The following is a 144179-nucleotide window of genomic DNA, read 5'->3' on the forward strand; positions in this document are numbered from 1 at the left end:
AGCTTGACCAGAGAGGATATCAAGAGGAGGGAAACAAGACAGAGAAAAAAAGAGGGAAAAAAAAAAGGTTAGTAGCAAAGAAATACCAAGGGAAGTCTCTACTCATAAAATAGAAATTAATGGATTACAGAGCAAGGACATTAAGAAAGATCTTTAAGAGGTTACAGGAAATGGGAGAATTAGGGCAAAGCTGAGCTGTCATGTGGAACATTTTACATAACAAACTACTGGTTAAAGCTAATATAAGCTTTATATTATAAAGGGTAAGGGACAGCGTGTGCTCAAGAGAGATGAAATGAGAGAAGATATAACACTTGGGATCCAAGCCATGACTCAGATCAGCTCACTTCGCTGAGTTCCCTGTGCTGCTCTAGGCCAGGCATCCTCTGGAGCTTACACGTGAACTTGGCATGGAAGCTTCCAGTCCATCCTGATTTGGATGATGGGGAATGTGCTTTTTCTTCTTTTTTTTTTTATTGCAACACCTTAGGGAGACCTTTTCATGTCATTATTTACTCTGGAAGTTGCTTCGTTTAAAACATTAGAAATCAGGGGTTTCCAAAATCATTTCTTCTGCTGTGCTGTAGCTCAGAGCCATGACAGAGCAGGAATGGTGAGAATGGCAGAGCAGATTGGTGCTCAGAGAAAGAAGTCATGCCTTGGATGCTCAGTGGAACCTGCTCCAGCATCTGATGGCCAGCATACTGATGGGAGGGATGAGGACAAGCAGAGTGAGAGATGCCGAGCTGGTGGAGAATTTCCACCTCAAGTGTAAACCGTGTATGATCACCAATGAAGACGTCCTCTGCATTTGGAATCAAAGCCTGGCCACGACCACTCCAAAATGGAGCAACAGGAACTCCAGGACAGCGAGGGGTAGAGAGAAGAGAAAACGATGTCAAAGCAAGATGAGAAGCAGACAACACCATGGCTACGTGAGGTCTTTTGTCTTCTGTCTCCGTAGAGTAAGCACCAAAGTTGAGCGGTGTCTCTGTGCTTCGTCTGTGTCATTGAGCATTAATACATACTTCATCTCAAGCAACAACCTCATTCATGGCAACTATCTTATTTAGGATTAAAACTGCAACTGAAAAAAAAAAAGTAAAGCATAACAGTGACTTACACAAGATAGAGGCTTATTTATTTTCTATATGAAAGTAGGGCAGGCCAATATAGCACCCCACTGTGTCAGAGACCCAAGAACCTTCTAGATCTCCACCTTGCCATCCTTGCAGTGTGGCCCTTGCCCTGATAGTCCAAGGTGGCATTTATATTCCAGGAGAGAGAAAATGATGGAGAAGAAGGGAGGAAGTATGCACACTGGCTCTCCTCCTTAGCAAAGATCCTGGAAGTTATCACACAACATTTCTGCTACTGTCCCATTGGTCAGGATTTGGCCACATGGCTGTGCAACGGAGGCTGGGAGGTGTCATCCTGGTTCAGGGCAGCCATGCAAGCCACCCTCTTAAACACTCATTCATATGGGAGAAGGGGACATGGATATGGGGTGACAATATCTGCCACTTGGGGCTTCCCTGGTGGCTCAGATGGTAGAGAATCTGCCTGCAACGCAGGAGACCCGGGTTCAATCCCTGGTCCAGTAGATCTCCTAGAGAATGGAATGGCAACCCACTCCAGGATTCTTGCCTAGAGAATCCCATGGACAGAGGAGCCCATTGGGCTACAGTCCATGGAGTTGAAAAGAGTCAGACATGACTGAATGACTAACACTTTCACTTCATCTGCTACAGTGGCCAATCCTTTACAAAGCCATAAATTAGGGGAAAGTAGAGACATTGCAATGGGTAGTTGTGGCTTCTGGTCTCCAGAGAGGGCACACTTTTCTAGGTGGACATAATTCTCCAGTAGAAACATTCCAGGAAGGCAAACGGGGAAGTTGTAGGATTTCAGAGAGAGTCAGAGGATGATGTTAGAAAGGGAAAGCAAGTGAAAACTCATGTTCGGGACACATGGTGTTTCCTGGAACTCAGGACCTTAATGAGAAAACAGGCAGCCATTTGAGAGTCTGCATTGACAGAAAAAGGAAATAAGAGCAAGGGATGACTGGAGTTGGGGATGGCATTTGAAGAGCCAAGGATCAAATCAATGGTTGGGATATTTTGTTTTTCAATGGTGGGAAAAGAGCTGCACACGGAACAAGCTTTTCCTGAACATGTGCTGTGTGCAGGTCTCCTATTGGGACCTTGGGATGAAGGAAGAGAAATAAAAGAGAGCCCCTGCCCTCAGAGAGCCTCCAGTCTGGGAACGTAAACTCACACATCCATGATGCCTGATAACTCTCTGAAATCACTGCTGCAAAAATGGCTTCTCAGCTTGTAAACAAGGTATCTGAACTCTTTACCAAGCAAGTGTTGAATGTGTTTGGTAGCTCCAGTTCTGGAGTCAGACAGTGGCTTTCAACCCTACGTCTGTCACTTACAGGCTGATCCACTCATCCTGGTTTGCCTGGGACCTCCCCAGTTTAGCACTGAAAGGCCCCCATCCTGGGCACCCCAGCTTCTTATAGGTTTTGTGTCCTTGGGTAAATCACTTGATCTCTTTGAACCTCAGTTTCTTTAACTGTAAAATGCAAACAGTAATTCTGATCTATTATGACTGTTGTTGACATTAAATGGGGATGCGTTAAGAGAGTCTAGCAGAGCACTTGGTTCTGCAAGTGTTAATATTATCATTATTATTCCTGCTGTTATAACCGTCATGGAGTTGATGGGTTCACATTCATTTTACCTGCCTTTTCCTGGACAACAACTGCATGCTGTCCTGGAAAACGTGAAACTGAATGTGATGGTTCATAATATGTTTCTATGAATGGCAAAGAGCTACTGTTGTTGAGGAATTTTCTTTTCAAATTTAATATAGATCTCTAATTTCCCCTTTTTACTTTCTCTGTATACTAATCTTTTTTTCCTTTTCATTGTCATGGGATCTGAAATGACACTACCTGTGAGCAGTCATGTAAAACAATTGTCTGAAACATTATAATAAATTTGTTTTTAAAAGGCAAATTCAGAAAGGAATGATAGGGAATTTTTTCTTAATGTTCCTGTTTTTACGCATTCCTTCTTTCAACAGATATTTAATTGTGCAATTATTAGTTGTCAAGCAACATGCTAGATGCTGGATGCAAAGACTGAAGAGCCCCAGTCCCAGCCCATAAGGATTTCACCAAGGGAGACGGGCATATAGGAAATGTTCATGCGTGCATGCTCAGTCGCTCAGTCCTGTCAGACTCTTTGTGACCCCATGGACTCTAGCCTGCCAGGCTCTTCTATCTGTGGAATTTTCCAGGCAAGAATACTGGAGTGGGTTGCCATTTCCTACTCCAGGGGATCTTCTCAACACAGGGATTGAACCTGTGTCTCCTGCATTGGCGGGTGGATTCTTTGCCACTGAGCCACCTGGGAAGCCCCAAGAAATGTCCATCACTGTGCAATAGAGTCAGAGATGGAAGGACTCCCCTGGTCAATGAGAAACCTTCCCTGTACTTGGTGGAGTCAGGCAGAGTTTCTAAAGGAAATGATGGATGAGCTAACCCTTGCATCCCAGGTGGAAGGAAATGGGGGCAGATCTAGGTAGAGGGCGACATGTGGACAAAGGCACTGAACTAAAAAGCCCCAGAGTCATCCAGGTTCTGTTGGGTTCTGCCTTGAGAAGGGATGGAGACCTTATTCGCAAATCCATCCACCAAATATTTGCTAAGCACCTAATACATGGATGGCACCATTAAATACCATTTATACACAAGACACGGACTGTCCTTGGAAAGCTCAGAGTAGGGCTTAGGAAGGGAAATAAGATACGCACACAAATAACCAAGACGAGTTACCTCTGATGGACTGAAAGTTCGTGTCCTCTCAAAATTCATAAATTGCGGTGTTAACCCCAGCATAGCTGTATCTAGAGATGGGGCCTCTAACAAAGTCACTTAGAAGGAGGTCATGACAGGGGCTCTGATCCTCCTGGACTCGTGTCCTTATAAGAAGGGAGGCGCAGAGCTCTCGTCCTCACTGTCTCTCAACGCACGCCTCAAGGAAAGGCCACACAAGGACAGATGAGAACGCAGCAGCTGTAAAGCAGAAGGCAGGCCCTCCTGAGAAACCACGCTGGCCAGAACCTTGATCTTGGGCTTCTAGCCACTCAAACTGGGAGAAAATACATTTCTGTTGTTTAAGTCACCGAAGTCTGTGATATGTTATTATGACAACCCGAACAGACTAAGACCTGTGGTGTGCCATAAGGGGGAGGAAAAAGTGGCCCAGAGCCAGGGAGGAGGGAAGATAAGTACTGGCTGGGGGAGCAGGACTTGCTGGGGGAAGTGACCTTGAACTGAGCCTTAAACACTTGGAAGCACTTAGATTTAGGTGAAATTGATAGTGGAAGGACATTCCTGCTAAAGGAAATGTTACAGGCTAGGCTAGCAAGAGGAAAACACACTCCTTCCATTTACCTGGAGAGTCTGCTGTGTGTGATATGCAGAGTGTGAGACATGCTGGGTCATGTTGTAAAGGGGCTCTGGTAAAGCCAGGTGAAGACCGTGGGCTTCCTTAAGGAAGCCCTGAGGACGCACTGCTGATTTAGGCAAGTGGAGTTCCGTCTTGTACTGTGTCTTCAGCAGAGTAATCTCGAGATCTCAGACCTAGTTAATGAGGGTTCAGCCCAGGGCAGCAGCCTTGGGAGGGAGAGCCAGGAGGTGGCAACAACCACATCTTGCATCTGTTGGATGCAGACGAGAGGAGAGTGAGAAAGAAATAGTCATTATCACAGAGAGTCAAAAACATGTTCATAAAATCATCTTGCTGACTTGTCAGTTTCCAGATTGCTTGCTCCTAGAACATCTTGAGGATGAAAAGACTTAAATGGAATGATTAACATCAGGACTCAGGACACTGGCTCTTCCTGCCACCACCCAGTTTCAAGCCTGAGTGATGAGGCCACTAAAAGTGACTGTGTGACCAAGACTAGAATGAACTTTGGGGCGGTGTAATTCTTTCCTTCTAGCCACGGGGGCCTGAGGTGCACAAGCCACTGGGAAGGCACTACCACTACCTCTCTGAGAAGTGGAAGCTGAGTGAGTGGACTCAGAGGAACATCCTTGTAGGGAGGCAGCAGAAGACGTAGCCCTGGGGTCAGCCCACATTTCGAAGATTAGATAAGGAAGGAGAAACCCAAGAAAAGGCTTTAGGATAATCAGGAAGCAAACCAGTATGATGTCAGATCAGCAGCCATCTTTCATCATTTCATGAAAGAACTTGATCAATAGCTGTCAATTCTAGAAAATGTGAACTTTAAAGTACACACCTATGGGACTTCCCTGGTGGTCCAGTGGTTAAGAATCCATCTTCCAATGCAGGAGACGCAGGTTTTATCCCTGGTTGGAGAACTAAGATCTCCTATGCTAAGGAGCAACTAAGCCACAACTACTGAGCCTGCACACCTCAACTACAGAGCCTGTAGGCCACAACGAAGATCTCATGTGCCACAACTAAGACCCAACCCAGCTGTGTGTGTGTGTGTGTGTGTGTGTGTGTGTGTTGTCACTTCAGGCTTGTCTGACTCTTTGCAATGCTATGAACTGTAGCCCACCAGGCTCCTCCCTCCATGGGATTCTCCAGGCAAGAATACTGGAGCAGATTGTCATGCCCTCCTCCAGGGAATCTTCCTGACCCAAGGATCTAACCCATGTCCCTTATGTCGCCTGTATTGGCAGGTGTGTTCTTTACCACTAGCTCCACCTGAGTTTCTAAGGTGGAGCTGGTGGTAAAGAACACACCTGCCAATACAGGCGACATAAGGGACATGGGTATATATCGGAGAAGGCAATGGCACCCCACTCCAGTACTCTTGCCTGGAAAATCCCATGGATGGAGCCTGGAAGGCTGCAGTCCATGGGGTCACTGAGGGTCGGACATGACTGAGTGACTTCACTTTCACTTTTCACTTTTCACTTTCATGCATTGGAGAAGGAAATGGCAACCCACTCCAGTGTTCTTGCCTGGAGAATCCCAGGGATGGGGAAGCCTGGTGGGCTGCCGTCTATGGGGTCACACAGAGTCGGACACGACTGAAGTGACTTCGCAATAGCAATAGCAATATATATATATATTTCAAATCCTGAAAGATGATGCTGTGAAAGTGCTGCACTCAATATGCCAGCAAATTTGGAAAACTCAGCAGTGGCCACAGGACTGGAAAAGGTCAGTTTTCATTCCAATCCCAAAGAAAGGCAATGCCAAAGAATGCTCAAACTACCGCACAATTGCACTCATCTCACACGCTAGTAAAGTAATGCTCAAAATTCTCCAAGCCAGACTTCACCAATACGTGAACCGTGAACTTCCTGATGTTCAAGCTGGTTTTCGAAAAGGCAGAGGAACCAGAGATCAAATTGCCAACATCTGCTGGATCATCGAAAAAGCAAGAGAGTTCCAGAAAAACATCTATTTCTGCTTTATAGACTATGCCAAAGCCTTTGACTGTGTGGATCACAAGAAACTGAGGACAATTCTGAAAGAGATGGGAATACCAGACCACCTGACCTGCCTCTTGAGAAATCTGTATGCAGGTCAGGAAGCAACAGTTAAAACTGGACATAGAACAACAGACTGGTTCCAAATAGGAAAAGGAGTACATCAAGGCTGTATATTATCACCCTGCTCATTTAATTTATATGCAGAGTACATCATGAGAAACGCTGGGCTGGAAGAAACACAAGCTGGAATCAAGATTGCCAGGAGAAATATCAATCACCTCAGATATGCAGATGACACCACCCTTATGGCAGAAAGTGAAGAGGAACTTCACTTGATGAAAGTGAAAAAGCCTCTCGATGAAAGTGAAAGAGGAGAGTGAAAAAGTTGGCTTCAAGCTCAACATTCAGAAAATTAAGATCATGGCATCCGGTCCCATCACTTCATGGGAAATAGATGGGGAAACAGTGGAAACAGTGTCAGACTTTATTTTTGGGGGGCTCCAAAATCACTACAGATGGTGACTGCAGCCATGAAATTAAAAGACGCTTACTCCTTGGAAGGAAAGTTATGACCAACCTAGATAGCATATTCAAAAGCAGAGACATTACTTTGCCAACAAAGGTCTGTCTGGTCAAGGCTATGGTTTTTCCTGTGGTCATGTATGGATGTGAGATTTGGACTGTGAAGAAGGCTGAGTGCCGAAGAATTGATGCTTTTGAACTGTGGTGTTGGAGAAGACTCTTGAGAGTCCCTTGGACTGCAAGGAGATCCAACCAGTCCATTCTGAAGGAGATCAGCCCTGGGATTTCTTTGGAAGGAATGATGCTGAGGCTGAAACTCCAGTACTTTGGCCACCTCATGTGAACAGGTGACTCATTGGAAAAGACTCTGATGCTGGGAGGGATTGGGGGCAAGAGGAGAAGGGGACAACAGAGGATGAGATGTCTGGATGGCATCACTGACTCGATGGACGTAAGTCTGAGTGAACTCCGGGAGATGGTGATGGACAGGGAGGCCTGGCGTGCTGCGATTCATGGGGTCGCAAAGAGTCAGACATGACTGAGTGACTAAACTGAACTGATATATAAACTATATATGTGTGTGTGCATATATATAACCTATATACATATATAACCTATATATATACATACATACATACATACAATGAGATCAAGCCACTCTGCCACTCTATTCCCTTGGGAGGAGAATAGACAGCCAGCTCCCGGGATAGCTTAACTGTTCCCTGCCTCAGGGCGGGCTTTGGACCAGATGCACACAGAGCCCTGAGAATGAGCCCACACACCTCAGTCTCCTGTACTTCTCACAGACCATTCTTCTACTGACCATTCTGCTACTGGGTGAACAAGAGGTGAGGATAATTTGTGCTTGGGGAAGGTGCTGGAGAATGTCCTGGTTATGGAAAGTCAGACAGCCAATTTCAGAGATGTCGAAGATCCTATATATTGGTTCCTAAACTTAATGTACTAATGGATCATGGGTTTATAATGCAGGAGATCTGGGGTAAGGTCTGAAACTATGTTCATTTCCAAGAGCTTCCAAGTAATGCTGATGTGCCTAGTTTGTCGTTACTGTCGTTGTTCAACTGCTAAGCCGTATCTAACTCTTTGTGACCCCCAACGTTAATGTGCCTGGTTACCTGACAACATTTGTAGCTGCAGAGGTCTAGAGCAGAAGGTGGTGGCCCTGGGACCACACATTATATACCCATGTGTCTTCCTTGATGAGCATAAAGTTCTAGAAAGTTAGAATTAATTGACAACAGTGAAGACTCTCAAGGTTTCATTTTTAAAAAGCCAGGTTCTGTCTTCTCATATAACCCTCAGGAGCGCTGGCAATACGGGGCCTGCGTTCCCACACGGCAGCTAATGTCTACATCCTCTAGTCTCCTGAGATCTCACCACCAGGCCTGTTTCACACCTTCGTGGTTTTCCATTCCTGATCCAAAGCAAGCCCCTCATTTGACAGCAGGAAAACCCAGACCAGGGAAGGGCAAGAGGTGACCAGAGTTCTCCCAGGAGTCAGCAGCATCTTGTTTCTGCACCTTTGAAAATGTGAGCACTGAAAGGGACTTGGTTCCTGTTGAAGAATGACCAAACATACTTGCCCAACATCATGCTGGGGTCCGAGAGCAAAGGCTGGAATCCCCCGCCATGCTCCTTGCCCAGGATCTCCAGCAATGTGCTGCCCTTCATTAGCGAACAGTCAAGGAGAGAGAGCATGGGCAGAAATCACTCATCTCTTTGTGCCCTTCTCCAGATCTGTCCTTTTTGTTTATTGGGGAGAGGCTGGGACGAGTCAACTCACAAAAATGTGCTTCAACCGAACTGAGATCCTGGAGTTTATCTAATAAGCAGGTTGGGAAAAATGAAAACGCTAATTACTTGAGGGAAAGCTTGGAAAATGAGTCAGCTGATTGGGCCACCAGGCAGCCAGTAGGAGCTGAATTTTTTTTTTTTAGAGGATAATGACTTATTCTAGGGGATTTCAGCCATGCACACACAACAAAAATAATTCCAAGTGTCTGCTAGCAAAATCCCATGCTGCCGAAGAACACATCTGAAAATGTGACAAGCTGGAGGCCCAATTTGCCCCAAGATCAGGAGACAGTGAGAGCTTCCTCCCCAGGAATTTTCTCGGGGTAGAACCAGAAAGCCCCACTGGAGAGTCCAGAGGGACAGCTGCCCTACCCAGGGACAATGACCAGAAATCTCACCACCCTCTTTTTTCTGGGCAAAAGGGCCCAGCTTCTGAAGTTACTGTTGGAGGCTGGTGGGGCTGCACATTAATTGCCTTGTTCATCCCACCATTAAAATGATAGGTCTGGCTGCTGGGAGTGGTGCTGCTTGGCTGTGAATCCGGTGAACCTCCTGGATTGAGACTTCCCGACTGGGCCCCAAACATGGCTCTTTCTAAAGAGCCCAGCGGTGGTGTGGGGTTCACGTGAGTATATTCGACTCCAGACTCCAGAAGCTGGGGACCCCAGGGCACTTGTTCCCAATCCCTGGCCAGCGATGGAATTAATGAAGCCCGACAGCCCTGTATGCACGGCACACTCTGGTCCTTTACAGCTCTTTGTCTGCAGCCGGGTTCTTGTCTTTCATTGCCGGCTGCCGCCCTGTCTCTGGGGCTGATGCAGTGCCAGATAATGAACAGTATATCAGCGCCGGCGGAGTGGGGAGGGGGTGCGGGGGAGGGGGTGAGCGCCCGAGCTGAGCCGGCCTGACTTATTATTTCTTCACTCTCAAACAAAACAAAATCATTGGCCTGCCAGGGTCATTAAGGACCCCAGGGTTGTCATAGAAACGACCTTTGGGGCCCGGTGGTTGTTAATGCATGAGTGACTGCCTGCATTGTGTGCTCAGGGAGAGGTCAGAGTTTTGTTGGTGGCTTAAGAAAAGAAAGAAAGAAAGTAAAGAAGAAAGAGAGGCAGCGCAAAGCCCAGGATTGGACGGCTGACGTTCAGAAAGAAGGGCGTACCCGCCCAGAGTGCTGATTAGACGTCTGGGATCCGGAGCATTCTGTGCCTAGCACATAGTAGGCTCTCAATAAATGTCCGCAAAGGTGAATGGACGTGTTTGTTGAGTTAAAAATCTCCTCCCATCTCCTCTACCAGTTCCATATCCCTGCCCCCTAGGGCCTCTTGGCCGGTACACTCTGAGAAGTACTGAGACAAGTCATCGCTCCAGCCAGGATTAGCCAACGTGTGTACAAGTTTTAAGGGGAACTCACATGTCCTCATCTCGCATAGGGTTGTTTCCATGGCTCCAAGGGACTCAGGAGTACCTGGTTGGGAGAGGGTGGGCAGGGGCCGTGACAGGGCAGAAGCAGGAGGGCAGGACCTATGTAGGAAGCCCTGGGCTTTACACATGAGCTTCCAATCCACTTCCTAACCAGGTGATATGTGTCTTCTACCCTGGCGTGTTCTCAGTACCACCCGCATGGTGTAGCTCACCCTCCCGGCTGACAGAGCTCAGCCCCAGGGCCAAGCCCCACCCCCACGCCCAGTTTGCTCCCGGGGTCAAGAAGGAGGGTTTCAGAACCAGCCCTGCCCCTAACTCACTGTGTGTACCCTGGCAAGCCCTCCCTGCCTCAGTTTCCTGATTTGTCACATTAGAGATGGGCCAGGTGACGTCCATCGCCCACCCCAAGCGTGTTCTGTTGCCTTGGCAAGAGTCTCTCCTGGACTGAGGTTTCTATTTTCCATGTGGGAAGAAAACCTTCTTAGAGTGTTCTTCCCATGACTAGGATTATGTGATATCTGAGAGGAAACTAAGCCTGGTTGCCTTCTCTGGTCCCTTCCAGTTCTGTTTCCAACAAGAACTAGGGCCTTTCCAAGATCCTCTAATCGGCTGGGGTCCATATAGAACAAACATGTTGGGATTAGTCTGATTTCCCATCTTCTGAGGGCTTGATCCCCCTCACTGGGCACCCTCCTGCCGTGTTCCAAGTTAACTGAGACACTGTGCCTGCTTCCTGGGCCCCAGGTTGCACTTGGAGATTGGACCCACAACCTATGAACAGGGAGATACACCCACTGAGCATTAACTGCACGAGAACCTCCTTTTTAAAATTAATTTCAAGGATCTGTCTGCTCTGCTTCTTATTAATATTTCCAAGGCAGATTCTCAGATTTTGCCCAGACAGAACAGACTGTTACTCACAGAATCCCTTCATCAGCTCATGGGTTCAAAAACACAAAGGTTGCAAAAGCTAGGTCTCCAACATGCACCAGGAATAAGCAAACAGCATCTTGGTGAATCACTAAGGTTTGCCTTACACTTCCTTGCTGTTTTGTGGGCACACCATGGGGATTCTTTATGAGAGTGTTTGTCACAGAATCTGGGGTGAAAGTGCCTCAGAAGAAGGGTACCCCGGAGGGCAAAAGACAATCTTCTTCCTTCTACAGCACCAAGTGTGATGCCTGCCCTGAAGTAGGCAGTAAGGCATGGGAGTAGATGTTTGATTTCAGTCTTTCACTTCATTCTTATAAAAAGGCAAACAGCTATCATTCCCAGAAGACAGATGAGGGATCAGAAAGGAAGGGGGCGTGCTTCGTCCAAGGTGAGCAGGCAGTGAGTGAAAGGAGCAGCGTTAGAACCCAGACCCACAAGGTCCATGTCCGCATCACCGCCGGAGGCATCAGCTAGGTAAGGACGAGAGCAGGAATCGATACTTTTGTTACTTACACTGGCATTGCATAGAAATTACGTTCTGGGATATCCAGTTTACCTTTGTTTTAGTTTTTAAAGTCTGCACAACTGATTTGCCTAACTGCTGGGGCTGCAGCCTGGCACCTGCTCCACTGCATGTACATCAGAAAAGAGGCTTTCCCTTGGAACAGTTTTTTCCAGTTAATTGAAGAAAGAATAGTCTGTGTCCAGCTTGGACTCTAGCTGAAACCCTGCTTAAACCTGCTGAATCCTCTGTTCAGCCCCAAACACTGAACTCTGATGGTGGAAGCTTTTCTCTTTTCAAACTGCATCTTCCCACCTCAGCAAGGAAACAAAAATCCCTCAAAGTTTCCTGGGTTTACAGAGGTGAAGAGCAATTAGCTCACCTTAAGTTCCAAGAAAATAAATGAGGAGTTGCTGGTTTGGAGTAAAGGCCCCAGGCTAGACAGTACTAGCTTCCTGGAGCCAAGATTGCTCCAAAAGCATGCAGTGACCTCGGGCCAGTCAATTCCCTTTTTGGAGTCTATTTCCACTTTACTAAACTGTAAGAGAGTTCAGTTTTTGAAATGCTCTAATTCTGAAGCATAAATTCTGATAACAGGTGATAAACGCCAATGTGTTTGTCTTAAATGAAGTTTCAGTCCAGTTGAGTTCAGTCGCTCAGTCGTGTCCAACTCTTTGCGACCCCATGAATCGCAGCACGCCAGGCCTCCCTGAAGTTTAGCACCAGGTTATAAAGTAGAAACACTTTGGGGAAGAAAGAGGCAGTGTCTAAACCAACAGAACTGAACAGCATATTTTACTTTGCGTTAATGTGCTTCTACTTTGGGACCTGGATAAAGCACATTTTTTTTTTAAGCCTTGAATATTTGCATACAGTGTTTATGTAAGCATGATGCTTATTTCTCATGGTGGGAGGTGGGGAGAGCTTATTAAGTGCCTCCCTGTGCCAGATACTCTACATACAACATTGCCTTTGCAACAACTCAAGGTTGCATCGTATTCACTGAACACTTACACAAACTGAGGTCCAGAGCAGTTGCTCAAAGTTCCAAGGTAACATGCAGAGATTTCCTCATCCCTTTATAGCACTTTACCCTCCTGAAAGTTAATAGAAAGGGCATCCATAGTACAGAAGAAATGCATACAATAATGTCAAAGAAGTGGATTTATCTTTTTATTGGGATATAGTTGCTCCATAATTGTGTGTTCGTTTCTGCTGTACAGTTAAGTGTATCAGCTATATGTATAAAAGAAGTGGATTTAGAACAGTCGTTTTTACTCAGAGTCCTCTGTAAAGCAGGAGGTTCGAACAAGGATGTAAGACCCATTTCACTTTTAAAGCCCAAATTTGAGTTACTTATTTAAATAGCATTTACCAAAATGTATTCTGAATCACAACACCCCTCAAGAAACAGTCCCCAAAAGCACATTTCATGGTCAAATATGTTTGGAAAATATTACTAATTGTATCCTTAGTTAAAGATTTACAATGTACATTATAAAGGCTCTGATAAGTCCTGCAACAAAAGCCAGAATATTTGTTTAATTTATTTTCCAGACATATTCAATTCTAGGTCCTTTTTACTCCCCATGTTAACATTTGGTGAATCTACTTGGCTATTTAACACACTTTGGCAACACTTGAATACCTGTAAAATTCATAGATCCTTACTTCCTCCATGTCCTGCCTTCCATCCTTCTCTCCATGGGCCTCAAGAAGGGTCATGGGCAGGGAGTGGGAGTGGAAGGAGAGAGTTCATTTAAGGCTAACTGGGGACCCATGTTCAGCTTCTACATGGGCGAGTAACTCACTCACAGCTCTTTAAGTGCCCAGAGAGTTCACTCATGAAAAGCAAGAACATGAACTCTAAGCTCTCCCACAAGAAACAGATATTTGCTACAGCAGTTTCTGAAGCTTTGACACAGAAACACTTTGACTCTCCCTATATATGTATATATAAACCCATTTACAGATGAAGATGATGTGATTGCCAATCTGTTTTGATCAGCCCTTCTCAGGAATCTCCCTCTTGTCACCCTCTTTAATGTCCATATAAAATGGCATCTCCAAAGCGCCTGCCATTTATGGAAATTGTTCCCTCAACTTCTCCTAGCTAGTTCTTTCATACCACAGTTTAAATGTCACTTCCTCCAGAATGGCTTCCCTGACTGTAGACTTCTCTGGTCTGCTTTTTCTGCCTCTGGGACAACCTGGCTACACTATGAGAGCAGTTCTCAGGGCTGATAATTATATATTTAAGTAATTCTTTTCTTAATGACTGCTTCTCCCACTGGACTATAAACCTTTTGAGGACAGGGGTCTTGTCTTGCTCTTACGGCACAGTCAACATCCAATACAGACTAGCAAGGAGTAGGAGCTACAGAAATATTTGTTGGGTGGGTAAGTGAATGAACGGACTTCTATGCTAAAAAGTAGGCCTCGTCTGTCTGGGCTCTACATCAATCCCTTGAGCTCCTTTGCTATCAACTTTGATGTCATTTTTCTATTTAAACTCCATCTCCCCCTTCAAGTTTGATGCATGCTCTGGCGTCTCTCATCTCCTGACCTCAGCTCCCTGCTGCCACTCTTGGCCACCGACAGACCACTAGGTAACGCCCACCCATCACAGCGACCATGACCCATCCTCCATCCACCCCGTTGGGCCTGACCCCAATCATATTTCCCATGGAGGGGAAGACCACCAGAGGGGTTTATGATTTGTTACCTATAAATAAAATCATTGACTTTTAAACATCAAAGCTACCTTTAAGGCCATTTGTTCATCTTTTGTCCTGTGAAGAAAGTAGCAATCAGACAAGATAGGTGAATTGTCCTTGGGCAGAGAGCAGGATGAAAAGATGTCTCTGGGTATGCCTCCAGGAATCCATTCTGTGTCAGCATTAATTTCAAAGCTGTGTCTGCTTTTTTTTTTTTTTTAAGTGAAAATTCTGATACAGGCCTGACATGTGAAAAGTAAAGATGGATTCTAAAGTGCTACTTAGAGGCTGTTGTAACACTTCAAGTGTGTAGTAATACTTACCCCCATTTTACAGATAAAGAAACTGAGCATTGTAATGATCATGCAATTAGTAAGTGGTGCTGCTGGGTCTGTCTGCCTCCAAGTCCTTTGTTCTTCCCTCTTTTGAGCCCCAGACTACAGGGAGCAGTTTCAGACTATGCCTTCTCTGTCTTCCACTCAACAGCGAACTACTTAGAAACAGAGGTCACGTCTTATTTATCTTTGGCAACATCAGTTCCTAGCTCAATATGTTGGCATATAATAGATCCTAAATAAATGTTTAAAAAATGAATAAACGTTTGAGAAAATGAGTGAATAATTAAAAGCTTGAAACAGCAGTTACTTCAATATTATCTCCATGAAAGATGGATAGTGTAGGGAAAAGAAGGCTATTAACGTTTATCTAAAAAAAAAAAAAATGGATAGAAGCTGAAAAGAGACATTTACCTCCTTACACTGAATGAACTTCTAGAGTATAATTTATTTTATTGCAACTGATTTGGATATAAAATCTTGACATATCTTATTGAAGCAACCTGAATATGGGTATAATTGCAGTGATATGTTGTTCTCCAAATTAGAACCTAGAGATGGTGGTAGAATAAAGGTAGGAACCACTGAGGGGCATGTGTCCTCTTCTTACCATCAAATGTGACATAACAAACATACCCACATACATATGTGTGCATAGACACATGAACACACATATATATGTATGTGTATATAACACACATAAATAGTATTAGCTAAATGATTTGAGGTAATTGTATGAAAGCATAGACTGTTGAGAATCCACATGCATGAGTTTGAATATATGGGGAAAAGTGTGATTTTAAAGCTTTTAAATATACACAATAACTCTCTCTTAGTGGTTCTCAAGAAGTAGTTTCAATAAATGTAATTTGACTAGTAATTAATGCATTGAGTGCTTCTGAAGAGCTCTCTTTGTCCTTTTTTAATAGCTTTAAGCCATCCTTTGTCATGACATTTGTTACTTGCATGAACAAGCCCTTTCTTCCATTTATATCGCAGAGGTGAACCTCACCCAAGCCCCAGCCAGGGAAACCCAGAAAGTCCAGGAGAGGGTATTCCAAGCTAAGGTGTGTAATGTATAAAATGGTAGTCCCAGCCTCCCAGGATTGTGAGGAATAGAGATGTTGAAGCATGGTATATGTTAGCACATTGCTTGGCACACAGAACCTGCTCAAAACCCAGCAACTGTTCATTAAAGCCCAGTGAGTAGGGGTGAGTCTGGACTGCACGTGGGGAAGGCAGGGCAGGACGGCCTGTGGACCAGATAATGCTCATTTTCTCCAGGTCTTCTGGGATTGTTTTGGTAATTACTCCAGCTTCTTCAACAGCTTGTGATTTGTCCAGTGCCAGGGAACCTGGATTTGCATTGCATGATGCATAATTCATATGGCATGGACAGCAATTATGAGCTAATTGAGGGGTGTAATGTTTAAAGAAAGGATCCATTATGAGGAACATAAGGGATGTTGGGAGGGAAGAAGCTCTTGAGTCCGTGGAGGCTCGTTCTGTCTAATTCCGCTTCCTTTAAGATGACTTTAATTGTCTCTTGAAGGGCACGGAAGTTCCCCTCTCCTGCAAAAGGTCCTTGGAACTGGACGACTGGAGCTGATTTTTCTGGAGGAAGAGATTTCAAGGTGGGCTGGGGTGGGTTCCTCTTTCTCGTGCTTTTGCGTGGTTAGCCTTCAAGGCGCATCTTACACACTGACATAGTCATCTGAGTTAATATGATTAGAGGGGTGTGAGGTTAACATAACCATAATTTCTAAGTCAAAGTCAGGATCACTTCCTGGCGGGGGAGAGACAGTCTGGGAAATACAATTGGGTGCAGAATTCCTAGAATTGCCAGTATGAAATCATATTTGAGGGCGAAATTATAGGACATCCCCTGTTTAAGTGGGAACTTCCCTAAAAAGCCTCTTTAAAGGGGAACTTCCTGGCCAACTCTGTGGGCTGACCTATGGGCTTCCCTGGTGGCTCAGATGATAAAGAATCTGCCTGCAGTATAGGAGACCAGGGTTCGATCCCTGGGTTGGGGAGATCCCCTGGAGAAGGAGATGGCTACCCACTCCAGTATTCTTGCTTGGAGAATCCCCTGGACAGAGAAACCTGGCAGCCTACAGTCCGTGATGCCGCAAAAAGTCAGACAAAACTGAGCGACTATCGTTTTCACTTTCTCACTAAAAAAGTCCAGTAGCTGGGCTATCGAATTATAAGGAGCCCTGGGCTGGGTAGCGATAAGCCAGGACCTGTCCTCGACTAGATTGGCCTCTTCCTGAAAGGACCTCGGGACATCACCACCCCTCTTTGAACCTCATTTTCTCCATCTGTACTAAGAGGAAATTGGATAAGATGACCTTCTGGGATCCTTCCAACTTGGGTGTGCTGTGTTTCTGTGCACTCCCCATCCTTCTGACCTGAGGCTTTAAGCTGTCTTGACAGATCCACCTTTGGTCTCTGGGGACCAACTGTATGTGCTTAACTCAGAGGATTCTCATAGTGGAACCGTCACATGCAGTAGAAAACTTTTGGATTGGCTCTGAGGAGATAATGAAATAGATCACTTTTCCATTGGCTTACATTACAAAATACTGAATCAAGGATGCTTTGCAAAGGAAGAGTTTGGCCTTATAAAGGAAGAGTTGTGTCCCTCGGGGGTGTGCAGGAGATCGTGGCAGTTGAGTGCGGGTTTTTTTGCAGTCCACAGATGGGAGACTCCTTAGCCTAGCTCTCATTTGAGGATCATTCCATAATCTCCATTTGAACCTATATTCTTCTCAACAAAGAATTGCCACATAAACGTTTGATACAGGAAGCACTCCTTAAATATGCGGGTTACCTGTTACCATGACTACTTGAGCTGGGCTGCAATATCACACCTCACCAGTAGAGGCCACTTTCTGCTGCATGGTAGACACACAACCTGAAGATAATCAAAATAATCATGGCATCCTAAAAGTAGAAGAGGTCTCAGAGGTCATTTTGTTCAAACAGGCATCATACATCGCCCTCCTCTATCATATCTGGAGATTAGATGTTCAGTAGGACTAATCTGCTTAAACTGAAGAGTGTCTGTGGTTGACTCGTGTGCAGCTGGCATACACACTGCCTCTTCATTTAAACAGAGCACCTGGCCGGTTCGCATGCCTCTTGAATAATGAGGACATTTAGCATATCCAAGGTGGAGATTGTGTTATTCTCTGCCTGGGGTGCTAATGCAGCTATTTATACCAGAAGCCAAAGCAGATCTTTCACCCGAAAGTTGGACTGTCATGTCTGTTTAAGCATTCGGACCAGCTTTGCAGCTTATTTGAGAAGATTTTCAAATGGATTTTGCCCAGAGTAATTGATCACCTGTGGGCCAAGGGTTTCTTTCTTTTCTTTTTTTTCCCTTCAAATAGCTTTTCCAACAATTTAAGAAATCCTTCCCCAAACCTCAAGAGAATGAGAGAGACGACCTTAAGAAAGGATGTGTCTATTTGCAAAATCTTGTTTCAGGAGAGTCAGTCACCATCAGGATACACGAGACAAAGGAAGCTCTTACTTGCCTTGAAGAACCGGCAGCAAAGAGTACACAGTTGATTTTGATTTTTTTTTCTCATTTTTTTTTCCATTTTTCATTTTTTCAACTATAACCATCAACAAAGACTCCAGAAGGCAAACTCGTTCCCTTAATGCATCTAATTCTCCACGTTGGATGTGGCAGGAGCAGAAATGTTCTGCTAGCCCCCATTGCTCCTCTGAGTTTAAGGATTAATGACCTCTGCGACTTATATCCTGGTAAGAATAACCACTCACAGACATTCCATATTTAATCTTTATTTTTGAGTCTTCCTAAGTGAGAAGTCGCAGCAAAACAAAATTATCATGTTGCTCCAAGGGTTAATTAGACACGGCCCAGAAAACACGATTTCCTTCTTCTGCCTTGAATTTGGGGCTTTTCATTCTGAGTGACTGTTGGCTTCTGCCAAATGGAATAAGATAAATGCGAGCTCCTAATTTGAACTCCCCTCATTCTGCTCCCAGCTGCTATTTTTCAGTCTTCCAAAAAAAGAGAACGCTCTTTGGATCTGCTGCTATTGACAAACCTGAGACTTGATTCTCTTCCTTCTGGTTTGGGGTCCAGGTATCTTTGCAAGGAGATGATCCAGGCTTCTCTCTCAATGGGTTTCTCTTGCAGATATTAAAATAATTTTCATTTCCATCCCCTCTCTCCCCTCCCTAGTCAGACTGAACATCTTAATTGTGAAGTCTTCCATTGTCTTCTGGCTTCTTCACTGAGTCCAAAGCGACACCAAGATCTTTTCCTTTTTTTCTCAAAGGTCGCAACTAATTCCAAGCCCATCAGCCTGTGCGAACACTCTAAATTGTTCCCTTAAATGAAATTCATGCACTGTCATATTACTGAATTACTTGGTGTTCCAAGATCCTTCCTGGTTTCCTTATAAAATACCCTCCTCTTTGCTGTCTTACACATGTTGAGGCATCAGCACATTTTTGAGCTCTGTGCTATTCAGAGATGTCTTTAAGACCTCTTATTTGTTTCATTCATTCATTCAGTTGGCATTGAGCATCAGTTATACGTAGGGTGGATAATGAAGAGGAGCTAATTCTAATAGTTTCCTTGACTATAAATGCCAGGATGTCGAACAGGTCCCATTGTATGGACCACCCACCAGCAACCATCTTTGGGATTCAGATAATTTTGCCAGCTTTGCAAACATAAGGGACTTCTCAACAAACTCCCAAGAGGCTCCCCTCTAGGAAAACCACGCTGACATGGACAGAATAGATGGATTAGTGTGGCCTTCATAAACTGTCTCACAGGTGTCCCCCAAAACTTTGAAATATGTTTTAATTTACAAAATAAGACATTCAGTGCTTTACAATTTAAAAAGTTCCTCCCTGTACATTTGAGAAGAAACTGAGTCTTCTCACCACTAACAAAGCCTGACTTCTGGGCAGCCCCTGAGCACATTTTACAAGTTGCTTTCTCTTTTCTTTTTAAACAGCTCCTTTGCCTTTCTCCCTGCACTGTGTACCTGGCAGCCACCTTCCTTCTGTCTCTGTGAATCTGCTACTCTCGGTAGCTCATGTAAGTGTAATCACACTGTATTTGTTACTTTGTGACTGGCTGATTTCAGCTAGCACGGCGTCCCCGAGGTTTATCCCGGTTGTAGTGTGTGTCAGAATGGCATTCCTTTTTAAGGCTGAATTCCATGGTATGTATAGACCACTTTTTGTTTATCCATTTGTCTGTGAATGGATACTGGATTACTTATACATTTTGGCTGCTGTGAACATGGGTGAACATATACCTCTTCAAGATTCTGCTTTTAACTCTTTGGGTATATATCCAGATGTGCATTTTGTAGACCATATGATAATTCTATATTTAATCATTTAATGAACCATAGCATTGGCACCATTTTACATTCCTAAAAACAGTGCACATGCATCCCAATTCTTATTCCAATTATTCTTATTTTCTTATTCCAATTTTTATTTTCTACTTAAAAAAAAATAACATCCATCCTAATGGGTGTGCGGTGGGATCTCTTGACGTTTTGATTTACATTTCCCTAACAAGATTAGTGATGTTGAGCATCCAAGTCATTCTCTGAGATGGACATCATTTCCATAAACTGGGATTCCGAGAGGGGAGTGCTGTACCTGAGCAAGTGGTACAGGAGTAGAGGAAGGATATGAGGCCTGCTTTTGGACCCCCAAGTCCAGGGCGCCAGGTCCATTGCATGGACACTTCTCAGTCAGGTTCTCAGATGCACTCTGAGACTCATAAGTTCTTAGTGCAAATGCTTTCATTCCATGATAATCCAGAACAAGTGAATATTAAGCTTACTCAGATCAAAGCTGTTGCTTCTTAAAATGCGGTCCCCTGACCAGAAGCATCAGGATCACCTGGGAACAGGTCAGAAATGCTAGTTACTCTGCCCCACCCAACAAATACTGAATTAGAAGCTCTAGGGATGGGACCAAACAATGGGATTTTTGCAAGTTCTCCATGTGCAAGTTCACGCTCAAGTTTGAGAGCCTGATCTGGATTGTTGGTTCCCAACGTGGCTGCCTATTGGGGTTGCCCAGGGAAGGCAATGGCACCCCACTCCAGTACCCTTGCCCAGAAAATCCCATGGACGGAGGAGCCTGGTAGGCTGCAGTCCATGGGGTCGCGAAGAGTCAGACACGACTGAGCGACTTCACTTTTCACTTTCATGCATTGGAGGAGGAAATGGCAACCCACTCCAGTGTTCTTGCCTGGAGAATCCCAGGGACAGGGGAGCCTGGTGGGCTGCCGTCTATGGGGTCACACAGAGTCGGACACGACTGAAGTGACTTAGCAGCAGCAGGGAAATATAAAAAGGTTCCAGTTGGTTTGAGATTCAGCCTGGGCATTACCATGTCTACAGTCTCCCAGGCAACTCCAATGTGCAGCCAAGGTTGAGAACCTCCAGTCTAGAAGACCACCTTACACCAAAGTGCCCCTTAGATTTTCAGGCATCCTAAATGTGCTACAGTCGAGATGGCACCATATTAACCATTGCGGACTAATGAGGAAGGGTCAAAGGCAACCCCAGGGGCACCTTTCACCCGATGAGGGCCAAGTAGCACCCTGGCCGCAGTGTGAGTTACCACTGTACAGAAGTTCCAGTGGAGAGAAGGGGCGGGAACTTGCCTCATCTCATGTTGCCCAGCAGCAGGGCCATGGAAATCTCACAGACTTTGGCCCTGCTGGTTCAGCGTCATCAGACACAGGTCTCAGATATGAATTCAGGCATAGCGGAGGCGACATGACCTTCCACATTAAATTGACATTGTTAATTCACTTTTGCCGGTTTTATATCTTGCTTTCATCTGTAATGATGTTTTTGTTTATCGTCATATATAAACCGCAAGCAAAGAAAGTTAAATCCTAGCTTTGGTTTGTACAGATTTAAGTAACTTTCAAATATAATAATCTAATTCAGTATTGGGGAGTCAGTGGGAATCTTTCCTGCTTTTCGTAGGGGTCCTAGGCTGTCCTAAGTTTGGGGAATGATAGCTTTCTGCTTTCTGTAGAGGACCCAGACTTGGGCCCACAGAACCCCTCCAGGTACAGAGAGGTTTCAGGGTCCCTGTTGGGGGTTCCTGGCACGCTGAAGGCTAGGCAGTCTTTCTTGGGGGTATCTGGCTGACTCTAGCCTGTTCTCTGGCCCTAGGATTGAAGTAGAAGTAATCTTTGAAGATTTCCAGACAATAATTAACCATAATTTCAGGAGAAGGAAATTTGGTGACTTTCTACGCAGAGCAAATTGGCCTCCCCTATCTGTCGTGGAGGGAGCTCTGTATTGGATTTTGTTATCGGGCTCCTTCCTGGAAACACTGTTTCCCATTTCAATATAATTGCTTCAAAATAATGTGAAGAGATCAATTGCCACTTGTCAGCTGTAATTTTCTGCCACTGGAAAAAGTAATGTGGGGAGGAGAGCAAATATGGGATGGCTTATTAGCCAGGATGCAGGGGCAGGGGCAAAGCTAGCTGCCTCTGCCAGTAAGGGGGTTTATTTGGGAGGAGGGGGCCTTGTTCATCCCCATCTCTATGCCCCATAACTTCTCATCCTCATCAAATCCTCCCCATCCTTCCAGCACCAGCTCTAATTTCAGGCCTGGATGATTGTAGGAGCCTCTTCTTCACCTAAAATTATTGGTTTATCCAATCCTGAATACATTTATCCAACAGATATTGACTGACCAGCTAAGTACATTTAGGAAGGTTTTGGGCTGCAAGGAACCCAAGACCTCACTTTCAGGGGTTTAAACAAGTTGATGTTAATTTTCCTTGTTTAATAATAAAGTACCTCTGGATCAGTTCACATCACCCTCTTAGGAACTCTCTTGGCCTCCCCAGCGTATTGCTCACTCCTGGATATTGGACGGCCAACCTGAGGATCAGGCATCCAATCGGCATTTGAAGCAGGAGGAGGTGAGAGTAGAGGCTTCATCCGTGACGATCCTTCTGATTAGGAGTGTCAGTCTTTCTCAGAACCCCAGTGGAGTTTTGTTTGTTTGATTGGTTTTTTTTATAAAGCAAGATCTTTATTTTGTTAACTCAGCTCTAACACAAATTTAAAACAAAGAATTATATCTTTTTAACAATAGTTGGTTCTATTTCACATCTTTTTAAGTTATTTTTTAAAACTTTTTGTATTGGGGTATAGCCAATTAATAATGTTGTGATAGTTTCAGGTGAACAGGTAAGGGACTCAGCTACACCTATGCATGTATCCATTCTTCCCCAAACTCCCCTGCCATCCAAACTGCCACATCACACTGAACAGATTTCCACGTGCTATACAGTAGGTCCTTGTTGGTTATCAATTTTAAATATAGCAGTGTGTACATGTCCATCCCAAACTGCCTAACTATCCCTTGCCCCCCATCCTCCCCCGACCCATCCCCAGCAACCATAAGCTCATTCTCCAAGTCTGTGGGTCCATTTCTGTTTTGTAAGTAAGTTCATTTGTATCATTCTTCTTAGATTCCACATTTAAGGGATGTCATATGACATTTCCCCTTCTCTGTCTGACTTACTTTACTCAGTATGACACTTTCTAGGCCCATCCATGTCCAGCAGGGTTTTTTAAAACAGCTTTATTGAGGTATGACTAACATACAGCAAGCTCCACATATGTAAAGTATATGGTTTGATCATTTCTTTAATGAGATATAATTGACTGTAATATTGTATAAAGTTTTAGGTGTGCAACATAATGATTTGATATATGCATCCATCACCACCCATAGTTACCATCTTTTTTCTTAATGAGAACTTTCAGGTCAATTTTCTCAGCAATTTTCAAACATACAATACAGCCCTGTTAACCATGATCAGTTGTGATACACGTGTACACATGAAACCATCACCACCATTAAGATGGGGAATGTATCCTTCTACCTCACAAAAGCTTTTCTGGAAGCCAACTCTCCACTCTGAAGAGTTTTAAATTTCTTATTTCTGTATCATTGGCCACTCCTAATTCTGAGGGCAAATGGGAAAGTCGCTACTTTAATTTCCAGCAGACCAGGGAAAAGGGGATTGAGTGTGGACGTCAGACCAGCTAAAGAACAGTGTTTGCCTAGCCCACTGCTCAGGATCTGGGGAAAGAGGGTGAGCAGAATCCCCAGTCCGTCTCATCTTGCAGCTGGTGGTTGGCACTCTTGGCCACACAGTTGGCATGCCCTGGTTATGGCAGTGTTCCAGTGCTATCAATATACAGGTTGGCTGCTCTCTTATTCGCTCCCTGAAGTTGAACTTAGAAGAACTGACTTCCTCCTCTGCCACAGCTGCCTAGATGCTTAGATAATAAAGGGAACTAAATTTGCATCAATTGTGCATCTCCCCAGTGCTAAGTGCTGGTAGCAACCTTGTGTACACAGAATAGGAAGTGTTCTTTATTTCTCCTTTTTCCGAATGTGGACACTGGGACCTGGAGGAATGGCAAGTCTTGCCTGAGATGGTGCAGCTTGGAAATCAGCAAGCCAGGATCCAACGCCAGCCTGAAGCCATTCCTTGTACTCTTTCTTTTAAAAGAAATGTCCACACCAGGCTTGGAGTCATGGGTAAGATGAGGATTCATGCTCTGACTCCTGCAGAGGTGAAGTGACCTGCCCGAGGATGGGTAAATCTTGTCTGCTGATCATTGTTTGTTCATTGTGTGCAGGCCAGGTTGCACTTGGTGTGTGATGGGGGAGAATGGAGAGGAAAAGGCAGGACGAAGTTGAAAATCCTGGGGAAGGAGGACTCCAGGGAAGGATTCTGAGTGACTTGGAGCTATGGACTGGCGGCCAGACTCTGGGGACCCTTCAGCACTCTGACCATGCAGAGCCTCCCTCAATCTCTGATTCAGGGATCCCTCAGCACCTTTCCAGGGCCCATTGGTGCTGAAATGATTCCTGACACTTCGGCAGTGCAACAGTACGAGGTTAGGAATGGGAGTGGATTTCCTGAATTGGGATCCTGACTAGCTATGTGCCTTTGAGCAAGGCACACAGCCTCTCTGCGCCCACTTTCTCTCTCCGTGAGATGAGGACAGTTTTCCTCCTGCATCCCAAATCTGTGTCTCCCTGAATGTAGTAGTGTGTTTGTTCCTGGTGTGTCCCTCACAGTGAGCACAGATGGGCCGCTGCAGCGAATACAGAGAAGGGGAATTCCCCAGGTGAGCTGAGGAGCAGTTTATTCATGGCTGGGCCTTGTTAGAGGGATAAGCCACTGTTCGACCCCACCAAAAGCCAGGTCCAGACTCCCAGGCACTCTCACGGGACCCTCCCAGGGCTCTCCCCATCTTGCAGCTGCAAAACCCAGTGTTTAGCACCTGCCCAGGAAGTCCCACCTCACCTAGGTCTTCTGGTCACCATCAGCCAGCACGCTGGGGCCCACTCACTTTGGCCTCATTGTGCACAGTGGCACAGCTCCTGGGCCCCAAGGCCTTGGAGCGTTATAATCAGAAGAATGGCAGCATCCCAGGAGCTTGGGAAAGGGGTTTACAGCTGGCGAATATACTCAGCCATGCACTGGGCTGAGTCTTTTTCAGAGAATCCAGGATTCTTGAAGAAGTCGGGGGCCTGTAGGGGAGGCAGTAAGACTCCCAAAACCTTTTAAACAGCCTGTCGAGGGGAGAAATTGTCCACACTGAGCACAGTCAGGAAACCCCACATGGGGGACATCTTCCAAACTGGTCAATCCTGCATGTCTCACAAATGTACACAGAATGTTAGTTCCTTGGAACGAGAGCAGGTTATTGAGAGCTAGAGATTCAAAGTCAAAACCGGTTTGAACAGGTGCGTGCTTCCTTGGAACATGAGCCCTGCTCACCCGCCATGACTCTCTAACACCGTGGAAGTAGGGTGACATTAAGTGGGAGCAGCCCCCTCAGGGGGACCATCTCTGAACTAGAGCCTGGGGGATGCTGATCTCATCAGCTGCGGGTCATCAGCTAGCTGGTTGCTGGCCGAGACTAATCAAGGCGTGTTCGCCCTCTGCCTTCCTGTTCCCCTCTGGATAATGGGGGTGGTCTTCATGGTGGCCAAATTGAGCCCAGGAGCCTGGAGCAGAGCCCTTAATGAGGGCTGCTTGGTGATGAAAGGCCCCGTTAAGCTTCAGCCACCATTATTGCATGATGGAATAAATGCGGCCAGCCTAGGAGACGCGCACGAATAAATTTGAATAGCAAGACACAAATGCAGCCCTTAACTCCGACGAGCAAATAGAGTTTAATAAAGAGGTAAACTGAGACCGCTTTTATTTATTGCTGTGTAAATGTATTTAAAAAGGTATTGGCTTTCTGCAGCTGCAGAGGCCAGTTCCTCCGCAGCCCGGTGCTTTAATGCCTGCCGCTGTTATTAGAGCCGTAATGAATGAGCCGCTGTGAGTGCGCTCTTCAGAAGGACTGCAGAGGTGCAAGATTAATGAGATGAGAGCATTGAAAGGTACAGACGGCCCCTGTTTCCCAGCCGCGTGCAGTGTCTGCAGCGGCACCTCTGGCTTTGTTTGCTCCTCAGTGGCTGAAAAGCTGCGGCAGGGAAATGTCCCCAGGAGCTGGGCTGCAAAAGCATGCACCTCCCACCAGCTCGCTTCCTTGCGCCCTGAGCTGCGTCCAGCTCCCCGCCCCCCACCCCCAGGCCACCTGTCCCTGCGGCCGCCTCTCTGTCCTCCCCACCCTGGGTTTGGTTGGGCTCTGGGCATCCCTCCTTTTTGGATTTTATCCCACACCACCTGCACACCTCTCTTTTGAGGATGCTGGTGGAATCCTCCCTGGGCATTCTGGCATGCAGAGCTGCTTCAAGGGTGGCGAGTGGTGCCGTAAGGCAGCTTCTAGGAAAAGGCGTCGTACTTTGTTTTCCTGCTAAGCCCCGTGGGTCTGCAGGACAGGGTGGCTGCCCCCAAAAAGCAAAAGTGATCTGGGGCAATGACACATGGGTCAATTGGTGAGTGGACTTCCCTGAGTCAGGAATTCTCAAGTCACTTACAGAAAGATTACTTGGAGACTGGAACAAGTCTAAACTTTACTAAGGCCCTTCTAAATACATCAACTGTGCCTTTTCATGACTCCCTGGAGGCAGGTATATACCCACGTAATGCCTAAGGTCGTATGGCCAGAAAGTGCCAGGTTAGAGACCCTCAAAAGGAATCCACTTTTCAGTGGGTTCCACTTACAGGAATACTGGGTTGCCTTGCCCTTCTTCAGGGGATCTTCCCAACCCAGGGATCGAACCCTCCATTGCAGGTGGATTCTTTACCATCTGAGCCACCAGAGAAGCCATGAATACTGATGTGTAAGCCTTTCATTTCTCCAAGGGATCTTTCCAACCCATGAATTGAACTGGGGTCTCCTGCATTGCAGGGAGATTCTTTACCAGCCAAGCTACCAGGGAAGCCTCAATTATGGACATATAACCACTAACTAGAAACAGAGATCACTGCCCATCATGGAGAGAGGTGTAAATAGTCCTGGCAATGGAGTCTAGAAGAAGGAGCACGTGGAAGCTGTGTGACCTGGGCCAGTCACTTTACCTCTCTGAGCCTCAGTTTGCTCATCTGTTAAATCGTATAATAAAACCACGTCTGTCAGTTGCAGTTTGTGAGTAGTAAATCAGGTAATACATGTAAAATACTTTTATAAAACTGACCAACTCACTATATTTTCAATAGGAAAAGTATGGGTCTGTGATCTGGGTCAATGCACAGCGAGAGCCCTGAATACAGATTGGGAGTAGAAAGAGAAGTGCAGTGCATTTTGCCAACTTCACATGAACCCCAAATGGGCCATCTTGAAGATGGGCTGGGAAGGCTAGGTGGGCACTGGCGATGGAATGGGTTTCATCATTATTTTTCTTTTTTCAACAGACCACTGTGGATCAACTAATTACCTGCTCCTGTACTGGGTGCAAAGATATGGCAGTAACCAAAACAATCAGATTGCGTGGCTTTCAAATGCTCGCTTTCCGGTAACAAGCAGTGTGTCATGTGGCAAGGGCTACAGGCGATGGCACGAATAGAGAAGAGGGTATGGAGGAGCAGAGTGGGTGGAGGTCGCCACTTCAAACAGGGGGACCAGCTGATGTTCCAGGGATGACCTAGCAGGTGAAGCGTGAACGGTGTGCGTGTCTGGGTGGACACATTTCAGCAAAAAGAGCTGTGCAAAGGCCCTGCAGAGGGGGTGTGCCCAGCATTTGAGGGTGGCCAGCGTCCTGGGACTGAATAGACAAAAGGGAACGCAACCGGGGGAGCCTGGCTGCTGCAGGGACCAGGTGCTCTTGGCTCTGCAGATCCCTACGTCGCTAGTTGACCTCTTCTTTCACTGGGGTGGCAGCTAACAGAGGGAGTGAATCTGGTTGACTGCAAGAGTTGCTCAAGCTGTGGGACCAGGGCTAGTTCAGGGAACCACGAGCAATGCTGTCCGGCCACCTAAGGGGCAGGAGTGGAGAACTAGGAGAAAAGGAGAACTAGGAGAAAAGGAGCCTAGGCAAGGTGGCTGATCCCAGAGAAGCAGCCTTAAAAGGCTGAGAAAACTGGGCCGAATTCCATAGGCCCTAAGTTGTCCTAAGGGCTCTGCCCATGGCAGGCTTGGGAGTGACCAAAGGCCGGTGGGCAGTTTGAACTCAACACAGACTCTCAAGAGGGCCTGGACAGGGCCTGGAGAGAGCACGTGAGGGTGGCACTGGGCCAGTCCAGCAGGAGAGGGGGAGTGGGGAAGGGGGAGCCAAGGTTACCAGAGGCAGAAGTGGAAACTGACCCGGGGCAGAGCCCACCCCCAGCCCTCCTGGCCCCACATTAGTGTTCATTAGCACATCCCCTAATGTACCAAGAAATTCAATTTCCTACAAAATAACCAGCCAAGTCCCAAGGGAGCCAGAAGCCCTATTCATCATCGCGGGACTTTCTGGGGACCACACTGTTGCGCGTGTGGATTTTCTTCTGTGGGATGCTGGCCCGCTGTGCAAAGCACAACTTACTGGCACCTCTATAGGTTGGGGTGTTTTTTCCACCGGATCTGCAATTTCTGGGTAAACAGGCAGCAAATCAGCAGTTGGCATAAGCGGAAGGAAAGTTTGCAAACCCGCCAGGCGGCTCAAATTAAGTGCGTGCTGCTGTCACTAAAGCACGTGCACCAAAAAAGAAACATTCCGAATGTTGGGGTGGAAGATATTTTTTTTGTGGCCTTTCAGGGAAGGCAGATGTCCATTGCTTTTAAATTCTACATAAGAATCTCACTGCAATAGTTTGGATTTCCACTTCACAGTGGTCAGCAGTGGTGTGTGTACTTGTGTGTGTGCAAATCCATATGAGGGTGTGTGTATGTGAGTAAGTAAGAGGACGGAAGATGTACCTGGACCCATGTATGGCCATGGGTAAGATTGTGAATTCGTGAAAATGCATACGCCCATTAACATGAGTTTGTGGGCATTTGAGTGTGTGTGATCATGCATGTGAGCCCGTGGGCATTGCGTGCACACGTGTGCATGTATTGTGTATGACTGTGTGTGTATGCATGTCTGGAGGTGTGGATGAGTGAGTGTGTGTATGCCCATGTGTTTGTGTGTGTAGGAATAGTGGTGAATATGGGTATGCATGTGTACATATATTGTTTGTGAGTGTGTGTATGCATATAAGTGTATTGTGTGTGGATGGGTAAAGACTTGTGCACACAATTGTGTGTATGTGTGCCATGCACAGGCTGTGGACACCGTCTCCTAGCAGCCTGCCTGTCAGCTCCCTCCTGCATTCTTCATCAGCGGCCCCAAGGCTGCACCAAAAAAGCAATGAGGCTCCCATTTGTATCTTGCCTGTCATGTGTGGGCCCCACGGGCAGGCGGGGTGAGGGAGTCCCAGCCCTGGTCCTCCATGCCAAAGCCGCCCCTAAAATAGAGGAGGGATTGGCTGTCTCCGGGTGGGGGCAGCCCTGGGCTTCCACTGTGCTCCCAACTACTGGCACCTCCCGAGCGGCTCATGGAAAAGGCATTGGTTGCCATGAGGAAGATATTCCACCGGAGCATTCCCGTTCCCCACAAAAAGAACCTTCTGCATATTATACACATTTTTCAATGTAATTATCCCCAGCCCACACACACAGCTTGGAGGATTAAAACATAAAATACAGTCTGCTCCCCACACACGAGACCGACACTGCAACTGGCATCATAATAAATAAACGAAGTGGCCTCTCCTCTCCTTGCTCCCTCTCTTCCCCTCCCTCCCTCATCCTTCCCCCTCCCTTCCCTCCTCCCCTTTGTCTCTCCCTCCTCCTGCACCCCAACTCCTCCTCCTCTAATCCCTTCAACCCCTTCTTCCGCCTCCCTGCCCCGTCTCCCTCCCCCTCTGTCTGGAGCTGAGCTTGTTTTGCTCCTGTCTCTGAATCCCATCCATCTCCTCCCACCAGCCCCCCAACCTCCAGCACAGCCCACAGTGGGCAGCATCACCGCCGGGGGGTCACCCCTACGCTGCTGCCACTCTGGAACGAGGGCTTTGTTCAACAAGCTACCCAGGGCTCCTGTTCACTGCATCTGCCGCAGAGGGTTCACTGCACTAAAAGCCAGTGGAAGGGCAGGGTAGGGGCGGGAGAAGGAGGGAGGGAGATTTTATAAGCAAATGGCTTCATGTCGTGGATCATTGAAGGGACATTAGGAAGCGTTCTGGAGCACCAAACACCAAACGCCTCGGTGCAAATGGATGGAAGGGCGTCAGCCATGAAACTGCAGGCTGCCAGTGGCTTGGGTTGCTAGGGAACACCAGGAACGTTTTGTCTTCCGGCTGCAGATCCTGGATCCACCTGGGAGTTCCAGTTCTAGAGCCGCTGCCCGCCGGTGTCAGTGCCAGCACCTCCGACGGGAGATGGGAGGGGCAGGGCTGTGCAGCCCAGGTGTGAAGGCCAAGGCTGGCCTTCCGTGAGACCGACTGTGCCTCGAGGGGTACGTGCGGAGAGTGGCCACTGCTAGTGATCTGTTTCACAAGAATGCTAGTGCCTGGTTTGGCACACGAGGCTGGGACCACGGGGGTTTCAACGTGCTGGTGGCAAGGTTCCAGTTTACAACTGGGAGCTATTTGGTTCTGAGCTCGGCACTGCCTGCCCAGGCCCCACTTTCCTCCTTCTTTGTGCCCCCGTCTTTCTCCTGCGCGTGCATACTCCTTGGGAAGCAGGGACCATGTATTTCTCCTCTAAGCCCAGCACAGCACCTTTAATTATACTTAGAAAGTGAAAGTGTTAGTTGCTCGGTCGTGTCTGTCTTTGTGACCCTATGCACTGTAGCCCACCAGACTCCTCTGTCCATGGAATTCTCCAGGCAAGAATACTGGAGTGGGTTGCCATTCTCTTCTCCAGGGGATCTTCCTGACCCAGGGATTGAACCCGGGTCTCCTACAATAGCAGGCAGATTCTTTACCATCTGAGTCACGAGGGAAACCCTTTAATTATACTTAGGCTCCAGTTAAATCATAAAAGATGTGGGGTGGTCCTGGTCTGCATATATGAATTAAGTGTTTAAAGTCAGTGACAAGAGAACTGGTTCTCTTCCCCTTAAGTTTTACTATAAATGACTTGTTCTAGATTTTGGCTCAGGGTCCAGTTTCTCTTAAGGTGGTAATGAAATATTCCCCAGTGGTCCAGGTAAATCTTGAGTAGCACAAAGAGTCTCTTTGACTTGCATTCTCATAACATCTCTGTCATTTAAGGTGATGTCACACAAGCCATTGACTTCAGCTCATCCTCAGTTTCGTTATCTGTAAAATGGGCTCATTGAGGATTGGCTAAAATAAGGTATAGAAAGTGCTAATCACAGTGCATGTTCTCACTGCTCAAAGACTGAGCCCTAGGGCTGGTTCGAAACCCTACGCATTGGGCTGAATTTTCTCTGCCCGCATCCTTGCTCCCCTTCCTTCTGCTCCCCCAGGCCCCGCCCTTAAGCCCTCAAGGCCTGGAGCCCGCTTGGACTTTCCATTCTGAACCTGGGCCAGACCTTAACCTGCTGGTGAAGTGCTGGCTGAGGGTTGGCTTTCAAGGAATCCGCAGCTGTTTTTCCTGCCTTTATTGCTGCCCAGTAGCTGGCCCACAGGCCTGCTCGCCCATGGCCCTTACCATACAGGCTGAGAGCAGAGGCCCAGGCCCCATTTGCCTAGCAGCACAGGCCCTGTGACCCAGAGACTTCGCCCTGTACACTTGTCCTCAGGGCAGTGGCACCAAAGCTCTGCACCACGTCCTTCCAGCACAGCCCGGAAGAGGAGAAGATAGGGCCATTGTACCAGTTCCTCCCTGCAGTGCATGCAGTCCACCTGCACAAAGGGAAAGGATGATCAGTTAGGCACCTGCTGTGCTTCTGACTAGGGGCCTGGCACATGGAGCGGCCCCCAAGTATTTGTTGAATAAGAGTAGATGACTTTGACTATAATCTTGTTAAAGACTCTCGGTAAGATTAAGAGATAGATTAGCAATCCCGTTTTGAAGACGGGGAAATGAAAGCTCAGGGAGCCTTGAGTATGGTAGGAACTCCCTTTCCAATGAGTGTTTGGGTTCCTACTGAGTGCGCATCAGTCACAGGGTCAGTTTCTGCATCACTTCCTCCTGGCCTGTTCTCACCACCAGAGACTATAGACATTGATACTACAGTCCTAATTCCTCCTGGTCACTAGCCTGTTAGCATCATTAGGTTTAGCAGAGGGAAGGTTGTATTTATGGCTTGGCATGAAGGAAGAACATGCAGATCTCTGTTGCCAGGCTACAAATGACTCCTTTTCCCCCCTAGAAGAGAGTAATAATGATTAAAAAATACTCAGTTGCTTGGCAGGCTTCTGGGTAGCTACACTGTGAATATTTCAGGACCTTTCACAGACTCTGCTGCCTCTCGAGGCTCCCTTGGTTTTGGATCTTAACTTCATCCATCTTCTGAAAAAAGAGAAGGTGTGACCTGTAATCAATGGGAAAAAAAAAAATAGCATCCTTTTTTACCAGGGAGACACACACCCTTGATTATCTGATTCCTCTCCTTGCATGGAGTGAGCAGAGTTCCCAAAAGAACCAGAGATAGCAGTATTTTAAGGGGCAGGTCTAAGAAGGAGTAGAGGCAAGGAAGGGTAAATTCAAGGTGAGAAGGCAGAGGGTCATCAGTGGATGAGAACAGCCATTGGTCAGGAAGGGAGAGGGGCCAGGCAGCAGGAAGGAAGACACTTCAAATGGCAGACTGGGAGCCCAGCCAAGGGACCTGTCCCTATTCTGATTGTCACCTCCACCATGGGCCCAGGCATAGTTGTCTAGTACAGAAGCCTGGGGTCTGACTACACACCCCTGGAGACTGTCAGCTGGCTCACTTAACATTTGCAAACACAGACCTAAAAGCCCGTGACCATGATGCTGGAAGAGTACCAGTCCTTATGGGGAGGGAAGCCCTCTATGTCCCAAGTTTTGAATTTTGGGGTGATTCTATTATTTTTGGAAAAAATAACATATTCAATGTGATTTAATTTGTATACCTCTCTTTAAGACTTTTTCCTGCAAACATATTTATAAAAAAATTGTCAGACTACATATACCTTTTGTTACTGCAATTTTGGTTTGAATGATGTGGAAAGACCCTAGCATTCATTGAAAACCCACCAAGAGATGTAGACTTCTTTCTGTGGTGTGTCAGTCTACAAAACCCTGGGAATTGGGGTAGTTGTTGTTTTCCTCTTTAACAGGTTGCTGCTGCTGCTGCTGCTAAGTTGCTTCAGTCGTGTCCAACTCTGTGCGACCCCATAGACGGCAGCCCACCAGGCTCCCCCAGCCCTGGGATTCTCCAGGCAAGAAAACTCTTTAACAGGTTACACAGCTAATAAGTGGTAAAAGATGGTGTCAAACCTGAGTCTAAAAGACCCCAATGATTGTGCATCTGCCCTACATAATATTGCCTCGAATGGAAAAATACAGTGTCCTTTCTATGGCTACCCCAGTTCCTGAGAAATGGAAGTGTTAATCCCTCAGCCTTTCTTTTTCATCTTTTTTGTGAGCCATTTTCTCACAAAGTTCGTGTCCCAGTGCCAAGAAGCCTGGCTTCCTGAGAGCTGCCTCCACTTTTTGAAGTGCTTTACTTGCATTGGCGTCAGAGTTCAGAATAATTCTATTCAAGGCAGATTTCTCTCCCTGAGAAATTCTGACTCACAGATTGGAACAGCCTGATTAATCAGGAGGCATTCTGTGGCAAATGCTATCAGATGCCCCGTCATCCCCTTGCAGTAGGAGAGAAGCCCTGCTCTGCCTGGCGTCACCCAGCAATCAGGGCTACCTGTGGGGATACAAAGGTGAGGCGAGGAATCAGCCTCATCACCTCCTCCCATACAAAAGCTCCCCCATCAGGTTTCAGATCTGCCAGCTCCGTCCACACAAATCTGAGTCAAAACGAATGCAGCGTGTCCATGTGCATTACTCAGAACACCATGCAGATCTCTCTCGTTACCACCTATGAGTGGATGAAAGTGGCCGTTGTTTGGTTAATTTGCTCTCAGACTTGGAGAAATCGTGTAAATCGATGGTCTTAGCTGTTATTTAAAAAGGTGGGTTATTTCATTCTCATGACACCAGGTCTTATGAAAGGAAGGTTCAGCCAGACAGGTAGAAGAATTGCTGGGCATGGTGGATTCTTTGTCGGAATGCATTTTCAAAGAGATAAGTTGACTTTGATATTAAAGTTGAGTTTCCCTTGAGTCAAGGGTTTATTCACTCATCCTTTGAACAAATATTTAACGGGTTCCATGTAGTCTATGAGAGCACTGCTAGACATTGGGGATGCAGCAATGAAGATGTAGCCGCTGCTCCTGCGGAACTGACATTTGAGCTCCATGCTAGGGTAGAAAGAGTCTGTTTACTTCACCCTCAGGAGGAAATCCCCTGCTTAAGAGTTGGTTGACCTTCCCTGTAGAAGAACAGCTCCTGGAATGCATGGCTTGAGCTCATTTCATCTCAGAATTCAGCCCAGGGTGAGTTATTGGAATACCTGGGAGGCCTAGGAGGGGGCAGGTACTGCAAACTTGAGGTGAGGTTCAGGCAGTTCAAATCCCCCCTTCCTGGTTTCACCTTCTGAGCCTAAGTTTTCTCAACATTGGGATGATGCTGGTTTTAGGGTTGTCACGAGAAATCAAAGAGACGCCTTGTCAAAATCACTTGGTGTTTAACAAGGCCTCTGTACGTGCTCCTCTTTTATTTTCTCATTTTAAAGTCTGTCCATGGATGAGCAGTTTCACTCATGTTTCCCAGGAAGACAGCTCACATGTCTCCAACCTGCTTCCTGAAGAGCCTGAAAGACTCTGAAGGGGAGCGTCTTCCTTTATCCTGAGTCACAATATGCATTTACCTCCAATCTGAGTCACTTTAGAGAGTGAAAGGAGGTACCATTGATAATAACCCCCAAAAGACAGAAATGAACCAGGACTGTCTAAGCCAATGGGAATATATGGTCACCCTTCCATTACAGACTTTTTTTCAGCTGTGCTTGGTATAGGACAAACAGCAAAGTGGCTTCTTTATGGAATTCTAGCCTCATAGTACAGCCAGACAAGACTGCTTACTATCCCTCTGGTGGGCAGAATTATAAGATGCCCGTCCTCCCACCCTCAGTGCACAGATCCTATATAATCTCCTTATTTTGCATGTGGGTGGGACCTGTGAGCATAATGCCATCTCACTCTCATGATTAGGCTGCATTTGGCAAAGATGGCAGCACTTTGCAGATATGATTGGAGCCGCGTGCCCATCGGCTGTGGGCACTGCCTATCCCAAAGGGAGATTGCCTTGGTGAGTCTGACTTGAAAGCACTTACTAGAAGGACTTGGTCCTTCCAGAGAAGGAAGTGAGCAAGACGTAAGGAAAGAGTCAGCTATGTTATGAAAGGGGCATGTGACTAGACCCTAATGGCAGCTTTAAGGAGCTGAGAGAGACCCCCAGCCAATGGCCAGCAAGAAAATGGCAACAACTTTTCCAGAATTGCAAAGAAAATTCTTCCAACTACCTTAGGGAGTACATCCTTCCCCAGTGTAGCTTTCAGATGAGAACATAGCTTAGGGGACACCCTGATTTCAGCCTTGTGAGACCCTGAGCAGAGAACTCAGGAAAGTGGTGTGTGAGCTTCTGACCTACAGACAGTGTGAGATAACAAATGGGTGCTGTCTTAACCCACTAAGGTTCTGTTAGCTTGTCACACAGCAATAGAAAGCTAATGCAAACTCCAACCTCACAAGGCCGCTTTCACCTTCCACCCATATGCTCGTTCTGGACCACCCACCCCAGAGGCCTCTCCTCCTGCTTTTCCAAAGCCCCGCCCCAGATCCCTCTTCTCTAGGGCATCCTGCTCCCCTCTGCTCTAGATTCCTGATACTTCCTTGAATACACACCAAGTGTTTTGCCAACGTCCATGTCCCCGCCTATATTTCTCTGTTTAACCCACATTTACTGAATGTCTCTGTGTGTCCTGCACCCTGTAAAGGCTTTTCTTTACACCTGTAAGGAAAATGCTCATGGCTGCCTTTTATAATTGAGGACGTGAAGGCTGAGAGCAAAGTGCATTACCAAGGATCAGTCAGTTGCTGAGTGGTGGAACCAGAATTTGAACTAGAACCTTCTAACTCCAAGGCCTGTTTTCCTTCTACCATACCTGTTGCATTCAACTGTTGGGGTGACCCAGATCACAAAGGACCACACTGTTCTGTTAACTCTTGGCACTTCTAAGCATGTGTTCATATAGTTCATCTCAGGTAATCTATATAAAGTATTTTTACCCACAATTTACAGATGAGAAAGAACACTGAGACACCAAGAACACCCGCTCATTCGTTTACTCGTTCCACACCATTTGTGGAATGTGTTGTGCATTTGAGAGGTGCCTTAAGAGTCCAGGGTCCTGGGATACCGGACAAGTCTGCAGCCCAGAGTGGGGAGCAGATGTGTAGGTAGAGCCTGGGCCAATTCAGCATGGAATTTATCATGCTGACGTCAGTGCAGCTCAGAGACAGGAGTTCAGTCCAGGTGTGGAATGGGACTCAGAGTCAGAGGGCCTCCAGGAGGAAGTAGAGGGCAGAGCAGGTTGAGTAGGAGGTACCCTTGTTGCCATCAGGAGTCAGCAAACAGGAAGTCTTGCCTGAGATGTCCAGGTTGCTCAGGGCAGACCCAGGCTTCAGTTTGGGTCAACACTCCCTCACTCTCCACTGTTTCTCAAGTAGAATGACGGGACATCTACACATGGGTCTCTACATCTCCCGAAACTTTAACACCTCAGGACATCTCAGGAACCTGCACTGAGCATCCAATGGAAACAGAAACAAACACGTATATCCACATAAACACATCAGATAAATGCACTCATACACACACACTTGTGCCCTAACCATGATATATCCATACATACACATACCCATCCATTCACACACACAGACAGGTACATAAGTCCCCTACACACAGACACACACACACAAATATATTCATACACATAAATGCACACACTCACGCTTTCATACATACAGACCTGCACACAGTCACATATATATATTCCGCCTACATACTCACATACATATACATTCATACACAAAGTCATATGTGTGTACACACATGTACACACACACACACAGACACCCCTTTACAGGAAATGAAACAACACGGAACCAATGAGATGCTCCAAAAATTGGTTTTTATTATGCAGAACAGAAAGGCAGGTGACGCACCGTCAAACGCAGTCTTGTCCCCAGTCGCCTGTTGAGAACCAAGCAGACAGCACTGTGGTTTCCAGGCAAATTCCAGCTGCTTCCCCGGTGCCCTGGGTACATAAACCCGAGAAGCCAAATGATGATTTTCCCCTTCAGAAGAATAATGTTGCCATGCCCTCCCTCCCTAGGCTGGAAACGTTTCTGCAGCACGCAGTCCCCATACAGGCCAGGCAATCCCGTCAGGATGAGGTGCTGGCCAAGGAGCCAGGCAGCTCCATCAATTTCTCCTGGAAAGCCCAGAAGAAATTTGGTCATAGAAAATCCCTTCCCTCTTTGCTAATAAAACTTATCAGTGCAGGGCAGGAGTCTGGGAGGAGAGGGACCGCAGATACTCGCCTTGCTAAATTACTTGGAGAAATGGCCCTGATCAACCATCCAAAGGGAGAAAGGCAGAAAGTAATATAACATTTATTGAGCCCAATTTTTTTTTCACCTAGATTCTCCCCCCTCGGCTCTCTCAGCAGCCCTGTGATATAGCATTAGCTCCATCCCATAGATGAGAAAACTGAGATCCAGCAATGCATCAGAAAGAGCATTTTTTGGAGAAAATCCAGTATGGGTCTGAGCCCCTACCCTGTTCCCTAGCTTGCTCCTTGGCTCAGGCTGGTGACTTCACCTCTTGCCTTGCAGTCTGGATCAAGATCAAATAGATAATGCAGGCAAAGCAATGACAGAGACCCTGAGTTTACAAAGCTGGTTCCGAGTCTTTCTTCTTCCCAGCTTCTCTCTCTGCCCTCAGAGCCTCCAGAGCCCCTCCATTCTCCTCCAGAGTGATGAGTGAGGCCCACCATGGCCCTGGGGGCCAGTTCTCCTGAGCTTACCAAGCAGGCACTTGGCAGGCACCCAACACCCTGCTCTTTTTGCAAGGAAAATAGAGCCCTGGCTTCATACCACAAATGAAGGAGCCCAGAAAAGTGAGCCATCCTTCCCCAGGCTGTAACAAGGTCTCCCCCAGTTCTTGACGAGGAGGACCTTGGTTCCTTAGTGTCCTTGAATGGGCCACATTTGCTCTGGGCTTTACAAGCCAAGGGGGCTTGGTGTCAATCTTCAACTCAGGAGGGACCTCCTTCCTGAGCCCTTGTCTGTAAAATTTACCAAGTAACAGGGAAGTAGTATGTGCTCTGAGGCTATGAAACGTGGGAATCCCATGTAGGCGAATCCGTCTGCAATGGCATGATCCTGAGGAAGCAGCAGATGAAAACGAGAAAGGAAATGTGGGCTAAGTAACAGGAGAAATTCCCCGCAGGAAGATCTATTAGACTGTGAAATAGTATTCCACAGGAAATAGGGGAGGGGTGCCCGGAGGTATTTAAAGCCTTTCTGGCCTAAGTAATAGAAGCCGCATGGTGTATGGAGTGGCCGAGGACTGGCCTCCGGGGAGCAGCCGCCTTGCCCTAATAGGCCTGCTCGTGTAGATGTAATTTCCCAGCCAGCCTTCATTCCCTGGAGCTGCACCACTTTTGGCAGGGAAAGATGCATTCACTCTCAGCTTGGGGGGATAAGCCATAGGATTTGAAGTGGGCACAGCCGTCATTTTGTCAATGGAGAGGCAACCCCTGTGAACAGATCTGCAGATTCAACACGATCCCTGCTAAAATCCCCATTGCCTTTTCTGGGGAAATTGACAAGGCAATTCTAAAGTTCATGTGGGGTTGCCAGGGTCTCAAAATAGCCAAAAAGACCTTTCAAATGAAGAACAAAGTTGGAGAGCTCTTCCCCTCCCCCCCCCTCCACTGAGTTGAAACCCATCCTCTCTTAGAATTTTTTAATTTTTTTTTTATTGTAGTAAAAGTCACATAATATAAAACATGCTGTGTTAACCATATTTAACTTTACAGTTCAGTGGCCTTAAGTACATTCACATGGTTGTACAACTCGCACCATCAGCCATCCCATTCGGGAAATGGAGAACTCTAGCTTCCCAGTTTCAAAGCTTCAATTAAGAAACTGTAATAATCAAGACAGCATGGTCCTGGCATAAGAATAGACATGTAGGTAAATGGGATGGAATCGAAAGTCCAGAAATAAAATTCCTACATCTATAGGTAATTGATTTTCGTGTCAAGACAGTTCAATAGAGAAAGAAGAGCTGTTTCAAGAAAGGGTTTAGGACCACTGATGTCCACATGCAAAAGAATAATTCTTACCTCACGACATATACAAATAGACTATAACTCTAAATGCAAGATCTACAACTGTTAAACTCTTAGAAGAAAACCTACAAGTAAATCTTCATGACCTTGGCTTAGGCGCAAATGACGAAAGAAAAAATTAAGAATTTGGACTTCCTTAAAATTCAAAAATTTTGTGTTGTCAACAATATTATCAAGAAAATGGGAAGACAACTTAGAGAATGGGGGAAAGTATTTGCAAATCATATACTTACAAGGGACTATGATTCAGAATATATGCTTACAACTCAAAAACAAAATAACAAAGAACTCAACTTAAAAATTGGCCAAGAGTTTTAATAGACATTTCTTGAAAGAAGGTATGAACACATTAAAAGATGACCAACATTGTTAGTCATTAGGAAATGTAAATCAAAGCCAAAATTATATACTTCTTTACACCTATTGTATGGTTAAAATTAAAAAGACAGACAACATGCATTTGCAGTGATGTGGAAAAGTTGGAGACTTCAGTGATTGCTAGTGGGAATATAGAATGGTGCAACCATGTTGAAAAACAGTTTGGCAGTTCCTCAAAATGTTAAGAATGAAGTTACCAGCAATTCTACTTCCCAGCACAATCCCAAGAGAATTGAAAGCATGTTGTATATTGCTATTTATATCACCAAAAGTCGTGATAGCCAAAACATGGAAACAATCCAAATATCTATCAAGTTACAAATCAACAAAATGTGATATATGCATATAATGAAATATTATTCAGCCTTGAAAAGGAATTAAGTACCAGTAAAGGCTAGAGCATGAATGAACCTTGAAAACATTATGCTAAGAGAATTGTTAGTTACAAATGATCACATGTATATGATTCCATTTATAAAAAGTATCCAGAATTGGCAAATGTGTAGAGACAGAAAATGTTCTCTTGTTCAGCAGGGGCTTGGGAAGGTGAGGGTAATGAGAGAGTACAGTTAATGAGTATGGTATGAAATTTTTCTAAAATTAGACAATGGTAATGGTCCGTCTAGTCAAGGCTACGGTTTTTCCAGTAGTCATGTATGGATGTGAGAGTTGGACTGTGAAGAAGGCTGAGTGCTGAAGAATTGATGCTTTTGAACTGTGGTGTTGGAGAAGACTCTTGAGAGTCCCTTGGACTGCAAGGAGATCCAACCAGTCCATTCTAAAGAAGATCAGTCCTGGGTGTTCTTTGGAAGGAATGATGTTAAAGCTGAAACTCCAGTACTTTGGCCACCTCATGCGAAGAGTTGACTCATTGGAAAAGACTCTGATGCTGGGAGGGATTGGGGGCAGGAGGAGAAGGGGACGACAGAGGATGAGATGGCTGGATGGCATCACCGACTCGATGGACATGAGTTTGAGTGAACTCTGGGAGTTGGTGAGGGACAGGGAGGCCTGGCATGCTGTGATTCATGGGGTCACAAAGAGTCAGACATGACTGAGGGACTGAACTGAACTGAATGGTTGTACAACTCTGAGAATAACTAATACCCATAGTGAAAGTGAAAGTCGCTCAGTCATGTCCAACTCTTTGCGACCCCATGGACTATACAGTCCATGGAATTCTCCAGGCCAGAATACTGGAGTGGGTAGCCATTCCCTTCCTTCTCCAGGGGATCTTCCCAACCCAGGAATCGAACCCAGGTCTCCTGCATTGCAGGCAGATTCTTTACCAGCTGAGCCACCAGGAAAGTCCAATACCCATAAATATTACACATATAAAAAGGTGAATTTTTTGGTACATGAATTATATCTCAATTAAGCTGTTATTTAATAAATAAAGTCACCTCTTAAATTACTACACACAATTTTGGCTTATATTTCTCCACAAATATTATTTTGCCTAAATGAATTCTTACTCTACATATCATTTTGCTTCACTCTTCATTAGGTTTTAAGGCCTTTCCTATGTTATTAAAAATTCTTCATTGAAAATATTATTTTTCATGGTTGCCTAGTATGCTACCATAACCACAACTTTCTTCTCTATTACTGTGTTTGGGGTACTTATGTTCTTTATCCAGGTTTTACTCTCATAAAGAACATCTTTGTTTGTCATATTTGTGCATTAACTCTTATCTGCAGTTTTTGGGTTGTCTTTTTTTTAAGATAAATTACTGAAATTGAAATTACTAGGTGATAGTCATCAGTTTTAAGATCCTGCATCTGTGAACTCCCCTCTTTTGCACTAAATATTTTGAGATATTTCATGCAGATACACTCAGTTCGCTGATCTAAAGAGTCACTCCATCAGAATAACTTCCTGGTGTGAGGGAGAGAGGGCTTCCCTGGTGGTAAAGAATCCACTTGCCAATGCAGGAGCCGCAGGAGACATGGATCTGATCTCTGGGTTGGGAAAAGCCTTGTCATTGAGATCAAACTTACCTGGAGTCACACTCCAGCTCTGTCACTTAACACTGAGTGATCCTATCTAACCTTGACTGGCCCTCCACTGAGTCTCAGTTATCTCTCCTATGAGATGGGCACGATAATAAGGTAGTAGACGTCAAGTGTGCAGTGCCTGCCCTCCCCCGCTGAAATAAGACACTTGTTTTATTTCCTTTTCTACATTCTTCTCCTCAGAGCCCGTAATTCTGCCATGAAAATATGTCTTTGGATCCTGAGTACTGTCCATGTCTAAGCCCTGGGAAATGGTATCACTCATCCAGTAGTGTGACTAGGAATGCCCTGGTGGCTCACAGGGATGAGCCTGAAGCCTGAAGTTCAGGATTCGGGCCTGGGTCCACTGCTCATTAGCCTGTGATTTTAGACAGGTCCTCATCATTGTTTGAATCTGGCTTGTCATTAAAAGTGGAGGCAAGGAGGCTATTGCACATCAGCCTCATCATGGGGTCAGGTAAGAGGCTGGATGTAACAATGTTTGCTGTGTCTCCGCAGTCTCTATAAACAGCCATTAAATCTATCATCACAACTCTCTCTAAATATGCCGGGGCTTGCTTGGGTGAACCAAGCTCAATTCATTTTCTGCCACTAGATTATAGGCCCACAGACTGACTGGGTAAGCACTGCACCACTACATACTATGGTAATTACTAATTACATGTTTCTGCATTCTGTAGCTTATTAGTAAATTGCATGTAGAGGGATCTAAAAGTAATTGCCCTTCTCCTGCAACTTCAGCAGCCAGCAGAAATCACAAAGAATTACCTTATTTACTTCCTAAGTGATTCCCAGTGGCCATTTGTCAATACAAGAAAGAAAAAAAATCGTACAGTAACCAAATATTCTTCTGCTTGCAAATGATATGTGAGGGTTGCGAGAAATCTTGAGTGGAAAAGGCTGTTAAACAGCTGCCGACTAACTGTATGTAAATATCCCCCTGTGGGTAATAGCTTAATTTTGATCATTGTTCAAAAGAGCAGGCATTTTAAATTATTAATAGGTGTCAGCTACAAAAGAATGTTTAACTGGAAACTTACAAGAAGAGAGCCTGATCTGTACAAATGACACCGTGTCTTTAACCACCCTGGTGTGTGAGAAAGAAAGGAGGAAGGAAAGGAGCGAATAAAAGACACAATGGGCAAAAAGCCAGCCTCATTTTTCCCTCGGACTGGGGTTTTGTGGCTTGTGGGTGGTGTTACTTTACCACCATGGAAGCTGGCCTGGGCTTCATTCATTCCTTACTAACCTTGGTATACGTAGGTTTCTTTTGTTTTTAAAGAAAGTCGATTCCAACCAAGCTGAAAGCTCAAGGCTTCAGGAAGCGCCAGGCTGTAATGCAAGCTTTCTACCTTTGCTGTGATGAAAACTTGTCCACTTCCAAATGCAGGGCCTGGACACCTTTCATTTTGAGCAGCCCTGACATGGTTCTGCTCAAGTAAACTGAAGATCCTGTTTCAAGTGATTCATTTGATAGAAACATCAGGATCGCTGATGCATGCATTGGCCTCTATGATCCCTCTTCCAAAAACACAGACAGCAGATCAGGAGATTGTTGAGTTAACAAGAAAGAAGAAATAGCCAGTTTTTCAGTTTCCTTTCCTTGGTTTTTCTGGCACTGCTAGCTTCTGGCATTTTTGATAACCCATGAGGTTCCCTGGTGGCTCAGATGGTAAAAGAATCTGCCTGCAATGCAGGAGACCTGGGTTCGATCCCTGGGTTAAGAAGATTCCCTGGAGAAGGAAATGGCAACCCACTCCAGTATTCTTGCCAGGGGAATCCCATGGACAGAGGAGCCTGGTGTTCTACAGTCCATGGGATTTCAAAGAGTCAGACAAGATTCAGCGGCTAACACTTTCACTTCCTTTGAGTATTAGAGATTGAAATAATGCAAAAGATAGGATACAAAGGATTATGGAAAAGCTCAGGTGAGTATACTGCTACGATCTGCCAGGAGAAGAACCTCAGTTCTAGTATTTCTGCCTTCTATGTCCCTTCTTCCCTCTCCATATCTGTAGGATGAAGAGTCAATATGCCCAATAACTAACTGCTACCAAGTGATGAAGGACAAAATCACAAGGAAACTGATAACCAAATATGGCAAAACCTCTGCCCTAGGCTACTCACCTCGTGGACAGCAGAGCCAGGACTTGAAGCCAGTAAATAAATTCCCACGGCGATTTTAACTAGGACTTGGGCCCCACCCTCCATCAGTGGTGTCACAGGCCCAGCTGCCCTGAATACCCAGGGGCTGGGACAGAGCCTGGGAGAGCCTCACCAGATGCAGAGGGCTGAGGCCCTCAATGTCCCTGGGGTCGGTCCCCTCCCTCCTACTCCAGGGCTGTCCTCTCTTCCTGACTGTCCTCCCATCCCCTCCTTCTCTATAAATCCATTCATCCTGTGGCTATTTGACTCCTCTGACCACCCAGGCCTCCTCCGTCTTTCACTGAGCATGATGACAGGATTGATGGGCCCTGGGGCCCAGGCTCTCGTCAGCACCACACCACTTAAAGCTCACTGGGTCATCTTGTGGCTCAGTGGAGTCTCCCTCAAAGAGACACAGAGCTCCCCAGAGAAGGAGGGAGACCACCCGCTTTGCCCCCACTTTGTGCCAGACCCTGGACTAGGCTCAAGGCACTCCCACACTCTGGCTGAGGACACATACACCAGCGACTAAGCATCACACAGTGGGAACGAGGCCAGAGTAGGTGTAAGAACCAGGACAGACGTGACATCGAAGCTGGGTGACCACTCCAGGCATAAGGACAAAGAACACTTGGATTACATTGAGAGATGGAGAAGAGTTCACTGCACAGACGGCTAGGTGGGGAAAATGTTCCTGTAGAGCCGTGTCTTCATTTCTGATGAATTGTTGCCCTCTCCTCCCCAGCACATGTGGAGATTGCCCAGAACAAGTTTGGATGCACATAACTTCTTGTTGAATTTGGGTCCAACTGGCTGTGTCAGGCAACTTTAAGAGCCTTAGGTCAAGGTCTACGAGTACCTTAGCACCCTATACTAGATTTTCTCCTAGAAACAAGGTCACCAAAGCAAACAATAATCAATCTGGTGTATCTGTTTTGGTCGTGATATTTGAATGATTGTCATAAACTAATAGAGAGCTGGCATTTACGTAGCCTCACAGAGCGCCAAGCACAACGCCTAGTGCATTATATGCCTCAACTCACGTTACCTTAATAATAATAATTTTGATGCCATAATAACTCCCATTTTACAGATGAGGACAATGAGGCTTAGCAAGCTCAGATAATTTGTTCAAGGTTGCAGAGCCAGGATAAAGCATTCTGTTGTCTGATGTTTGCACTGGGGCTCTTGGCTTTGTGCTTCCTGGCATGGCATTAGGTATGGCCTTTTGGATGCCTTATTGTTTAGCCATTATTTATATACAGCCTTCTGTGCTCAGCAGGGTGAAGGGTGCACAGGTGATAGACAGTATTTTTGCTGGGGAACTTCATTGATTCAATTAATCTCCAGGTGGTCCAGCGTGGTGCTGGGCACTGGATTATCAGAAGAAGAGACAGGCATCTGCCCTCCAGAAGCTGAGTAAAAAGCAATGAAACACACTATGGTCCTGCAGTGAGTGATTTGTCCATTTAAGGGCTTCATAGGATAATGAAGGGGAATCATAGTGGGCTTCTTGAGAGAGATTCACCTTGGAGGATGATTGGATGAACCATGTGGGCAAGAGCTCAAGGAAGAGAATCAGTCCATGAAAGACCATGGTTGCATGTGGTCAGGGACAAGGCTCATGCCAGGAGTGGGGCTGGAGTTGGAAGACAAACTGTGGCCAAGAAAGTCCTGATCTGGAGGGCGGGGTTTTATTTTATAAACGGGGGAGGGGGGGGGCTTTGGCTGAGTATTTCTTTAGTAAAGGCATACCAACACTATCCAATCTGGATTTTTCTGTTTGTTCTTCATTTGATTGTCTTTAGCAGCAAAGGTTCTCAGACTTCACTTGCATCCTAAACTGGGGTGATTTTGCTAGAACATGGCTCTCAAAACATGGTCCCTGCACTGGCCAGCAACTTGTGTTCGAAGGAGCCCTTGAGGTGTTTCTGAGTAACAACCTGAAGTTTGAGACTCCTTACTCTAGATCAGTCAGGGGTTGTCTCAAACATTATCTTCCCTGAGGGATGGATTCCTTAGCCAGATCAAGTTTGACTCACAAGGGAGAAAGGGAAAATAGTTGTTATGTAGACAACCACAAGGATCAACTTACCATTGGTAAGGACATCAGAAAAAGATGGACATGCAAGAGTATAGTGGATGCCACAGTTTTTAAAGTCATTTTTTAAAATGTACTGAGCAGGTACTCTGTGCCAAGTACCTTATGAACATGGAAGAACTCTTCTAGGCATTCTTTAAAAAATAATAATAATTCAACATTTATTCCCCTTTCTTTCAACGACAGTACCCAAAGTTTCCTCTGGGGACCTGCCTAGACCCAGTTCAAGCAGCAGATGGAACTGTCTCTAACCCCAGCTCCACAGTGGACATGTGACCAATCAGAGCACAGCACCATCTTACCATGGCGATTGGTCAGGGTAGGCATGTGACTCAGGCCAAAGTCCAATCACTGCCCATCCAGTGCTTTTAACTACAGTATGAGAAGTACTTTTCTTTTTGTGCTCTGCAGCAGGGAAGATAAAACCTAGAGCTTCTGGGAGGCCAAACATGTCCTTTGAGAATGAAGCCAAGGAGAACTGAGCGACAGAGAGAGTGATTGGCTGATGATGTTGTTTGCAACCCTGAACAGGACCCTTCCTGAAACATGGTTCATCCTCAACTTTTCAATTATGTAAGCTGAAGTATTATGTGTTTTGCTTTAGCTGGTTTCCATTTTGTATGTGATCACTGCAAATAAAATAGTCCTAATACACTAGTGTCAGAAGGGCCACAGCCCAGAGGACACTGAGATCTTGGGGAAATGAGCATTTAAAGTTTATACTCAGAGGAAGAAGGATGAGGAAGAAATTAACCTGCTGCTCAGGCCCAATAAGATAACACAGCTATGATGATGGAAATGCACCATGCCTTTCCAGCTCAGAAAAGATAATGTCCTTTGGACTGAAAGGGAGAGCTGAGGGTTCTGGAGAGAGAAGAAGAACCTACCTGACAGTTTTTAATTCAAGAACCCCTGGGCATTGGGCAAAAGAGAACTTGAACGTGGGGTCACTTATCCTTGGCTGGAGATATGGAAGGAGTTGAGGAATAAGGAAGAAGTGAAGATGCTGCTCATTTTGATGCAGGCCCATGAATTCCCCATACTCTGACCCCTGGGAGCTAGCCCAGTGCCAGATAGAGAGCAGGCCCTTGACAAAGTTCGAAAGATGAGTGAAGACGGGCAAGGCTATTTCAGTTTTCAAAAATAAGATGAGGGCAACATTCAAAGGCCCATACCAGATGTTGTTTCTGCCCAGTCATCTAGCAGCAACAGGGATGGTTTTCAAGAAAAGATAGTCTGGGAACTAATGTTGATTTGATTCCTAAAATCAGGGTGATCATTTAATAAGGAATCCTTTTGAAGCACTCTGCTTTTCTTTCCTCCCTCCCTCCCTTCCTTCATTTTTTTTCTGAGGGTGTTTGTAATTATTAGATGGTTAGATCAGGGAAATGCAATCGGGCACAGTGTATTTGAATTTCCACATGGTGTGTAATAAAGTTTTTATGATATCCTTTTAAGTAACATGAAAAACTCTAGCTAATGTAATAATACAGTTAGGAAGGTGGACTTGTAACCACTTCAAGAACCGTGCCCAGGGCTTGCTGATTAATTCATTCCTGTTCAGCTTGTCACTTCAGGAGCTCTCCAGGGCCCTGAGATAAGGTTTTTGTCCTTGACTCTCTCCTGCTAAAACAAATTTTGTGAATACTTGAATGAAGGCATAGGAAGCTCCTTATCAAATCTGTAGATGCCACTGAACCGGGAGGGGATGACAAACGAGTTAGATGGGAGAATTCCTATCCAAAGAGCGCTCAGTGGGTTATGCTGGTGCAGTGCAACTTACAAGGCAAAAACCATATGGGCCAAGTAAGCTTCCCCCAAGAAGCTCTACTGTGTCAGCGCAGGGTGAGAGAGCTCTGTCTTGAAAGCAGCCTGAGTGGTCTTCAGCCACTCCCTAGGGATCCCTATTGTGCTCTAGCTCTCATTGGAGAGAGCAATTTAGGGTTGCATTAATAGGAGTAGAGTGTGTAGAACAAAGAAGGTCAAAATCTCAAATTCAAGGCTTTCCTAATCAGGCCTCACCTGAGTCTTATATTCAGTTCTCAGTACCGAGATTGAGGATGAAAACAGATAAACTTGATCATGTTCAAGCCTCATCATGAGTATGTTGTGTTGTGCTTAGTCGCTCAGTCGTGTCCAACTCTTTGCGACCCCATGGACCCCACAAGGCTTCTCTGTTCGTGGGGCTTCTTTAGGCAAGAATACTTGGGTGGTTTGCCATGCCCTCCTCCAGGGGATCTTCCCAACCCAGGGATTGAACCCAGGTCTCCCGCATTGCAGATGGATTCTTTACCATCTGAGCTACCAGGGAAGCATAAGAGTATAAGGGAGTATAAATATTCAGCCTGAAAAAAATTCAGAGGGTGAATATTCCCCATGTTCAACTCCTTAAGGGGTTGCCAACTGAAAGAGACTAGACATGATGTCTGCTGCTTAAAGGTTGGAATTAGCAGCAATAAGCAGAGACCCTCTGTATATTGAGTCCTTCCCTACATTGAATGAAGGAAAAACAGCACAGCTGCCCAAAGTTGAAAATACGGTATTGTTAGGAAGGAGTTCCCCAGCATAAGAGACACCTCAGCAGATGCTGTACGTCAGCTTAGAGGAGTTTGGGGAAGAAGGCTTTGGAATTGACTGAGCCATGGGAAATAATGACTCTACCAAGCTCTCCACCTCTACACATCTGGATCTCCATAACGATAGGAGGACCCGGACTGGAAGGGGACAACCATCCTGTAGAGGAGGAAGCAAAGTGGAGAAGAAGCAGAAGAGGGCATCTTGGTGGTCACTGGTGACCTTTGAGAGAGCAGTGGGTCGCCTTCCTTTCCTGCTTCTCCAGTTATCTCTTGTCTGCACAATGATATGGAAAAGCACTTCCAAAATTAAACCTCCATTGAGAGCACACATTAATAACACACCAAAGGACACATAAATTACACCTGCAAGTCATATCCCACTGCAGACGAGTACACTGATTAATGTCACATTCCAACAATATCAAGAGCACACCATAATTAAGCTACCACTGGCAGCTTGAAAAGCTGTCCTCGATCACTATGGACACACATAGCAATCAAGATGACTAAAACCTGAAAAATCTCCCAATTTGGAGTCATATCCTTGTATTGGAGGGTTTAAAGTGTGGGTTCTGGAGTCAAGCTGCTCTGGATTTTAATTCCGGTCCTACCGTACACCAGCTATGAAACCTTGAGCAAGTTGCCTAGCCACACTGAGCCTCAGTTTCCTGATCAGTAGAAGGGGAAATTTATGGGGGCGGGGGGGTTCCTGGCGATGTTAATTCAAAGAATGCTTGCAAAATGCTTTGCACAGACCATGCACCCAGAGCACGGCTCTCAGGGACATGAGTTCCTGTGTCTGAACATGGGTTCATGTCAAAAATCATCCACTGGTCCCACCCGTTAGCCTCATGCTTGTCATGTAGTCTTAGTTCAAGTGGGCATTTCCAGTTATTTTTAAACTGCAATGTGGTTGCTGTTTTGACATCATGATTACAGTACTCGTTCGTGGCTGACCGGGCGAAACTCTCCCACCTAAAGTGAGAGGATTGTCATCTGTTTTGATTCACGCTCTTAGTCTGAGAGAATGACTAAGAATCAGTGTTCCACGTTCAACAAGTCAATCACCGGAATATGTCTGGTTCACAATGACTTGGTGAGGCGGATGTGGGATGAAGGAAAAACACTGGCCTGCGTGTTGGCAGACTGTCAGAACTTGGAGCTCCTCTTGAGATGGAGCTTCAGGCAGTTCCCTCATCTTGACACGTAATGGCATCTTCTGACTCCCAGGACAGCCCTCTAGACAGCATCAGCGCCCTGTTGAGGAGAGTCACATGTTATTGAAAATGTTTCCATCCATTGCTCTGTGCATATATGCAGGCAGATATCCTAGCAGACAAGCTCTGTAGTTTATGGACACCTTCATTCACTTTTCCCCCTTTGACTTCCCATTTTCTTTCCCATTCTTCTCTTTTTCTGCTCTTCCTACCTTCACCTTTCACTCCGTCTCTCCAAACCTCAGGCAGCCAGTGTTAATTATCTCAAGTGTGTCCCCGCATCTTCCTCAATGTTCATATGAAAATGAAAGTGTTAGTAGCCCAGTTTTGTCCCACTCTTTGTCACTCCCTGAACTCCTCTGCCCATGGGATTCTCCAGGCAAGAATACTGAAGTAGGTTGCCATTCCCTTCTCCAGGGGATCTTCCCAACTCAGGGATGGAACCCAGGTTTCCTGCATTGGCAGGTGGGTCCTTTACCGTCTGAGCCACCAGGGGAATCAGCTCACATAATTATATATAAATATTCATTCTGTTACTCTTGACTTTACAACTGGGATCATATTCCACATGCTTCCCTACATTTGAAGTCCCTTCCAGTAGACTGGTACATGATTTTTTAAAATATGTTATTTATTTTTCTATGGCTGCCCTGGGTCTCTGCTGCTGCCTGGGCTTTCCTTTTTCTGGTTGGGGTGCACGGGCTTCTCATTGCGGTGGCTTCTCTTGTTGTGGAGCACGGGCTCTAGGGCAGAGGCTCAGAGTTGTAGCATGCAGGCTTTGTTGCCCTGTGGCATGTGGGATCTTAGTTCCCAGACCAGGGATCGTACCTGTGTCCCCTGCATCGGCAAGCAGATTCTTAACCGCCCGTACATGGTTTTGTCACTGGTACGTGCTTTCTGGAAAGGCTGCCTCACATTCCGCCCTGGGGGGCAGAGATGCAGCTGAACTTCCAGCCACTCCTCTCCTGCTAGCCACTCACCTTGCCCTCTCAGGTCCAGATCCACTAGAGACCACAGTGCCGTTAGCATCCCTGAAAGCACACAAACCCTTCATTTCTTGTGCTTTGATTTCAAAAGGCTGTATTTCTACATCTCTTGATTCAGAGAATAAAACCAAGATATATGGATGGAGGGGTTTTGTCTGGAATCACACAGCTAGTAAGTGTCTGAAACATTTCAAAGCAAGCCCACTGGACACGATAATGCATACTCTTTATTCTACCAGACACTCGACACTTCTTCTAACTTCTTACTGCCAGAAATAAGTTTTTGGCCATCAAACGTAGTCAAGACTTGCCCTGAATCACCCCACCACCCCCTGAGACAGAGATGGTCAAGTGCCTGGCTGTCACAGAGTATCCTGGTGACCCTGGGTAGTAGGAATTCAAGGCAGATGAGGGACGCTATGCCAACATGTAGAAAGCACTTAGGGGAGTTTTGCTAAATATACTCCATCTGCTCAATAAACAGGTATTGAATCTCGACAGTACTTCAGACTGGCAGGTTGGAGACTTTGCTCAGCCCTCTCTAAATGTAGCATAAACAGCCTTGGGCCCCATTCATTTCTATCTTGGAGGATTTGACAGCCAGGCCCAGAGTCCCTGAGCATGTTGTCAAGGGGCTTCAAGGCCCTTGCAACTGGTTGGGCCAGATTGACCAGAAAATTCTGTGGCCCTGCTTCTTACTTGAGTCACCCTGTCCTCATCCGTGGACCCGCAAGAGGAGAGGCTTGCAGAACTGGGCCTGAGGGATCTTGGACTTCAAACCTGCCTCTCACCAGTGAGGAGAGTAAGGCGTGCTTGGTCGCTCAGTGGAGTCTGACTCTTTGTGACCCCATGGACTGTAGCCCGCCAGGCTCCTCTGTCCATGGGATTTTCCAGGCAAGAATACTGAAGTCGGTTGCCATGCCCTCCTTCAGGGGATCTTTCCAATCCAGGGATCAGAATCCAGGTCTCCTACATTTGCAGGAAGATTCTTTACCATCTGAGCCACCAGGGAAGCCCAAGGAGAACAATGTGCAGAGCATCAAAGGGATGTTTCCAAAGTGTCCCTGGAGCTGCTGATGGCACTAGGGTGACAGTCCAGGGCTCCTGGCCTCACTGTTCTTTGTTCTCTGCTGCGGTCATTGGAACCCTGTGCCCGTGTGTGCCTGCTTTCTTTTCCCCACTACAAACCTGGATTGGCATGCACACACAGAGATGAAAATTGGCTATTAGGTCCTTGCAGGCTTAGCCCTCCCACCCATTCAGTGACTTTGGGAGAATTATTTAACCTCTCTGGGTCAATAGCAATAACCAGTCCACTAGTGCTCTGGGGATTCCACAAGACAATGGCTTGAGAAAGCCTGACAGGAAACTGACCACACAGTATGCACTCAGTAAGTGTGGGTTGTGTCTTTGGGTTCCCATTTGCTTCTTTGAATTCTTGCAAAACCTCCCTGAAATTCCCAAAGTCTCCAATACAGCTTAGTTTCCCCCAAACAATAGCTCTCTTGACGTATGTGGAGATGTGGGCCCCTCTGTGAAGCGCTTCCAAACCCTCTTTCGCAGGCTTTCATCCGCTGAACCCCTGAGGGATTGCTGGCCTGCGCTTAACTTCTCCAGAAGCAAGACTCTGCTGATCGCTTTCTGGTGAACAGCAATGAACTTGTCAAGAAACCAGCCGGGAGGGAGGTGGTGAAGGGCCGGGAGCGAGGCCGGCAGGTGTGCAGCAGGCAAAGAGGGCTGGCGCCATCCATCTTAATTCCTTGCTCCGTGTCCAAGTGTAAAGGGATTTGTGTCTACAAGGCTGTCTTCGCCAACCTCAGGGAAGAGCAGAAGTCATTTAATTTGAAATTTTTACATCTGCCACAGGGGAAGATTCTGGGGCAATTAGGGATATTGTAATTTCTTATTAAGGTCAAAAAGAAATTACAGGTAGAGCCCACGAGTCACCTGCCAACACAGTAAAAAATGGAATTTCTGGGTGACTTGGTGTAGGTGAGTCTCTGTGCTCCACCACCCCCCCCGCCCACAATGGTTTAGGTTGGGGGAAGGGCGAGGGGTGTAGGCCACCTCCCTCCTGCCTCTGAAATACTCACCTTTTTGGAAACCCAATAAAATTAATTCCAAGCTCAGGTTATTAATTCATCGTGGCGTGTGAATAATTCATTGTGGCAGGCGCCGTGTCACATTTTCACATTTTGGAGTGCACGCCCTCTCCTGCTCTTGCCGTGGGAGAAACGGCTCCCCCTCTTAACCTGCCCAAGTGCGGAAAGGACCAAGCGCTCGCTGGTCTACTCTCCAAGGACATCAGAGCCATGGTTGCAGCCCAACGCCTACCGCAAATCCAGCAGCCAGAGTGTAGGCGGCTGCAGTGACCCAAGGCGACCTACTGAAGTCAGGATGCTTCTTAAGGACCAGGGGGACTTGCTCGCCATGTTTATGATGGCACCAGGATGTAAAAGGAGTTCCTGTCGTGACCAAGTGCCACTGCTGATTACAATTTGGTCTTCTGAGAAGTTCCCCGATGGACTGCCCATCAATTATGCATTTCCCCAACACACCTTGCAGGCTGGCTTCTCATGTTAGGGACATTTCCTATCTGGTTGCCTCTGAGCAGGCATCCCCCCCACCACTCCTGGGAAAGAGAGAAAAGATGAGGCACTGCTGGTCTATAGTCTCTAGGGAGCCTGGCGCCGAGGCTAAGTGGGACGAGGGAGGGGTAAGCTGGTTTAGGAACTTCTCTCTAGAACATGAATGGGGGTCATGGACCATCCTCTGTTGATCCAGTGTGTCTCTGGGGCTCAACAGTGCTTTCCACACATGTTCTCACTGAACTGTGCACTTACAAAGGACCCTGGGATGCAGATGGGCAGACGGAGCTGCTCTTGTGATAGATGAGGAATCTATAGATGAGGCTCAGGGAAAGGTTAGGTTTTCCTGGCTGGTTCTTGCTGCGTTTGAAATAGTCCCTACTCTGGTGGGCAAATAATTCCTGTATCTATTATTACATCAAGGAAGATGTTCACCCCAACTCTGCTCATTTGTTAATCATGGTCTGATTCAGAGCCAGACCCAGTGCTGAGAATAAGGATCCTGGAGATGACTCAGATCCAGTTCTTATGCTAAAGGAGCTTCTGCTCTTGAGTTGGAGGAAGATACCCAATAAGGTCTCTGTGGTGACAGGGTTGTGACGAGGGATGAATAAGACCTGTGGGGAGCATGGTCCTCTGTTCATCAGTTCATCCCTCTCTCTTTCACTGAGCTTCAACCACATTGACAGCTGGGTGCCTGTCCCCTGGACAGTCTGCCCTGTGTCCTCTCCTACAGCTGTGCACATGTCTGGCTCTTTTCATCCTCTGATCCTCTCATCTAAACAAGCTCCTATTTGACTTCTGTCCTCCAGAGCACCCATCACAATTTGTAAGATTCTTATTCATGCTCTGTCTCTATCCCCAGGCTTCAAGTTCCCTGAGGAACTCACAGCACATCTGATTCATGTGTCATGGTGGCCTATCACATCTGTCGATGAAACCAATCCATAAACAGTCCATACTAAGAATAGAAAGTAGCTTTACTTGCACAAAACTGAGGACTATAGCCTGGAAAATAACTCTGAGGGACTGCTCCAGAGAAGCAGGATTTTCAGGACAGTTTTATGTCCTGTCAGAACAAAGAACATCAAACAAGTCAAGGATGCATTCCTTCAAGGCTTCAAGAAAAACAGATGAGCACTTTCCCAGCAAGTCAGTGTGGCCTGGGCACCTAGGAAGGGAGTCTCATCATCAGAGGAGGACCAGAACTGGTGTCTCAGGAAGGGAAGCATTTAATCTTTATTTTCAACCTGGACATTCTTTACTTCTGGTCACTACACCTCTTTTTAAAACTGTTAAAGCACATGTACAATGTGTGTTTAATAGGCCACAAAGAGGCTGTTTTAGTTAGTATAAACTTTATACTATATATATATAATATATAGTATAATATATATACTATATATATAATGTTAGTATAAACATTAACGCATATATAAGCCAGAATGACGTTATCATACCTCAATATGTGAAGATGTCTTTGATTACGTGGCACAGTTGCATCTCAATAAATACTGAATGAAAGAATAACTGAACATGAGGCGGGTGCCAAGAAGAGCCAACAGAAAGGTAAAATCAAGCAGCCCCAGGAGGTCTGAGGAGAGAGTACTATGTCCACCTGGGGGATCTGGGATGGCTTCATGGAGGAGAGGGCATTGGAGCTTTGGGACTCTCAGGCTGTAGCAAAGAGTTTTTTGTTTTGTTTTGTTTTGTTTTAATTTGAAAAATAGGCTTTTTAAACAAGCAGTATTGTATGACATCCTATATGGCATAATTGATTACAGCCAAGTTCATGAATACAAATAAATAGGATTTTCCCTCATTCTCTCTTCCATTCTCTGTTCAGAGAAATCAGGAGATGGGAACATTATGCTCAGAAGCCAAGGAACTCCTCCATAGGCTCCAGCTGAGTCCAGGCTCCTAGCGCATTCGCCTCTTAACACGTATACGGTCTCATGTGCAAAGACCTTTATGAAAAAATATTCAGAGCAGTCTTTCTGTAGGAAATCACAGAAGCATTGCAAGGTATCCTCCTGCCTCATTTAGAAGTTTGAGTACTACTTATTAATTCACAACTGGGGAAAGAGTCCTGCAACCAGGCTGCTTGTATATTAGCTGAGTGTCAAAAAACTTGGGAAACATTGTAGTGATTAGTAGATTTCCAGTTGTGCCTGGAATCTTGGTGTGAGTTGTTGGGAGAAGGCTTGGGAAAGAGGGGTAGATGGCCACAGGCTATGGCAGACCTTCATACCACACCCCTCTCTCCTCCTTTGAAAGAACATCTTTCCAAATAGCATAATACTGGATCTTGCCAAATATTTGGTCAGCCTCTTTTCTCTGGGCAGTCCTGATGGGGAACAACATATGCTTGGCCTTCTGCCTTGCTCTCATATACACACCCCAACACACATCCATATCACACCCATTCATCTCTTTGACAGCAAGGGGAGAGACGCGGACTGACGCTTCTGGGGCTCAATATGCAAATGTGTAGCTAGCAGACTTAGCAGTTCTGGCCCTGCAGTCTCACAGGGAGGGGCTGGAATGATCACAGAGACCATGCATGGGGAAGGACGAGGGCATTGCCCTGTGCACCCTACTGGTGGCAGTTTACTGATGGCATGTGTGTCTGTAGGAAGAGGTTGGCTGTCTCGCCCCTTAGCACTTGTCAGGAATGAGAAGTGATCTTGGGCAGAAGGACTGGCTTTGTATCCAATCCCAGCTCTATTACATACCTTGTGAATTCTCTGAACCTCAGTATCTTCACCTATAGAAGGACAACTCCTTAAAAGGATGGCTGTGACTTCCAGAAATTGGTGTAAAAAAAATCTATCAACTGCCCCATCTCAGAAATCAAATGAGATTGGTCAAAATCAGAGGAGGGGTCAAGGGGCATGGAAAACATGGAAACCAACAACATAGGGAAACAACTAGTCAGTCTAGTTAAGAAAAGTAAAAGACACAAAACAATACTCAAAATTAGGATTGGGAAAAGGAATGGGACCCTTGGTATTGTATAGACAGCACTATAAAACAAATATGAGGACGTATGTACCAAGTGTGTGAAATATGTTGAAGTCACAATCAAATGCATGCTTTTCTGTGAAAATAAAAATTAACTTTAAAAATGAAAATTTCATCAGGGCAAAACCCTTGGAAAAAGTGAACAGAAGTCAATGAATTATATTTCTAATCAGTTTGCAACTACATAATAAAAGTAACAGACTAAATTAGTTTCACAGGCTGTTTTTTTTTTTTCTCAAAAATTCAAGGAATAAGTCATTACCAAGATATATAAAGTGTTTTAGAATGCTAAAAATAAAGATGAAGCAATACTCAGTTCATCTTACAAGCTAGAATATTCCTAATAACCTTGTTTGACAAAGATAATATAAAAAAAAAATCCCAAATCTACAAATAGTATTACCAGTGAATTTACATGTGTATATCAAATTTCAGAAATGTATTAAAAGGATAATGCACCATGATTATGTAGATATAATCTGGGTATGGTAACTAAAAATTGATCAACACAATTTATCAAGTTAAAAATAATAAAACATAATTGCACCTTTACTATCTTGTTAAAATATACTTATATAAAAATTCTGAAAATAAAAATTACTAAATTGAATTTCATTAAAACAAACCAAAAAAGAGAAATAAAAACCTATTTAGAAAACAGCATTGAGATAATGAAAAGATGAACTACAGATGGATTGCAAGTCCTGCATCTGATAGGGATGTATATACAGTATGTATATATATAGTGAAAGTTGTTCAATCATGTCCGACTCTTTGTGACCCCATGGACTATACGGTCCATGGAATTCTCCAAGCCAGAATACTGGAGTGGGTAGCCTTTCCCTTCCCCAGGATATATCTATATATATATCTATATTTCTTTTTTTTTAACTCTTACAGCTCAATAAGAAGGTAAACAACACTGTTTAAAAAAAAGGTAAAATATTTGAACAGACCTCTCATCAAAGAAGATATACAAATATCCAATAAGTACATGAAAAAACAGGCTCACCCACCACCATTAGTATTAAGGAAATGCATCTTAAAATCAAAGTGAGATATCATATTTTGGAGAAGGAAATGGCAACCCACTCCAGTATTCTTGCCTGGAAAATCCCAGGGACAGCGGAGACTGGCAGGCTACAGTCCATGGGGCCACAAAGAGTTGGACACAACTTGGTGACTGAGCACACACCCACGCCTGAGATATCACTCCACGTCTACTAGAATGACTCTAATCAAAAAGACTGGCAATGCCAAGTGTCGAAAAAAACATAGAGAAACTGGAAGCGTCTTAGATTGTCAGAATATAAAATGGTACAGTTTGATAGTTTCCTAATCAAGTCAGACACCTACCACACAGACCAACAATTCTACTCCTGAATATCTTCCTAAATGAAACGGAAACATATGTCCAAACAAAGACTTGTACAAGACTGTTCATGGCAATGTGACTTATAATAGCTCAAAACTGGAAACCACTTAAAAGCCCATCAACCAGCCAAGGGATAAACACACTAACACGTTCAGACAGAGAATACTGTAAACAATAAAAAGAGAGTGAGCGCCTGACCCATGTTGACGACACAGGGGGCCTCAGAAGTGTTATGCTAAGTGAAAGACGTCAGATACCACATACTATAGACTATATGCCACAGGATGCCATTTATAGGAAATTTCTAGAAAAGAGACTGAAGGCAGATCAGCATTTGCCTGGGGCTGGGGCTGAGAGCAGAGGCTGACAGCAGATGGACACTGGAGAGATTCTGGGGGTGACGGAAATGTTCTTGAACTTGAGTGTAGTAATACATTCCCAGTTGTAAAAAATTCCCGAAGCTCATCAAACTATACACTTATAATGAATGACTTCTGTTTCACGTAAATTGTATTCCAACATTTCTGTTTCTAAAAGTTTCTGAAAGGACAGACACCAAACTGGTGAGTCGTTGTCTCTGAGTGACATCATCAAAGACAATGCGTTTGTTTTGTTCTTGGGTGACATCTACTTTCTCCTCTAATTAAGCACATGTGAAAGTGAAATTCGCTCACTGGTGTTTGACTCTCTGAGACCCCATGGACTTGCAGCCTGCCAGACTCCTCTCTCCATGGAATTCTCCAGGCAAGAACACTGGACTGAGTAGCCATTCTCTTCTCTAGGAGATCATCCCAACCTAGGGATCAAACTTGGGTCTCCTGCATCGCAAGTAGATTCTTTACCATCTGAGCTACCAGGGAAGCCCAATCATATATTATATTCATAATGTCAAAAACTTCTCCACCAATCGTTCTTTGAACAGCTATGGGATGGGTGCTTGATAAGTAAAATGTTTCCTCTATGTTCAAAAATCCCTCTTCTTAGGGCTATGCACCATCTAGCCCTCGCTCTGACCCTTTCTACATATTCCAGGGCAGTGTCAGAACCTCATGTCCACTTGGCTGAGACCTGAATCAGCACCCATCCGAGGGCAGCTCCCCCTTACCATTTAGTCTGTGGGAGGCTTTATCACCGCTCTTAACAGGCTCACCTGCCACCCGGCTTTCTTCCCTAGTGACCCCTGGGTTCCCACTGCTCCTTCCCTAGCCAGAGTCATAACAGTGCTGCTGTGAGAGCAGAATTGTTTGTTCCGAAATAGCCACAATGTCACAACAAATAGAAGCTTATGGATTCGGTAGGTGGAGTGCTGTCTGTGCAGCTGCAAACCAAGAGAAGACATTGCCAGCATCTTCGGTTGGGACAGAGGACTGGAACGAAGGGCATTTAGGTGCTCCTGGCAAATCCCAAAGTGTGGGCTCTGGAGTCAGGCAGCCCTGCTGCTTGTGTGACCAGGCCCTGCACATCTCTGAGCCACTGTGTCTTGTTGCCCTTGCCAGGTTTTTGCAAAGATAATTTTAGAAAAAGGGAAGTGCTTTGTCTGTTGCAACATGCCACCCCGTTGTGAGTGACTGCTGCCGTAACCATTCCTGGCACTGCAGGGAGTGCTGGGAATCAGATTCTAGCTCAGGTTGGGCATAACCCACCCTAAATGGGACTTGTCCAGGAAAAGAGACCTTCTATGATATAGCATATTTGAAGTTGCTGGGGAGCAGAATGGACGAGTCCAATAGGAAGCTTCTCTAGCCAGAGAGAATATCATCAAAATCTTAAAATTGAGACTGGATGAAATTTTATGGACCGGACATACCTTCCTGCTCTGCACAAGTAGAAAAATGGAGCAAATACATGAAACAGTTCTTCCCAAACATGGGGCAACAGACAGCACAGGACTGCAATCTCTGAGAGAATATATCAGGGGAGTCCTACAGTCTTCTCAGCTTTCTACTTGTGGTCACAGTCTTGCTGAATTCCAGGGGTGGAGAAGGAAGTTTGGGAAGGTTGACATGGCTGGAAGTTGCAGGACATATTTCTGAAACAGAGTGAAAGAGCTCCAGATATCTGAAGAGGAGTCTCCATGGGCCTTAGTAAGTATGGGGCCTTAGTGCACAGCGTGAAATTCCACAAAATCGTGTAAACAGTCAATAGGGGATTGGAAGCTGTATAAGTCCCAGTATTTACACAGGGCAGGGTGATGTTTGAACACTGACAACAAGAATGATGAGTCCTCAGCAGTCACATGGAGTCTCAGTGGGATCTCAGAGGGGTCACGTCTGACTATTCAGGCTGAACTATCCCCACAGTGAAGGCTACTCTAGATCTGCCCTAGCGAATCTCAGAAATAGACTGAACGTGATCAAACAATCTGTAAGTAGCTTAGCCACTCCCCAGGACCAAAACCAACTCCCATTAAAGGAAGACGACAAGATCCAGACACTCAACAACATAAAATTCGCCATGTCCATCGTTCACTAAAACTCACCAGATGCACCAAGAAGCAGGAAGAGAAAGACTATGAAAAAGGAAAAGCCTGTCAATACAAAAGGGATGAGAAATAGAGGTGGTGAAACTTGCAGACTAGGATGTTAAAACAATTCTCATGTTCAAACATTTAAAGGGAAATAGGAACAGAACAAGGAGAGAAGTAGAAGTTATAAAGAAGGTGCAAATGGAACTTCTAGAGGTTAAGAAAATACAATACCTGAAATGCATATTCCACCAGATGAGATTGACAACAGATTAGATGCTGTAGGGAGAGAGATCAGTGAACTTGAAGACTTAGCAAATGAATTTATCCATGGTGAAGCACAGATATTCAAAAATAGCAGAACCTTGATGTGCTGTGAGATAATATCAGATTGCCAAAAATAACCATAGAAGGATGGGAGGCAAAACTATATTTGGCAAAAAAACTGTCTGAACATTTCCAAATTTGAGGAAGTTTATAAACCCATAGACCCCCAAAAAGCTCAGCAAACCCTAGGCAAGAAAAATACAGAGAAAACCAAACAACAATACATTATAATCAAATTGCTGACAAAAATAAAGGAAAAACTGCAAAGCAGCTGGGGGTGGTGGGGCGGGGGGCATGTTATACACAGAAGAACAACAATTTGCCATCATTTTGGAGGAGTAGGTAGAGAGAATCCCACGGACAGAAGAGCCTGGTGGGCTGCAGTCCATAGAGTCGTGGAGTTGGATACTACTGAGCACGCAGGTTCACAGGAAGAGAGAGGCTGGAGAGATGCGCAAGACCAGATCATACCAGTTTGGAGAGCCTCGAACCTTGTTCAATAAACAGTGGGAAGCCAGAGACGGCTTACCATGGGGGATGACATCTTCAGATTTGGGCTCAGGGAAGAGCACTCTGGCTCATCACGAGAACTGTCAGCAAGCCTAGATGAGGTGTTTGAGGAATGGGGAGTGACAATGAGGAAAGATACAGGACGCCAGCACAAGAGGAGTCTAGAGTGTGAGGTCTCCTAGGCTTGGGTGTGGTCCTGGGCCATGGGAGGTGGAGCCTTGGAAATGAGAATACAGAGGAGGAGCAGGTTTGCGGGAGGATTCGAGTTCGATGTTGGGCAGAAACTGTTGGAGGTGCCGTGATGACATTTCTGGGAGGGTGTGAAGACAAATTCCAGATGTGGGCTTTGCTGAGATGGCAGAGATTGGGGTTTCTCCAATTAAAGTGCATTTGCCTTGCTCTGTCACCCGGAGACCTTGTTAAAATACAGATTCTGACTTAGTAGGTGTCTTGGTGTCTTGTAGGAACTGGTGTTTCTAAAGAGTGTCCTTAATGGTGATGGTTTGGAGACGGCACTTGGAGAAGCAAGAATGTAGAACACAGCCACGTATGAGAAATTTTTTAGTTAATTTTTTTCTTGTTCTCACCCCAAGTCTGTATTTGCAGAAGCAGTGATGCTCCCTCTAAAGAAAGCAAATAGAAAAAAAAAGAAAAACCTCCATCCTCTCTATTGGCCACCACCATCCCCTGGAAGACACAGATCAGGGAACTGGCTGCCTTCCAAATTTCCCTGCCTGGCTCACTCGCTCTTAAAATACCCTCAGTCACAGATGCTTCTAGAATGTGAGCTGACCTGGAACACTCTTCGTCAAGGGCAGCAAAGCTTTCAAGTGGTTTCCTGGAACAAGAAAAAGAAAACGAGAGAGAGAAAAGAAGGTTTCTGAAAATGAGACTTAGCAGCTCACACAAGTGGCACCAAACAGAGGCTGGATTCCTTGGAAAGAACGCGGACTACCTGCCTCAGGCACCTCTCTGAACCTTTGTCTTTTCACCTATAAAGTGGGGGCTGTAGCAGCCTCCTTTCAGAGTCTTCTGAGGAGGAAGGGGTCCCACAGGTAAACTGGTGGGCCGGGGCGTGTGTACAAAGAGCGCGCAGTAGATACAGCCTCTTCTGGGTTCTAGAGCCCGAGCTGCTTCAGAATTGCCTGTTCGGAGGTCAGCTGCACCCAAGCTTCACTCTGGTCAGCTTGGTACAGATTACTCCCCACAGATCACCTATTACAGAGGATTCTCAAACACCTTTCTTAACCTCTCTGGACCATTTATGGAATGAAGATAATGCCAGTCACCTCACTGGCATGCGACAAGGATTAAACGAGTTTATGTTTGCAAAGCACCCAGAACAGCCTGCACACATAACAGGCATGCAGTTTGCCTCGGCGGCTTTCTCCAGCTTCCTCTGCTGGACACATTGGGTTGAGAATTCACAACGAGCCCTGTATAGTCCTCCAGTTATTTTTAACAGAACATAAGTGGCTTGCCGTTCTCTCTTCTTACATCGCTCCCATTCCCCCTTTGACAGGCCTCCCGCAAGCCCACCTACACAGGGGCTGTGAAATTCCGAAGGGTAAACAACCCTCTGTGGAGATTAGCAGATGACAACACAAAGCGGAGGCATTTTCTCAACAGGAGCCCCCAGGGCGTCACTGCCGTGTTTGGCTGCCGCCCACCCATCTCCCTGCTCTGTGTCTGTGCTCACCCACCCCTGCCCGGCTGCCTAATAAACTATCCAGTTTCCAGAGTCCACCTGTTGGGACCCTCCAAGCCCAAGGCAAAGGAAGTGCCCACTCTGTGAAAGAGGAAATAAAGGTGTGTTTACCAGACACTGGGAGGCACCAGAGCTGACTCCCAGACTCTGGGCGTGCGGCCAGATGAATCCCCAGCTCTGCAGACAGGAAGGTCAAGCTCTAAAAGACATCAAGGGCACAAGTCTCGAGCTGGGAGCTACCTGCCTCGGTGGCACCGTCACTGCCAAATAAGTTCTTGTTCCCCAACATAGGCCCCTGTCCACACAGAAGTCTTTCCTGTGCACAGCTGGCCTGGTTGACTCAGATCAATCAGGGAGGGCAGGAGGAGAAAGCCAACCCCAGAGACACCTGGGGAGTCCATGCCAGAACCTTGGCTGCTGCCCCACCCCCAGGGAGGACGAGGGGAGGGCTGATGAGCCCTGCCATGGGCCATCCCATGCATGGCAAAGCGCGAGCTAACTCCCTATCTGGAATAAGTCATCTGAATTTGGATGTCCACAGGGGCAGCTTTAAGAGAAGACATTGAGTTGCTCTGGGCCTTGGGTATTTCTTTGAACAAACTGACCAACCACCATCCTTGACAGTACTGAACTAAAATGTAAAACAACAGAGGTCCCTGGGGTGGGGTGTAGTAACTGGGGAGCCTTTGTGAGGCTGCTGCACTTGAAAGCCACCAAGGACCCAAACAAGCTGTCAGCTCACACTCGTCATCCTTCCTGGACCTGTTGACCAAGACATCCAATTCCTCCCTGTAGGCCAACATGGCACTGGTCCCCCGAAGTTGGCCCCTGCCCAGCACTGCAACCTACACATGAGGACCAGACGGGTTAATGACACATGATCAAGACATTCAGCCCCTTTGTCCAGGGAGAGAGTTGTGACTTCCTCCTGGATTTTGGCACCTTGTGACCTCAATCCGTAAGAGGTAGAAGGAGGGCTTTATTGAAGAGCTGGGCCTTGGGGTCTTCTCCCATGCCCAACACATTAGATATACTTATTTATAAATACCTAGAAATGTGGGCATCATATAAATGGCCCCAGGGAAAACGAAATGCCATTTGTGGTCTTTTGGCATCTAGCGATCCGTCCCATCCTGATTTCCTTTTATTTCAGTATAAAAAACCATGCCGAAAAGTGAGCAGAGCTGTGAATGAGCACAAGGGTCGTACTCACACAAGAGACCCGGGCTCCATTCATTATTAAACAGCTTGATTGAGGTACAATTCACCAGCCAGATAATTTACCCACTTCAAGTGTACAACTCAATAATTCCTGGCATATTTAGAGGCCTGTAACAGAAGGCAATGGCACCCCACTCCAGTACTCTTGCTTGGAAAATCCCATGGACGGAGGAGCCTGGTGGGCTGCAGTCCATGGGGTCGCTGAGGGTCGGACACGACTGAGCGACTTCCCTTTCACTTTTCACTTTCCTGCATTGGAGAAGGAAATGGCAACCCACTCCACTGTTCTTGCCTGGAGAATCCCAGGGACGGCGGAGCCTGGAGGTTGCCGTCTATGGGGTCGCACAGAGTTGGAGATGACTGAAGCGACTGAGCAGCAGCAGCAACATCACTATAATCCATTTAAGAAATTTTTCATCACCCCAAAAGGAAACACTGAATCCTTTAGCTGTGACCCCTTCATTCCCAACATTCCTTCTAGCCCTTGGAAACTACTAATCTACTTTCTCTCTATAGATTTGCCTACTCTGAACTTTCACAGGAACGGAATCATACAGCCTGTGGTATTTTGTGTTTGGCTTCCTTCTTTTAGCATATTCTCAAGGTTTGGCCATATTGTAACATGTATCAGTACTTCATTCCTTTTTATGGCCAAATAGTATTCCTTGGCCTGGATATATCCCATTTTCTTTTTCCACTTATCAGCTTCCCATTTGGGTTGTTTTCACTTTTTGGCTATTTTGAATTATGCTGCTATGGCTGTGATCAACTGTACAAGCTTCTTTGTGGGTATATACCTAAATTTCTCTTGGTTGTATACCTAGGAGAGGAGTTGCTGAGTCATATAGTCTAACTTTGCCAGTTTCTTTTCGAGGAACTAGTTCTCTTCTACTATCTAGAGTCTAATGGGCCAGTAACTAAGGCTCTATTGATCCATTCATTGGGCAGATATTGGCCCAAACAAAGCCCACCTTTCTTAGTTCTGACCCATTTCCAGCTTTCCTGGTGATTCCAAATCCTCGAAATCCCTCCAGCAAATCCGCTGTTGGCTGGGTTAGCCTGAGCTGTTTTTCACTGCTTGTATCCAAAGCTCTCAGTCTGTTGGCCCCTCTCAGACTCAGAGCATGCAGGCAGCTTTGATTAGAGAGTGGCATGACACAGCAGACAGGCCCCAACATCATACAATGCCGGAGTGTTCGTGACACCAGATTGCCAAAGTCTAGGTGAGGAACCCAGAACAATCCACCAGGTCCAACTAGAGAGATCCTAGTAAAAAGTCTTGCATGGGCCGTGAAGCTCATATCTGATCCCAGGCACACAATAGACACTTCAGGGGCCTGCATCACATCCCTACCTCTGACTCATTCATTCATTCATTCACCCATTCACTTAGTCAACTAGCTTTTATTGAAAGACCTAGTTTCTTGTAACTACTCTCTGAGCTCTGGGTATACAGTAAAGAAGAATCGACTCTGCTCACAGGAGTCACCAGCTCCTAAGGACGGAGGCCAACAAATGGAGTACCATAGTATGTGATGGTGAGTGGAGGGCTGATGTAAGGCGATTGGGGAGAGGTGGGGAGCGGGGGAAACAGAGAGGCGCACACGTCATGTGTTTGCAGGCCTGTCCCACACCTTGGCTCACTGACTGCTTTGGCCACTACTGCAAGACTCAGCGGCTTCCCTGACAACTCCAAATTTCAGCTGCTCCACGGACCCCTGTATCCAGAGCTCTTCCCAGAGCCTCTGCCACTGACTTGTGAGCCACTCAGCCACACTGGCCCGCATACAAGAGGGGTCACACTCCCCCTTGGGCAACCCCACCAATGGGGCACATAAAGCGCTGGAGGAACACTCCTATGTTCTATCAGGGCACAAAATTCTCAGGCACTTTTCAGAAGGCTGCTCAGAGCTGTTACCAGCTCAGTGACACATTCATGGCTTCTCCTTTCCTGTTCCACTCTTTCCAGTTCCACCCACCACCCCACACTGAGATCATTCCCCCCAGTAAAAACCTGCCTGCAAGCCCTTGACCTAGGAGCTAGTTGAGGGAATGAGGGAGTAGGGGTACAAGCTAAGAAAGGCAATTAACCCTGTCTTGGGAGGGCAGGAGGAGGTCCTGGAGGAAATGACTCCTGAAACCAGAGTAGGGGGAGGCTGGGTGAGGAAGGAGATGAAAGGGGCTCCACGATCCTGGCCGAGGGGGGAACCCCAAGGGCAAGGCTGCAGCTGCAAGAGAGAACTTAGTGCTTGCCTCCTTGAGCTGTGAGTGGTTCACCTGGGGATGAAGGCTGGTGAGAGGGGATGTGGTGGGGGCGGAGTGACAAGGACTAGACTGTGAAGGTGGGGACCCTGATCTGCAGGCACAAGTATAAGATCACAAGGCACAGCCTCCCTAGGAGGAGGCACAGTGCCACCAAGCAGCACCCACTGGCACAGAGCTCACTGGGGCTGCTACCAGGGTTTTCCCATCTCTCGATGAAGAAACCGAGGCACAGAGAAATGAAGTCATTTTATGCACACACAGCGATGGACACACACAGCTAGTACATGGTGGAGACAGGTTGTAAACAAGAGCAAAGGGCTCCAGAGGCCATGCTCTTTACCACCAGCGTGCGCTGACTCCTTCAGCAGAAGAGAAGAGGCCAGGTTTGGGCTGGCCCCGCCTCCTCTTCTTCTGTTGTCATTCCCTTGATCAGGGGTTCTCAACCCCAGGCAGCGTTGCTTCCAAGGGATGTTTGGCAAAGTCTGGAGACGTTTTGATTACAACTAGGGGAGGAGGGTGCTGCAGGCCTCTAGTGGTCAGAGACTGAGGGTGCTGCTAACCGGCCCCCACAACACACAGGACAGCACCCCATGCCCAACAACCAAGAGTCATCCAGGCCAAAATGTCTGTCTTGTGGAGGAGGACTGTGCCCAGCTCCTCTCTCTGCCTCCTCTCCTCCCAACAGGGTGACAGCTGAGTGATGGTGGGAGGTCGGGACCACAGGAAGAGGAGAGGGGGACAGGAAGGAGGCCGCCATCCAGGGCACACTGCACTACTTGATGCTTTCTTGCCCCTAATGCTGGTCGGAGGGGGAGGGCTCCCTGTTATTGAGTTTACCACTCTGATGATTCCATAAGAGAAACACACTGATGGACAAAAGCATCCTCTGTGGATCCTGTATGTCTCCGGCAGGTGGGAGAGCGCTTCAGTCCTCCCAGAACTGTGTGGAATGGGCTTTCTGAATTAGGGGATCAAAACTACCCTGGAAATTCTACTGTGGGGTCATAAGAGCAGTAAAACCCAGATCTGGAGGGTTAGATGCTGGTGCCGGCTTCCCGTTCTAGAGGTCGAAAAGACCTCCAATTGAAGCCAATTGACTTTTTCATGAAACTGACATTTTTGACATTTACAGCAAAGTAAAGAAAAACAGAGCCTGGAGTGGGAGTTGCAGAGTGTTAGACCAGACAGAGCAAACAGGAGCTTGGGGATGGGGGTCAGGCCCTCTGTGAGAAGGAGCTGCGGGAGCCCCACCATCTCTCCTACAAGAAGCATTCCGTCTGGTAGCAGGAGTATACCCGCCCAGAGGCTCAGCCTTTCACTTTCATGGAGTGGCAGTATCAGGGCACATGGTGTGACAAATGCAAGTGAGCCTGACCTTCCTAGAAAACCCATCCTCGGGGCCAAGTCCCTGCTCTGTGACTGCACCTGGGAATGTCTGGACTCTGCAGGGAGACCGGCCACACCCACCACACCACCCTCCTTGCACAGCCACAGCCCAGCAGCCACACCAGCACTTCCCGGATATACACAGCCACAGTCCCAGAGTCCCAGGTCTAACAGACAAACCCATGATCCTCTAGTCTCTGTTTGGCACTACCAAAGATAAACAGCCAGATACTAGTGACTGTGATCAGGATGGATTTTAATCAGTAATAACTATTGCAAGAGGGAGTAAACTCCAGGGTGAACAAGCTCGTTTCTATACAGAGGTGGCTGGGTGTTCTAAAGGGAGAACCAGGGAATGAAGTAGGGGGCGGGGGCGGGGGGTGCGGAGCAGTGAGCAGGAGGCTCAGGAGAGTCAGGGAAGTGAAGCATTACAAAACACAGGAAGGAGACGTTGGTCCACATGAAACCCCCAGGGTTGGCTAACTGGTGTTATGGTGGTGAGCCTCCTCACCTCCCTCAGAGGCTGGGAGGTGTCCCATCTTCTCAGATGATGGCTAGGACAGCCAATTCTTTCAGCAGCCTTGAGTTTTCCCATGTCGGCACTTTGAAAGGGGTCTATCATCATCCTAAGGATGTGGCCCTGAGCTGTTAGAAACTATGTTGGTGTCTCTTGAGGTTTTTACAGGCCAAGGGTAAGGCCTATTGCACAAGAGGGGTCAGAGGAGGCTGGCTGAGGTTTGGTGGAGGAGAGTATCCTTATCGGTGCCCATAAGCTACCAAAATAGCTAAGCATCCTACCACGGCAGCATGACTTCTCAGACTTCCATGGACTCCGCGTACTTCCACGTGTTCACCATGATAAAGGATCTTCAACTCTGCCCGGCCACTCATGCCTCTTGTGCAGGCTGTGGTCCCTTGAGACCAGCCACCCCTTCATCCCAAGCACCCCATGCCCTGTGTCTTCAGGGTGGGCATGAATTGGCGTGTCTCTCCTCCCTGGTAGCTGCATAGATTTGCATATTAAGCATGGCTGTTGTTAGATACAATAATAGCCCTCTCCATAAGATAGATGTTTATTTCTCTTCTGAGCCATGGCAGGAATGAGGGAAATCCAGAGTTCCCACCACAGGATTCTTTTCATCAAGGCTCCTCCTGTCCTGTTGTCTAACCATATGTGGTCTCCACTTCTAAGACCACGTCAAGGTCCCAGAAGGCTGGTAGAGCACCAGCCGACATGCCCAGATGCCAGCTCACAGAAAGGGAGGAGAGAAGGCCATGTCAACGAGGCAGCGAAGGGCCTTCCAGAAGCATGCCATCTTTCCAGGAAGGTCCTGGAAATGACAACACCACACCTCCACTTATATCTCCTTGATGAGATATTTGTTGAGTGTCAAGGAAGACTGTGGAGTTTGGCCCTTCATTTGGTGGCCAAGTGCCCAGATATAAGTCAGAACTCATATTACCAAGAAAAGGAGAAAGGGTATTAGGAGATTAACTATAGCTTTTGCCCTGGTGAGTGGCTTGAGCCAGGGTCTCCCCCTACCGAGCCTGCCAACGTTTTCTCTCCCTGGGCACAGTGGAGCAAATGTTGGTACCAAAATTTGGTTGCCAGGGTGACAGGAAGAGGAAGCCCACTAAGACCTCCACATCTCAGCCGCATGCTCCCAGCCTCTCTGGAGAGGCCAGTGCCGGTGGCAAGTGCTTTCTTACCAGGAGTCTCTAACGCAGCTCTCTGAGCCCTGTGTTCCTCTGGCCCTGGGCTGTGGCTCTCCTGAGCACTCCAGGAGCCCAACTCTGATACCAGTCCACCTTCTGGGCCCTCTTCCTGGAATTCCTCCCCTGTATCTTTCCAGCTCAACAATCTTGTCCTCTTGAGCCCTCCCTGGCCCTGTCTACATTTCGTCATCCTCATCAACATCTTGTCTTCTCCCTCTCCTGGTCTCCCCCTGCTGTCATGGGGTTCATCTGATTCATTCTCCACCTCCCCACTCTGTAACATAAACTCTAGCATATGGAGATTCTGGTTCACTGGTAAAGAATCTGCCTGTGAAGTAGGAGATGCGGGTTTGATCCCTGGGTGAGGAAGATCCCCTGGAGAAGGAAATGGCAACCCAGTCCAGTAGTCTTGCCGGGAGAAAGAATCCCATGGACAGAGAGGAGCCTGGCGGGCTATGGGCAATGGGGTCACTAAAGAGTTGGACTTGACTTAGCAACTAAACAACAACAGCAATATGGAGATCCTGCCTGTTCTGTTCCCCATGGCATCTAGAACAGTGCCTAATGCCTAAGAGGTGGTCATATGTGTTTGAATGATTGGATGGTGGGTGGGTATGTGAATGAGTGAATGGAACCATTCAAACCCTTATCCTTATGCCCCCCAGCACATGTTCTGTTTTCCTTGCTGCAGCCCTGCCTGCCACCCCATCAGTTCTACTACCAAGACCCTCTCCCACCCAGCTGGCTCTCGAGTAAGTCTCCCTGGCTGTCTGTGTAGTGCCATAGGCAGCCAGGGGAACCTGAAGGAGGGGGACTCTTGGCTCCCCCAAATCTGAGGTTTCAGGCTCTGGTCTGCCAAGCACCAGCTGGTTGGTAGGGAGGAAGTGACTTTTGACTCCTAGCCCTTATTTTCATGCCTACATCAGAGGCAGGTCTTCCTTTGGTCATTGGGAGGGGCTCAGAGATCTTGCAGGTCCAACCCCAGGACATGTGGCATGTTCATCATGGTCCCCTCCTCCTCTTCAGTGGCCGTGAAACCAACCTTCAGCCTCTTGCTGATGTTTCATGATTGTTTATCCAAGAGGAAGTACCAGGGCATGTCCTAGTCCTATGAGTTAGAGTCTCAAGAAGGGACATTGGGACTTCTAGGCTTGATTTCTGTGGAAAGTACCCAGCACTTGGAATCAGTGCAGCAAGACACAGACCACCCCATTCATTGTAAGACTTTGTACAGGTAAAATGAAAGAGTTAGTCACTCTTTGTGTCTGACTCTTTGTGACCCCATGGCCTGTAGCCCACTAGGCTACTCTGTCCATGGGGATTCTCCAGGCAAGCATGCTGGAGTGGGTTGCCATGCCTTCCTCCAGGGGAATCTTCCCAACCCAGGGATCAAACTTGGGTCTCCTGCGTTGCAAGCAGATTCTTTACCATCGGAGACCCCAGGGAAGCCCTTGTACAGGTAAATGCCCACCTAAAGACTCCCACTCACCCTGGAGACCCCCACTCACCCATTGACATTCAGCGCCAATGTCCTCCCAGTCCCGTCTCCCTTACCTAAATGAGTTAGAACCCCCTCTTCCTCTCATGGCACTTTGTACATTCATTTGACTGTGGATAGCTCTTTAGTGCATTTATCCACTTGTCCATTTATACATCCATCCATTCATCCATCTATCCATCCATCCATCCGTCCATCCATCTAGTCAGCAAGCATTTTCTAAGTACCAGTTACTACTGGAGAGATAGAAACAAACAAAGGCATGGACTTGGCTCCTGTGGACCTCAGCCCATAAAAAGCAATATCCATGAAACGGGGCACATGGGAGTAAGAACAGACTGGCCAAGGGAGACACTGACCTCAACCTCCTAGGAAGCTCCTCCGGGGCAGGTGGGCTCAGGGTTCTGAGAACCTAGACACCAGGGAAGGATGGGAGATGGACCTCTAGTGAAAGAGTGAGAGGACTGGACGTTGGGGACAATATAGTAGTGACACAAAGTGGTTGCTTCAAAAACAGTCAAAGTGGCAGGGTGAAGTAAGTGAAGAGTGATTAAAACACTATATGCATTACAGGTATCCCCCACCTTTCGAAAGTCCACTTTATGCCACTTCAATTTGCAAAAGACTTACACTAGTACCTATTTTCACGAAAGAAATCCAAAGAGGATTTCCACTTATACGAGAAAAGGCAAAAAGCGCAGTGTTCGGTGATTGTATTGCAGCGAGCTGAGCCATTACAGAGGTGGCAGGCATCCTGGGCAGTGAGACGGGCACCACCAAGCTCCTTCTCAAAAACTGCGCTCAATGTCTCAGCATCAAGTTGCCACAGCTTTGAACTGTGTCTGCGAGCATCTGTGCTTCATCTCCGTCTATTTTGTGCATCCATTAGCAAGAGGTGTCCTAAAGTAACTGTTTCTTCATTTTATGCCATTTCGACTTATGAAAGGTTTTGTAGGCAGGAGGAATGCTCTACTTTTGGACAGTGGGAGTCACCTCTATAGAGAACTATGTTACATGCATACACATGCTATTTCAACGAATTCTCTAGTCTTGTATGAGGGTGATGAGGAAACAGGTGAGCCATTTCTAGGAACATATCAGGGCTGCATAGCTAGCATAGGGCAGCATCTGATCTCATCCCAGGAACAGGTGACTCCATGATCCTTGCTCTCACCCCTAGGCTGTACCACCAGCCACCAAGTGGTCCATCATGGAGCAGGGAGGAGGGGCAGGGAGCTCTGCAGGGCATGGTGCCCAAGGCAAAGGGGAGAGAGCCACTGACTCTCCTCTACTGAGGAGAAGAGAGTCACTTCTGTACTGGGGGCTCTCAGAAAGCATAAAGTAGGATTTCATTCATCTCTAGGCTGTCAATATCCACCACATTGCCTAGTACAGAGAATGTTTGCTGAGTGACTAAAAAATACCTCAGGGAATTAGTGAATGAATAAAGCAATGTGGTGTTGTTAGACTTTGAAGTCAAACTATACTTATTAGGATTAGATTTAGCAATATGTGATAGAAAGCCCCATAGTGCTTTAAGCAAAATGGTAATTTATTATATTTTCTATAAAGAAACCCATAGGCAGACAGTCCAGAATTGGTATAGCTTCCAAAAAGTGAAGAGCTAAATCTTCAATATTGCTGACCCATGATTCCAGAATGTGGCTCCTAGTGTGTAGTTTTACCTTGACACTCAAAAAAGGTGCCAGAGCTCCAACCATTGCATCCCCATTCCAGGTAGCTAGAAGCAGAACAAGAAGGAGTAGAATCCACACTATCCCTTTTACGAGACTTCCTAAAGTTACCATACAACTTCTGCTTATACCTCACTGGTTAGAACCTAATTACATAGTTCACTTCAGCCCCAAGGAAAGCCCAAAATAGTCCTTTAGCTGGAGCCTTTGCTGCTTTGACTACAAGCTGTTATCAAGGAGAATGGGGAGAATGGATGTTGTGGAAAGCAACCAGCAACCTCTGTCACTAGAAGTGAGTGGCTTTGTGCAAACCTGCATGCATATGGCATCTCTTTCCAGGGAAGGAAAGGCCCCTTCACCTCCTGGGGAAGCAGTTATCCTAGGGAACTCCAGGAAGAGCAGGACTTGGCAGGTATTTGAGGAGATTACATCTGCTGATAAATGGAAGCCACTGAACTCCAGCAAATGCCGCGAGGACAGAAGATAGGAGCTCTTGGCTGGTTCGAGTGCTGTCCCCGGCAGCGAGGCCTCCTTATCACCTCTGGATCAGGGCCTGCTCAACAAGGCCCATTAAAGGGACTGGACTTGGATTCCATCGGAGCCCCAGGGCCAGGTGTTTAGAACCATCTGCTTTCTGACAGAGAAGATAAAAAGGCCTGGGCCAGAGGATTCTTCCCTGGGCTGCCTGAGCTAAGAAGTTTGCACTGAAGGTGGGTCCCAAGACCCCCGGTCACCTGGAGAACTCCCAACTTGGCACACGCAGGCTGGTTAAGATCAAAGGCACCTTCCTCAAGGGGATAAAGACACTAGGCAGAGGCCATCATGAGCAGGGAGAGCCTTGCCCACTCCCTGAGCCCAAAGCTGACGGGGCCCGTAGAGCAGAGCCAGGAAGCCCAGGGGGACAGCGAGCTGTGCCTGGAGCAGGAGCTGCGCACAGGGAACACGCACTCTTGGCAGTGATGCTCTCAAAACGATGGAGCTGCAGGACCAGGGTGTGCACCTGGCTCCCTGGCACTGCCAATTCTGGGTCTCTCTTGGATAAAGCCAAGACTACCATCCATGGGCCAGGAGTAGAGGGGGAGTATTCACTTCTTCTCCCTGGGTCCTTGGGTCCCGTACTGTTTCAGCCAAAGGCCATCTCCTGTCTGTTCCACGGTTAAATCTCGGTATAAACAGTTTTGAATTGTCCTTTGTTTCCTCGGGGGAGACAAAGTAGGCCATATTATTGTGCCCACTTTGCAGATAAGCAGATTGGGGTACAAAGAGGGTTCAGACATCCATCCAAGCTCTCTGTCAGAGTCTAAATGGATAAAGCTGAAACTGGGATCTGTCTGTTTAACATCGAAGGAAGAGGCTGTCACTAAGACAATGGAACTTCTGGGAGAAGAGTTCCTCTCCTAGCGGCGCCCACACCCATTCACCTCTGTCCCAAGAAGTCCAGATTTAGTTGAGATGATTAATGAGATGTGGTCAGCACCTGCCAGGGCTCTCCCTGGGTAGACCACAGCTTCCTGGTTCAGGCACCCATGCCAGCCTGCCAGCTGAGGGCCAGTGTGGTGATGCCCAGGGATGGACTCCCATGGAATCCCAGTGCTAGACCACCTTTGTGCTCACCTGGTGTGAACCAGCACCAGCCTCTGCTCCCGGTCTCTCTGCTGGTGTCCACGGGAATGACCACATGTCATCCTTCCCTGTTCCGGCCCAGCAGACATGGAGGAGAGGCAATTGGCAATAAAGGCCAGTTCCTGCAACATAATTGAGGAAGGTGAGACCTCCGATGTGCCTGCAACAGAATTGAGGAAGGTGAGACCTCCCCAGGACCCTGCAGCCCCCTAACCAGCAATGGCACAGACATAGCAGCCAAAGCTCCACCTCTGTTCCCTTGGGTTCTTGAGATCTTCCTTTTCAAAGGCAAACATTTCTGTAAGGAGTGCTGAAGGCCTGCATTTCCCCAGCTATAAAATAGATATGAAAATCCTTCCCACTCAGGAAAAAGAGACTCTGGGAAGGTGTAGGAGAAATTGCTGACATATTGGCTGGGGCAGCAGATGTTCAGGATTCGTGAACCAGAGAGATAAACATGGTGGCCTTAGGGGTCCAGCAACGGAAGGGCACCCGCGATAGGAGAGCTTCCTGTCTTCCCTGCAGGGCCACCTTCCTTCCCGGCCCCCTATGGCTACCTCCAGTGGCCACCCAGCTTGCTCATTCATCCTGGGAAGGTTCTGGAGCAAGGACCTCATTTAGGGGGCTGTCATCGGGATGAAGTGGGGAGCAGCTGGCCTGAGAGCTGGGACTGGACTTGGGGAGGAAGAAGGAAGATGCCCTGCAGTGGAACCAGGAAATGATCCCCAGGTGGCCTGCCTTTGCCACAATCCCTGTTCATTCATTCTTTGAACAATGTACCTTACATTTTATAAAGCAATTGCATATTGCATATATCCTTGCTCTTATCTGATTTACTCTATGCGATAACCTATTTTACAGATGAGAAAAGTGAGGTGTGGAGGAGACTTCATAGTTTGTGAGGCAAGAACAGAATCCAAGTCCCCCTTTGCCTTGTGTTCTCTACGTGGAAATGACAAAATCTGGCCCCAGGAAACCACAGACAAATGGTATTTGTCCCATCTGTCAAGGAACTGTAAAGAAAAGAGAGTTCACCAAAGGAACCGAGCATGGTGTGTGTGTGTGTATGTTTGTGTGTGTTATGTAGAACAAGTGATTAAATCCAGCTAGAGATTTTGTTTACTTTGTGCTTCTGAGTGTTTTTCACATTTCTTACAGTGTTACTTTTGTAATTAGATATAGAAAAAAGAAACAATAAGAGCTATTAAAATCATTTTTAATAATGAGAGAGGGTAATTGGGTTATAAGGAAACAAACATGGATTTGGAGCCTGGAAGCTTGGCTCCTAGTCCTGAATCTTCCCTTTCCCTGCCGTGTGACCTTAGCCATGCAGGATCCCTCTCTGGGCTTCAGTTCCCTCATTAAGAACCCAAGCACTGGTCTAGAAGCTCCTGCAGAACCTTTCCCCACTGGTCTCTCTGGGTCATGGATAGTCACTTCTAAGGACAAAGCAGATCAGGGATTCCCAGCCCGAAGCCCCAGACTCCAGACTTCCAAACCCACCCCTTTGCTTTTGGGAATCTGGACTCAGGACGTGGCCACGTCCACTCCCTGCCGTGGGGAAAGAATGAGAGGAGGCAATTCCCCGTGAATCTGACAAGCTGTTTCCAGCTGCTGCTAACATGTCATTAGCAGGATTTTCCTAAACCTCACATCTACTTTCCAAAGTCACACCAGGCACAGTGGCCTTCTTGTCCTCTTTAGCCCTCCAGGACTCAGAGCTTGAAGAGGAAAGAATGCACCCCCAAGTTTCTGATCGGAGCTATGCTTGCCTCGCTAGCTGGTTCCTCGCAGGTTAGGGTTTAGAAGCCTCACCGAGACGTCTGGACGCCCTGATCCCTGCTTTCGCTCTGGGGCTGTGTCTCTACTACTTCCAGATGTTTACACAGCTGGCTGGATTACTTAACTGCCTTGACATCATACACCTTGATATTTCCTCTACACAAAAACAGTTCAGATGGGAAAGAAACTGGCTATTGAGAAGCTGTGCTCTGCGGAACTAACCAAAATAACATTCCAACTCACCAAGGAGAAGCTGAATGCCTTGGCTTGCATGCACTGGCCCCACACGAATGCACGGGCCTTGGTTCCCCATCTGGTAATCGAACGGGTGGGTTTGGACAGCACTCAAAGTTCCTTTGGATGCATAGAATTGAAGTTGCCTCATTGGACAGATTTTGATCCCAAGTCCTGGGGTGGGGAATTGATTTGATTCAACTGATAACTACTTGTAGAGAACCAAGTACCAGGGTAAGACTAGACGGACACAGAAGATAGAAGTCCTATCAGGCTAGTGAGTGGCCCCAGGGATTCCTGTGTGTCAGGCTCTGTGCTGAGCCCTTCATGGCTAGTGTCTCTTTCCTAACCTCATTAACAGATCTGTGTGTTTTGCTTGGCTTTATAGATAAAGGGACTGATGCTGAGAGATGTTAACGAATTTACTTCGTTACAGGTCACAAAATCTGAGGCATCCACACCACTAAACATTACTGCATGCTGCTCCTCAAATATTTCCTACCCATACACACACCCTCTAGTCCAAAAGAGAGACACAAGTCAAGTAAAGAATAAACATTTTCACTACCAGAAGTTGGCAAGTACCATAATCAAGACATGTAACAAGCACTAGGAGAGCTCTGGCTGCTTGGGAAAGGCTGCCTAGGAAAAGGGCCGTTTGGATTAGGCTTTGAAGGCTGACTAAGAGTCTACCCGGGAGAGGCAACTAGAGGAGGAGGCTGCCTCTAGCTGATGGTGATGCCAGGCCCTGACACGGTTCAGTGCTTCCAGAACACTGCTGTTTTCACAGCCTGCTCATTTTAGGAATGGCCCAGAGGGTTTTGGGTCTAGATGTCACTTTGTGACCAGCAGTGGTTTCTTGGCACAGCCTCTCCCTGACTGTCAGCCCTGTAAGGCCAGGGTCAGGGACTGTCTGGGGTTGTGCCCTGGCACCTGGCACCAAGCAGAGCACAGTCTGTTTTTACTGGGCAAATAAACGTTTCACTTTGCAGGACTCATTCCCCAAGCAGCAGCAGCAGGAGCGTAAACAACTAAATTTGTTGAGGGTGGTTTGCCAGGCACCGTGCTAAGTCCTTTTCATGCATCATCTTATTTAATCCACCCAGAGCCACGCTCTGAGTAAAGAACGATGATTTTCCCTACTTGACACGTGAGGTTAAATAACTCTTCCAAGGTCACACAATGAGCAAGTGGTGGAGCCAGGATCGTGCCCAGCCTGTGAGGCTTCAAAACCCATGGCTTAACCCCTCTGCCTCCGGTTTCTCTTTGTCGTGGCCTTGCCGCCCTCTTAGCTCTCCAGGGAGAAGGAGCTGTTGCAGGCAGGCCTGATGTGCCGCAAACCTCCCAGCACATCCTGCCCCTTTGTCCTCAGACATCTGTTTATCATCTCCCTGATCTGGAGCCGGCCGGGCCCTGCCTCCTGCCTTGCCGTGATTCAGATGTCGGGGAGGATGGAAGCCAGAGCCCAGCGTCTGAGCATCTGAACTGGCAGAGCGCAGGACAGCCTGGTGCACACTTGCGTTTTTGTTGTCAGCCCACAGCATGGCATTTGTCAGAGACAGGGACTCGTGGATGCCACCCGAGCCTCCCCAGGCTTCTTGCTGTGGCCAGCCAGCCAGCCAGCACAGCAACGCCGCCCACAGCTCTGGGGAAGGTGATAGAGAGAGTACCCTGCTTCCTGAGCCCCTGCCCACCGCCTTCTACTCCACTCTCTGATACGCTGCCTCCCCCACCCCCAATTCTGCCACAAGCCTCCACCGAGATGGAATTCCTCTTCCCACTTTGAGCAAGAACAGGAGCAGCCCTGGACATTTCTGAAAGCAATGTTCTTTTCAAAGCATGTTCTCTAAAATCTTAGCCTTGAGAGATGTCCTGCCCCCCCCCAAAAAAAAAAGAAGAAATTTCAGAAGATGCTGTGGACTGTGTCCTGCCCTTGCGGTTCCCAGGGCATACTGGAGTGATGCAGGCACTGAGAAGGTCTGCAGAATTTCCCAAATTACCCTTTATTCTAGGCATGCTTGCTCTGAATGGGAGAACACCTTCCATGACTTGGAAGGGAAACCAGGTTCAGGATGGAGATGCCTCCCTCCAGTAGCTTACATGCCCACCCGCCAGCGGAAGACCCCTCCTCTCTGGACATGTGCAACCTGGAACCCCTCCCCCTACTTCTTGCTCTGGGCATCTCCTACCCTGCCAGGAAGTCCCAATTCACGCAGCATCCCCAGAACGGACTTTCCTGTAGGTCCTCAGAGTGAGAACAAGACCAGTGTTTGGCTATAAGGAGGCAGGGACAGACTCTTCACCAGCACGCTGCACTTATGCAGAGATGCTCAGGACTGGGGAAGGTCCTGTCACTGAAGGTGCCCGTGCAAGGCTGGGTGGACTGACGACCCGGGAGTCTCGTCTCAGAGGGAGCTAGCCCCTTCCTACCTTTCGGTTCTAGGGCACTGGGAATACCCTCAGAGGAACTTGAGCTGCCCTGGATAGACCCTCCAGGAGCAAACCCCTGGGACGGCACCCACCGCACTTTACACTAAGAATGTGTTTACCTATCGGTTCCCCAGACAGACAGGAACCCGTGCGAGGTGTTCCATCCATGGATCTGCCCCCCGGGGCCTGCATATGTCTGTCCCACAACAGGACTGGATGCAGGTTTATTGACTATGTGCTAGATTTAGGTCAGTGACTGTTACATGTCACGTTCCTTAAGAAGCAGACTCTGAGCCGGAGATTAGTGTGGGATGTGCTTAGGATCCCATCTACAGGAGCAGGGCAGAAAGCAAACGTGAGCTGAGGGAGAATCAGGCTGCGAGGTAGTCACGGCGAGGCCTCAGCTGGCCCCATGGAAGAGCACTGGAGTGGTGGCCTTTCATAGGGCTAGACCTCTGAACCTCGATGTGGCCTGTCAGTAAGTGTGGGCTGCCCAGGGGAGGAGGTGTACCCTTGACATTGCAGATCTCTTTAGCCAGCCAGCTCCTAAAATCCTCCTAAAGAGGACTGACCATGGAGCACTGTCAGCCGAGGACATTCCCAGCAGCTGGAGGAAAAACTCCCCTGGTCCTGCAGGGAGACCTGGATGCCCAGGACAGAGCAGAGCAATCCCATACCACTGACCCCAAGCCCAGCTTTGCCGCCTGGCCAATCTGGACCTTGCTTCTCCTCCTGGCCCCTCTGCCCAGGCCGGCTCTCTCCTTCCCTCCTTCAGTTTTCCTTTGTGCAGGACAGGGCTCCTCCAAGGGGCAACCTTGCATGGGGGGCTGGACTGGGACATTGGCCAGTGAGTGTCCTACCAGGGCCACAATTGGAGCGAGCCAACTGTATGTGGTTAAGAATAAGGATCCCACCTGGTCCTCCATCCATCACATACTAGCCAGGTGACTTCCAAAATTTGCCACACCTTCTGATATTCATTTCCTCTTTGTGAAGCAGAGGTGATGGGGCTCAGTTCAAGGGGTGCCGGGCCCCAAGGCTGGGATGAGAGCATGAAGAGCACCGTCCACACTCAGCAACATGCGTGATTTTGTTCTCACTATTGTGTTCCATCCTGCTTGACCCTAGGTCCACAGAGTTCTCCATCGCTCCCACATGCCCACCTCCTTCCCTCCGGCATGAATATTCTCTGCATCATTTCACGAATAAACTGGTGACCCAGGTCTATCAGGGCAGCCCACTGCTTTTGCTTGGAGTCTGAGCTGGACCCTCCTGCACTGAGCCCTCAGAGAAGCCAGTGTGGTTCCCGGGAGGAAGAAATGGATTTCTCGGCCAGGGGCTTTCCTCTGCTGTTCTCTGTGCTGGCTGGGGGTCCCATTAGTGAACCAGCTCAGACTTCCCTCAGCAGGAGAGAACACTGGCATTGCAGGATAGCCTGTAGCTGCAAGAGTGCCCAGCTCTTAATGGAAGGGGATGGCAACCCAAAACACTGTCCATTAGCAACATCTGCTGTGACCCCAGTCACTCCCCACAGAGCACATCATGCAGTCTCCTGGGGCTTCATCTTTGCGGATGGAGGATGTTTTCCTGGTCCAGGACTCCTCATTAGCACTGATGGAGATGCTCGTGCCCCAGAAGGACTTGGCTGCAGGGCATGAGGGGGCTTTCTCAGCAAGGTGGTGAGAAGAAAGGGGCAGTGAGTGGGCAGTGTTTGGTCTTCCTAAGGGGTAGCTATTGGTCAATACACAGTGGTCCCAGCCAAGGATGGCCACACAGTAGCAGGAATCTTCAGCTAATGGTGATAGGGGGAGTTTAGGGAGGCACAGCTCCGTGATTTGGGGGTTGGCAGCAGTTGGGAGGAGTCTCTTCAGTTCCAAACTGGGCCCCCATCAGCAAGAGATGTGGAAAAAGACAGCTCCCAGATGGGGCATGTATGGGAATAGGGTATGAGGAATGCTAACAGAGGGGCTGGCTGAGGGGCAGGGATGCACAGAGTGCAGGAGCAGTGTAGAAGTTCGGGGGTGCTCTTTCCAACCACAGCCCAGGAAGGGCACGGGTATGTTGCCTGGGCAGGCCCACAGGTCGAAGGAGGGTGGAGGTCACACTCCAGCACAGGCTTAGGAAAACACCAGTGAGATCTTTTAGAATCACTCATCAAAGCTCATCATTCCACTGCTTAAACCCTCCAGAGACTGCCTGTGCCATGTGCCCTGACAGGCTCTTCCCACCACCCTGCATCACCTTCCTCTCCTCCCTGTGGTCTAACCCCTGTCAGTTCCTCTAAATTCCTCTTCGTTAGCAACAATCCCTCAGTCATGTCCAACTCTTTGAGACCCCATGGACAGTACTCCGCCAGGTGCCTCTGCCCTTGGAATTCTCCAGGCAAGAATACTGGAGTGGGTTGCCATTCCCTTCTCCAGAGGATCTTCCCAGCCCAAGGATTGAACCTGGGTCTCCTGAGTTGCAGGCAGATTCTTTACCATCTGAGCCACCAGGGAAGCCCAAATTCATCTGAAACACTCGAAAAGTCTTTTCTTACCCCAGGGCCTTTACATATGCTGCTCTATCTAACTGCCTCAGGCTTTGACACCAACCCCCACCCTGACCTTCTCAAAGTATCAAGTCCAGGGAAGGACCAACTCTGCCCACCTGATCTAAAACACCCACACCATCCCATTAGCCTCTATTTTGGCATCCTGTCTTGTTTCCTTTAAGCTTCTTAGCAGAGTTTATAGTTATCTGGTTTATTTGGGAATTCATTTATTTATTATCTGTCTCTCCCTCCAGTTGAAAGACTCCAGGATGGTAGGGAATGCCCCTACCTTTCTCTCACTGGCCATTATTGCCAGCCTCAAACATTCAGGAAGCCCTCAGTAAGTGTCAGCTGTTATTTCTACTATTTTATTACTGCCGGGGTGGCTGTTACTGTAGGCCTGCAATAAATACCGCTTGAATATTGGATGAATATCAAGAGTCACCCCAGGCCCCACTACCCAGGGGAATGTGATGCCAGATGTGTGGCAGGTCTTGGGCAGGTAGGCGAGACCTCAATGCCCACTTCTGCCCTCTGGTCCTTTCTGGGGGGTACCTCGGCCCTGAGGCGGCAGAGTGTGCCAACCCCCTGGCCCGGGATCACTCGGGCTCTACCCTACCTCTTGCAGTCCTGCCCGGCTGCTGGAGTCATCCCGGTGATTTCCCCCAGCACACGTACTGTCATCTCTTCACCGTGAACTGTATTTAAAATGTAAATAAAAAAAGGCTTTTAGGAGATTTAACTGTTTCCCTTGGTATTTAAATTATTCAATTATAACTAAAGCTATTAAAATACAGTTAATTAAAATTGTTAGATTGTTTTCCTTTGCACTGATCACAGCATTGCCCGACTTCTCCCTCTAGCTGTTTAATTCCTATTAAAAATGATAATGCCTCGCTTTATTCATAAATGCAGCAACCTTCCCGCACATTCTTCAAGTGATCTCCTTGGTACAAACCGCGCTGTTTTCTTTTCTTCTAGCAGCCAAGCGGAAATTCTGCTGTAGTCTTTAGAGGTTTAATCAGCAGTAAAAGGACTCAAAATTTAAACATTAGCATTACCAAGTCACAACAAATAATACAAACCCCGGTAAAAAAAAAAAAAAAAAAAAAAAAACTGTCTAATTCTGATGCAACATAATGTCATTAGAGACCAAAGGAGAACCCTGAGGTTTAATAAAAGGTGGGACCTAAATAGAGGTTTCATAACTCACAACATAAAATTACTGGATCCACACATTAAATATTTTATTTGAAAGGTTTCACAGCATTTCTAGAGGGAATAGCTCTGTAGTGGAAGTACAGATGGGTAAGTGCTGCCTGTAACCAGAAAAAGAGAAGATGAAGGAAGGAGGACAGAAGGTTTCTAGGATCTGCTTGTATCTCGTTGACTTTGGCGTGTGTAAGATGATGCACCCCGAGAAACTAATTGGTTTTAGTGTTTAAACTCCTGGGCACGTGTTCACACAAGGGTAATGGCTGTTCCAGGTAATGGTGGGCAAGGTGGCAGAGGCACTTAACTCTTCAGGACGTGACAGGTGCCGCTTCTGGCTTTTGTGGTGATTTGTAAGCCACGTGTGGTGGTTGCAGAGAAGGGTCCTAGTCCCCACACTCAGGAGGGGAAGGCATGGTACAGACAGGCACTGGATTCCTCCAGGGACTAGCTGACTAGGACCCTTCTGTGTGCTAAGATGGTGTATAACAGCCTCCCACCCTTCAGAAACTCATAGCCTCCACAGTCCCTGTAAACTGCATATGGATCCAAGTTCAGAATGCACTGGCACCAATAAATCCTTTCTGTGGGGCTGAGGAGGGCTATGAAAGAGGCTTGGGGGATGTGGCTGAGAAGGTCTCCAACGGCCAAGTGAGGGAGAAGCATAAAGGAAGATTAAGGCAGGGAGACAGGAAAGAGCTGACAAGTCTGGGACACGAGGGCCTTTGTTAGATCTAGAGCATGGGCTGGGTGGATGTAGGATGCTGTGGGAGAAACTAAATTTAGGAACTTGATCGAGGATGGCTTGAGAGTTTTGACTTTACTCTGAAAGTTGCCAACAAACAGTCCCATTAAAGACTTAATGCTGGTCACAGAACTGAACTCTGGGGAGGAACTTAGGTTGTTGAGCAAACAAATCAAGTCTGAGGGTTAGGAGCTGATGTGTCCTGCACACTGATTACCTGTGGAAAAGCCCTAGGACTGGCTCCTGAGCATGTGACTACCCCATCCGAGGGGTGGTCTCTGCCAGTCAGAGCCACAGGACCCATACTTTGGTCTGCAAGTGCCCTGGGCTCTCACGTGGCCTTCCAATCTTCATCCTGGGTCCATCCACTTGCCTGCTGTCTGTTGGGAAATTGAGCATTCACCTCTGGGCTGCAGGGGCATTCCCTGAGCTTCCCAGGCTCATTGCATGTACTTCTTCACCCCGAAGGGCACAGTGCCCCCAGATAATTAGGAAAGGGAACAGCAGGCAAAGAACATCAACACCACTGATCACTAGGACGATGCATGTGAAAACCACAATGAGACATCACTACAAGTCCACTGGAAGGTTCTAATCAAGTAGACTCGCGGCACCAAGCCAGTCCATACCAAGGGGAGAACGTGGAGAAACTGGAAGCCTTACACTCCACCAGGGGTAGAGCTGCTTTGGAAAACAGTTGGGCAGTTTCTTAAACAGTTCACATACTCCCACTATGTGATCTAGGCCTCCTGTTGAAATGAGAACAATGTCCACACTAAGACCTGTACACAAATCACAGCAGTTTGAGTCATGATTGCTCAAAGCTGGTAACAACCCAAGTGTCCGTCAGCAAAAGAACAGATAAACTAGTACGTTCTTCAGATGAATACAGCTGCTGCTGCTGCTGCTACGTCGACTCAGTCGTGTCCGACTCTGTGCGACCCCGTAGACGGCAGCCCACCTGACTCCGCTGTCCTTGGGATTCTCCAGGCAAGAACACTGGAGTGGGTTGCCATTTCCCTCTCCAATGCATGAAAGTGAAAAGTGAAAGTGAAGTCGCTCAGTCATGTCTGACTCTTAGCGACCCCATGGACTGCAGCCTACCAGGCTCCTCCATCCATGGGATCTGCCAGGCAAGAGTACTAGAGTGGGGTGCCATTGCCTTCTCTGGATGAAATACTACTCAGCCATAAAAAGGAATGAACCTTTGATGCATGCTTATAACATGGATGAACTGCAAAGCAATTCTGAGTGAAGGAAGCCAGGCAAAAAAAGGAGTACATTCTATATAGTAACATTTATGTAAAATTTAGGAGATGGAAACCAACCTATAGTAAACAGGTGCCTGGGGTTGGGGTGGGGGTGAGAAGGGCTGGTAGGGAATTGTTACAAAGGAACAGGAGGGGACCTTTTGGGTGATGGGTATGTTCACTTTCATGGTAGCGGTGATGGCTTCATGGGTGCACACATATGTGCAATTTATCATAGTAGGTCATCACATGGAAAGTATAGCTCAATAAAGCAGCTTCCTTGGTTGCTCAGACAGTAAAGAATCTGCCTGCAACACAGGAGACCCAGATTCAATCCCTATGTTCGGAAGATCCCCTGGAGAAGGAACTGGCAACCCACTCAGGTACATGGAGAATCCCTGGGACAGAGGAGACTGGTGGGCTACAGTTCATGGGGACACGAAGAGTTGGACACGACTGCATGACTAAAGCAGCTTTAGCCAAGACTTTGGAGTGTTCTTTTTTACAATTTTAATCTCGATCTAGTTTTAAATGCACAGAATGGTGGTAAGAATAGTCAAGGATCCCCTGCACATCTTTCCCCAGTCTCCAATTGCCACATTTTGTCTCATTCACTTTATCATTTCCTCCACCCTTCTTTCCCTCCACACCCCCCATCATCATCTATTTAAGAGTACACTGGGAACATGTTTCCTTATTATTCTTAAACACTCCCATGTGTTTTTCTTTAGAACAAGAACTTATCCTACATTTCCATAGTACAGTTATCAAAATCAGGAAATTTAACATTCGCACAAAACTATAATCTGGATTCTCTATTCAAATGTCACCAGTTGTCTCCATAACATCCTTTAGAGCTGTCTTTCCCATTCCCCAGGTTCCACCCAAGAATCACACATTCTGTGTAGCCCCCTCTGACCTGAGCTGGAATCCTGACTCCATCACTTACTCGTCCTGTGATCTTGGGCGTTCACACCTGCATCCTGAGCTGAACAAACTCAACCCTGACACCCACCCCAGGGCATGAGGGGGAGAGGAGGTCTGGACTGTGTCTTTGGCACAGAGCTGCACACAGGGAGCATTCAGGGAGTAGAATTATAGTAAAAGCAGGCCAATGTACTAGGGCCCTCACTGCAGACCCTCTGCAAACACCCGGAGTGCACAGGCGTACCCCCAGCTGGGCCAGGGCCCTGGCAGCCCCCACCTCCTGTCCAGCCTCTCCCTGCCCTCTGCTTCCATCACCAATGCCTCTCACACTGACCCAGAGCACTGAGCTCTTCTAAGCAACGTGTCCTCCAACAAGGAAGGCAAGCAGATTACAATGTTGATATTTCAAAAGCATCTGTGATTACATTTTCTTTCTTGCATTTGGAAAAAGTGCTTCTTCCTTGTCCTCTTCCTATTCATATTATTCTATAGGAAGTTTGGGCTTCCCTCATGACTACAATGGTAAAGAATCCTCCTGCAATGCAGGAGACCCGGGTTTGATCCCTGCGCCAGAAAGAGCCCCTGGACAAAGGAATGGCTACCTTCTCCAGTATTCTTGCCTGGAGAATCCCATGGACAGAGAAGCCTGGTGGGGTACAGTCCTTGGCATCGCAAAGAGTTGGACACAACTGAGTGTCTTTAATACACACACACATATAGGAAGTTTAGTCTCAGCAGTGAAGGTGCATCCCTCCCAGAGTCTCCCTAGGTGGATGGGAACACATGACCAGCCTCCCTGGCCACAGCTGGAGGAGCAGGCCCGAGGGCTACTGGCTGTGAGTTGGCCTGGGGTGAAAGCTTTGCCCTTTGAGGATGATGGTGGTGAGCTAAATCGTCTGCTCAACTCTCATGGACAGTTTGAATGTCTCTCAGCCAACTGAGACAGTTGGCTGGTCAGCGTGTGTAACAGACACGGAAAGACCACCAAGCAGCTGGACACTGGGCAGCTTAGGCTGCAGAGCCTCTAGCAAAGGGAAACCACCACGTGGGGCCTGAGATGGAGGCACATGGAGGAGGAGGAATGGGTTGGCTGCTGGCAGTTGAAGTCAGAGCATAGCGTTGCCAGGGTGAGAAGCAGAGTGGGGACTCCACATGTGATGGTGAGGGCTAAGGAGCCCCCTGACCTCCTAGACTCTATGGCCCAGCTGGGCTTCCCTTGTATCCTTACACTGCCCAGTTATATTCATTTTTTTAGGGCTGCCTAAGTAACAAATGATCACAGTTGGGTGGCTTGAAGTAATGGAAATTTATTCTCTGACAGTTCCAGTGGCCAGAAGTCTGAGATCAGGGTGCAACACGGTTGTTTCCTTCTGAAAGCTCTGAGAGAAAAATCTGTCCTAGGCCCCTCTCCTAGCTTCCACAATTGTCAATAATCCCTGCATTCCTTGGCTTGGGGACTCATCATTCCTGCCTCAGCCTTCATCTTCACTGGAGTCTTCACGTGCTAGGGACACGTGCCATCACACTGAGGGGCCCCTCATCCAGGCTGAGCTCATCTCAAGATCCTTATAACCAGTTACATCTGCTGAGACCCTTATTCCAAGTAACGTCCCGGGTGGTGGGAACAAAGATATCTGGTCTTCACTGTGGCTCCTTAGATCCTTACTGTAAAACTTGAAACCTCGAGAACTTTGTTTTTTAGAATAATAAGTCTCCTGGGAAGGAAGAGTCATGCTTTTTTCCATGAGTCAAGATGTCTCTGGTGGTCTCTGAGCCTCGCTCTCTCAGACCTTGGCTTTCCAATGGCCCCGCTGGTCCAAGGCTGTTGGGCAGCTGGTGGAGAAAACATGAGGAGGGAAGAAAAGGTTTGTCAGAGGAAAGACATGCGTAGCCCTAGCAACAGAGAGGTGGTTTGTGGATGATGCTGAGACCCCAGAGCATGCAGAGAGGCAGGGGGGCGTAGTGACAGGAGAGGGCCACCAACTGGGCTTCTTTCCAGACAAGCGGCATTCAACCCATCTGTCTACTCTGAGCCCCAGGGTTCTCACCCATAAACTCAGTTTCACCAATGCCAGTTGAGCACCTACGAAGTGCCGGAACCACGCTGGACTGAGGGGACATGGCAATGAGAAAGCATGACCTTAGGTTTGACAAATTCCCAGCGTTGTGAGGGAGGCAGGTGCAGGAAGGACCAAGGGGACCGTCAGGTGGTGAGGAACGTAGTAGCCTTCAGTATAAGCTCCGTGGGGATACTGGCGGGGGGCAGGGGCCCCTCGAGTAAGTGATGCCAAGCTGGTCTTAAGCATGAGAACTCAAGGACAGGAGAACCCAGAGGTCCAGCCTGAGCTCTTGGCACAAGCAGAGACACCGTCCGTAGAAGAGCGTGGGGGTATTCAGAAAGCACAGCATCACCTCCAAGGGACTGGACTGTGGAAGATGTGGTGGAAACTACAAGAAAGGGGCCTTGTAGAGAGAGGAAGCGGAGGGAAGCAGCAGTCCTTGAATGCCTGGGAACTAGAACCTTAGTCTACAGCTGCTGGGGCTGCTGGGGGCTGTAACACCAACTGCAGATGAGCAAACCTGCGGTGCAGAAAGATCACTCAGACAGCAGGAGGGGCGAGGGGCTGAGAGGAGGAGCCCTGAGACGCTGCCGCAACATCCCCAAGAAAGAGAAAGGCGGCAGTGGAGGTGTGACAGAGGAGGAATGGACACAGAGGCATTTCAGGGGCACAGGCGCAGGGCTGGGTGACCTCACATCAGCCTGCTGCTCAAGCCTGTCTGTGGGTCGTGGAAGATAATGGATGCGAGGCACTCGGAAAACTGCAGAGCCCCTCTTCATTAGGGTGCAGCGGCTGGTTTCGGCAGGATGCTGTTCAGGTTTCCATGAAGTGAAGCCTCTCTCCCCCTCCCTGGCTCATCTTCAATGATGCTTGCTTTTGCCCGCAAGCAAGGGAGAGAGGGGAGGTGAAAAACAGAGACATTAAGTGCCAAAGCTTATGTTAATACAGCATTAAGGTTGAAAATGTAATCTCCTAGGAGTCAGGAAATTCTGAACCCCAGGTTTCCATGGCAACCCAGCCACACTGCTCCTCTGTCCATTTGGGCCCTGTTTTCCTTGTTAAATACGATCCCATCATATATTATATTTTATCGAGCTAAATGTGTTACCCACTGCATGCAGAACCCCAGTCAGCAGCAGTGCAGACCTTCAGGAAATGTGGTGTGTCTGTGTGTGTGTGTGTGTGTGTGTGTGTGTGTGTGTGATGTGCATGCGTGTTTATGTGGGTGGTATGTATGGTGTGTAGCAGGGATGGACCTTCCAAATTTTCCTGACATAACACAGCCACATCTCGCGTCTTTGTATCTAATAAGTGGAATCTAACTCCATTAAGAGCAGCTCCCATAGAAAATAATTCAGCAACAGTGCTGCAGTCTTGGGCTCTGAGGGAGTCTTTCAGGGTGCCCACTCCTCCTGGAGGGACACGGCCAGGTCCCTCACCGCCTTCTCTCTGCATCTCCTGGGCCCCAGGGGCAGGTCCATGGTTGCCACTCCTGGCTCCCTCCTGGATGCAGTTCTGAGGAAGTGGACCGGAATTACCTGGTCCAGTGGGTCCCCACGCGCGCCGGCCAACTGAAGCTCATCTGTCACCGTTCGTTAACATCCCAGGGTGCGTTGGGCACCGGCAAACAGATGCAAAAAGGAAATCCGATTATCCTCCAAACCCTCTCTCCCACTAAGGCAGCACAATGGACAAAAGGCTTCCTCGGTGGCAGCAGAGATGTTAGCGAGGAGATGGCTTGTCGGGGAGGGCAGCTCAGTGGTGGAATGTGTGACAGAGAAACATCTGTAGGTTAACGTGGTGGAAAGACCGTGGAATGTTAGAATCAGGCTGCCCGGGACTCGGCTATCTCCCAGCCATGTGGTCTTCAGCAAGTCTCTTTATTTCCTTTTGCCTTAGTTTTTTCATCTGCAAAATTGGGATAAAATTACCATTAACCTCACACAGGCTTGTGGAAGGATTAAATGGGATAATTGATGCAAAAGCTCACTGTAAACGTCTAAATCCCTACACAAATGTTACTCGTACGGGGAGTTCTGGAAAACCATGCTGGATTCTACACTTGCGTAGTGGGTTCTAGAACTGCATTCTAAGGTTGGTCTAAGGATTCTACAGTAGGTTCCAGAATCAACTGATAGATCTAGAACAAGGGTTGACTTTTTTTTTTTCTAGAAAGGGTCAGATGGTAAGTATCTGGGGCTTTGAGAGCCATGCTGTGACTAGTCGACTCTGCCACTGTTGCTCGAAGCAGCCAATGTATGGCTGTGGCTGTGTGCCAATAAAACTTTACTAACAAAAACAGGAAGTGGGCTGGAATTGGCCCATGAGCTGTAGTTTGCCAGCCCCTGTCTTACAACTGACTTTGTAGAAACCTGTGCTCTTTTTGTGAATGCTGCTTTTCTGCTCAGAATTTACATCTCCTTCCTCTCCATTCTCCACCTCCTGCCCTGCCCACCTCTCACCCACTCAGACACATGCCTACTGGCCAACTTGTTAAACTTCTAGAATCAGAGTCCCCTCCTCCAAAAGCAAATAGCAATAATCCCTTAGCCTTTATCTCCTTCCCTTACAGCCTGAGACCCTTAGGGCAGTCAGCTCTGTCACCCTAAGCCCTAGATCCTGGTAGAAGTTCAGCGGATGCTTGCAGAATGAGTAGAGGAGAACACAGCATCGTGGAGAACTGGGGCATGGCCATTCTCTCAGGAGGTCTGTGAACTGTGGTGTTTTTCAAAACTTTGAGGCCTGACATCAATCTTTCATTGTGACCTGCTCCATCAGAGCTTCTAGAACAATCAGAAGGCAGAACCACCTTTGCAGACCCGGACCAACACACATAACTGGGGAGCCCAGGGGCTAACATACTCTCTTTGCAGGTGTGCTGGAGCCCTGGGTGGCAGGCCAGACGGGCAAGAGTGGGTCAGTGGGCTCATTTACTTTCAGGCCCAAGTGACCTGAAAAGCTGCGTGTTTTGAGTGGGGCTCGAGAAAGATAGGCACCTGCCATTCTCTGCAGATCAATCCCTTGCCTTCTGAGTAGCTGCTGAGCCATTCAAGTTACACGTGCAGTGACCCTACTTCCAAAGAAGTTCACTTTCTGAGGTTCTGGTCTGGCTCTAGTGGGAAGGGGACGCTGCCCAGCCACCTCTCCAAGGTCATGACAGTGCGGCGGCTCCTCACCCTGTGCTCGGGGGCCTCAGCCTCCACTAGCCTATACAAGCGGCGCGATACATGGAAGCTTCCATAAATGTAGCAGCCCTTTCTCTTCCACGCTTGCAAGCCTTCCTCCTCCTCCCCCTCCTGGGCAGAGCACTCAGGCAGAATGGAGTTGTGTAACTCACCTCTGAGTCACACTTCCCCCAGTGCAGCACTTGTTTTCTGCCTGACAGAGCCCAGCTTCCGCAGGACAGTCAGACAGGCAGCTATTGTTCCAAAGCCAGGCCCAGGGATGGCCCTTTTGCCCCCAGTACACCAGCTAAGATGTCACATTTCACTGGGGGAGCAGACATGGGGGTGGGTGTGCATGTGAGGTGGGGATTCTCCAGTACATGCAACATGCATGCGTGTGTGCATGCATTCACACATGGCATCCACGTGTCCTTGGTACAGGTCTGTAGGCTGCATGGGTGTGTGGCCACTGCGCGCGCGCGCGTGTGTGTGTGTGTGTGTGCGTGTGTGTATGTTTAGCCATGTGCTTCCGTGTGTGTGTGTGAGGCTGTATTGTTCCAACACATGCCTGGGAATGTCTGCTGGTCGGGCACGTGCTTCTGTCTGGGTCTGTGTGTGTCTTTAATTTAGGACTCTGCTTCTCCTGGAGAACGTGATGGCTTCCATCCTCCAGCCTCAGCAGATGAATATTTTATTACCTTGCTTTTGCCATGACATTAGGCAGTTTTCCTGTGAAAAGCCAGAGCATGACACACTTCAGGGAGGTGGAGATGGGGGTACTGATATTGGAGCCCAAGCAAGCCAATCACCCCTTCCTCTGGAGACAAATCCCCAGGAGGGCTCACAGATGCTGCCGGTTAATGTCATTAGGAACTGATGAGTCAGCCCCCTTTCCCTTGTCTCCTGACTGTGCTCTCTCTAAACACAAAGCCGGCACACCCATTTTACCGGAGGCGTGAGGGAGCGCCCTCCTACAGCCAACCCAAAGCAGTTGCGTTTTTTCCCAGCTGCCTGGTCCTCCCATGGAAGAAGATGCTATGTCCTGGGAGCAAAAGGTCACTGTATGACCCAGATGACCAGCAGAAGGTCCTGACTTCTCTCACAGCCTGGCATATGGGTGAGGCAGCCACGTTGAGGAAGACCCAGGCAACACTGTAGCCAGGAGGCCATGGAGACAGCATCTCCCAGCCACAGGGCCCTCCAGCCCTCAGCCGTGGGAGCCCTGCCAAGCACTGCTCTGTGGCTGGGCTCCCAGTTCAGTTCAGTTGCTCAGTTGTGTCTGACTCTGTGGCCCCATGGACTGGAGGACATCAGGCTTCCCTGTCCATCACTAACTCCCAGAGCTTGCTCAAACTCATGTCCCTCAAGCTGGTGATTCTCCCAGAAGCAGGCCCTAAGACTAGGATTTGGGTGCCAGCGGTGTATCTGGGAGGTGACCCCAGCCTAGGAATATGGTATGAACATGGGGACAAGATCGTGAATATAGACAAGCAAATTAAGCAGGTATTAATGAATGAGTATGTGTCTGGCCCATTCCCCAGGGGCTGTGAGGCTGACGGATTCAGGTGTATACCCACCAACTCTTACCTCTTCAGTCCAGGGTTGGCTGTACCACGGGCAAAACTAGCACCCTCTGCTGTAGGCTTGCCCGGTGGCTCAGACGGTAAAGCATCTGTCTACAATGTGGGAGACCTGGGTTCGATCCCTGGGTCGAGAAGATTCCCTGGAGAAGGAAATGGCACCCCACTCCAGTACTGTTGCCTAGAAAATCCCATGGATGGGGTAGCCTGGTGCAGGCTACTGTCCATGGGGTCACAAAGAGTCAGACACGACTGAGCAACTTCACTTTTCTTTTCTGCTGTAGAGCCAGAATGGAGAAGGCAATGGCACCCCACTCTAGTACTCTTGCCTGGAAAATCCCATGGACGGAGGAGCCTGGTAGGCTGCAGTCCATGGGGTCGCTAAGAGTCAGGCACGACTGAGCAACTTCACTTTCACTTTTCACTTTCATGCATTGGAGAAGGAAATGGCAACCCACTCCAGTGTTCTTGCCTGGAGAATCCCGGGACAGAGGAGCCTGGTGGGCTGCCGTCTATGGGGCTGCACAGATCGGACACGACTGAAGCGACTTAGCAGCAGCAGCAGCAGCAGTAGAGCCAGGAAGGGCAGGGCATAGGGCTGTGCGGTTCCCCAGAGGGGCAGGTAGCCTGGGCCACATCTCTAGTTGGTAGGTGCTAACCCAGGCCCCAGGCCCCTTTCCATTGCCCCCGGCATCCACCCTGGTCCCCAGATCATGGTGGAAACTCTTCAGGCTGTCCGCTCCGAGAGGAGTAGTGATTCCCCACTGGCCCTGTGTGGGGCAGGGAGTGCTCAGCCCCTTTAGGCTGTGAGTCCCCCATGGAAGCTCTCAGAGCCAGAGCTGCTGGAATGGGAGTGGGAGAAGATGGCCATACCTGAGGCTCCTGAAGCTCTGGAGCCAGGTGCCCTGGGCATGGACCCACTCTTGCTGCTGGAGTCTGGAAGTTGAACATGAATAAGATGGAAAGGGCTTCAAACAAGAGGATTATAAACATGATAACGAAAGCAAACAGGAAGCCTTCTTGAGTCTTCCCCACCCCAACTTTCCTCTTCCCGCTCATGCATCCCGATAGCCCTTGATTTGTGCCTCTCTGATAGTTTTTAAACACAGCTACTCTTAACTGTTAAACTCTATCTGGAATGGGAATAAAAGCATCCTTGTCCTTATTTTGGAGCTTCTACTTTGTGTCAGGCCTTGTGCTTAGCACACGTTATTTTATGTAATCTCCACAACAACACAATAAATTAAGGACAACTACCTGCGTTTAACAGAGAAACTGAGGAGCTGAGATGTACTGCTTCTCACCTCAGGTCACTCTGCCTAGAAGGGCCAGAGATCTGGCTTGGCCGGTGTCAGTGGAGTGGGGCTTAACACACTTGCCATCCACTTCCTACTGGTCTGTGAGCTCGGGTGGGGCAGGGCTGACCACTCCCCCTCCAAACTCCCCAGAGAGCCTGGAGCCTTGTCCGCCATGGGTGGCTATCAAGTGGTGGTCTTTTCATCTCTTTGATTATCTATCCAACCAAGAATGACTGTGCCTTGGTCAGCATCCGTTGAAAGGGCCTGTGAGGAGCTCCACTTATGGGCTTCAAGCTCACTACAATAGCCTTTCACACCACCTGTCTCGAAGAGGAGAATGTGGGTCTGCCCCGATGGAAACAGACAAGCACTCGAGTCTGATGCACCGGGGTTTAAACTTCACTCCCACACCATCTGGCTGTGTGGTACTGAGCAGTTTACCTAGCGTCTCTGAACCTTTGTGTCCTGCAATGGGGATTTTTGCCTCCCTCCCAGGGATGCTAGGAGGCTGGGATTTGAGAGATGCAGGTTGGATCTCTAGCCTGACTGTCAGAAAGCCCTAATAGATATGGGTTCCCCCCCGATAAGACTGTGAGATTTCTCAGGGCAGGAAAGGGGGTTTATTTGTCTCTGTCTCAGCCACACCCATCCCAGGACCTAGCCCTGCATGGACACGTGGTAAATGTCAGTGCCGCTGAACTGTCCCCAGTTCAGTGGTGTTTATAAGGACTTGCCCTACCACACAGGCCTCAATCAGAGAACGGACAACTGAGTGTTTTGCAGCCAGGACTCCGGCCTGTGTGTGCAGCTCTTTGAAAGCATGGCTGTTCACTTCTTCCCCTTTGTTGTTTTTTTGGCCACCCTCCTTGGTCCCACACCTGCAGTCAAAGACTGCCAGAACAAAGTCCCCAGCCTTTGCTGAGTGAGAGCTCAGGGCAGGGGGAAGAGGCTGCGGCAGGCCAGCTGTCAGGATGTTAGGCCCGCCTCCAGCTCCCTGACCGCCGTGGGACCGCGCACCCTGACAGCCAGCCCTAACCTCTCTTGCTAGCCTAGCTCTTCTGGGGTGACTGTGCCATTTTGCAGTGGCCAGAGCCCCGAGTTGGGGCTTCCCTGGCAGCCCATGCCCACCCCCCACTCCTCATGGCTTTCTTCCTGACCCATCTCCCAGGCCTGCGTGGGGGTGGTCCCTCAGCCTTCCACTTCTCTCCCTCCACATCCTCTGTGTTTGGAGATGCTCATCACTACTTTAAGTTTCTGTGGTGCCACAATGCTTTTCTCTTTGCCCGTTCCCCTTTGATAAAATCCTTGTTTCTAGCTTTATTTTGTCATCCTGACTGTGGATGGTGATTCTGCTCTGATGAGCCTGGCTCCTCAGAGGGCCCTGGAGAAATCACCACGTGGTTCACACCAACCTTACGGTAGGACCCTTTCTGCCCTGTGATTGCTCCATGGGCAGCCAGAATTCTGTTGCTCCTTCTCCCAGGGCATGATGCCTCTTCTTCCTCCACCATGTCTGGGTGGAATGGGGAGCTGCTCAGCCCAGTTCTGCCCCTTCCACCCACTCCTCCTACAGCTGGGGGCTCACGTGCCAAGCCTGGCATCGGTGGCAGGCGCCATGGAGGGCAGACGACTAGCTGGGAGATGAAAACATCCATTCAGGACAATATCAAATCCCTGGCTCCGGACAGAGAGACAGGTTTGCTCCCAGTCCGAGACATTGCCTGCAAAGCGAAAACCGATACGGAGAGAGGAGCGTCTTGTTAATACGGGCTCTGTTCTCTTCACCTGGCAGGCCAAGCACAGCGGCTCACTTGTGCCTCTGAAATCCTAGCTGGCTCCTGGCTAGGAGCTCTGGGAATTGCTTGGGAGACTTCAGGCAGAGTGTGCCAGGTGTGCACCCAGCCAAGTCTCAACTCAGCCAGGCAGAGACTACAGAGGAAGGCCCCTGGAAGGCGGACCACACCCGCGCCGTGTGGTCACTGTCAGGATGAGGCTGGAGCCGTGTGCTTCAAGCGCCCCAGTGTCCTCCAATTGCCTTTTTCTTTTCTCTGGCCTCCTTTCCAAGTGTATGCTACAAGATGGGCACCAGGGAAGCATGCAATATGTGTATGGAGGGCCCTGAGTAATTCTTTCACTCTGTATCAACTTTTTAGGGTCACAAAACCTCCCATAAACCTTGAAAGCCATAGACTCTCTCCCAAGAAAAATGTATACCCCCCAAATTGAGCATATAAATTATTCACAGATCCTGAAAGCCCCCCTCAGCTAGCCCCCTGGAGTTCATGTTAAGAATATTTTTCAATGCCTCCTTCAATGGCTGGGAAAACAAAGGCTAAATAGGGCAACCCAGGGAAACAGCATCTTGCTGGCAGAGATTTGATCATATTTAATATTTATTTGGTTAAAAATAAGTATGTCAATTCACAAAATGTGTTTTGCAAATAAGAAATACCAAACTCAGAGAAGCCTGTGGGCTTGCACAGCATCACTGGTTTTTCCTCCATAGATTCCTTCTCTCCTTCCTCCATAGCGGAAGAAGTTTTAGATGGCTACTTGGACACCTACAATTCCCAGCATACCTTTCAGCTGTATGGTTTTTCTTCTAAGTTTGGCCAATGGCATTTTAACAAATTTCTAAGTCATACATATGAAAAAGATGGGTGCACCCTATTCCTTTTTTTCCCCATCCCACCAGGTGGAATGCAGATGTGACAGAAGAAGTTGGAGCAGCCATTCTGGGCCACATGATCAAGGCTGGGTATTGAAGATGGCAGAGCAATAAGATGGAAGGAGTCTGGGTCTCTGAGGATCATGGAACCACCATACCAGCCTGAGACTGCCTGTTGTTTTGAGTTTCTCTGCCATAGCATTAGAATCCAAAGTTTAACTTATAGTCTAAGAGACTAGAACATCCATAGATCCTACATCCCTCCTCATCCCAGTGGTTCCCAAGTCCCATCACATTACCATCTCTCCTTCCTTTTTTTCTCTACCCATTGCCACTGCGCTGATCCAGGCCATCTCCATCTCACCCCCATACCACTCCAGGTACTTCCTGGTCATCTGTGTTATAGCCATTCTGCCATCCAGTCCAAAGCACTTTTCCTGAAATGCACAGCCAAACTGGATTGGTGTCCAGTTTCTTCAGCCATTTCTTTCTTTCTTTCTCTTCAGCCCTTCAATGGCTCCTGTTCCCAGCAGAGTGAACTTCACTCCTCAACAGTCTGATCCTCAACCTGCCTCACCAACCCCATCTATTGCCGCTTATTTTACATACCCTCTGTTCCCAAAACAGGGAATTGCCTGTCCTTTCCCAAGTACCTTGCAGCCTCAAAGACCTTTCCACTCTCTCCTGGACAGCCTGCTGCGTTCATCCTTCAGGCTCACCTCCTTGGCCAGCTCACCCAGCACTACCTCCTGTGTGTTCCACACCACCCTGTCCGCACCTCCATCACAGGCCGTGACTGGTGTCACTGACCTTGTCCACCCCTGTGCATGAATGTCAATGCCATAGCGCTCGAACGGCTTCCCAGATCCATAGGTGCCCACCATGCAGCTGGGAATAGAGGCTCTGCTCAAGAAAGCTGTTGAATAGCAATGTATCGCTGGAATATGAAGTAGAACTCGGCTTTCTTTACATATCTCTCAGGGCCCGTCCTGCTTCATTGGCTCTATCACCCTAGCAAGGAATTTACTCCTGCCTGCCTGCCCTCTTTCCCTCCTTTTTTTTCTTTCTGCAAGTATAACCCCAGTGCCTCCACAATGCCTGATAGAAAGAGAACTGCTGAGTATTTGTAGAATTCATGAGCATATGCGTTTAGTGAGTGGGGTTTTTTATCATTATTATTCTATTTTATATTTTTCCAGGTCTCCAAGCTGGGTAGAGAAAGCCCCGACCTGCCCTCCAGGCCTTCCCAGCCTGAGGGGTCAGGGGAAGCCCTGCCTGTGGAAGGAGGTGGAGGCGTCAGCTCCCCGGTACCCCGTGGGTGGGTCTCTGTAACATTTACCTGTGCCTGAGTGATGTAACAGGACCCGAGGAACTGGTCTTCCCCGCTCCCATGGGCGGGCTAGAGGAGGTGAGAGGCGGAGTGATCCCAGCCTTGGGGCAATGTGATGAAGTCATTTGCAGAAAGACAGTTTTGTTCTGACTTGAGTGTTTTTCCACATGACTTCACCCCCCGGCAGGTCGTGCCTGGGGCTTAGTCTGCGACGGGCCCCAGCCCCCGCTGCTTAGGGAGAATGGTCCTGATCCCTCCCGCGGGCAGCTGTGCCAGGACAAGCAGGGCCTTGTGTCGCCCACCGCCCTGTGAACGGCCCAATCAGGCAGCGCCCACCACGGCAGGAAGAGGCTACGCAGAGGCTGGACTAAGTATTGCGGGGGCTCTGATGAGTGGGTGCTCACCCATGCAGTCAGGATGGAGTGAAAATTTCTCAAAAAGGGACTCTTAAACTGGGTCTTAAGAGATGAGAAACAGTTTTCAAAACAAAAGCAGAGAAAAGGACTTTCCACAGTGGGCCCTGTGTACTTGGCACAAACTAGGGAGACCCCAAGAGCAGTGATACCAGTCCTCACTACCTAAGAGCAGCCTGGTCCCTGGGTTATATGGAGGCCTGACAATGCCCACAAAAACTGAGACTCACATTTCTGCTCAGCCCTCTTTGATGTACTGGCTTTTTGCTCTTTATATGTTATCTCATGATCAAAAGATGGCTGCTAAGGCTCCAGACATCATATCACTCACCACTGGATGGAAAGACTCAAGGGAATGCTTCCACCTGCTCTCCTGAAGCTCTCTTACATATATGCCTGTCTAAGCCTGTTCAGGCTGCTGTAGCAAAGTGTCATAGACTGGGTGGCTTATAACTACAGAAGTTTATTTCTCACATTTCTGGAGACGGTGAAAGTCCAGGATCTGGAGGCCAGCACAGCAGGCTCTGGTGAGAGCCCTCTTTCAGTTTCAGATGGCCAACTTCTCATTATATCCTCACAAGGAGGAAAGAGGGAGAGAGAGTTCTCTGGGGTCCCTTTTATAAGGACGACTAAGGAGGCTCTACTCTCATGACTTAATCACCTCCCAAAGCAAAGACCCCCACTTCCAAATACCAACAGGTGTATTAAGTTAGGGTTTCAACATATGAAATGGAGGTGGACAAAACATTTGGTCCATAGCAGTCCTCTATTCTCATTGACTTTGTCACTTGGCTAGTCACCACCATCTGTGAGGAAGACTGGGGAAATGCTTGGCAAAAGGGATTTGGATAACCATGCTCTGTTTACACTGGGGTTGCTGAGGAGCTGGGTACTAGACTCTGTGCGCACCACTCCCACAGCATCAGAGCCCTGCTGACAGGGAACACAGGTGGTTGGAAGAGAGGCGGGGCTGTTTGGCGGGCAGCAAGCAGGGCGGTCACATGTGTCATATGTTGGTAAGCGTGAAGTTCCATGGTGAAGGGGGTGAGAGAGGAGGTTGGTTGTACGAGAATATGAACAGAAAGTTTATGGAGTCTGGGGCTTTACACTGAGTTCAGACCATGCAAGAATTCTGAACCTGAGTTTGGTTCCTGTTCTAGAACTAGCACTCTGTCAGTGGCCAGCACTACCCGGGGGGACAGAGACTCCCCGAGGGCGGTTGGACCATTGTCACTTTCCCTGCACAAGCCCCTGAAGGTAGGGACCGCATCCTATTTATGTCACTGTTCTTAGTGGCCTCCACACGGCTGCTCCTACAAAAAGGAAGGACGGCTGAAAGAGTGAACGAACGAGTGAGTGGGTGAGTGAGATTCACAACCTCTCCTTGCATCTTTTCCCTCCTCTGTATCGTGGGATCAGTAAGGAGGTTCTTGTCTTACAGGGCTGTGAGAATCAGATGAGCTGATGGCAGCCGTGGTGCCGAATACACGGGAAGGCTGTGGGCAGAGAGGAGGAGGCAGACAGGGTACATGAGTTGCCTTGAAACCCCATGATGCCAAGCACAGGCGCCCCCCTGCTGGCACCACTCACTGCCTGACCACATGGAACTGCCTGGAGGTGCCTGTTTGGCCATCCAGGACTTTCAGAAAAGGAGGCAAGGAAACACCTGGAGTGGCCCAGTGGGTCCTGCCAAAGACAGCAAAGGGAGAGTGATGAGGATAAACAGCTGTCTGTCTCTGGTAACGCAATTAGGAGATAAAATATTAAATGCTTTACGACAGGACATATATCTCCCACATAACGAGCTGCCTCTTGCAAAAGCAAGCGTTGTCCAGGTGGGAGGCAGGCAGGCCCGTGTCTCAGAGCCAGCAGGCTCTGAGAAGGGCAACAAATTCACATTCCATCACCATTTGGGGAGCTCCTCTTCCTTCATCATCACAATCATTGCAGTCCCCATTTACTAAGTTACTACTATGTGCCTGGAGCACTTTCAAAGACTAGCTCATAGGCTGGACCACTTTTTTTTCCCCCTAAGAGAAAAATGTAGGGTAAGGGAACTATGCAGAAACCAAGACTCAAAGATGTTAAGTAACTTACCCAGAGTCAACCACCTTGAAAGAGTCAAAGCTTCTGGGGGCAGCTGGTGTCCAGTGCAGGACGCCAGCACAAAAGATGGAGGTGGAGTGACCCAGTAGGTGAGGAGGGTGAGATTTGGCTTGTCCTGTGATGTCCTGCAGAACAATGCCCTGTGTGGCCCTGGTTTCCCAGGTGATGGGATAGCTGGACGTGAGGCTGATCTAGTTGTGAAACACCCAGACTGCCAGGCTGTCTGTGTCTCAGGGAGAGGTCTGTCTCACCACCCCTTGACTTTGATGGTCAATGACTGATTACTCTAGTGGGTTTTTTGAATTGACACAGATATGTGATAGGAACAGTGGAATTTCAGGCATCAGCAGAGTCAGGGCACCTCATAGCCCTTCTGAAAGCAGACTCAGGCAGCCAAATACTGCTGGGCACATGTTCCCAGAGCCCTGCCTGTGTCCAAATCAGAATCACTGCCAATTCTCACTGGAGGGTTAAGGAGGAAGATCATGCAGTCCTCACATGAGATGAGAGGTTGTTTGCCAAAGCCCATTTGCATTCATCATCTCATTTTCTTCTCACAAGAACACTGTGAGAGAAATGCAATTTCAGCCCATTTTATAGATGTGGAAAGTGAGACTGAAGGCTTGTAAAATAACATGTATGGTCCAAGAGACAGGACCCATATTTGTGGAGCACTTTCTGTGCGCTGAGCGTTGGCTGTAACAGACAGGGATGGGCGTGTGCAAAAGGCCTGAAACTCGAAGGACCTTCCACGTTCCCGGAGCTGAGAGGCAGCCAGTGTGTCCGTGGGAAGGTGAGTAAGGGACTTGCAGGAGTCCCAGTGATAAGCCACGCCTTCTGATGGGTCTCTGGTTTCAGTCTAGAGCTCTTGAGCGGTGCCCCCTGCTGCAAGGAAGCCTCCCACCCCGCCTGCCCCCCTCATCAGTCAGGATTCCCCCCAGCGTGCTGAGCACCCCACCACTGTGCCTGGCCCCCTGCTGCCTTCCCGGTGTAGTCCCTCACCTCTCTAGGACCACCGTCTTCCTTGGGTCTGCCTCCATCTCTCCATGGCTGCATGCCTAGAAGCCAGGGAGTGGGGGCCGGGGGGCCAGCAGAGGGAGGGCTGTGCAGGTTTCCACGAGCGCTACATCTGGAGAAAGAGACCGGAATGTTTGTGTCTGAAATTTAGCTAATATCCCAGGAATTTCTCCTGGCGTTGTGGAGGGTTCCTAGGGGGACTGCAAAGCTGGGATGTCTGGGTTCTGGGGGCGGGCTGGCCTCGCTCAAAGCCTCTTTGTCTGCATGGCTGTGCTGTGTCGATCTGGCTCTGCATCTGTGTGTCTTTGTGTGTGTGTCTGAGTATCTCCTTGTGTGCGTATCTTTCTGCTGAGAGTGGAAATGAGCATCTGTGAACACGCCAGTGTGTGTCTCGGTGTGGATGTGTGTCCGTGAGTGTGCGCCTGTGTGTGTGTGTGTTGTATCTGCGTGTGTGAGTCTCTGTAAGGATCAGTGTGTGTGTGCATGTGTATCTGAGCATCTTTCTTTGTCTGTGTCACGGTGTGACTGGAGTCTGTGTCTCTCCCTTTCTTGGTGTGTCAGTGGGTCACGGAGTGCCTGCCTACGTACCTGCCCCTCTCTGGCTTTGCTTTTGCAAAAAGATGACTCTCTGGGACTCTGGACTTTTGCTCTTGTCTCTTCCTTACCACCCTCAGGCTGGGGCTGGCCCTCACCCTCCCTCTGAATAGGTAGTCTACAGTAGGGAGAAAGGAGAAAGACTAAGGAAGAGGCAGGGGTGGGTGGGAAGAAGACAGGGGAACAGGCTCCTCTGTGAGTCTGTGTGGGTCTGAATGAGTCTGTACGTGCATGCATGCATGTGTGTGTGTGTGTGAGTGTGTGTGGCTGTCTGGCAAAGAAAGAGTCCTCGAAGGCCAAGCCTTGCCTTCAGCCCTGCCGTGAAGAGGCAGTGTCCTGAAGCTATACTTGGGTTCTCTGGGCTCTGCAGCCTGGGTCATGGCCCTCCCTCCCGTCCTGGCCTCTACCCCCAGTTGGTCACAAGGCATTTCAGAATACATCCTCCAGTGGAGTCGGCCTCTCCCCTCTGACCCCAGCTGGACCTTTGCTCTCCCCCGTAGCCCACTGCTCTGCGTGGCCCCTACCCTCCAGTCCTCTACACCCACATTTCTCTCCCTGGAGGATCTCACGGCTCCCTGCTCAACGACAATCCAGGCAACTCCCTGAAGGTCAGACTTTAAGGACCTAAACTTGCCACTTCTGCCAGGAAGTCTCCCTGGATTCCCCAGCCCAGGGAGAAGCCTCCTTGTCCTGACCCCCTTGCATTTTGCCTGCAAGCCTCTGTCACGTCATCCCTTGGGCTGGAGTTGCCACTTACTGACTCCTCTCTCCCTGGAGACAGGAAGTAACAGGGCATTATTCAACTCTGGTTTCCCACCACTGGGTCCACTGCTTGGAACTCAGTATTCTCCACCATACCTGCCCCTGGACAAACGGGTCACCCCTAGGGCCTTCTAGGAAGATAAAGAAGCTGGAGGACTTGATTTCCCATGATTCCCTGACAGCCAGTATATTTGCTGTCTCCTTTAATGTATCACCGCCCACCCTCCCCCAAACACAGCATTCCACTGCTCACCTCCAAATTCCCACATGACTCTGCACCAGTGTTCAGAATCCTTAAAGCCCACATGCAGGCCCCCTCCCTACGCCATTGCTGACCACCTGGGCTGCTGGCCTCACCAACCCCAGGGCCTCCACTGAACAGGGAGGTAACCCTCAGGGCCTTCAGACTCCGTCAGGGGTCCCACATCATCTCCAACACATGGGTAGTCTCTTTATCTTACATTTTAAAATTTTTTATGGAGTGCAATTAGTCTTCTAGGGCCGGGCTAGCAAATTACCACAAATTGGGTGGCTTGGGCAGGAATGTATCCTCACATATTTCTGAAAGCAAAAAGTCCAAAACCAAGTTATCGGCAGGGCCTGAAATCTTCCAGAGGCTCCACGGAGAATCCTTCCTTGCCTCCTCCAGCTTCTGGTGGTCGCTAGCGATCCTTTACGTTCCTTGGCTTGTAGACACATCACTCCAATCTCCGCGTCCACCTTCACGGGGCTTTCTCCCTGTGTCTCTCTGTGTCCCAGATCTCTAGCTCCTTATAAGGACACCAGTCAGTGGATTTAGGGCCCACCCTAAGATGATCTCATCTCAAGATTCTTAACTTAATTACCTCTGCAAAGGCCTTAGTTCCAAATAAGGGAATCCTCCACATTCACAGGTACTGGGATTAGGACTTGGGCACATCTTTTGGAGGAGGCACAGTGCAACTCACTTCATGGACTTATCAGGCTGGAAACTCAAAAATAGCTGTTTGGCCTGAACAGTTGATGATAACAAGTAACAGAGACCTTAAGACTGTCTGGGTTAGAGGTCACCTAACACACCTGGCCAGGAGTGCCCCACAGGGTCTCCCTGTTGGCTGAAATACCCGCAGGATCAGAACATCACCTATGGGGCCTGACAGCTGGGTGGGGAACCCGAGTGAGTGGCACAGTTTTCAGGGACCATGGGTAGGAAGGATGATCTTGCTTACTCAAGACTCCTCCCACTTTCCTAAATACACAAGGCTCTTGTACTTCTGGACAGCAAAGAGTGGATCCTAGCAAGTTGAAGAAGAATAGCTCAGGAAGTAAAAGGGAATTAGCCCTTCCAGGTCTTCTGAAGCAGGGCCCTCCCCAGGACGTGAGCAGGAATGGCATGATGGCAGAGCCTTCTTACAGCTCTCTATGCTAATCCACGCTTACAGAGCAGCCCTGAGGGAGGCTCCCTGGGCATCACCTGTGCGGTGGAATCACCAGGGCTGGCCCTACTTGTCTCAAGATCACTCCGAGGCCCACATAACCTGTGGATCTGAGCCGCCCTGCGCCTGTGAAGGCCAGGGCTGTGTTCATGGTAAAGGAAATTACAACATCTGGGGCCCAGCAGGAACACTAGCAGGCTGCCTGCTTTATATGAGTTCCTTGACCCCAGGAGAGCTGAAAGGCAAGAAAACAGGCAGGCTCATGGCATTGCTGTGCACCTACTACGTGCCAGGCCTTCTGCGAGGCCACGGCCTGCAGGGTCTTGTTTAACCATGCCCCGTGTTGTGCTTGGCACAGGGCTTAGAAAGCCCTTGTTTTTGGTTCTGTTTTTGGTTTCCTTCTTTTTGGCCATGAGACATGTGGAATCTTAGCTCCCCAACCAGGGACTGAACCACACCCACTGCATTGGAAGGTGAAGTCTTAGCCACTGGACAGCCGGGGAGCCCCAGGAAACCTATCTCATGTTTTTTCACAAGAGGAAAGTGGAGCATAAAAACTGACCAAGGTCGCATCGCCAGAAGGCTGTTGAGTGTCTACAAAGAAGTCACCAAAAAGTGGTTTGAGGTGAGAGCCAGGGGGATGAAAGGGCAGGTTTAGAAGTGCAAGTTCATTATAAGACCTGGATAGAAGTCCTGGAGTCAAAATAAATAAATAAGCCACTGATTTCCCTGGAGGGGACTCAAGCCACCTTACATTATTTCCTTGGCTCAGGAGCCAAAACAGCTGCATTTTATCATTCCTCAGAAATCCATAAAAGGGTTGGAAAATGCTGGTGCTTGTGGGGAAAATGGATGAGCATTTAAATTTAATTGTGGGCCCCCGCTGCTCTGTGATGGGGCCTTGAGATATCACCTATGGGGCCTTGGGGTTACCAGCAGAGCAGTGGAGAGAAAAGTTTTGCCTCCAGGACTCCAGTGCACAGGAGTGATTCCTTCCCAGCCTCTGGCTCCAGGCCTACCCTGACCACACCCTCCTCTGGTCTCCTGCAGCTTCTATCCCTGCCCTCCCCAACACCCAATTTGATATGCTGAGTCTGTGTGCCTGGCCTTCTGCCCTAGCCAGGAAGCTCCCAGCAGCTTGCTGGGTTCTCCCAGCCATCCTGGCCTGCCCACTGCTGCTCCTGTAGGAGCTGTCCCTTCTCTCCCAGCAGGGGCCTTGCTGGCTATTCCCAGCTCATCCTTCGTGGCTCGAACAACCAGGCTGAGCTTCAAATCTCAAGGCTGGGCTTTGGCCTCTGGTGCTGAGAGTGAATCGCAGAATGCCTGAGCTGTTGTGTATGCAAGAGACTCAGGAGCTCACGAGAGCTCCATTGTCCTACAATCTCTGTGAACGTGTGAATCACCTGGTGCCCTAGAAAAGCACAGATCCTGATCCAGCGGCCTGAGAACAAGCCCTTCAAGCAAGGCCCCCCATGCTGACACTTGGCGGACCCCCCTTGAGTCACAAGGCTCTTGGTCATAGATTAGTTAAACTGAGGCCCAGAAAGGAGTGAAGAGTTGCCTGAGGTTGCACCATGAACGAGAAGGGGCTGAGATGGATCCCACGGTTCTGCCCGCAGTTGCAGGGTTCACACATTCCAGTGCCTCAGGGATTGGAAAAGCAGATCCCTGGGTCTGCCTGCCTTGTACACTGTGTGTGGCAGGGACCCAGCCTTCATGCTCCCGAATGCTGGGGCCAGAACGGGTCACTTCCAGTCCCAGCCCCAGCCCCAGCCAGGAGAGGGGCCCGAAGGACCAGAAGTGCTCTCTGAAAGGCAGTGTGGAAGAATGTGAGCTTTATGATCTGGCAAACTTGGATACTAAGGCCAATTTCAGGCACTCTTGGCTGTAACCTCACCCAGCCTCACTTTCCTTTTGTGTAAAGTGGAAATATTAATGGCATGGACCCCACAGATATGTTGTGTTCATGGAGTGAGAAGCAGGGGCCATTCCTTCATCCAGGGAAGTGGCTCAGCCTCTCGTGCCTGCTCCTCCTGATTGCTGCTTTACATACTTTTCCCACTGCCGTGGGCTCTTAAGTCCTGCCGACACTGCCTATGGTCCATTTGATGCTAAGAGCCCTTTACCCGGGCTGAGTCTCCTCTCCTCCCTTCTCCTGACTTCCTGCTCTGTGTTTTACTCAAGCTCTGGCTTTTCCTGGAGATGCCTGGCTCCAGAGCAGCAGCTTCTCAACAGACCATGTAAGGATGAAAGCTCAAAGCCAAGCTTCACCAGACTGGAAGTGACTGCCTGGGGCTCTGTGGCCTGAGAGCAGTGCTGAGACTGTCCACATGCTAGGGTATCCGGGGGTGGGGCCGGGGAGGGGGGAGTGCTGTGATCAATTAGTGATGTCTGCTGTGGGCTCTGAAGTGGAGAGTGACGCACGTGCCATTTACCATCTTTCGTAGAGCAAACATGTCTTCCAGGCAGGTCTTCTGATAGTTCATCACAGTCCACGGTCTTACTCCATGACTCCTCAAAGCCACTCTGTGAGATCAGTGGTAGTATCATCGTGTGATAGATGAGAGAACCAGAGACAGAAGGAGGTGACGTGCTTTGCCCCAAGTCTCCAGCAAGCCCCAAAGCCAGAACTAGGGTTTAGTTTTCCCTGAGCCCCCTTCCCATGCTTTGCCTTCTGACCTCATTTCTCCCCATTCTAGATTGGTCAAGATATGGGGTCAGGGGGATATCCCTCGTCAGCCCCAGACTTGGGTTCTGACTCTCTAAGCCTGTCTACACATATCTCAGAGTTAAAGCAGGCTTTGAGATCTCCAGACCAGCCTGTGTCTCCCTGAGAAGGGCCTCCCCGTTTCCAGGCCTCAGGCCTCAGTCTCCCCATTTATATAGTGTGGGGAACAGTGACTCCTCCAGAATGCATGGCCATGGAGAATGAGCATAAAGGGCTGGCTTCCCAGGAAAGAGCTCACAGTTCTCCCCTGTCTGCTTGTCTTCCCTTCCCGTCTCCAGCAGACCTGACCCCTGCCAGCTCTCCCGGAAGGGCCTCTGACCCCTCTCCAGCCTTCCCCATAGCTGTGGCTCATTTACAGGCCTGTAAACAGCCCCAGGAGCAGTGTCCCGGTGGCCTGCAGAAGGGGAGGCGAGCAGGAACCTCCCACAGGCCCACCCCCACCACCTTGGGATGCTGCCAAGGCCGCCACCAGCAGGAAAACATTTCTGCCCCTCAGGCCACCCAGCGAGGCTAGGCTGGGCCCCGGCTGCTGTTGTGGCCCAGGATCTGGGGTCAGGGCCCTCTCCTGCGTGCCCAGTGACTCAAACCGCAGCTCCTGCCCAGTAAGCCACAGTGGCTGGTGGCACCTGCCCCGCTCCCCATCACCTGGCGGCAGAGAGCGGGATGAGATAACGTCTGGACTGGGATCCGGCCGTGGTGAAAGAAAAGCTCTTTGCACATGTGGCTGAGCCTGCACTTATTTATTTATTTTTGTTTGCGGCTCTCGGCCCAGCTCAGCAAACCGGGTCATGGCAGGGAGTAGCTCAAGTGTCTCCTGCAGCCTGACTTCCCAGGAAAAGCCTCCCCCCACCACCCCACCCGGGTTACAGTTCTGGGGCTTCCCAGCAAAGAACAGCACTGGGATCAGATGCTTGTGAGGCCAGAGAACGTCTTTGGAGCAGCAAAGGCAATAAACCACCCAAGAACACAGGGAGATTTTGGGAGGCGGGGAGGCGGGGTAAGGGGCGGGGCATCCTAGGAACAAGTTTGAGATGACAAGGGGTAAAATAGACCATTAATTTAGCACCTACTGTGTTCGAGGTACTCTGCAGGAGATTTCGTTTCAGCTCCTTTACCCTTAAAATGATCAAATTTAAACTTAAGGTGATTGCATTCTCAAATCCATCTTGAGTTTTTAAATATCATCAGGGGTTCTGATGTAATGGTTCTGAGGGGTGGGTATATTTTTAAAGCCCTGCAGAACCTTCTAATGTGCAACCCAGGGTGAGAACCACGGCCTAAGGCAGTGCTTCTCAAACTTCAACCTTCATGCAAATGAATTGCATGGATCTTATTGAAACATAGATCCAGTTCCACAGGGCTAGGGGATAGCTGAGTGTCTGCATCTCTCTGCAGCTCCAAAGGATACTTGAGTTGCTGGTCTTTGGACCACACTTTGAGCAGCAAGTGTGCAGCCTGACGAGAGCACGACAGGACTCCCCCTGGTTCACTGCTGGAACCCAAGCACCAATAATGGCACTGGGACAAAACAGACGAATAAATAACTGTCAGAGGCAGAAAGGCATGAACGGCTCTTGAATGCAGGTGTTGCATGGTTGCCATTTGTGCACAAGAAAGTTGCTGCTGCTGCTGCTAAGTTGCTTCAGTCGTGTCCGACTCTGTGCGACCCCAGAGATGGCAGCCCACCAGGCTCCCCTGTCCCTGGGATTCTCCAGGCAAGAACACTGAACTGAGTTGCCATTTCCTTCTCCAATGCATGAAAGTGCAAAGTGAAAGTGAAGTCACTCAGTCGTGTCTGACTCCTAGCGACCCCATGGACTGCAGCCCACCAGGCTCCTCCGTCCATGGAATTTTCCAGGCAAGAGTACTGGAGTGGGGTGCCATTGCCTTCTCCGACAAGAAAGTTGAGGTCGACGCAAAGCCATAAGGAAAACAGGCTTGGGGAGGGGCTGGCCTGCATGTGAGGTTGGCAGCTGAGTGACCATGGGTTCCAGAGTTCAAGGATAAGAGTAGGGAAGGAAGGGCCCGGGTTCTGAGAGTTGACAGCCCAATTCCAAATCCTGCCTCCAGCACCCACTGGGCAAGTGGGCCCAAGAGATGAGGCTGCAAACCAGGCAACAATATACACGAGTGGATGACTGTCTCACTCCTTTTTTCATCTGATGGGTGAGAGCAACCGTATTCGTAATCTGTAAGGGTTATTTTGAGGACTAAATGAGATGATTCACAGACTGGACATCAGATGGTATTGAAAATGGTGGTTTACTTTTTTAGGTATAGTAATGTTTTTGCTTTCTTTTTTAAAATTTTGTATCCTGTATCAATACATACTGAGGTATTTATGAGTGAAATGATACAATGTCTAGGATTTGCTTTAGATATTTTAGCAGAGAAGGAGAAGACAGAAAAGGAGGAGGAGGAAAAGGTAACAAGGGATAGATAAAAAAAGAATGACAAATGTCAATCATTACTGAAGCTGGGTGATGGGCCTCAGGGTGTTCATGACTGTCCTGTCTGTCTTTGTCCACCCTTGAATATTTCCACAATCAAAGGTTCACAATAATAAATTAGAAAGTGAAGAAGTAGGTGACTTACTTGGCTTGGCTCCTGATTCATAGTAAGTGCACAGGAAACGTCAGCTCCTTTTCCTTCAAGGTGGGCCAGGCTCTGGCCATGAAGGAGGTGCTCAGGGGCCACCAGGCATGTCCCCCAACCCTGAGTGATGTGTCCAGGGTCCCACTATTGACAGGAGCAAGCTAGAGATTTGACACCATGCCTCTGAGTGTTCAGCCCACAGGACCACACAGCTGGAAAAGCAGGGTTAGCTTGTCTTCTGGAACAATCAGCAGTAGAGACAGTGTTAAAAATAATAACCCCTTCTGGGGACTGACTTTGCCAGGCCTTTTACATATGTTACGTTATTTAATTCCCCCAAAATCCTATGAGGCAGAGGTCATCCTTCCTGCTTCCCATAAGCAAATGAGTAAATGAAGACTCAGGTTGGTGGAATGCCTGGGCTGCAGCCGCACTCTCTGTTGCTGGACATACCCTGTCCACAGGGGGCAGCTGCTCTGCTCACCCACCCCTTCCTCTGCATTGTTTAATGTGTGGCCTGGTTTGGTCAGGGCTCAAATGCTGGTCTCAGCTCCTGGGAGTGTGTTCTGCCTGCCCAGCTCTGGGCCACCCCAGGTACCTGCAAACTCCAGGTAGACATGCAGTCCAGGGCTCTTGCCTGCTCTCCAGGCCCCAGCAAGGTTGCTTAGGCATTCCAACGGGACAAACCATTGCCCCCTGCCCTCCCTGTCTGAACCCAGTAGGGTGGGATTTGCGTCCCGGGCCTGGCTGTTACAGGGACACAGCCGCCCGCTCCCCTGGGCAGCACACCAAGTCCTGCTGTGAACCCCACCATGAATGGCAGCCATTCTTTACCCCAACTCCAGGTCACCACCACCCCGCAGCCTGGGAAGGGAGACCTCAGCCTTCCCCAGGCCTGTAAACACCAAGCCACACACACAGCAGGGCCCCAGCAGCCAATAAATCTTGGCCCCAGGTTCTCTTAAAGGGACAGAGCTGGGACAGACAGCAACCAGACCCCAGGTAGCTGTAGCCAGCTCCACCCTGCCTCTCCACCGCCCAACCCCAAATCAAGAGAGACAAAGTGCACATTAACAACACTCTCCCTGTAAGCTTTTTGCTCTTGCTTCTGACATCTAACTTTTCTTTCTCTCTCTTTTATTTTTCCCCTCTGCTGCTCACCCTGGGGATAGGATAACAGGAGACCTGCTGGTGGGAGTGCGTACGTGATTCATCTTTTGGAAGCTAAGCCCCTGGGCTCATGGCGGGAGCCGGGTGGAGAGGCAGAGGTCTCTGGGCTTTGCACCCAGGGAAGCCTCAGGGAAGCCAGAGAGACAGTCGGGGTCAGGTGGGAAGCCAACCCAGCCTGGAAGCATGTGCTATAGAAGGAGCATCTGTCCTGATTAGGCGTAGTGGCTGCTAGGAGGACTCTGAGGCCCACGTGCTGGGAGAGGAGAGCCAGCTGTGGCTTTGGGGATGACATCCTTTCATTCCACCCCAGGGAAGAGCCAGGTCACTCACAGGGGTGGGATTGGGAGATCTATGGCAGACCCAGGGCTAGACCTGTCTCCATTAGAGGTGTTTTGGTTTGTTTGCTCTTTGGGTATAGATGTACCTTCATGTGAGAAGTCTTAACAATTGCATTCCGCTAGGAATTGTGGGTACAGTTATCTCTGGAATTAAATTCGCATGTGTTTACAGACCCATCAGACAAACGTCTTTCCCAGACCCCAGCTCTAAATGGCACCCCTGCAGCCTTCCTCCCGGCAATTACCAGGCACTGTTAAATGTCAGGTGCTGGAAGAGACATCTCTCCTGCCCTAAGGAAGCACACAGTTTGGGCACAAGTTAAAGACTCTCCTCCCTGTGCCGCCCCAGCGCCCTTTGATCATGTGTACCAGGCACCCCGGATAGACTTTCACTGTTACCACAATGACAATCAGAAGACAGAAGGGTCGAGAGGGCTCGGAAGGCTTCCCTTCCCAAGAGGAGGGATGTAGGCCAGGTGGGAGGATGAGATCAATTGGATTCCAAGGATCAGAGCTGGAGGGCGAAGCAGGCTGGGCAGACGGGCTCCCGAGCAGCACTGCAGCAAGAAAGTCCCAGTTCTGGGGAAAATGAGTGAGAAGATAGGGCCAAAAAGGGAAGAAGTGACATGTGAGATTGCCTGGCCCCAGACCACTTTCCCGCCTTTGAAACCATCAAGGAACATCACCCTCTGCAACTCCCCCTGAATCCCAAACTCTTATTTCACAGATGAGCAAGCTGAGGCCACGGTTGGAGAAGGTAACTCCCCAAGGTCACCCGGCTAATTGGGGTCAATCCGGATCAGAAGAGGGGCCTCTGAAACTTGCCCTGGTTGTGTGATTTTTATTATTCCCAAGTATGTGGAAATGGGGTGTTTGCTGGTGTTTTGAAGAAATGATTAACTTCTGACCTGCTGACCTTGATTACCTGGTTGCCAGAGTGCTAATTAGCCACTTGGCTGGTCACCTGGACCAAAAAGGGCTTGGGAAAGGGCCACAGCCCTCTGCCCCAGCCAGACCAGCTGCACTGGCTGTCCTCTGCCAGGACAGACTGAGGGAACTTAAATTCCCTGCTTAGAAAGAAAATTCAGGCCCAGAGAGGGCAAGGGACCAACCTGAAGTCACACAGCTGAGGGAGACAGGCGCAGATGAACCCAGACAAGGACATACGTAGCATGTTCTTGAGGACAGAAGAAACGATCTGTCCACCAAGCAGCCTCGGCTCAGGGCTGGCTTTGTCCAGCCTGGCGCCAGCCTGGTGTGGCGGGGAGGGGCTGGCGGACACAGTATGCATTGAGGACTCATCATCCCAGGCTCGGGCAGTGGATTTTATGCATGATCTTCTTCATTCCTCATTCTAGCCTTGTGAGGCAGGCATCGTGCCCATTTTATAGATGGGGAAACAGACTCAAAATTATAAAGAAGGATCACACATTTTAAAAATGGCACAGTCCAAGTTATGACGTGGTCCATCTGACTCAGAAGTTTGTGTTTCTTCTCCTTTTCCCTCCCCAGGTAGTCCCTGCCCCTGGGGGGTCAATGTTCTAGCAAGAATGCCCTCAAACCTAAGGACAGGCGAAGCCCTCTCCTCCCCCAATGCTGTGCACACCTAAAGACAAGGGTGTGGAGGATCAGGAAGCCCGAGGCCTGGGATGTCAGGCGCACGGAAAGGTAGGGCGGGGGTGGGGGAGGCTCTTTCAGGATTTGGAGAGGTCGTCATCAGACAAGCCGCGGGACGTCACACGCTTCTGGTCAGCGGTGAGGATGGAGGCTATTTCCAGACTAGACACGGGAATTGGCATCAATCATGGCAGCGATGACAGTGACAATAATCACAGCTCTCATTTCCTGAGACCGGATCCAGGCCTGGGCACAGACCCTGTGCATGCAGGTGGCTTCCAGTTTCCGTTCCAGTGAGTGTCGGAGAGAAGTGCTGGCATGACCCCTTAATGGGTGGGGACCCTGAGCTACCATGAGGGCAAGCGGCATGTCAGGTTCTCACAGCCCACTGGGGGACCAGCCCTGAAGCCTGGACGCCAGGCACCAGCAGACACTCTTGCCCAGTATGTGGGTGTGACGCCGGCCGGGAGGCTGCTCACTAAGTATATCAGTAACTTGTCACTGCTGCCCACCCTGCTGCAGGCGCACGGGCCCCCTGAGACCCATGGGCCACGTTCTTAAGGCTTTTGAATGGCCTTCAGGGGGCCTGCCCCTCTGCCGGCCCAAGGCCACCACAAGGATATGGGGCCCGTGGTCCTGGAAGCTCTCAAGGACATGGGCCCTGTAGTGAGGAGGGTGGGGGAAGGAAAGCAGGGTTGGGTGGCAAGGGTGGGACAGGTTTACTCCTGCCTTGTCCCCTTCCCCTGCCCCGACAGAGGAGAAAGAGGTCACTTTTTAGCTCCACTTTCTAAAGGTCTGCATTTTACAAACTGTGGACTGGAAGACATCCTGTAGAGCCCAGAGGCCATTGGGCTCGGGAGATGAGCAAAGTGCTGGCAAGAAAGTCAGCCTTGAGAGCAAGTCAGGAGTGGCTGCCTTAAGGTCTTTGGGTTCTTACACAAAAAGAAGGGGTCCCAGGACTTTCTCTTCCTTATCCCATTCCCTTTATACCCGCTTAGGATGAGATGGAAGCATCTGGAAGGGAAAAAAAAAAAATGTCCTGTGACATGTAGGAGATCCATGTCCAGGAAGTTTTCAGGTATGACAACAGGAACACCCCCTGCCTCCATCCAAGGCCTTGCCAACCCTGACAGCCTCTCCTGAATCTGCCCAGTGGACCCAGGCGCCCTCGAGTCCACCACTTCCCAATCCTGCAGGCTCCCTTGGCTCACCCTCACCTTTTACCACCAAGACCGTTATTGGCTGATTCATTTTCATTAGGTCAACTTATTTTTAAGCTTCCATAAGTGCATTTTAAAAGACCGTTTCATATCACTCTCATAAAAAGGGAAATGGGTATTTTTCTAAAACATTAAAATAGCTCTCTATTAAAAGGTCTGAAACCGCTTCCTGTGTGCCAGCCCAGATCGCCTGGCTCACCATGGGACGCTGCTCCGGCTCGTCCCTCCCCTGTTCACCCAGCCCTTGTTGTGCTCGCTGCCTCGTGGCTCCAACACCCTCTCAGGGGGCACTGCTCACACAGCTTGAGGCCCCTTTCGGACCTGTCAGTCCTGGCCCAGAGACTCCCGTGTCCTCTGCCCCACTGCTCCTCCTCAGGAACGTCTTCAGCACCAGCCAAGTTCGACTGAGGGAGGCGCGCTCTTGTGACGCGTGGAGCCACAGCCTGTGAGGGGTAGGAGGGGCCCCTGGCTCCCCACAGAGCCGCACTCTGTCACTGGGATGCATTCAGGGTTCATCCTCCACAAACTCTCTCAAGAGCCCTATTTCACCTGACTGAAACATGTTCTCCCTAAAGCAACTCAAACACTAGCTCCAGGGTTCTCCCCACTAACTAGATTCCTCCATGATAAATCTTGGCACGCTTTTATGATCTGTTTGGGAAACAAAATTCCCAGTGACTCGTCCCTTTTTGCCTCTCTCTGTGCCTTGACTCTGGTCGAGCAGGGTCCCCGGCCCTGCTTTCCTGAGCACCACCACCTGTTGCAAGCCATGCCGCCAGTCCCATGGTGCTTGGCCAGGGAACGTCTGGTGAGTTGCCTGAATAAACGAGGATGCCCTTGGGTGAGCCGCCTATGCCCATGTTCTTCCTCCTTCCAAGGCACCAAGAGCACTGGTCCGATGACTGGGGAGAGTGGCCTTGCCTTAACTGAGCAGCATTCTGCTTATGCCTTAACTGCGGCATTCTGGGCACTGAGCGGGGACTTTTCTCATTGTTCTACAGCAACTGAATCAAGTAGACTTTCAAACTGTGCTCAGATCTCTCCCCCTCCCTACCACCACCATGCCCCCCTGGTCCAGGCCATCCTTATTGCTCCCCCAGAGTCTGGCAGCAGCCCCCCTGAGGGGTCTCCCTAACTCCACCCTCCCACACCTGCTGCCCCACCAATTCCTGGTCTACCCAAATGGCATCTTAATGGCTCCTTCTTTGGACATCTTATCAGAAATGGCACCCCACCCCAGGCATTTCCTACTCCCCTGCCCAGATAGAATTTTTTTCTGAGTATCTGGGCTATCTGAATTAATATATATTAAAGTATACACTAACTAATATATTAATGTGTATATTAACTGTCTTTCCCTTCCACCCCCTTCCAGTTTGCCCCTCGCTATCAAAATACCAGCTTCCCAAGGGCAGGGACTAATGTCTGTTTTGTTCTCTGGAGTATTCCTTGCACACAATGACTGACTAATTCCAGGAACACGGGGACTGCACTACCGTTTTATCAAGCAATCTGATTCTCAGAGAAGTTAAGAATGCTACCCAAGATCCCACAGCTGGTAAGTCATAAAGCAGTTACTGACACTCTGGCTTGTCTGTACTCCACACCACGCTCCCTCTTATACCCATGACTGTGGTTCTGTCAACCATATTCTGTGTGTTTCTGTCCCTCTGCAAAACAGGAAAAGCAATTGCAGCCAGATTCCCCCAGGATTTCTTGGTCTCCCAGCATCACGGGTTTCCCGGATGAGAGGCCCCTTAGTGGCAGCAACTGACAAGGGCCAATAATTCAGTGCCAATTGCTGGGAAAGTAAGACTTTTTTTATTTTGCTCGTTTTGCAAGAAAAGAAAAATGCCATTTGGCCTCAGAAAGATGTTCTTGCTGCCAAACACATGATTTTTGCACATGGTGAGGATGTGTGATTTTTACATATGTATTTTTTTTTCCTTTTTTCTCTTTTAGTAAAAACAGATTCATCTTTGGCAAGAGGGTGAAAGAAAGGGAGTATACGAATATTACTATAGAAAAATCATTACTTTGCTATTACAGAGACTGAGAGCCAAGAGTCTAGAATCTTCATGGATAAAAGGAAATTTTTAAAAAGAGAGGGGGAGGGAACAGAGTGAGGTGAAAGATCACCAGAGTTTATGAAACAAGAGGTAGATTTGGGTGCTGGCTCCCACCTGTCCATTCTGAAGTAGTCTGGGTCTTCAAGAATACTTGTTGTTCAGTCCCTAAGTCATGTCCTACTCTTTGGAACTTATTGGACTGCAGCACACCAGGCTTCCCTGTCCTTCACCATCTGCCAGAGTTCACCCAAGTTCATGTCCATTGAATCGGTGATGGCATTCAACCATCTCAGCCTCTGCCGCCCTCTATTTTGCCATCAATCTTTCTCAGAATCGGGTCTTTTCCAATGAGTCAGCTGTTCCCATCAAATGGCCAAAGTATTGAAGCTTCAGTTTCAGCATCAGTCCTTCCAATGAATAGTCAGGGCTGATTTCCCTTAGGATTGACTGGTTTGATCTCTTTGCTGTCCAAGGGACTCTCAAGAGTCTTCCCCAGCACCACAATTTGAAAGCATCAATTTTTTGACATTCAGCCTTCTTTATGGTACAATTCTCACATCCATATATGACTACTGAAATGACCAGAGCTTTGACTATAGGCACCTTTGCTGGCAAAGTGATATCTTTGCTTTTCAATACACTGTCTAGGTTGGTCATAGCCTTCCTTCCGAGAAGCAAGTATCTTCTAATTTCATGGGTGCAGTCACCATCTGCCATGATTTTGAGGTCCAAGAAAAGAAAATCTGTCACTGCTTCCACTTTTTCCCCATCTATTTGCCATGAAGTGATGGGATCGGATGCCATGATCTTAGTTTTTTGAATGCTGAGTTTTAAGCCACTTCTTTCATTCTCTTCTTTCACCCTCATCAAGAGGCTCTTTAGTTCCTCTTCGCTTCCTGCCATTAGAGTGGTATCATCTGTATATCTGAGGTTGTTGATTTTTTCCCAGCAATCTTGATTCCAGTTTGTAACTCATCCAGCCCAGTATTTCACATGATATACTTTGCATATAAGTTAAATAAACACGGTGACAATATACAGCATTGTCGTATTCCTTTCCCAATTTTGAACCAGTCAGTTGTTCCATGTAAGGTTCTAACTACTGCTTCTTGACCCACATACAGTCTTCTCAGGAGATAGGTAAGATGTGTTGGTATTCCCATCTCTTTAAGAATTTTCCACAGTTTGTTGGGATCCACACAGTCAAAGGTTTTAGTGTAGTCAATGAAGCAGAAGTAGATGTTTTTCTGGAACTCTCTTGCTTTCTTTAATGATCCAACAAATGCTGGCAATTTGATCTCTAGTTCCTCTGCCTTTTCTAAACCCAGTTTGTACATCTGGAAGTTCTTGATTCAAGTACTACTGAAGCCTAACTGAAGGATTTTGAGCATAACCTTACTAGCATGGGAAGTGAATGCAATTGTTCAGTGGTTTGGACATTCTTTGGCATTGCCTTTCTTTGGAATTGGGATGAAAACTGACCTTTTCCTGTTCTATGGCCATTGCTGGGTTTTCCAATTTGCTGACATATTGAGTGCAGCACTTTAACACCATCATCTTTAAGTATTTTAAATATCTCAGCTGGAATTCATCATTTCTGCTAACTTTATTGGTAGTAATACTTCCTAAGGCCCACTTGACTTCACATTCCAGGATGTCTGGTTCTAGATAAGTGACCACACCATAGTGGTTATTCAGGTCATCAAGACCTTTTTTGTAGAATTCTTCTGTGTACAAAGAATACTTAGATACTGCGTACAATACTGTGTTCAAGAATACTTAGATAACCTGAGATGGCAAAGGAGGGGCAGAAGTGATGCCATTCCTTTGATCTATGCCCAGGGCAGACATTAGGAAACAATCACAGCGTTCTTTCTCACCAGGCAGGGACATAAGACTCAAGACTTTAGGAAACCTCTACCACTTGATGAGAACTGGCAAATAAGACAAAACAAGGTTACTCTTTTGTACTAATTTACTCCTTCATTTTACATTTTCAGGTGCTTGAGACACAGAGAGAGGAAGCAAACTGACTTGGGTCACACAGAATGTCCTGCTGCCTCCCAGGTTACGCTGTATTTCACTACACTCCCCATTTCCTGGATACCTCTCAGGTCCCTTCACAGAGGTGAGAAGTTCTGAATACCTAAAAGAGGATTCTGAGAATAAATCTGGAAGCTTAGATTTCCTGCCTCCACCTGCTTTCCATCAGTATCTATGCGATAGGCAAGTCACCGTTCTCCACAGAGTCACATTAGGTCAAAATGGCTACCAAAAAGAAATGAGTGTCTCCATCCTGGCAGTGTGATCTTTCACATGCGTGTAAAGATCACGCTTAAAAGGAAAGAGCTATTAGCTAAGAAAGGTCAGCATTCCCACAGGAAATGGTTACCACTCTAGAAATACTTCTTGTACATTTTTTTTCCTCAAAGAATGAAGTTTTCCATTAGATCAGCACTTCCAGAGTATTTTATGAGAAGCATATTCCGAAGATGTTCTAGGCATATCATTTATGTTATCTTTCCCAAGATAACATAAAACAAAAACACAAGTAAAATAAGATGGAAAAGACTTACGGCCAAATACACTGGAGGAACTAAGCATATAATATCTCTCTTATTAAAACACATATTGCATCTTCAGGGCTATTAAAGGCTCTGAGAAGTCCTGCAATAAAGTCCTGTATATTTTTCAAGATACATTTATCTACAGAAATCTGTCTGCATATAGCATTTATTTAAAATCTGTTGGGTCTTCTTTCAAAAACACCAATTTAACGACAGCACACTAGAAGGGAAAGAAGGAAAGAGTCAGATATGGAAGAGCTAAATTTGATTCCTAATTACTTGTCTTTGACATTTTATTCTGAGGAGCTTATACTTACATTTCTAACTATTAGAAAATCATCTAGACTTAGTTTACGTTTTTCAGTTCAGCTAAGTTCAGTCACTCAGTTGTGTCCGACTCTTTGCAACCCCATGGACTACAGAACGCCAAGGCTTCCCTGTCCGTCACCAACTCCCAGAGCCTACTCAAACTCATGTCCATCACATCAGTGATGCCATCCAACCATCTCATCCTCTGTCGTCCCCTTCTCCTCCCACCTTCAGTCTTTCCCAGCATCAGGGTCTTTTCCAATGAGTCGGTTCTTCACATCAGGTGACCAAAGTATTGGAGCTTCAGCTTCAGCATCAGTCCTTCCAATGAATATAAAGGATTGATTTTATTTAGGATGGACTAGTCAGATCTCCTTGCAGTCCAAGTGACCCTCAAGAGTCTCCTCAACATCATAGTTCAAAAGCATCAATTTTTCTGCGCTCAGCTTTCTTTATAGTCCAATTCTCACATCCATACGTGACTACTGGAAAAACCATTGCTTTGACTAGATGGACCTTTGTTGACAAAGTAATGTCTCTGCTTTTAAATATGCTGTCAAGGTTGGTCATAGCTTTTCTTCCAAGGAGCAAGTGTCTTTTAATTTCATGACTGCAGTCACCATCTGCAGTGATTTTGGAGCCCCAAAAAATAAAGTCTGTCACTGTTTACATTGTTTCCCCATCAATTTGCCATGAAGAGATGGGACCGGATGCCATGATCTTAGTTCTCTGAATGTTGAGTTTTAAGTCAACTTTTCCACTCTCCTCTTCCACTTTCATCAAAAGGTTCTTTAGTTCATCTTCAGTTTCTGCCATAAGGGTGGTATCATCTGTGTATCTGAGGTTATTGATATTTCTCCCGGCAATCTTGATTCCAGCTTGTGCTTCATCCAGCCCAGCATTTTGCAAGATAAGTTAAATAAGCAGGGTGACAATATACAGCCTTGACATACTCCTTTCCTGATTTGGAACCAGTCTGCTGTTCCATGTCCAGTTCTAACTGTTGCTTCTGGACGTGCATACAGATTTCTCAGGAGGCAGGTCAGGTGGTCTGGTATTCCCATCTCTTGAAGAATTTTCCACAGTTTATTATGATCCACGCAGTCAAAGGCCTTGGCATAGTCAATAAAGCAGAAGTAGATATTTTTCTGGAACTCTCTTGCTTTTTCAATGATCCAGCTGATGCTGGCAATTTGATCTCTGGTTCCTCTGCCTTTACTAAATCCAGCTTGAACATCTGGAAGTTAATGGTTCATGTACTGTTAAAGCCTGGCTTGGAGAATTTTGAGCATTACTTTGCTAATGTGTGAGATGAGTGTGTTTGTGTGGTAGTTTGAGCATTCTTTGGCATTGCCTTTCTTCGGGATTGGAATGAAAACTGACCTTTTCCAGTCCTCTGGCCACTGCTGAGTTTTCCAAACTTGCTGGCGTACTGAGTGCAGCACTCTCACAGCATCATCTTTCAGGATTTGAAATAACTCAACTGGAATTCCATCACCTCCACTAGCTTTGTTCATAGTGATGCTTCCTAAGGCCCACTTGACTTCACCTTCCAGAATGTCTGGCTCTGGATGAGTGATCACACCATCATGATTATCTGGGTCATGAAGATCTTTTTCATATAGTTCTTCTGTGTATCCCTCCCACCTCTTCTTAATATCTTCTGCTTCTGTTAGGTCCATACCATTTCTGTCCTTTATCGTGCTCATCTCTGCATGAAATGTTCCCTTGGTATCTCTAATTTTCTTGAAGAGATCTCTAGTCTTTCCCATTCTGTTGTTTTCCCCTATTTATTTGTATTGATTACTGAGGAAGGCTTTCTTATCTCTCCTTGCTATCCTTTGACACTCTGCATTCAGATGTTTATATCTTTCCTTTTCTCCTTTGCCTTTAGCCTCTCTTCTTTTCACAGCTATTTGTAAGCCTCCCCAGACAGCCATTTTACTTTTTTGCATTTCTTTTCCACGAGGATGGTTTTGATCCCTGTCTCCTGTACAATGTCACGAATCTCAGTCCATAGTTCATCAGGCACTCTATCTATCAGATCTAGTCCCTTAAATCTATTTCTCACTTCCACTGTATAATCATAAGGGATTTTATTTAGGTCATACCTGAATGGTCTAGTGGTTTTCCCTACTTTCTTCAATTTCAGTCTGAATTTGGCAATAAGGAGTTCATGATCTGAGCCACAGTCAGCTCCTGGTCTTGGTTTTTGCTTACTGTATAGAGCTTCTCCATCTTTGGCTGCAAAAAATGTAATTAATCTGATTTAAGTGTTTACCATCTGGTGATGTCCATGTGTAGAGTCTTCTCTTGTGTTGTTGGAAGAGGGTGTTTGCTATAAGAGACTTATAAAAGCTTCCTGATGGGGAGCCTTACTGAGGAGGAAACTGGGTCTTATTCTGATGGGCAGGGGGATGTTCAGTAAATCTTTAATCCAATTTTCTGTTGATGGGTGGGGCTGTGTTGCTTGACCTGAGGCCAAACTATGGTGGAGGTAATGAAGATAATGAGGACCTCCTTCAAAAGGTCCCGTGCACAGCATAGCTGCAGTCCTTGCCTCCAACCCTGCAGCAGGCCACTGATGACCCATGCAACTGCCAGAGCCTCCTGGACACTCATGGACATGTCTGGGTCAGTTTTTTGTGGGGTCAAAGCTTATGTTTTTAAAATACATTTATTTGTTGCAGATAATATAGGTTCATTACAAAGAATTTGGAGAAAATTAAAAATGTATAGAAGAAAATTAAAATTACTCATAATTCCATCATCTAGAGATAACCACTGTCAAAATTTTGATATATTCCTTCAATCTCTTTCCCCTATTAAAAGACTCTGTAGACACATACTTTTGTCTTTAAAAAAAATTGAAACACCTTAAAATACTCATAGTTTTATATTCTGCTTTTCTTTTTTTGTTATTTTGTTTTAACATTAAGAAAAACTGTGATTAACCCAAATATCCAACAATACTCTGCAAATGCGAATTTAAATGATGCAACAGGATTACATCATATGAATATGCTCTGAAGCCTTCTGGCCCAAATGTTTCTGAAATCAGAATAGCTTAGATTTGAGAAAGGTAAGACTTGGTAAAAATGGTATCTTATGAAGCACCTGCAATAGAATATTAGCAGCGGCCTAGAATCAAACACAGTATCTGAGCAAGAAAACATTTGGATAATCACATGAAGGGAGATATACAACGGCTGTGAAATAGCCTGTTTTCTGTTTAGGTCAGATCTTTGCCACTAATGAACTTCCAACAAACTTAACAAAAATCTGTCAGTTCGAAGAGTTTGGCATATTTGAAAACTGCACATATTGACTTGTAGGCCTACACTGTGATTGCCCACTGAGCCAAAGCTTCATTGTTGCCTTATGTGGGTTGTTTCTGAGTTTTCATTATTATAAGTAAGGCTGTAAAAAGCCTTCTTGCCCATAAATTTTTTTTTGCACATTCATGGTTGCTTCCTCAGAATATATTCCTAGAAATTGAACTCCTGGGTCACAAGGAATTAACATTTTCAAGGTTCTCGGTATATCTGCCAAACTGCTCTCCAGAAAGCTGAACAATTTACACTGCCAGCAACATTGTGTGAGAGAAGGGCTATTTCCCACCCAGCAGCAACACTGGGTATTATCAGTGTTTGAAGAATGAATTCTAATTTGAAGAGCAAAAATTTCCATCTCTCTCTGACTCACATTCTCTTTATTGCTAGTGATAGTCAACCTTTTTTTAATATGCTAACTGAATGATTATATTTCTAAGTGTCTTTATATTTCCCATGTAAATCTTCTTATTAAGATGTTCATATTTTTTCTCTTGACTTGTAAGAGCTCTAATGGATTAAGTATATTAAAATACTTTGAGTATATGTTGTAATATTTTCCTATTTTTTGTCATTTGACTTTAAGTTATTGATGATGTTTGAATGATTCCCTGAATTTTAAAAGTGAAATATGTAATAGAGGCAGAATATGAAACACTTAAAAACACAGAAGAATGTCAAACAAAAGAGCTTATTTGTAACTCAGTTCAGTTCAGTTCAGTCACTCAGTCGTGTCCAACTCTTTGCGACTCCATGAACCGCAGCACGCCAGGCCTCCCTGTCCATCACCAACTCCCGGAATCCACCCAAACCCATGTCCATTGAGTCGGTGATGCCATCCAACCATCTCATCCTCTGCCGTCCCCTTCTCCTCCTGCCCTCAATCTTTCCCAGCATCAGGGTCTTTTCAAATGAGTCAACTCTTCGTATTAGACGGCCAAAGTATTGGAGTTTCAGCTTCAGCATCAGTCCTTCCAATGAATATTCAGGACTGATTCAGCCACCCAAAAATAACCACACTACTATTTTAGTGTAGAATGCTTAATATTTTCTGCTTTTTTAAAACAAGGGTATGTCATTTGGTATATGGTTTCAAAGCCTGTTTTGCATTCCCTTATCTTGTGAATTTTTTTTTTCCATTTTAACAAATATTCTTCTACAACTCGATTTTTGTGACTATATAGCTTTCCATTGTATCCTACCATTCCCTGGTTTTGAATATTCAGATTGTTTCCAATTTTTATCATTTTTATTGGTGCTGTGTTGAGTACCTTCTTATCACCATCCATTCTCACATCTCCAATTATTTCTTTTTTAAATAGTTTTCTTTGTTTGCTTGTTTGTTTTACTTTTTGGCACGCAAGATCTCAGTTCTCTGACCAGGGATCAAATCCACGACCTCTACAGTAGAAATGAAGAATCTTAACCACTGAACTGCCAAGGAAGTCCCTCTATTTCTTTATAATGAATTCCTTTAATTTCTGGGACAAAGAGCAAGTACATTTTCAATTTTCACTATTTTTCTAGTAATTAATATCTAATTAATAGTCAACCAATTTTTAGTGATTTTAAAGGAAATGGGAATTATCCTTAATTTTCCCACCCAGAAACAGCTACTATTGAAAATGTTAGACTTCCCTCTATAGATTTTCTTCTGTGCATGATGTTTGTATAAACAGAACAGGAATTATCTTGGATGTATTGTCTTCTCAATGTAATTATTTGCTATATTATAAATATCTTTTTCAGTGAAAACATAATTTTAAAATAAAACATTTACTGGTCATATAATATTATACTGTTTGGATGCTCCATAATGTAATATATTTAATCAGTCTATCTTTACAGGGAATTTCAAGGTTTTGTTTTCCATATTCCTGAAGCTATCTACAGCATAGTGGTGAACATCATTGTGATACCTTTAGTTATTATCTTGGTATATGTTCTCGATGTGACATCAGTGTGTTAATAATGTGTATACATTTTTGAGAATTTTGATATATACTAGTACTCTTGCCTGGAAAATCCCATGGATGGAGGAGGCTGATGGGCTCCAGTCCATGGGGTTGCAAAGAGTCGGACATGACTGAGTGACTTCACTTTCACTTTTCACTTTCATGCATTGGAGAAGGAAATGGCAACCCACTCCAGTGTTCTTGCCTGGAGAATGCCAGGGACGGAGAGCCTGGTGGGCTGCCGTCTGTGGGGTCGCACAAAGTCGGACACGACTGAAGCGACTCAGCAGCAGCAGCAGCAGTGGTTTATGTTGTGGAGTGTGGGCTTCCCTTGTGGCTCAGATGATGAAGATCCTGCCTACAATGAGGGTCAGGAAGATCCCCTGGAGAAGGGAATGGCTACCCACTCCAGTATTCTTGCCTAGAGAATTCCATGGATAGAGGAGCCTGGCAAGATACAGTCCATGGGGTGGCAAAGAGTCAGACATGACTGAGTGACTAACACCAGCACATAACAGCAACCATTGGATCTGTCTCTATAATATCTTCTTTCAATATCTTCCTTAAAAAAGACCCTCTTCAGCCCATATTTTATAGAGTGACCTACATTTTCTTCTAGTACTTTGTGACTTTATTTTTATATACATATCTTTAATTCACTAGGGATTTATTTTAGTTTATGACTGAGCTAAGGATTGGGGTTAATTTTTCCACCATCATTTATTGAATAATCCTTCCTTTCCACAAGGATTTGAAATGTCACCATTATCACATACTAAATATTTATACATACTCCAGTCTGTCCCTGGGTTTATGGTTCTGTCCCATCGATCTGTTTGTCTGTTCTGGGGCTGAGGGGAAAGAGATTTCTGGGGTAGAACAGGCAGGACTTGATAACTGATTAGACGTAGGGGGAGTTGAAGATGACTTCAAGGTTTGACTCTGAATAACTGGATGGATGGTGATGCCATTAATCAAGAAAATGGAGGTGGGGGAGGGCTTGCTCTATCCAGAGTCTCCTCTCTTCAATCCATCACTCACATTTCAGGCAGAATAAAATTTTTAATACATATTTTTTTTATATATTGGAAAAATAATGCATGCACATGATAAAAAAAATATTCAACTGGTACAAAAAGGTTTACAATGAAAAGCAACTCTGCCTCACAATTTCTGCTCCCAATTCTCCTCCATGGAAGCAGCACTTGTAATAGTTTTTTGTGTATTTTTATGGAATTATTTTAGTTGTATACAAGCATAGATAGATAGATGCCTTCATGCATGCACATTCACACACATCTTTCAGACATATAGAACCATATTACAAACACCATACAGCACCTTGATTATTTTAACCTCAATGATTTATCTTGGAAATGGTGCCATATGAGCACATGTAGATCCGCCTTACTGTTTTTAATGGATATTTGGGGGTTCCACTGAATGATGTACTATCATTTTTCACCCAACTTCTGTAGAGAAACACTTTGGGAATTTGTCCCAATTAATTTTTTTTTTCTTCTTAAGCACAGAGTTGACTGTGTTTCTCTTCTATTTAAAATCCTCCCTGGCTCCTCACTACTCACAAAACACAATAGAAAGCCCTGGGTCTGACTAGTGAAGTCTTAACAGCATGGCCACCTTTTCCTCTGAACCTCATCCCAAGCCATATCTCACCTTGGGCCTCTGACCCACCACCTCAAACTTCTTGGAAGTCCCTCTGTACCCCTACGTGTCTTTTAGATGCAGTCCTCATGACCTCAAATCTCTGCTCTGTCTTGTCTACTGGAGAACTCTTACTCTCCCTCAAAACTCTGCTCAGTAATCACCTCTGCTGTGAAGCCTTCCCATAACCCCCTTCACCTCCTTAAAAATAAGCACTCCACACACACATGCACACACACACAGCCAGGCCAAATGAGTTCATTCATCCTCAGTGCCCCTCAAACCCACACCTTACTCTACAGTAGCTCCTACTATCCTTCCCAGCACAGCCCCATCTTCTCTGAGCCGTCTTTCTTGAGCCAACACTGATCACTCCATCCCTCGCCTCACTATCTTATACCTCTCACAGGACCCACAGAGCTTCATTTCTAGCACATCCATGGCCCTTTTCTTTCCTGGAGAGAAGAAGGCTATAAGCTCCCTGAGAGCAGCTTTTATCTCCTCAGCCACGGCTGTTTCCACACTGCTCCTAACAACTGGATGTTACACACAGCTGGGCAGCCACACTATTTGGATGTCTGTGGGGTCTTAACTCTCTTCCCGGTTGCCCATGCCAATGCCACCACTGAATATTCCCTTAGTGTTCAAGAAACATTGTTGATTGAACACTATTGCTTACACGTTTATAATTCTCATTAGACTGCCTCTGACACAAAGACTGTATCATATTTATTTTTGAATCCTCAAGGACCCACAGCAGCGCCTGGCGTATCAGGGACAGTGAACGCTGCTCGGAGATCTGAGCAGGTGAATGTATAAAGAAGCAACTTGCTTTGGAGCCTATGCTACTGACTGGGCACAGCTTCCCACCCCTTCTGTTGCTATTGCTGATGCTCTTAGACTGAAAGCAAAGCTCTTACTGGGGTCTACCAAACCCGGCACAGTCTGGCTTCTACCTTTCTGTATGAGTTAGGCTTACTTTCAGCTGTGAATCATAGTAACTCCTAAATAGCTGTAGATTAAGTATGGGAGAAGTGTATTCCCTTCTGAACACAGAGACAAATGGTGGAGGACAGGGATTGCAGGTCCTTGGTCATCAGAGACCCAGACTTTGTCCTTTTTGTCATTCTGCCATCCCTAACTCCTGATTTTATGGCATGGACCACAGTGATAGCCCTGGCTGTAGACATGATATTTGGGTTTCACCCGGTCAGAAAGAGCAATGGACAAAGAAGCCTGTGCCTTTCCCTTTAAGAATGCTTCCCAGGAGGTGAACATGGGCCAGACTTAGTCACATGTGCATGCCTAGCTGCAAGGGAGGCTGAGAAACGCAGAGCTTGTCCTGGGCTCATTTTAAATAAAAGGCTCTCTAGTCAGAAATAAAGGGAGACCATATTTTAGGGGACAAAGGCAGTCCCTTCCACACTCTCTTCACCCCATACAACCACGCTCCCTTCAGTTTCTCCTCCGCTCACCACCTCCTTCCTGTCTTGCTACCTAGTGACCTGAGATGCCTGCCTACCTTGTTACTGCTCTCCTTTCTCACTTCTCCTATTTCACTCCTAGCCACCCATCAGAACTCAGCTTACCTTTTACCTCCACAGGAAACATCCTCACTAAGTCAGAGAATCCATGGTTGGAAATCAAAGACTCATGTATCTCTCCTTTAAGATGCTTGTCAAAATCCCAAATGTACATTCATTTGCAAGATTATTTGGTTAACTAGACTATAAGCCCCACGAGACAGAGAATGTGTCTGCATTTATTCATTCTTTGGTCTCCAGCACCAAGCACAGGCCCTTGTTCCCCAGGGAAGAGGGATAGACTGAGGCTTAGTTAAGACATCATGTGACCTGTTCAGGAGACAGATCAGGCTGATTCTCAATGGGGGTTCTCTTAGGGAGCAGAACGTGCTCCTGAAGACAGAGGAGAGGATAAGGAGAGGACAGGATCCAAAAGACTGTGAACATGAGTCCTAAAGGTCAATAAAAATCAGAGGGCTTCAGGCAGAGAAGTGACCATTGGCTCTGTCCATTGGAGGTCACTATAGATGAGCAGGCCCAGCAGAGGCATGGCAATCCCCAGGAAAATGAGATGAGAAAGCCTATGTCTCTGGGGTTCGTATCTTCTTTGAGAATTTAGTATTGAAAGAACAGATAGGGCTCCAGGAGAAGGTAACCAATGCTGGCTAGTGCAGCAGGCGAATCCCTAAGTCTCAGTGGCTCAACGCACCAGAAGTACATCTTGCTTCCTTCGTAGACTGATGCCAGGTCTGTCAGCTGTCCTGTGTGGGCCTCCTACGCCTGGTGGTGCAGGGACCCAGGCTGCGTCCACCTTTCAACCCCTGGATCTCAGAGACCTGAACTCCCAGCTACACAGAAGAAAAGAAAAGAACATGAGTAGAGAAGGTTCACCTGTTCTTAACTGCCACTGACCACAGGTGGCATTTCACTTCTGCTCACTTGCCATCTGCAAGAATGAAGGCTATGATTTCTCCTAGAGGCGTGGGGTCTGATGATATGTTGCTGCTGCTGCTGCTGCTAAGTCGCTTCAGTTGTGTCCGAACCTGTGTGACCCCAGAGACGGCAGCCCACTAGGCTCCCCCGTCCCTGGGATTCTCCAGGCAAGAACACTGGAGTGGGTTGCCATTTCCTTCTCCAATGCATGAAGGTGAAATGTGAAAGTCAAGTCGCTCAGTCGTGTCTGACTCTTAGCGACCCCGTGGACTACAGCCTACCAGGCTCCTCCATCCATGGGATTCTCCAGGCAAGAGTACTGGAGTGGGGTGCCATTGCCTTCTCCGGATGATATGTTAGGTGCCCTATAAAAAGAAGTAAATCCATAAAAACACAGCATTGCCTCTGTCACACAAAAGCTTTCTAGACTGAATGAGGATTTGACCAGTATATAAACAGAGGAAAAAGAACGGGTGGAGAGGGAGGTACAGAGACAGAAGAGAGCAGATGAGGCCTGGTGAAGGGCTCTGGCTGGAAGACGGCAAGATACCGTCTGAGATCAGAAGAAAGAGAAGGTCTCCAACCATCTCAGCAGCATACACGCATGGAGATTAAGAGCTCAGACTCTAGGGCCAGACTTCCCAGATGAAAATGCTCCCTTCACTTTTGTGGTTGCTTAGTCCCTAAGTCATGTCCAACTCTTTTGTGACCCCATGGACTGTAGCCCACCAGACTCCTCTGTCCATGGGATTTCCCAGGCAACAATACTGGAGTGAGTGACCTTGGATGAGTTACTTAACTTCTCTGTGCCTCAGTCTTATCATCTGTAAGGTGGGAATAGGACTACAGTCTGTACCATTGCTGTATGGATTAAATACATGAATTTATTGAGTGCTGGGTAGAACACTAGACATATAAAAATAATTCAAGAAATGTCCTAGGCTCTTACAAGCATTTATTTGTAATATATGTACATATACATTTTTACACAAATAAGCGTATACACCACAAGTTCTCTGCAACGACTGTTCCCATCCAGGCCACACACATTCCCTCATCAGAATGCTTATGTAGCATTCCATTGCACACACGCACCGCCATTTATTCAAACAGTCCCCTACTACTGAGCAAGGGGTATTGCTTACTGCTGTTAATATAAAAAACACTGCAGCGAACATCCCAGTCCTCGCATCTTTGAGCACACATGGAAGTGTGTCTGGTCCAGGGATAGTTCGTTGTGCTCAAAAGCACATGAGTTTTCATTTAGACACCCACTCCTTCAAATTGTCCCCCATGACATGGCACCTTCCTGACTCCACTTGGGAGCCTGGAACGATGGTGCCAGCTTCCCATGTGATAGATATCTGTTTAAGAAGTAAGCAGGGCTGTTTTTTACATCTGGCACCATAAAGTCTATGAAAATCTTAGAGATGTAGAAACACACATGCATACACTCCAAATTAAGGAAAGAACACTGCGAACTCAAAATGAATAAATATTTAATTCAATGGCCCCCAAACAGAGAGGAGGTCCTGCCGGGAGACAAAGAACAAAGGCTGCGACAGCCTGGGGCTGCCCTGCTGTCCTCTGCCCGGCACTGCGTGGCCTGGGCCAGCCACCTCGGCCGCATGAGCCTGAAACTGCTTCCTCTGTAAGATGGAGACAGAGGCAAGTCCTACCGTGTGGGCTCCTTCTACGGATTACCTAGGAGCATGCCTGATACATGAGGCCCCCAGTCGTGTCGCATGTTAATGTCCTATGTCAGGAAGGCACCCACAGTTCATCTCATCATTATTTATGAGTTTTATACACACACAAACCATATATATGTGTGTGTGTATATACATATATATATATATATATATATATATATATATATATATATATATGTAACTGCAGGGTTGTAGGTATGCTGAATATCCTGAGATGATGAAGTATAGGTCCCCCAGCAGGAAAAGAGCCCAGGGCCCTAAAATGACCATATGAGTAAGTGAAGAAGAAACTAGCTAATGAAGATAGAAGGAGTTGGTGGTGAAGTGAGAAAACTCATGTCCTGTGACTCTTACTAAACGTTTCCATTTAAAATAAAGGTGGGGACCAAAGCAACAAGGGCTCGGGGAGAGGCTCCCATCTGCATAGATGGGCGTGGCTGGGGTTTCCAGTGACACTGAGCCCCACATGGAGAAAAGCACTGTTTTAGTCTTCTTCCACTCTTTTCCATGTTGTCTGCATGTCATTGACTTATGTTTTATTCCTACTGATCAGTGCCTGAGCCTCTAAAACAGACTCCCTGAAGGCAGCAATTTCTGCTGATTTTATTCACTGGTGTGTCCTGTGTCTTAGGAATGCTTGGCACATAGAAGGCTCTCAATAAACGTTTGTTAAATGTGGCTGAATGAAACAGGAAGTTTCATTTGGGGGTTAGTATGTCTCTAACAACCTCTAACACTTGTTAATCTCCCTTTCAAACAAAGAGACAGGAGTTCTCAGGCTAAGAAACTTCCACGGCAAGGATTTAATCACCTTGCTTTGGAGTCGTTGTACTGATGATGGTCACTTATGGTGACCACAGGGCTGCTCACCACATAGCTGGTCATGGTCCAACACTCCTCTCCCTAGAGGCATGTGGTATGACGTCACACCCCAGCACATTTTTGAAGGTCACCAGGCCAAGTGACTTGCTTTGGACAATGAGATGGGGCTGGAGGTGACAGGGGTCCCTCCCAGGCAAGTCTTAGACAGTGAGTGGTGTACAGTAGGGCCTTCCTCTCCTCCGTGGCAGTGGGAACAGCTAGCCCATGGGACTGGCTTCAGCCTGCACCTCTGAGTGACCATGAGGAGCAGAGCTCCCTTACTGACAGCCTTTGCATGTGTATCAGGAGAGGGCCTTGTTGTGGCCAGCTACTGAGATTTTGAGGTCTTTGTCAGCCCAGCATGACCCAGATACCTGTCTGGTATCAACTCCAATGCAGGACAGTGGAGTGGCCAGTGGAGGAGAAACAGGCACAGGATCCCTGGACTCCAGGTTCCTCCATGGGCCCAGCTCCCACAAGGCTTCCCTATCTCTTCAGGGGTCTCACAAGGGTTCTGGCCACCACATGAACTCAGAAAAAAAAGAAAAGAAACCCAGGGTGGCTCAAGGTACCTCCTGACAGAGGATGGAAAAGATCCAGCTAAGGATGGAAAGACAGAACAGACTCCTAAGGGCAGGGACCCTGGCACACCCATCTCTGCAACCCACCCCCATCTCTGCAACCCACCCCCAGAGAATGTAAAGTGGAGCCTTGCCTATAACATCTGCCTGGTAAAGTTTGGGAGATAGATGGATTAATTTTAAGAAAGAAGCCTAATGGAACGTTTAGCATGGGAGCCCTGAGAATGGGCAAATTGGGCTCAAAACTCAGCTCCACACAGCCTGCCCATGTGACCTCGAACAAGCCCTGTCAGCCATCTGAGATGCCGTTTCTTCATCTCAAAAATAGGGATGATAGTAACATCTATTTATGAAACAGTAGTGAGGGTTCCATGAAGTAACACGTGCAGAGTGCGTCACGTAAAACCTGCCCTCAGCAAACATCAGATGTGGGTGAACAAGGCCAGCTCTGCAGCCGGACACAGGTTTTAGTCCTCATTTGGTCACCAGGCCAGCTATTTCTTCTTTGAAGTCCCTTTATTACTAAATGGAAATAATGCCTCTCAGGCTGGAGGTAAAGCGCCTCTCGTGGTACCAAGGCAGTCCACACTCTCCCCCATTCACTCTTCCTGGGGCATCCCATGGCAGCTTGAGCTCAGAACCAGGATCCCAGCAACACTGCCAGTGGGAGCTGGCCCCGGATTCCAGCTCCTACTTCTTCCAAAGAGCAGCTCGTTATGACAAATGAAGCTGTGCAGGGGCGTTAACAGGGGATCCTGGGTTAATTTGTTACCTCTCCTGGGATCAAATTTATAACTGAGCGGATCACTAATGGCTCTGCTAGGATCCTGTCAAGGCACTGGCATGAGGGGACAGGGTACTTAATGGTGACCCATCTCCTGGGGCTGTCAGGACAAGGTTGACCATGATCCTTTCTTTTTCACCACGACCCTTGGTGCAGCTGTCCTAGACATGTTGGTGCTTGCAGCCCACAGCAAGCTCAGGATGGGAGAACTCACAGTGGGCATGCCGACTCTCAGCCCCAAAGAACTTCCTCTTTGCTTCTACGGCTCTCTATCCCTAGCCCCAGCTGGAACCTCTTACTAACAGATACTTTACAAGTTATTATCGGTCTGATACCCAGATGGCCCATCTTCCCCACATCTGGAAGTGACTCCCTTTTCCACTACTGTTTACTGAGCACCTACTATGTATCCCTGCTCAGTAATGTCCCAAATGCCATTACATTCAGACCTTCCAGAGACACTGTGAGTTCTACATACACCATCAACCTCACTTCCCAAACAAAGCATTGAGGTTTGGAAACAATAAATTGCCCCAGATCAAGGTGATGGTGAGGTATGTTATCTAGGCTCAGAATTCAGTTCCTGCCCCTCTTCACCTTACTGCTCTTGATGGCACAGAACGTAAAGAAAACCTGCATGGATGACAAGCTAAAAGTTCAACAAGAGCTTCAGGAAGAGAAGAGGCGGGCTGCGGCGAATGAGATCTTGGATACTTGGTGGCAATGGTAAGGAGGTGCACCTCTCCAGTGCCGTTGCCCAGACTCGCCATGTGGAGGGCTTTGAAAGCTGCTCGGGAAGCATGAGCCCTCACGGCAGGAGAGCTCCTCTCCAGAAAAGACAATATCTGTTGCCCTTGACGAGTGCAAGTGGCACCTTAAAAATGGTATCATCAAGCCCTAGAGCCCACCCTGCAATTTCAGGAGAAGTCAGCAGTTTCCCCATGGCACTAGGTGAGCTGCTAGATGAAGACCCGACTGCCCATCCTGGGCTGTAATAGGCCATGGAGGCTGAGTGGGAAAGGCCCTGCCCAGTCCCTTTGCCCTCCTTCTGAGGGGCATGGGAGGGTTCCTTGAGCACACAGAATTGGGGTTTGGGAGTTGAGGCAGGGCTGTGCCTGGTTCTGGTCCCCTGTGGCAGCCCTCCTGGAAGGTTGCAGCTGTCCACCTAGTTCCTCCCCTAGATTCCTTTTCTCCCACCCTCCCCTGCAAAGTCAAAGGATGCAGAAACATATGATGTGAGGAATTTTTGAAGAATGAACCTGGAGTCATTTGGCCTGCAAAAGAGACGCCTTGGGAACGCATAATGTCACTCTCAAATCTCTGACAAAGGGGCAGACTGACTCTCTGTGATCTTGGGAGGCAGCACCAGTACCAGTGGGTCAAGCATCAGGGATGTGGTGGAAGATGTGCTGGGATGATACGGGGATTTCAAGTGTCCCCACGCAGCACCAAGACTGCCCTCCTGCCCTGGGCTTCCTTTCTGCCTCGGAAAATCCCCCAGCACAGGGATGGCAGTAACTTTCCCATGAAACCCAGCAGCTTGGAGGGAGGTCTCAGGGAGGACAGGGTTTGGAGAAAAGGAGTGCTGTGATCCATTCACAAGGGCGAGGGATATAAGGGGCACCTGTGCTGGGCATTGGTAATTTCTGGCCTGGCATTGCTCTTTGCACTGGAGAGTCTCAAAAATGGTGCTTGAAATGGAATGGTGTTGCCTTGGATGTGCTGAGCTGCATTCCCCTGTATTGGAATGTCTTCTGATGCAAGCTGCCAGGGCCCTTGAGGACCCTCTACTGCAGGTGGGTTGGGAGCAAACTGGGAGCCAGCAGGGGGTTAGGTTACATCATCTCCAGCCACGCGGGAGGATGTAAATCCCACGTGTGTGTATATGACTGTGCTATCATCCAACTGGAGACGAACACTCACAGGCTCCCTAGAAGGATCTGAATGCAGTTTATTCATGCCAGTTGACTTTAGGCACATGAAGAAAGAAAGGGCTTCCCAGGTAGCGCTAGTGGTAAAGAAGCAGCCTGCCAATGCAGGAGACGTAAGAGATGTGGGTTGGATTGAGTTGGGAAGATCCCCTGGAGGAGGGTGTGGCAACCCACTCCAGTATTCTCACTTGGAGAATCCCATGGACAGAGGAGCCTGGTGAGCTACAATCCCTAGGGGTGCACAGAGTCGGACATGACTGAAGAGACTTACCATGTGCGCAAATGAAGAATAGCTCCTTTAGACAAGGTCGGCATAATTAGAAGACGGAGGAAGAACGTGCACTCTGGCATCTGACGGACCTAGTTTTAAGTCCCAGTTTTGCCATATCCTGGACGTGTGCCCTCTGTTGCCCTCAAGACTCTCATCCGTCATGGAGTCCAGTGAAAGAGCTGCCTGTAACAGGTTGATGTGGTGATTACATGAGGTGACACAGGGAAATCGCTTTGCCCAGGGCCTGGCTCATGTCAGGCTGAACAAATGATCTCTACGCTAATTAATATAGTTTTAATAAAATGCAGTCCCCTGGGAGCCTGATTGAGTGGAAGGATGGTAATAATCTGTAATCAGCCTGTCAGCAGTGTCTAGGCAAGTGGCTACTTTCTGAAGAGTTTCAAGTCACCTATTTCACAGCTGTTGTGACATCCTTCCTACAAATGTCCTGGCACTCTTTGACCTAACCCAGCTTCTCTCCAGAGCAGGACGCAGCACTCCATCTCCTGGTTACCTGCTCTGGCCCAGGCGCTCTCCCTTCCAGCCTCTTACTAATCCTCTCAAGGGCTGGGAGGGAAGTGTTATCTCCGTTTTCCTGGTGAGGACGGAGCGCTATCCCCAGGGCTCCAGAGCTGGCAAGGGGCAGCCAGGCACGCAGACCCAGTTCTGCCTGATTCTCCATCCAAATCATTTCCTGTGACCCACTGCTGCTTGTAGAGAGAGCCAGGATGCCCCCAATTCCAGTTTGTGACCCCAGAGTCACCCCATAATTAATCTGGGAGGTTTCCCCCACTGGTCTGAGTCCCATAGAAAGGGCTTGCATGGGAACCCCATCCCCTGCACGTGGTGGCTTTGCTCGCTGAACACCAGAGCTGCTGGGTGTGGGTGAGCGGGAAAGGCAGCTTTGAAGTCTTCCCTCATGCTGAGCTGCAGAAAGTGCTTGTTGTCTTATGCAGAGAGCAGTTGAGGATATCAAAGGGAAGATGGGATGTTAAATTTTGAGTGATCAATGTTTAATAGTCAGAGTTGTAAGCTGTCATGAGTGATGCTCCAGGAGGGATTCGGCATGAATATCAGGGTTTGCGATGCAATGTCTGAGGGGAGGATCTAGGCCTCCAGAGTCCCCAAGCGAGGACTCTGATGTGGGGCCCACACCCCCACCATCCCCAGACTTGTCTTGGAGACTTGACCAGAACATGGGCAGGATTAGGGACGAAGGGTGCAGATACAGCCTCCATATGCCCCAGGAGCACCCCTTCCTGCACCAGTCCATTCCTCCAGCAGATGCTTTCAAGGTAACTAGGTACAGATTGAGGTCCATGTGGCCAAAAGGACCTATAGATCTAGCACTGGCTAGGACACAACTATTTAATTTTTCACTAAAACTCCTCTGGAAAAGTCTAGCTTTGTCACAAGGCACCAAGAAAAGAGACGTGTGTCACCTCTGTATCGAGGCAGGAGGCAGTGTGGGTTCCAGAGACAGTTTTGCTGTGGTAGAGGTGGCCCCTCACCCTGCAGGTAAGTTTGCAAGACACACTGGTTTTCCTTTCCCTTCTAGATATCCTAACATCATGCGACTTCTGTCAGTTATTCAAAGAGCTCAGAAAAGAGGAAGAGAAAGACCACCTCCCCTTGCCTTGTGACCAGCAGATCTGGATTAAGTCTTCCCAGGACTGTCCACTCTTTCAGGCTGCCACTGCAGCAGAGAACATGGGCCTGAGTCCCAGGTCCAGGCCTGTTTCCTTTGGAGCTCACTTTCTTGACAGGGAGGCTGTGAACCAGGCCATGGATGGGGAGGAGCTCTCCTTAAAAGCTTTTTTGGCTGGAGAGCAAGAGACAAGCCAGAGTGTCCCCCACTGGTAGCCTTCTTCTGTTCCCAAATTTGGGCATCACGAGAGGAATGAGACGGGCACAAGTGAGCTCCAGGAGATCCAGTTGAGCCCAGACATGTGGTGAGAAGCAAACCTGGGGTGAGGGAAAACTTGGGGCATGAGCCTGCCTGTGTCACGTGGGGTCAGTGAGCCCACTGCCGGAGGGAGCCCACAACTCCTCAGCAGAACACAATTTCATAACTCTTTGGGAGATAAAAGCTTTTATTTACTTCTTTCCCAAAGCTTTGGAATTCTTTCTGAACATCAAATAACTTCTGGCAAACACATCCTGATGAGTAACACAGAGCGAAACAGAACCAGATGGGCGCACTGACTCCAGGCTGTACATTGGAGAAGGAAGGGCAAATCCCATTTGGGGTGAGGCCGGGCTTTGGGCCACAAGAAGCCCACCCAGTGGGGATACAGCCTTCCCCAGGAGGGAGTCAAGGTCCCCTGGACTTCACCAGGAGATGGGACCATGCCACCTGCCACCTGGCTTTGCTGGGAAGAGAAATGAGCACAGGCCACAGCTTGGGGGTGCTCATCTCATCGCCACTGGCAGCAATGGCCATGAGGGGCTCTGGGACAGGGACTGGGGTCATGTGGTGGTAAGTTAGGATGCCTTGGTGTTACACAGCTAGCTACCTAAACAATATCCATCCCTCCTTTCTTTCTTGCATATGGAACCCCTGAATTTGTTCAGCTGAAAGACTACATTTCCCAGGCTCAATTTCAACCAGGGAAATGTTGTGGCTGATCTGGCCAATGAGAGCCACAAGCATCGGCAAGGGATGCCTGGAAATTTTGCTTGTCTCCTACAAACACTGCCTCTTCCTCGTTGCCACTTTCTTGACTTCCAGGAATATGAACATGACCCTAAGCACCAAACATGGTGGACAAGATGGAGAAGCCCAGACCTCAGTGACTCCGTGGAGCCACCTCACCTTGGAAATCTGGCCTTTCGGACAAAATGTTTAATGCAAAAATTGTATCACTCTTTGATTAAATAGGTGTTCTTTGGATTCTCCATGACACAATCAAAAGCAAATCCCATACCAAGACTGTCAGCCCCAGCAATGTACAGACTCCCAAGATTTGCTACTCTCTCCTCCTGGACTTCAACATCCTCTCCAGCTGCCATGGGGTCTCCCATGAGAAGTCACCTCTGCAGCTGTTGAGGCCTCAGGCCATCCAGTTCCTTCCCCATCTGAGACCTTCAGCCATGTGTTCCATCTCACCTCTAGCACCTCCTCCAAACCAAGATCCTATCTCTTCAGGCAAAACCAGGGTGTTAGATTCGTGGATCTTGGATATAAGATGACAGCCCTCTAGTTTGTTTGGGACTGCTGAGTTTCAGCTTGGGACTTTCCAGGTTACTATGGGGAGTGTCCAAGGCAAACCAGAATGAGGTGGCCACCTTAAGATATCAGAGCCTTGCAGGAAATTGGGGAGCTGCTCCAGTAGCATGGACTCTTAGTAGCAGAACCACTTGTAGGACAAAATCTTACGTGCAATTCCAGTATATAAAGCAGAGCTGGATGGGACTGCTCTGGGAAGGCCCTGGGGATTTCGCCAAGCATTACTGGAAATTGCTATAGCCCGGAAGGGAAGTGACATGCCCTTATCTGGCAACCCCTGCCACAGTGCTTCTCCTTTAAGGCCCGGCTCTTTTGTCACCTCCCCTGTGAAGCCTTCCTTGACTGCCTCCTCCCCTAGGTCATAATGCCTGGGCCATCTGGTGTTTCAGCCTGAAACCGCCTTTCCCTGTCTATTTACGTAGCTGGTACCAGTACCAGACCCAGGCTTGGAAGGGCTATCATCATCGTGTCCCCATGGATGATCGTGTCTATAAACAGTTGTCTTATAGTCCATTGTTGAGTGAATGAATGAACCAATCAATCAATGACTCAGTTTCCTCCAAGTAGCGTATATATTATTTTAAACAACTGTTGATGGGAATGTAAATTGGTACAGCCACTCTGAAAAACAGTATGGAGGTTCCTCAAAAAGCTAAAAATAACAGTTGCCATATGAATGAGCCAGCAATCCAACTCCTTGGCATACACCCTGAGAAATCTATAATTCAGAAAGATACAAGCACCCCTATGTTCATAGCAACACTATTTACAATAGCCAAGACACAGAAGCAAACTAAAGATCCACTGGCAGATGAATGGATAAAGAATATATATATATAATGAAATACTACTCAGCCATCACAAAGAATGAAATAATGCTATCTGCAGCAACATGGATAGACCTAGAAATTATCATACTAAGTGACAGTGAGAGACGAATATCATATGATAAAACTTACATGTGGACTAAAATATGAAACAAATGAACTTATTCACAAAACAGAAACAGACTCACAGACATAGAGAAGAGAACTGTGGCTGCAAAAAGGGAGGGTTGGTGGGAGAGGGAAGGATTAGGAGTTTGGGACTAGCGGATCCCAACTATTATATATAGAATGGATAAGCAACAAGGGCTTACTGTATGGCACAGGAAATTATATTTAATGTCCTGTAGTAAACCATAATGAAAAAGAATATATATGTGTGTGTGTTTATCTGAATCATTTTGCTGTATATCAAAAACTAACATAACTGAGTCTGAGTGAACTCCGGGAGTTGGTGATGGACAGGGAGGCCTGGCGTGCTGCAATTCATGGGGTCGCAAAGAGTCGGACACGACTGAGCGACTGATCTGATCTAATCTGATACTTCAATAAAAACAAATTTTTAAGAAGAGAACAAAAAGATGGAACAAAAAAGAAAAAGTAGCAGTGGTGGCCATTCACCAGGTCTCACTGGCTGTCCCCTGCCCCTTGCCTGACGCTGTCTCACTTTCTCCAGGTCTCACTGGCTGTCCCCTGCCCCTTGCCCGACGCTGTCTCACTTTCGTCAGGTCTCACTGGCTGTCCCCTGCCCCTTGCCCGACGCTGTCTCACTTTCGCCAGGTCTCACTGGCTGTCCCCTGCCCCTTGCCCGACGCTGTCTCACTTTCGTCATGTCTCACTGGCTGTCCCCTGCCCCTTGCCCGACGCTGTCTCACTTTCTCCAGGTCTCACTGGCTGTCCCCTGCCCCTTGCCCGACGCTGTCTCACTTTCGCCAGGTCTCACTGGCTGTCCCCTGCCCCTTGCCTGACGCTGTCTCACTGACAGTGGCCTGATTTCCTTCTGAAACTTGCTTCTTCCCATTGTGTGTGGTCCTGGTGGAGAGAAATCCTAGTCTTCTGCTTCCCATTACAAAAGCCAGCTCCCTGCATCTCCTGGTCTACCCTGGAGAGGGGACACATGTCCCGACATCTCTTCTGGGACTTTGCATCTGGAGTGAGTGATGCAGGGTATCAGGCTTATTGGTTGCTGGCAATAGTATCAAATCTGGTCAGCTTGAAGCAGAAAGGAGGATTTATTCAAAATGAGATGAGGTGCCCACAGACTCACTGGGAAGGATGGGAACAAACAAAAAGGCCAGGTCACATCTGGCCATGGCCAAACCAACCTCATGGAGTGAGCATAGTAGGGACACTGCTGCTGCTCCACAGCTTGCCTGGGCACTGACGAGTGGTGCCCTAGGAAGTGGATTTTGCTGCTGCAATTGCTGTCCCCAGCCTTCTGCCATGAACAGTGATGTGCCTTGCCCGTGTTCCATCACCTCACTTGCTCCTGGCTTGCTGTATGAGCGGGGGGCTCGGAGATTGACCAGTCTGGGCAGACGCCTGTGCCCTAGCTGCAAGGGATGCTGGAACATGAGAATCCATCACTCCAGTCCACAACGGAAGGCTGATTCTGCCGCTTCCCCCCAAGACTTTTAGGATAGAGAATTTCTCAAGCCTAGGAACGAGGGGTCATCAGATGACAGACGACCAAAGAGAATGGCAAAAGCCACGGAGGCCAGAGGCAGAGGGAGGGACTGCGGGTCATCCGTCCCAGCCACAGTGGCGTGCAGACCAGATGTCCCCACTACCAGGTGTTGGCTGTGGCTCTTAATCCAAGCCCTCGGGAGAGGCCTGGGCTCCCGCCTCCCCGAGGCTGCTTCTCTGGGCTCCTGTCACTTCTGTGAGCTCCCGACATCCTGCCAATAAATTCCTTTTTGCTGAAGTTAACCAGTGTTAGTGTCTGCTGGCTGCAGCCAAGCAACGCTAAGTGAAACCACATGTAAACATGAGTCCACACTGCTTGTAAAACACTAAGGCAGCCCTGATAAGGCCACAGGCCTCCTGACACCACCCCACCCCCGGCCAGCATTCTTCCCTGAGGGAACCACTAGTGAGTGTGCCCCACAGCTTACTGGTCATGCTTCTATACAAACGTGAGTAGCCCTGGTAAACATTTCCTGGAAATAATATTCGATCTCATTGTGCCTAAGATGTCTCCAATTGTGAGATATGCTATTGTTTTTTGTGCTACCAAGAAGGAAGAAAAAGTTGCCAATGAAACCACGACTCGATGTCAAGATGTATAAATTATAAATCACATCTCAATTGCTGGTGTAAGACATGCAAAAAAATATGGTCATAGCAACTACTAACTTATTTAGCCCTTACCATGGACCATGTGCTCAGTCGTGTCAGACTCTTTTGCGATCCCAAGGACTATAGCCTGCCAGGCTCCTCTGCCCATGGAATTTCCCAGGCAAGAACACTGGAGTGGGTTGCCATTTCCTTCTCTAGGAGATCTTCCTGAACCAGGGATCAAACCTGCATCTCCTGCATTGGCAGGCAGACTCTTTACCACTACCGCTACCTGGGAAGCTCTCTACCATGGGCCAGATATTCTCCAAGTATTTTGCTCATGTTAGCTCAGGTAATCATTCTATTCAATAATTTCTTGAGGTTGAAATATAGTAATCTGTATTTTACAGATGAGCGAACCGGGGTACAGAAAAGTTGGACTATTGCCCAAGGTTACAAATCTACTAAGTGGCAGAACAAGGATTCAGAGAAATTCTGGATTTAAAGATGGCTCTCCACACCACCAATGCTCAGTGTTCTGTGCATGAGTGCATGTGTGCACGTGTGTACATTGTGTGTGCATGTCTGTGTGTGTGCATTGTGTGTGCATGTGTGCACGTGTATACATTGTGTGTGCATGTGTGCACGTGTGTACATTGTGTGTTCATGTCTCTGTGTGTGTACATTGTGTGTGCATGTCTCTCTCTGTGTGTGTACATTGTGTGTACATGTCTGTGTGTGTGTACATTGTACATGTCTGTGTGTGTACATTGTGTGTGCATGTGTGCACATGTGTACATTGTGTGTGCGTGTCTGTGTGTGTGTGTACATTGTGTGTATCTGCGCATGCATGTGTGCACTGTGCGTCTGTGTCTGTATGCACATATCTGCATCATGTGCCTATGTGTGTCCGTGTGTGCGTGTGAGCCTGAGTATATGTGTGCTGGTGCACCTACACATGTATTTTTCACTTCAGAAGGATCATATTAAATGTACATCCTGCACTGTGCTTTGTTCATCCAGTACTCTCCTGGAGACTCCTATCTCAGTACATAAGTTTCTCCCCCGTTCTTTCTAACTGCTGAAATAACCACCATGAGGCCTCTAGCCCTTCTCGCACTGATAGGCATTAAGGTTGTTGCCATTTCTGACTCTTCCTGACAAGCCGCAATAAACAGCCTCCAATGGGCCTCCATGAGCACACATGTGTTTCCATTGGGTGGACAGAAAGAAGTAGAATCAGTGCAGCAGAAGGCACATGCATTCTGAATGCTCAGAGTGAAGTCACTCCCCCACCGTCTCAGTGAACACTCCATATCTCTCCTGGTGGAGGAGTGGACAGCAGACTGGACAAGCATATACCCCAGAGTGAATGGGGGTACCTCCCTATGATTTCTACCCAGATCTGCAGACTGTCTCACCCCTCACCCTCCTTGGCATCTGAGGCGTTAGCACCACTGACCTCCTCTCCTCCCTCTCTCAGCCCAATAAATCCACAGCCTCAATTCTGCCACTCTTTATTTCAAGTCCTGGTCACCGACTCCTCACTCCTGGCCTGGCATTCACATTGTCTAGAAGTTAACCTACCAAGGGGAGTGGCAAGGGATGCTAAAAGGCATTCTCAAGAAAGGGCATCCATTATCAAGGAAGTCTGATAGACCCCAGGAAAATTAAAGCTGTGGCAGGACCTCTCAGGGTCTTTATGGAGTGACCCAAACTGCAGTTGCCATCTCTGCTGAACTCAGAACACTGCAGAGGAGCAGCCCCAACTGGCTCCATGACCAGCCAACAGGAGGGTGCCTCAGCCAGCCAGGAGCACCAGCAGCTCAAGGCCCCGCTCTCCTGCTCTCCACTGTGGCCCCAGTGCCCACAGACGCCTGTTCTCTTTCTAGGTCTTCGTGTACCATGCTCCACCCTCTCCAGTCTTCCCTGTGTAATGCAGAGGAAAGAGAGTTGACTAGGGACAGAAGACCTGGTCACCTGAAGCTCAAGACCTTGGGGCAGTTACTTAATCTCACTATGCCTCAGTTTCCTCACCTTTAAAATGGGGGCAATTCAATAGCTATCTGGGGTAATATTTTGCAATTAAAGTGCATTAATAAAGAGAGAGCAGACAGAAAAGTGCTTTGCATGGAGTAGGGCTTCAGTGAAACTCTGCTAGCAGGGAGGCAGGAGAACTGGATTCCAGATCTCCCCATTGCCCACTGTCTGCTCCTGACCACAACACCCTCTTCCTCAGCATCTCTGCTCCATCATTTGTTAATGGAAGGCTAGGTAAGTCTCTACCTTCAGAGGTTCCCAGCCTTGGTCTTGGTCAACCTGGCATTCCCAGAGACTGGCATGGAAACTGCCATGGAGCACAGATCAGTGAGCATGGGGTGAGCTGGGCTGAATACAGGGGTCCCTGGAAGGAGAAGGAGGCACTGACTTAATGCATCAAGACACAGCACTGGGACAGGCTCTAAGCAGGGAGCAGGGGGAAAGATGTGCAGGGCAGGGAGCCTCCTTGCATTCCTGAAACACTGGGAAGTGTTACTCAGCTCACGAGGAATCTGGAAGAGCGGGGAGGAATTCAAGAAAGGGTTCATGAAAAGGGAGGAACTTGAGATCAGCCTGGAATGATGGATAGGATTTTATTTGGCTCCAGGGAGTAAGGTTGGATATTGCAAGAGTGCTATTCACAGAGTAGTCGCAAGTGGAGAGAGCATAGGAGCAGGTTGAGCCTTCATGGTGACAACCCAGGCAGCTGTATAGATGTCTGGGGACCTTCACTGTGCTCAAGAGTGAGGCAGACACAACTTCCCTGCCCTGCCTGAGCAGAGATAAGATCTATTCCCCTGGCAAACAAAGCGCAGGTCTCCCACCCCCTCCCAGGCTTGCCAGCCCTCAGTGGGCTGAGTGCAGCTCTGTGGGCTTACCCGTCCCCCGGAGAAAGAGGGTGTCTCCTCTCGACAGAGACAAATGAGACGCGACATCCTCCCGGCTCAGCCGCCTGGGAGACACAGACACCCCTCACGCCCATTACGAGCTTCCCTCCACTGCTCCCTCATTATCTCTGCCAGGGTGTCCTCGGGCCAAAATAACGCACCCAGCCCCTGCCTCTACCTGGGTATCATTATCATGACTCCCACTTGAAATTATTTGTTTTTCTCTATTGATCTCGGTTCGACACTGGAAAAATGTATTCTTTGTAAGGCATTCCCAAGGGCTTAATTTGTCCGTGTTGGAAGCCTTTTTTAATAGGATTCTGCCCCATTGTTTATTCTGAACATTGAGTTCCGAGAGCCGGGATTCAGCTCTTTTAATAGAAACTCATTACTGGGGTCCCTCTGCATCAGAAAGCTGATACTGGCACTGTGAGGAGGAGACAAATTAGGAGCCTGCCAAGGGCCCGTCTGATCAGAAAGCCCCTCAGGAGGCTGAGTTGCCATCCAACTCCTGCCACCCTCCTCCTGTTAGAGGGACCTGGGGAGTGACAGACACCAGGCTGTGCAGAGAGCCCTCGGGTCTGTGAGCCTACTGCAGAGCTCACTGGTGACCCAGTAACCCCTCCATCCCTGCCTACTTTTGGCTCTCAGGAGCTCTTCCTACCTTGAACAGACTCCAGTCTCCTAGAGCAAGGCTTCTCAGAGATGACGCACAGCACCTTCACACCAGAATCCCCTAGGGTGCTGGTGTAAATTCAGGGTCCCT

Source organism: Bubalus kerabau, chromosome 1 (genome assembly GCF_029407905.1).
Source record: "Bubalus kerabau isolate K-KA32 ecotype Philippines breed swamp buffalo chromosome 1, PCC_UOA_SB_1v2, whole genome shotgun sequence".
NCBI lineage: Eukaryota > Metazoa > Chordata > Mammalia > Artiodactyla > Bovidae > Bubalus > Bubalus kerabau.